The 142,203-nt window shown below is 43.7% G+C and overlaps 8 protein-coding genes across 14 annotated transcripts in view; 2 read left to right on the top strand and 6 right to left on the bottom strand.

Annotated features, from left to right (window-relative positions):
* Window positions 1–353: 353 nt before the first annotated feature.
* Window positions 354–3,618, bottom strand: LOC115046477 (uncharacterized). Its single transcript, XM_029506877.1, has 2 exons — window positions 3,535–3,618; window positions 354–2,697 (listed from the first exon to the last, which is right to left on the bottom strand). Exon 2 carries the CDS (start codon window positions 2,688–2,690, stop codon window positions 651–653), a length of 2,040 nt encoding a protein of 679 aa, XP_029362737.1. The 5' UTR covers window positions 2,691–2,697; window positions 3,535–3,618; the 3' UTR covers window positions 354–650.
* A 1,505-nt stretch (window positions 3,619–5,123) lies between these two features.
* LOC115046638 (uncharacterized) lies at window positions 5,124–8,316 on the bottom strand. Of its 3 annotated transcripts, none has more exons than XM_029507143.1 (6): window positions 8,220–8,316; window positions 7,140–7,484; window positions 6,480–6,551; window positions 6,276–6,368; window positions 6,152–6,192; window positions 5,124–6,039 (listed from the first exon to the last, which is right to left on the bottom strand). In XM_029507143.1, the coding sequence occupies exons 1-6, from the start codon at window positions 8,257–8,259 to the stop codon at window positions 6,034–6,036; spliced, it is 597 nt and encodes a 198-aa protein (XP_029363003.1). In that variant the 5' UTR covers window positions 8,260–8,316; the 3' UTR covers window positions 5,124–6,033. The 3 variants fall into 3 exon arrangements, with proteins under 3 accessions (XP_029363003.1, XP_029363001.1, XP_029363002.1); XM_029507141.1 differs by having other exon boundaries at window positions 5,124–6,071; XM_029507142.1 differs by having other exon boundaries at window positions 5,124–6,192.
* A 2,417-nt stretch (window positions 8,317–10,733) lies between these two features.
* On the top strand, window positions 10,734–13,088 carry LOC115046131 (uncharacterized). 2 transcript variants are annotated; one of them, XM_029506283.1, is made up of 7 exons: window positions 10,734–10,777; window positions 11,225–11,575; window positions 11,832–11,885; window positions 12,016–12,117; window positions 12,198–12,235; window positions 12,513–12,676; window positions 12,823–13,088. In XM_029506283.1, exons 1-6 carry the CDS (start codon window positions 10,741–10,743, stop codon window positions 12,633–12,635), a joined length of 705 nt encoding a protein of 234 aa, XP_029362143.1. In that variant the 5' UTR covers window positions 10,734–10,740; the 3' UTR covers window positions 12,636–12,676; window positions 12,823–13,088. The 2 variants fall into 2 exon arrangements, with proteins under 2 accessions (XP_029362143.1, XP_029362142.1); XM_029506282.1 differs by having other exon boundaries at window positions 12,513–13,088.
* Window positions 13,089–14,177: 1,089 nt separating this feature from the next.
* LOC115046130 (uncharacterized) lies at window positions 14,178–17,376 on the top strand. Its single transcript, XM_029506281.1, has 7 exons — window positions 14,178–14,225; window positions 14,878–15,228; window positions 15,473–15,634; window positions 15,818–15,925; window positions 16,135–16,172; window positions 16,257–16,370; window positions 17,052–17,376. The coding sequence occupies exons 1-7, from the start codon at window positions 14,189–14,191 to the stop codon at window positions 17,217–17,219; spliced, it is 978 nt and encodes a 325-aa protein (XP_029362141.1). The 5' UTR covers window positions 14,178–14,188; the 3' UTR covers window positions 17,220–17,376.
* A 921-nt stretch (window positions 17,377–18,297) lies between these two features.
* cables2b (Cdk5 and Abl enzyme substrate 2b) lies at window positions 18,298–40,158 on the bottom strand. 3 transcript variants are annotated; one of them, XR_003840915.1, is made up of 11 exons: window positions 39,579–40,158; window positions 25,963–26,058; window positions 23,508–23,585; window positions 23,139–23,247; window positions 22,868–23,036; window positions 21,985–22,082; window positions 21,399–21,505; window positions 21,203–21,322; window positions 20,961–21,045; window positions 19,464–20,573; window positions 18,298–19,385 (listed from the first exon to the last, which is right to left on the bottom strand). XR_003840915.1 is itself a non-coding variant. In XM_029506280.1 (10 exons), exons 1-10 carry the CDS (start codon window positions 40,154–40,156, stop codon window positions 20,427–20,429), a joined length of 1,587 nt encoding a protein of 528 aa, XP_029362140.1. In that variant the 5' UTR covers window positions 40,157–40,158; the 3' UTR covers window positions 18,298–20,426. The 3 variants fall into 3 exon arrangements, 1 of the variants encoding a protein (XP_029362140.1); XR_003840916.1 differs by having other exon boundaries at window positions 18,298–19,005; window positions 19,324–20,573; XM_029506280.1 differs by having other exon boundaries at window positions 18,298–20,573.
* Window positions 40,159–41,768: 1,610 nt separating this feature from the next.
* On the bottom strand, window positions 41,769–51,560 carry ccm2l (CCM2 like scaffold protein). The gene is made up of 11 exons (XM_029507352.1): window positions 51,326–51,560; window positions 49,872–50,039; window positions 49,604–49,687; window positions 49,093–49,276; window positions 48,322–49,028; window positions 47,463–47,592; window positions 46,938–47,001; window positions 46,429–46,585; window positions 46,044–46,182; window positions 44,482–44,629; window positions 41,769–43,569 (listed from the first exon to the last, which is right to left on the bottom strand). Exons 1-11 carry the CDS (start codon window positions 51,353–51,355, stop codon window positions 43,437–43,439), a joined length of 1,944 nt encoding a protein of 647 aa, XP_029363212.1. The 5' UTR covers window positions 51,356–51,560; the 3' UTR covers window positions 41,769–43,436.
* An 8,345-nt stretch (window positions 51,561–59,905) lies between these two features.
* On the bottom strand, window positions 59,906–103,205 carry xkr7b (XK, Kell blood group complex subunit-related family, member 7b). The gene is made up of 4 exons (XM_029506987.1): window positions 102,619–103,205; window positions 64,955–65,154; window positions 60,938–61,157; window positions 59,906–60,769 (listed from the first exon to the last, which is right to left on the bottom strand). Exons 1-4 carry the CDS (start codon window positions 103,203–103,205, stop codon window positions 59,956–59,958), a joined length of 1,821 nt encoding a protein of 606 aa, XP_029362847.1. The 3' UTR covers window positions 59,906–59,955.
* Window positions 103,206–141,517: 38,312 nt separating this feature from the next.
* Window positions 141,518–142,203, bottom strand: part of LOC115046125 (transcription factor Sox-18B-like) — a 6,230-nt gene continuing 5,544 nt past the window's right edge. For both annotated transcript variants that reach the window (XM_029506275.1, XM_029506274.1), the window contains one exon: window positions 141,518–142,203. This exon is cut by the window's right edge. The gene's annotated coding sequence lies outside the window, so the exon portion shown is untranslated.

Here is a 142,203-nt window from a genome sequence, read left to right on the forward strand (position 1 = left end):
AGTACTTTGCTAAGGACTGTGGAGTTAACTTCAGAATTTACATTATTTAGATCTGTTCAGACTGTTATTTTGAGAATAGTATTCTCCAAATTCTGCTAATTTAGTTTGAAATGAAAATTTAAAGTTTATTTGATAAATGTAACATTTTAACATATTTAAACATTATTTAATGGGTTTACTACAGAACTGGCAGGTACAGCCAAACCTTCATCCTGTCCGTCTGTTTATCAATTTAACTGTGATCTGCAACATGTTTTGAAATAACAGAACCAATAAGGAAAACAATGATGAAGTGAAGGGTGGTAATTGGCGGGGGAAATGGAAGAAGCGGATGCTGGCCAGTGATTTGTAATCTTATTTGTGCACTTTATTTTCAGCATGACAAAATGTAATCAAGCTATATTTCTGCAGTCTAAAAGCATAAGACAGACAATACAAAACATTTTTTGTATTCATAAATCACAAACTGGACAAACTAAATGTTTCTACCCTGTATTGGGTTTGTTCATACAAAATCTCAGTGACCACTGACTTTACATGGTTACATGAGAAAGAAGGTAACGTGAAGATTAACAGTACTTGTTAATGACTATATACATTTAGATCATTAGTATCTACACTGCCACATACTGTCATACACCGAACTTGAATCAGACATAATCTTCTTCATCCTCAAACCCTGATTTAACAAGCTCTTTGATTTTCATTGTTTCCTGGGGTGAAGTAGCTGGCAGAAGGGCTTTCAGCTGGTTGTCGATTTTCAGCATCCTGGCATTGGTGTTGTCCTCAAATTGTTTCTTGTTTGCATAGGCCAGGGCCAGAATCCCCTTCTGAGCTGCCTCACAGGACCTCTGCAGCTTTTTACGCTCTTCCTCGAACTCCGGTTCATCTTTATCCATGGCCATGAGCCTGCCCAGGCTGCTCACTCTGTCCATCAGGAAGTTGTTCGACACTTGAGTGTATGTCCCTGCGATCATGTGGACCAGATTGGCAATGTTGGAGGCTTGGAAGGCCTGCTTGTACAGAATATCTTTTGTGAAGAGCCTTTTATCGTAAGGAAGTGTCTGCACACTTTTAGATTGGTCAGCAAATTCAAGCATTGGCCCGGAGAGGCTGGTTCTGACGATGCCGGAGACCATCTGGAAGAAGTGCACCATGTTCTCCCACTGCTCCTTGACTCTGCCCATGGCACTGAGACCCTTTTTCAACATTTCAATGGTGGTTTTAAAGTCGACCTCTTCAAGTTTGCATCTTTGCATTTCAATCAGAATCTCAGTCAGCTCTTCCTGGTTCTTTTCCATGCTCTCCATACTCTTTTCATGTGCCTTCCTTGCTCTTTCAAGTTGTTCTCTGTTTTGCTCAATGCGGAACCGGGCATTGTCTGATGCTCTCTGACTGGCGGACATGTTTCCTGAGTTGGTCTCCATTTTGTATGCCATTGGTGGTTTGGGGGTGAGAGCAGGAGTGCCTGAAAGGCTTTTGCACATTGAATCAAAAACAAGGGCTTCATCATTCAACTGTACAATACCTGCTATCAGTTCTTGAGTCCTCTTCATATCAAGCTTCGTACCTGGGGTGTACTTGTTCAGTTTTACACAGATGTTGATGCCCTCCTTGCAGAGTGACAGAGCTTTCTCACATAGTTCGTCGTGTGGCATCTGCTCCAATTCCCCAGAGACCCTCTTGAACTGAGACAAAGCCATCGCTGTCTTCACACATTCATTTTCCTGATCATACAATGTGTCCCAGTTGATTTTGTTTTGATCGACGTACGCTTTGAGAGACATTGCCATTCCCAGAATCACATCTGACTTGCTGCAGACTTTTATTTGTGAGATCCAGTCAGTAGTTTGACCAGAATAATTTTGTCCTGCAGCTGATTGAGGTGTTTTTTTGAACATAGAGAATAGGGAAGTGAATCCAGAAATAACTGTTGTTAGACTCGATGTAAGTCCTTCAACAAAATCCATGGCAATCATCTCCCAGCCAGAGGGAAGGGATTCCATGGCTTCCTTGTATGCCTTTTGTGCTTCATCCATCTGCTCTGAAAGGGCTTCCATTGCTTTTTTGGACTCTTCTTTCATCCTTAGGGCTTCCTGCTCCCTCAGTTTGGTTTGCTCCAGTTTGAACTGAACTTCTTTCAAATCTTCTCCATATAGGCGTCGAGCTTTCACACTGGCCTCCAGGAGCTCATGGATTAAGTTGATGACATCAGAAAACTTATTTTCAGTGTTTACTGCAAGGTCCAAGCAGGTTTTTGCAATGGTACGAATGTTTTGCAGTTGGACTGGAAAAAGACTTTGAACAACTTCGTCAGAACCATTGAAGAGAACATGGACTGCTGACTTGATGTAGTCTGGAATTGTGCCCGTGTGAATGCGGATCTCATTCATGTTCTTGTCAGCCTCGTTGAAAGCATGCCAGCTTTTGTTACAGATTTGCATAAGACACGCCCTGAAGGATTCTGGGTGCTTGATGAACTTGAATCCACCAACTGGGGGGTTCTTGTTGATGGAGAAGTCACCACATGAGGAGATGAAGACAAGCTCCCCCATGATGGCAATTGAGAGGGGAGCTGGGGCAAGAAATTTCTCCCAGTTCGTGTAGGGCTGCATCAACATCCTGGTGTTTTCCCGGACTTCATCTGCAGTGGTGAGTTTTTGAGTGACCTTTGCAATTTGTGCGTCCATGTTTAAACTATTGGGGGAAAAAAGGAGAAACATAATGCAAATGTTGTGCATTTTTCTGCTCAGTCAAACTGCTTTAACTGTGGTTAACTCTCTAAAGCTAAGGAGATCTCAAGTACATTTTAGAAAATTAAGCTGCAAACAGCAACGTGGGTTTAATGTTCAACATTTGAGCTCTATTGGGGCCGAAGTCCTCATTCTGCTCACAGACTGTCTTTGTTCTCAGACCTCTCAGGCACAATATCTGACGTATCTTTACAGTTGCTTTGAGTATTGCTACATACTCATACATACTTTAACGGATTTATTTGGAATTGTGCACAACTTCATGTTATTGCATTATTTCTGGGTGCCTCTGAGAACAAACTCGAGCTCTGCTCAAAATCTTTATATACTCTGAGCTTGAAAGTCCTAACAGTGCCTAAATATATTTTCAAATAAAAACAGAAAAATACATTACCCACAGCCCCAAGCAACCTGCAGATCACTAAAATGCAAAGCCAGTGCACTGACAACAGACCTCTGCTCAAGTCTGGAATTTGTTCCCCTCCCACATGAAGTCACAAGAGTTAATTTATTTCCTCCAAGCACTTAAAGGAAACGAGCAGAAACGTGCATGACTGTCAGGTTTTCCCTTTTCTCCAAAGTCTTACAACCCAGACTGAGTGAAAGCTAAAATCACGTCCATTAATGCCCTTCACCTTTCACTGTGTGCACCATCTCGGCTCAAACACAACGCCTTCCTCCACAATCTGCCATAGATTAAAAAAAAATCAATGCAGCCCAGATAAAGAAATATTTCTTTTAACTCTGTTTAGACCTCAACAAAAGTAGTCACATTCCTTACCACAGTCAGGTTGTGTCGTTGTGTAAAAGATGTGATGTCTCTGCTTGGGGTGGCTGCTGCTTCAACTGACTGCTTCTATTTATGGCAAATACTGAACTGCACAAGTACCCGCCCATCCGGTGTGTGTGTGTGTGTGTGTGGGTGTGTGTGTGTGGGTGTGTGGGTGGGCCTTCTGTATATTACTGATGTTGCAGGGATGAAACAGATTTCCCTTGATAGTTGGTAACAAATAAATCATAGAATAAATCAAAAAAATGTAAACTGAACTGCACAGCACACCTCATCACGCCCAAGCTTTGATGAAATAATATTTCACCAAACAGAAGGGGCACCAGCTGTGATACGAAACAGACCCAATGCGTTTATAATGCGCCGTAAGAGGCACAGAGGGAGGAGTACAAAGTCCTTTCACTGTCTGAACTCTCTGACCTTTTTATTCTGTAACTGTTTCCATGTGAATTACATCTTTTACATAACTATTCAAATTATGACAATATGTCATGATGAAGGCAGCACGCTGGCGTAGTGCTTAGCGCTGTCGCCCCACAATAAGAAGGTCGCAGGTTCGGTTCAGCTCCCGGCCTGGGTCCTTTTTGTGTGGTGTTCACTGCATGTCTGCGTGTGTTTCCTCCCACCCTCTTAGTTAACTGGACACTCTAAATAAGTGGCTGGCTATTTCTGTTTGTCCTTGTGTGTTGGCCCAGCTCCTCGCCCAATGTGAGCTGGGATTGGCTCCAGCACCTCCACAAGCCGGAAACAGATAAGGCGGTTGAAGATGAATGAATGAATGAATGAATGTCATAATAAAGATATCTATGTGGAACCCATTTTCCAAACAGATAAGACATTTATCTGGACATTATATATTTATTTACAATTATATGCATACATTTTTATTTTATTACTTTTTATATACCTTTTTCATTTGGCTCTGAACTGTATACGAAAAGGTTTTTTATTATTAAGTTATTATTCTTATTGTTCTTACGGTCACCTATGGTTCACAGAGAGTTAGAGTAATCCCACTCTGTTACAGGAAATGGAAAGTGAAAGTAAAAACTCTCAGTGAAATTCCAGGCTCCAAATAACGCCCTCAACAGCCTGGCTGTGTGTTGAAGGCTGTTTTTCTTCTCACAGTTGTCCTTCCTTCTCAAAATCTGCTGCACTGTTCGAGTAAGACCACTGAGTTACAGTAAATGGAAAATGAAAATAAAACCATTTACAGGCTTCATGTAACGCTTGTTTTCTTTACACAGGCGTCTCATGTCTAAAATATTTTTCTCAGTATACCTGACTACAAGAAAGTGAACCAGACTAAGTATTTGAATTTTGCTGACCAAGACATTCAGCCAGGAATATTTTATTTCATGAAGGATCCAGAGTACCCAAAACTGATTACAGACAAGATTTAAAATGTCAGAATGTCAGTCCAGCCGTGGCAGAAAGTTTTCAGCCTGACACAATACCTGTGTCAGGCTGAAAGGCTGATTTTCACAAAGTTTGTCGCTTCAGTGATTTTAGATCTTTTCATCAGATGATGATATACTGAAGTATAATTACAAGCATTTCAAAAGTGTAAAAGGCTTTTATTGACAATTACAGTAAGTTTATGCAAATAATTAATATTTGCAGGGTCGACCCTTCTTGTTCAAGACTTCTGCAATTCCCCCTGGCATGAAGTCAATTAACTTTTGGGCCATTTCCTGACTGATGGCAGCTCATTCTTTTATAATCAATGCTTGGAGTTTGTCAGAGTTCTTAGGTTTTTGTTTGTCCACCTGCCTCTTAAGGATTCATTACATTCTGGAGTATATGCTAATTGTAATCATAAGAACTGAGGCAGCAGACTTTGTGAAAATTAACATTTGTTTCATTCTCAAAAAACTTTTAGCCATGGCTGTATACTTAAATGCCACAAAGTGATTTAGGCTTTTGTTTGTGAGTTTTACAGACTGAAACTCTCAGCCGGGAATCTTGTTCTGCAAACTGGAATTTTTCTTTGAATTGGATCGATGCAAAATTAGCCAACGTATTACTTAGTCAGTCACATCAGCAAAGAAACCCAAGGGGCCTCATGACTGAGCAGCTGCATGAAGCTGTAAATCACCAGGCAAAAGGACAAGTGTCAGATGGAGCCATACAGATCAGCTGCCACTGGACTAATGGATCACATTTCTCTGTCTGTGCCAATCTGGGTTTATTTAGAAGTCAAAGATGGAGATCTGCTTATTGAAAATCAATATGACTAAATGTATAATTTATGTTACATCAACTCAGATAAATTGTTTCATCAAGATGAAGTCAGTTTATTTGAACTAAGAAATTATATAGCACAAGTTTAAAAAAAATTAAAAAGTAATACGAATCACACAAATGTCATCAGTTCCATTCAAGCTTGCTTTTAACATCTGTTGTTATTGTTGCAAATTAAAAAGTGAAAGGTTAGATGTTGCAGTAGACTCGATTCCAGCTGGCTTCACTCACAGATGTGGAGGCTGCTCACTTCTGACAGCCGGACAAGTGCAGCAAGATAATACCTGAAAGTTAAACTCCACTGTGATCTCGATTAATAGGAATTTAAGGAATCTGAACTCAACTAGATGTAAAGAAGGTCCACCTCCATGTTCCAGTTGTCAGACATGCCTCTAGTGGTCAGACCTGCAGAGTACAAAGTACAAAAATCAGGTTTCTTCTGCAGTTCGATTGATTTTTAACTTAAATGGGGTCAGACGGTAACTCACCATCAGACTCCCTTGTTGTCTTCCATGTGTACAGGAGCAACACAACAGCAGCAAACAGCACAATGACACACAAAACCAGAGGCAGGATCTTACCTGGAAGAGAGGCTTAGGATGAATCCTACAGTTTTCACCAAGTGTCACCATGAGGTCCACATTTCTGGTTTTAACAGAATAGTTACTGATTTCTATCTTGTGAAAAATAACCTTTCACTGTTGATTCCTCCACCTGCTGCTGCTGTTCAGGCTGTTTCACTGCTTCAGGGAGAATCTTTGGAGCTGCAAACAACAAAACCACAATGAGGAAATTGATCACATTCTAGTTTAAATAATGATTATTCATAAATTTGACCATGTAAACAAGTGTTTGGCTCTACGTGTTCTGATGTCAGGATATTTTAACATCAGTAGCTGTCAGTGGACGATGAAAACAAAAAAGAGGGAAATGAAACAAAACATGATTTGTCAATTTGCAAGTCGCACACAGACTTGAACTGCCCATATGTAGAAGGTGAAATGTCATTGTTTTTTTTAATTAATATTCATACAAAATAAGTCCAGGTTGTGTATCAACCTTGGTAACATGCTAATACAAAGTGGTTTAGCACTGCTATGCTAAATATACACTGACTTGCAGGAATCAACATCACCCAGAAATTAGTTGTGTATATGTGTTGAGGTGAACTTGGTGTGACTTTGGTGGTTGAAGCAACAGAAAAGAGCCAGGGTTCACCTTCTGGGGATCCTAATTGTTTATGAGGTTTCAGTGTGGGTCAAAGTGATGGGCTACGTGTTTCAAAGACACATGCGCCTGGACATTTTGCTTATTTGGGGATAAGATGTGATCACACTTGGAAAGAAACTCACCATCTGTGACTCTGAGCTCAAACTCCCAGTACGAGTCGAGCAGGAAACGTCTTTCCAGGCCGCACCTGTACCGTCCGGAGTCAGACTTGGTCAGGTGTGTGACACGTACATGCATGTACGTGGAAGACATGGGGAAACTTCCTTCCTTGTATTTGATGCTGTATCTGCCTCTCTGAGCTGCGCTGCCTCTTGTCTCAATCAGAATGTCTTCGGCTTTACATTCGTTCTTACAGAGGAACTTCTTCCTTCCAGAGAAGGAAAAGGGACACTGGACCACGACGCTTCCTCCTTCAGCACGGACAAATGTGTTCGTACTGATCAGGCCGCTGTCTCCGTCACAGAGAGCTGTAGATAAGACAGGGTTCATCCTTATCGCTGCATTTGTCTCTTTACTTTTTGGTGAATTAGCTAAAACCAAAGTCAGTCATTATTGTTGCAGCAGCACAAAAGCTACCGAACTACAAGTTGTTTGTATTACAACTGTGGTCAGAGGCGACATGCATTTCTGGACTACCTCTAACACTAAGTTTTCTTTTTCACTTATTTGGTTCAAAGCAAAACATTTATTATGTGTCTCAACAGGCTCGGTTGTCAGATTGTGACAAACTGTTGTTGTGCGTTGTTCTTTAGATTCTTATAAAGATAAAACTGCAGTTGATTTTTCCAGCTTTATTAGATAGCACAGCCTACCGAGTGTCACTGACAGAGACCTTGTGGGCTCGTGTTTATGGTGTGCATGCTCTACCCACTCTTCCACCGCGCCGCTCCTTTTTACATTTTAATCTTAGTACTAATCACCCCAGCACTTTTCTCTATAGCTGCCAGTGCAATAATATATAGGTACCAAATTTGAAAATTGTTGGATGTAATGTATCACATATTACACATTAATCCTTCAAAACAGCCATCAATTAAAGACAATGAAGAAAAAAGTGTTTAACACCAAAATGTAGTGAACTATTTGTTTAAAGTGCAATTTTACACCTGAATATAAATTTACAGGCTCCTCAGGTTTTACAAAACCTGAGGTGAATGATCAGATATTGACATGATGAGCATCAACAGGTGATCAGTTCCTACCTGATAAACAGCAGAACAGAAGGACGTGTTGGATTTTCATTCTGAAACTGATCCTGATGTATCCTGATGCAGTAATTGACAATAGATCCACCTCTGGTCTGATCTCCGTCGGTCTGATCTACCAGAAGGCTAAAGCTGCTCAGCTTAGTGTTTCCCTTCCCGTCTGCGGTTTATGTTGCAGTGCTGAGATTAAAATGAGTCATCTGAAATTAATTTTTATTCATTTCAAAAAATGTAATAATAATGTTTTATTTATCATGTTTTCCAGGATACTTAAAGAAGCATAAATGAGTTTAAACAGTTAACGTCAACAGTCTGTCAGTGTGGATTTAACACTGAACATTATCAAAGTAGCATTTACCACAGCCAGGGAATCTCCAAAGTTATTTTAAATCCATCTCTAAAGGAAACGAGATCTATAAGCAGACGGGCAGGTGCCTCGTTCTCACTCATTTTCTTCCTTTTTGTGACTCAACAGCAGAAAGAGGTGAACATGGAGATGAAGTCCAATGTTTGTCAAACATTTTATTTTTGATTTTAATCTCTAACTAAGTTAGTTCGCCCCCTGTGGATGATAAACAGGAATAAAACTGACTGTAAAGGTGCATAATTTAGAAATGGCCTTTTAGGATGAAATATTGACAGGGAGTATTTTTTTTAGGAACACCTGTGCTTTTGCTTATTTGTGCAGTTATCCAATCATATTGCAGCCGGGCAGGATTATAGTATCACTGTACTGAACCATTAGTGTATTGACCAGACTGTGTTATGTTAACGTCCCAGTTAACATGAACACATCATAAATATGACACTTCAAAAATATCGAGAAAAGCTGCATCAGTAAAAGTTAGCAGAATCAGGAAAATGTGTGACAGGGAGTGAAAGAAAGCGCTGCAGTGGGAATCATTGAGATGAAAACATAACGACAATGACATTTCACTTTAGACGCTTATTTCAGAAAGAGGCTGAATACCCTCCTTTTTATTTCTACACCAGTTTCATTCACCCTTTAAAAAGAGTGTATTAAATTCACTCCCATTTATAAAAGACCATCCAAATGAATCAAAAGAGCTCAAAGAACGCTTGTTCATCCAGAACAAATAAAGAAGATTCTCTTAAATTGTTTTTAAACCTTCACAATGTCCAAAATTGAGTATCATTTAAAGATTCTACACTAAGTGGCTTTATAGCTCCAATAAATTATATTTAACGATTTTTATATGAAGCAGTTTCATATGAGCTGCTGACCCCACAAACTACGCAGCACAGCTGAATGATTCAAATTAAAAATGATTCAGAGGAAGTGGTCAACCTTTTCTGAGTGCAACATAAATGGATGTCTTCAGTTCCCTTTTTTTTTTTTTTTTTTTTTTTTTTTTTTTTTTTTTGAGCCAAACGTCACAATCAGCAATTAGCAATGGAATTTTTAAAGCAATAATAACGTTATTATTCATTTAGTAAAGTAAAACCTGACTGGGAAAATTCAAGGAGCATATATCAACAATCAGCTTCAGAAAGAGACAAATCAGTAAGTTGTAGCTTTAAAGAGACAAAGAAATAATTAGTTCCCACCTGATGAGCAACAGAAAGAACATTTTGGATTTTCATTCTGAATCAAATCCAGTGGAAGGGAAGTCAGATGGAGGACTGTTAACTGTTGGCTTTGCACTCTGACCTATAAATACCAACATCAATTTCCAGCAATGGTTGGGGATGCATTTCTCTCAAATGACCAGTAGAAGTCGCCGTGGTAACAGAGAGGCGTGTGGAGATGTGATTGAGTCAGATGATGTTTGGGGATGAGCTGCTGTACATACAATGTTAAAATGTTTTACAGCTCATCCATGTGACTCAAATACATTTTTGTTATGATACAATCATAATAAGGAGCTTAATTCAAAACTAGATACGCACTGCGTGTGCTGAGCGAACAGCAGCTTATCAAAGTGTGATGGACTTTCATGTGTGAGTCTCAGACAACTTCCTGTTTAGACTCTGAAGGCTACAGGAAATTTACCTGCAGCTTGTTGTCCCACCTGGTTTCTTGAACTCAGTTGTTTTGTTTAATTTATTGAATTGTTGACATCGAGTTGAATTCTGTTTGATTGTTGGCACTAACTGATAGTGTTTATCTCTCATCAGCTCTACAGGACATTATGACTGGACAGATTCATTTACCACTTCCTGTCCAGACAGGAAGTGAAGGAGGACATATCGCAGTTCAATACAATTTAAACTTACATGGAAATCCAAAGTTCTTCTCCAAGAATTTATGTGGAGGAAAAAGTCCAACAACAGAACAGGAGATACAACGTTGAAATTTGCATTCATTCATTCATTAAAATTTTGAGGTGACTTTCTTTAAGTAATCTTTATTTTAATCTTAATTTACACAAACCACAAACGTTTGATGGGATGGTGTGTGGTTACTTGTGTGTTCGAAGGAGGGACTCTGAATTTGAAGTAATTTAGAGAAGTGAGAAGTTCCTGGTTCAGCAGTGAAGAAAGAAGAGAGGCAGACATGAAGGGCCATCACACTCTGATCTTCCTCTTTCTGGGTGAGTTCACCAACTCTCATTTTTCTTTATTTACACTTTATCAGCTCACCTTTAAAAAGATAAATCAGGAAGTTGTTTGTTTTCAAAGGAAAAGTTAAGTGGAGCAGCAGGAAGAAGGATGTTGTTTTGATCATTACTTCATGAAAAATGCTAAAAATGGAAATTAAGTTTAGATCAGAGATTTCCGACCTCTAAAGCTGCAGCTGGACAGCTTTTCAGTCCACTTTGCAGAAAAAACAAGTTTCACATGTTTATTCTTTTCCTTGAATTTTGTTTCTGCTGAGAAGCAGACTGAAGACCTGCAGGACCGACGATCCTGATTGGTTCAGATGAAACCGATGAGTTGATGACTGTGAGGCCTCAGAATAAATGTTTGCTGCTGACTGACTGAGTTGAATTGTGGTTGATTGTGGGCAGATACTAACTGATTGTTCATCTTTCCAACAGCTCTGCAGGACAGAATGAGCGGAGTCTTTAATGAAGAACTTCCTGTCCATACAGGAAGTGAAGGAGGAAACGTCACAGTTCTGTGCAACTTTCAACTCAATGGACATACAATGTTTTTCTGTAGGAATAGATGTGAAAAAAAGGAGGAGACTCTCATTGAAACAACAAAAGACAGAGAGCAGAAAGGCAGATACAGCATCGAATATTACAGAGGAGGTTTGTTAGAAAAAACTATTCTAAAAGTGACAATCAGACGTCTGAAGAAGTCTGACTCAGGTGTGTACAGCTGTGGTTTGAAAAGATATTTTCTCCTAGAGAGCTCCGATGAGTTTGAACTCAGAGTCATCGATGGTGAGTTTCTGCTGAAATGTTCCTTCATATCACTGAAGGTGAAGATACTTCACTTCACTGAAACTTTACCTCTTAAACTTTCATCTGTTTGTAATAAATTTATAATGAAAACAGAATGCTGCTTATTTTCCTCCCAGGAAATAGTTAAAGTGAACACAACAGTCAGTTTCACCTGAATATGAGCTCCATGTTCTGGTGTGCGACTGTTTGCAGATGATCCAGTCATTTCTGTTTCTGATGATTTCATCGTTCACAGCTTCCACCACCTCAAAACCGTCTGAGACCTCACCTGAGGAATCTGGAGGCTCAGGTAGGACTCAGCATCACAGAGCTTTCTGGTAATCAGTGTGTTCTCCGGCATGAAAACAGGAAGATGTTTAGGGAGATTAAGCATCAAATACTGTGCTGACATATTCAGAGGTCTCTCTGTTTCCGTCCAGGCTTCTTCTTGGTTCTGTCTCGTGTTCTTGTGTTGATGGTGTTCGTCTCAGTGACTGTGATTTTGCTGCTGCGCTACAAAAACACACTGATGGACTTTTGTGGTTAGTTTCCTTCCGAGAGCATCTGCACTTTTTAATGATGATGAAGTTTAACACTGAAAACTCTTGTATCTGTTCTTCAGGTTTAAACAGCAGAAGAAACTCAGACCTCAACATGGAGGTGACTTTCTATAACTAATCTTTACTTTATTCTGTTTCTGGTCTTCTTTAAAAACTTTGTTGACCATGAAATCTGAGATTATTGACTAAAGACCTGCAGTTCCTGCCAGTTCATAGAATTAGTAACAACTTTTACAAAAAACAGAAGTTTCAAAATATATATATATATATATATATATAAAAACCCACAAGCTTATTTTTGCTTCTGTATTCACGATGACTTGGTTGAACACAACACAACTTTATTTTCCCGCTCAGTGTTTTCTTTTTTATTTCAGCGTGTTGCCCCTGAGACCTGTTCTCCAGCCTCTACCTGTGAAGACCCCGTCGACCAGAACATCCATCCAGCCATCAGAGACCAGGACCAAAGCTCTGAAAACATTTATGTATCAGTAATATGAATGACGGTCTGGATCTAGACCTGGACTCTGTTCCTGAGGAGGTTTGTTTAGATGTTAACGGTCAGTTAATTTTTAAAATAGTTGATGTAATCTCAGTAGATTAGTCGACTAATTCACATGAATATTCTTAAAGAGTGAGGGAATGTTGATTATAAATGATGTTATAATTGGTTTCCTCCTTTCTTAGCGTCCAACCATCATGACGTCACCCATCAGTTTGTGAGTTGCTGGTTTGAAGCCTCCAGTTTCTCCAGTTTCTGTCGGCCATCTTGTTTTTTTGTTTTTGTTTTTTGTAACCCCTGGAAACCATATTTGAAGGAGAATGTAGGTAGGAGGAGTGAGGGGTTGATGTGACCTGCTCTGTACTCTATCCTGATTGGGCAGTACAGCCTGTCAATCAAACAGTAGCCACGCCCCCCTTAACCCCTCCCCTCCTTCCTGCTCTGTTTCCCTCTAGAGCAGGGGTGTCAAACTCATTTAAATAAACATCATGTTGTATTTCAGACTGAGACCATAAACTCATCAGGGAGGAGGAGGGACTTCACTTTTAGGAGCCATGTGAAGAGTTTTTATGAGATATATAAAACGGTGAAATTTGTGTATCAGTTGTCTGCACATTTTTTTATTTGTTTATAAAACTTAATAGAGCCGACACATTAAAAATAAAGTGTGATTCATGTATATTTACATATATTCTTAAAACACGCAGCTCAAGTGGAGCGACCTGATTGCTTCATAGCTGTTGTGTAATGAGCGTACACAACAGCTGTGATGATGAATCACTCTGCCAATGAGAAGGGAAAGAACTCCAGTTCATTTAACAACACCGGAGGTCCGTTTCACAAAGGGAGGTAACTCAAACCTCAAACCGAAAGAAAGAGGGCTAACTGAAGCCTGTTTCCCAAAGAGAGATCAGTTACCATAGTAACAGACTCTGGTAAACTAACCTGCAACCATCAGATTATGCCGAGGTGTTACCTGTTTACACCTCTCTTAGCGGGACTCCACCTAAATGAAATAAATGAACAGGCTGCCATTCAGGCAGTTTCCCTGTAATATTACTGTGATTGAAGGACTACATTTAAACTTCCACATTGTCCCGAGCAGAAATGTTCTCCCTCCGTCTCTCTTTGGCACTTCTTTCTAAAAACGTGTTCAAAGATGAAAATGGCGGCCCTCCTCTTCCCCGTTGCTCAGGAAAAAAAGAGGAAAAATCAGGTTGACCGATGGAAAAGAAACTGAGGTGATAAAAGGAAAGTGTTTGGAAGCTGACCGGTCTGTTGTGTAGCAGCTGGGACGTCCTACTTTTTCACATTTGGTGAAAAATCATTTTTAAAAATCAGTGGTTTGTCTGTTTCTTTCACTTTTTGGCCATTTTTTGGCACCAGTTTCTAAAAACAACAGCTCATTTTACACTTTAAATGTGGAATTGAAGTTGAAGAAACGAGCTGAGGGTGTTGTGTTGTGTGTTTGGAGGAGGGACTCTGAATTTGAAGTCATTTAGAGAAGTGAGAAGTTCCTGGTTCAGCAGTGAAGAAAGAAGAGAGGCAGACATGAAGGGCCATCACACTCTGATCTTCCTCTTTCTGGGTGAGTTCACCAACTCTCATTTTTCTTTATTTACACTTTATCAGCTCACCTTTCATCAGTTTTAACTCCGATTGGTGTTTTTTAATTGTCTCTTCAGTCTCCATTTTTCTGTTTGTTAAAATAATAAAAGTTAAATTAAGAGGGAACTATTGGAGTCTGAGAGGTGTGAATGTGAAGCAGCAAACAAAAAACTCACTGGACATAAAGAGACGATGAGCTGATGCTGACGTCCGCTGGGTTTGGGTTAGATGGTAGATTGTGAAAAAAGATAAATCAGGAAGCGGTTTTCAAAGGAAAAGTTAAGTGGAGCAGCAGGAAGAAGGATGTGGTTTTGATCATTACTTCATGAAAAATGCTAAAAATGGAAATTAAGTTTAGATCAGAGATTTCCGACCTCTAAAGCTGCAGCTGGTGAGCTTTTCAGTCCACTTTGCAGAAAAAACAAGTTTCACATGTTTATTCTTTTCCTTGAATTTTGTTTCTGCTGAGAAGCAGACTGAAGACCTGCAGGACCGACGATCCTGATTGGTTCAGATGAAACCGATGAGTTGATGACTGTGAGGCCTCAGAATAAATGTTTGCTGCTGACTGACTGAGTTGAATTGTGGTTGATTGTGGGCAGATACTAACTGATTGTTCATCTTTCCAACAGCTCTGCAGGACAGAATGAGCGGAGTCTTTAATGAAGAACTTCCTGTCCATACAGGAAGTGAAGGAGGAAAAGTCACAGTTCTGTGTGACTTTCAACTCAATGGACATACAATGTTTTTCTGTAGGAATAGATGTGAAAAAAAGGAGGAGACTCTCATTGAAACAAAAAAAGACAGAGAGCAGAAAGGCAGATACAGCATCGAATATTACAGAGGAGGTGTTATAGAAAAAGATATTCTAAAAGTGACAATCAGACATCTGAAGAAGTCTGACTCAGGACGGTACAGCTGTGGTTTGAAAAGATATATTTTACCTGATGGTTCCGATGAGTTTGAACTCAGAGTCATCGATGGTGAGTTTCTGCTGAAATGTTCCTTCATATCACTGAAGGTGAAGATACTTCACTTCACTGAAACTTTACCTCTTAAACTTTCATCTGTTTGTAATAAATTTATAATGAAAACATTTTCCTCCCAGGAAATAGTTAAAGTGAACACAACAGTCAGTTTCAACTGAATATGAGCTCCATGTTCTGGTGTGCGACTGTTTGCAGATGATCCAGTCATTTCTGTTTCTGATGATTTCATCGTTCACAGCTTCCACCACCTCAAAACCAAACGTGACTCCACTTCAGTTAACTTCACTCCCATCAGCCACCACACCGACAACGACAGAACACAGTTTAGGCTCCACGTCTTCACCCCCCTCTGAGACCACCGGCCTGTCTGAGACCTCACCTGAGGAATCTGGAGGCTCAGGTACTAACGGCCCCTGAAGTCAGCAGGACAACAGCAGCAGTAGTTTTGTACTGTACTGTAGTTTTGTGTGTTTGTGTTACACCTGATCAGAAAATATGTAGAAGTCTGTATTAAAACATCGACTTTGGGTTTGTGAGCTGCTGTTATGAAACCTCAAACCTGATGTTGTCGTTATTGTGACAGAGTCCTCCAAAGTTTGGCTGATTTTGATCCTGATTCTGGTCTTCACGAGCATCTCATTATCTGCAGCTGTGCTGCTATTCTGCTGGACCAGGAAGAGTAAACCGAGCGGTGAGGAAACACTCAAAATAAAACCCACTTCTCCTTCTCTTGTTGGTTTCCTCACACAAAAAACTGTTCTTTCAATGTGAAACCTGTTATTTTAGTCCAGCTGTTCCACTTTACAGGTTTAATGTTCTTGAGTTTTGGGAATCAAACTGTTCTCCGGCCTTTTTTTATGTCCTCGTCTGAATCTAATCTCTGAACTGGATGTTTTTCAGAACTTGCTGAGGAAAGTTTTTACGCCAATGTCACCAAGGTGAGCGTGAGTACACTTTGGATGTTTCAGTGTTGTTATGTTTGTGAAAGTAGCCCAAACCGAAGCCCCTCTCTGCTGCTGCAGGACCAGCGAGTGTACGAGAAGGTGGAGGAGGGGGGCGGCGCAGACGGCGTGTCCACGATTTACCTCCAATCCTACAGCTTGGTTGGCGCCTCTTCAGCCATGAATCAGGACAAAGTAAGAAAAGTCTGCAGCAGCACTGTTTGTTTACTGAACATTTACAGTTTATGTGTCGAGTCTCAGGTTTTCTGTGATCGCTCTCCGTGTTCAGGTTGACTTCAGCTCGTCCAGATTGTCGGGTTGAATGTTCACACATTCACACCCAAACTGACAAACACCATCTGTTTGCTCCGTCCTGTCCAGAAAACAGGAAGTACATGTTGTGGTTTCCTGTTTTAACTAAACCAGCACACTGTTCACATTCAAATGCTTCATATTTCACTTTGCAAAGTCATTAGATTTCAAAAACGAATTTCAATCACAGAAGTTTGTGAAATTATTCATCAGTTTGTTTTTTTTCTTTCACTAATGTTTGTAAATAGTTTTTGACATAATTCCTTCCTCTTCAACTCCTTCAGGAGAGTTTACAGTAAATTTACATTTTAATCACTGAGCTTCTAAAAACACACACAACATGAGGAAAAAGGAAAAGTTTCTGCCACTTCATTTCTTCGACTAGCCAGCCCCGGTCTGCTCAGCCTGATACCGAGTCGGTGCTGCGTTCAGTCCTCCCTGAAGCTGCTGCTCAGATACCGTTCATAACCAAGCTGTTCGTGCTAACGTTAGCGATGTACCATAGCTGCACTTCCAAACCGCTCCCTGAGGTCATGAGGTCAGTGATCACCTGTTGTCTTTCAGGCCGCAGACACGGATGGTTTTGTCTACTCTATGGTGAATTTCCCCAAAAACGCAGCGGCGTCGCACCACGGCGCCCCCCCTGCTAAAGAAGATGCTGTCATCTACTCTGTTCCTCGAGGGGCCGCCGACGCTTCAACTTCTCTGTACTCGACTGTCAACAAACATTAACATCAGCTTAACAATGCTCTGCTGCCCCACTATAAGAAGGTTGCAGGTTCGATTCCCGGCCTGAGGCCTCCAAAAACGTCCTGTTTGGGTTCATTGGTGACACTAAATTGTGGTTGTTAGTCTCTGTGATGGACAGCAGACCGGTCCAGGCTGACCCCGCCCCTCGCCCAGAGTGAGCTGGGATTGGTTCCAGAACCGCCGTGACCCAGAAACAGATCAGAGGTAGGAGATGGATGGATGAATGAACGAGTATAGAAAGGTACATGTGTGTTGGTGTCAGTGAAAAGTTTAAACAGTGTCATGTGGACGGTTAGCTTCAGGCTACAGCTTTCGTTAAAAGTGTAAATATTTAGTCTGAGTCCAGTTATTTGGTGTCATAGTTTTTTATTTTGATTCAGTAAATGAACAAAATCTAATTATTTAGAAGAGGACAGAAAAATGTTGTATCATGAAGGAAACAACCACAACAGGAAGTCTTTGTTCATACCTCTGAATTTCAGCTCTCTTTGTGGTTGATGAGTGAATATGAACACATTAGTTATAAAGTGTGCTGTTAATTTTTAAGTAACTTTATTGTGTGTGTGGCTGTGACAGATTTGAGCTCACTCTGTTGTGTGACGGCAGCAGCTGATGCTGGTGTTCTTTGGAGTGGTTTGCCCTGTTCCCCCCCCGGCCGGGGCAAAACATTGTAAACTGTCGTGACTAATGAGGAACAGGAAACACAGCAAACGCTGATGTGTTGTGGTGACCAAATGTCACCCAGCCAAAGATCCCGTCTGCTGGTAGAGTAAGAAACTCCGGTTCGCTTTCTTTCTTTGGTTTAGTGTTGAAGTGTGAAAAGTGTTATTGCAAAGAAGTAAAATAAAAAAAAATAACGATCAAATCCTCGTCGTCGTCCAAAGAAAAAGAAATGTTGAAATGAGGACTCACAGAAAAATATGAAATATTGAAACCTAATTTAAATGTATTTACTGTATTTTATTTTATTCTATCAGCTGTTACAGCCCAAACTAAACTGCCATTTGGTTCACACGCTAAATTCTTCGGTCTGAAGGTTTTAAATGAATAAACAAACAACTCGAAGCAATAAATGAGATATTTTAATGAAAATAAAATTAGTGAACATTGTCAGTTTAAACAGTATACGGTCTTATCTTTTACAAAATATTTCTATAAATACTTCTTCTCCTCCACTTTTCTGGTGACAGAATATATTAACAAGTTAACGTTTTGTTTCCCTTCGAGCTCAAAACAAATATGGCCACAACAACATAAATAACATTAACGTGGATCATCACTGCTCATCCGTGCTGTAGAAAACAAACAAAAATGAACTGTAGAATGTATAAAGTTAGAAATGGAAGACCTTTAGAACATTTAAAGAGGTCAGCTGACAGAATGGGAGCTCTCGGAGGTTGTGCTGCGTTCAGGGACCTTCAGAGGTTTTCTAAATGAAAGTGATCTGAAACGTTTTAGTGCAAATTGTAGATTTTTCCTCAGTGTCTTTGTCGGAGCAGGAGAGAAAAACAGATAGACAACGTCAACGGACTGAACATGAAAGGCCTTTAAAGTTTTATTTCACTAAAATAAGTTTGACTTTAAGGTTTTCCTTTTAAACCTTATTTGGGGAGCTGTTTGTTTGTTCAGTGTTTGTTGTGGAATCACAAACTGTCGACCGGATTGAAATCATTTTGACTCCACTCAAACTTTGATTCTCAGTTTGGTTTCAAACTATTGAGGACAGAAAAACGTCTGATTGTTATCATCAGCTCTACAGGCCACACACCTGGACCTGGACCCTCAGACCTGGACCCTCAGACCCGGACCCTCAGACCTGGACCCTCAGACCTGGACCCTCAGACCTGGACCCTCAGACCCGGACCCTCAGACCTGGACCCGGACCCTCAGACCTGGACCCTCAGACCCGGACCCTCAGACCCGGACCCTCAGACCTGGACCCGGACCCTCAGACCTGGACCCTCAGACCCGGACTCTCAGACCCGGACTCTCAGACCCGGATTCTCAGACCCGGACCCTCAGATCTGGACACTGAGTCTCAGACCCGGACTCTCAGACCCGGACTCTCAGACCCGGACTCTCAGACCCGGACCCTCAGACCTGGACCCGGACCCTCAGACCCAGATTCTCAGACCCGGACCCTCAGACCTGGACACTGAGTCTCAGATTCAGACTCTCAGACCTGGACCTGGATCTGGACCTGGACACTGAGTCTCAGACTCAGACCTGGACCTGTAGCAGAACTCTCATTCAGACAGCATCTGCTCTCCTGCTCCGACACACAACAGAGTCCCCTCAACACACGAGAGAAAATCTGATTAATGCGAAACCTCCAAACGAAGAATCAGGTTTTAAATCTGATTTAAAAACGTGATCCGTCGTCTGAATATTAAAAAAAATAAACTTCAGTGACTCCACGAAAGAACATGAAGATACTTTGAATGTAGAAAAATATCATTTCCCTTTTTAACTCTGTGATCAAGATTGTGAAGCAAAAAAGGCAAAGTGCAAAAACACCAACGTTTGTGGCGGCTGAAGGAAACTTCCTGTTCGGAGGCCTCTGTTGGTTCAGTGTTCACTGTCCACCTTAACGCTGATGATTGTGTTTTAGAACACACGTTTATTCCGCAGAGATCCGACGGAGGTGAAGATGGAGGCTGGGCAGCCCTGCTCATGTCTAAGGTGGCCTCAGAAAAGGCACTTCAACATCTCCGCCATCTTTCTTCGGTTTATTGCTGACAAACACGGAGCTGTGCAGATTCTCTCAAACGCAGAAACAAGACGACATCAATTCAGCCTCAATGTGGAAAACGTGGAGACGGGAGATGAGTGAAACGTTTAGAATCGGTGAGGCAGAGGCGTGATGAAGTTTTGGACCTGAAGCCGGTCCTGCTGGTTTCTCCTCCGTCCGGCCTGAACAGTTCCAGATTTTGTCGTTCTGTCCGTAAAAGGCCAGAAGGCCTCAAATCAAACGGACCACTGCAGTCTTTTGGGAATAACTCAAATAAAAAACTGCTGAAAAGATCAAATCCAAGCAGAACGTCACTGAAATCTGCTGAGAGCCGGCAGCGTCTCTTTCTCTATAGAACAGTTGAACCGATGATGACGACTAAAGAAAATGCAGGTTGAAGTGTTGTGAGGTGTTCGATTCCCGACGGTCACAGTGCTTCATCACTTTGGTGTTCGCCGCTACAGCTGCTGCTGCTGCACCAGCCGCCTGTAATGTGGCATGACTTTACTCTCAGGGAGGTACAGCGCCATCTCCAAGGCGACCAGGATGGTGAACTCGAAGGAGATCAGCTCTCGCCGACCGATCCGGAAACGTTCCTCCAGCTTCTGCAGAGAGCGGAGAGAGAAAACTCTGAAGGCTCTGCAGCCGTTTTCTAAATCATTCAGTGAAAACTTCAGATTGTTAAAAACTTAAACTCAGATCATTTCAGCTTTAAGTGAGTGAGGAAGTCACACTGAAGGGCCTCCGGGCCACCGTACTTTCACTTTTTACATCAGCAGCATTTGATATTCAGTGTTCTGGGAAGAAGAGTGATAAGAAAGAAAGCAGCTCCCTCTGCTGGACAGATGACCAGATTGATTTTTTTATTTTTTAATTCTGACGTCTAATGACAGTAAATCTGACCTCATTGGCCGAAATCGGCCAATGAGGTCGGGCACCTGAGCAGAGGCAACACGATCCAGCCTGTGTGTGTGTGTGTGTGTCAGACTCACATCGATCAGGTGTTTCACCTCCTGTTTCTTCAGGTCACTGCTGATCTTAGCAGCCAATAGGATGCAGGCAGCTGACACCAGCTTCCTGTAAAACAGAAACTACCAGGTCACCAAATCAAATCCGCCCTAAACAGAGTAAATCCATTAATGTGTGTATTTCACTAACACGGGACCTTTAATGTGTGTGTGTGTGTGTGTGTGTGGTGCGTTCAGAACAGACTGCAGACCGAGGCGTTCGGTACCTGTTCTGTTTGTTGAGTCGACCCTGCAGCACCAGCTTCTCAAAGTAGACGAAGGACATGGCGATGGTGACGGGCTGCAGACCGCAGTCCTCCCCGACGACTCGCATCTCCCTCTTCAGACTAAAACGGACACACAAAGTTTGTCGTGAGACACAACAACGGAGGACCGAAGTCCCTGAAGGCATCACGTCTTCACCTGCGTATTTTACTCAGAGTGAGCTTGATGTGAGGAAACTTCTCCTTAAACGTCTCGTTCATGTCTTTCTTCAGATCAGACGGCTTGACGTACTCGATGACCGTCGTCTGGAGGGAAAAGATGGAAAAATGAGAGGAGGAGCAGAAACAACGTTCAGATATTCTGGACTTCAGACAAATCTGATCTAATCCAGCTGCTTCAGTGAAATTCAGTGAAATGCTCCGTAAAATAAACAACACGCAGCAGTAAAATATCTCATTAAATAATGACGTCATTATCTCACAAAATAGTTTTTATTCATTTACACAGGAAGTCTTCTCACCAACAGGTGCTTCGGCTTTCTGACTGAAATCCCATGTGAAGTGAGATAATTGTGTTTTGATAATTGAGTTTAAAGCAGATTTGTGACTTTCACAGTAAGATGTGATAACATCAGTGAAGTTCAGCCTGTTCAAGTCACAGCTGCTGCTGCTGCTGTTTGTTGTGCAGCTGAGAGGAGACGACCTGCTTCCTGCTTACAAACTAAAACTTTGTAGTTTTCTTTTGTGTTTTGAGATTCTAACATACTTCTTCAGCGTCTTCTTACCATATAAGATGCAAAAATGAGCACCCGCTTGTGTTTCCCACAAGGCCACTGGTGGTCACTGAGCAGGTTCGGGTCGTAGTCGGTCACATCCTCCACACCTGGAAAACAAACAGAAACGTCTCTGACTTCCTGTCCGACCTGAATCTTTCAGTCGGTTTAAAGAAGTTAAAGTTGGGCTGAACTGCTAATTTTCTGAGGAAGATCATGTTTGCATTTCACTTTCACAGAAAAAATAATTCATGAAAAAGGGTCTATTTTTATGTTCCTTGAAAAATAAATTGACGCTAATCTGATTTGCACAATTTTAGAATTTAATTGATACTTTTGGACTGTTGTTCTCCCCTCATTACATTTCAGTTATCTTTATTTAACATTAATTGCTGCAGTCTACTGACACACTTCAGTTTGTAAAGAAATTAAACTGATGATTTTCCTGCTTTAAAACAACTGTGAGGGCGGTCTGTGAGTTTTGAGTGACAGAAGTGTGAAAGAAAAAACGAGAGGGGGACGCAACAAGAGGAAGGAGAAACAAACACCGGATGGAGGGGGGACGTTGCAGCTGCACTACAGCGTCGTCCTCTTTGTCTTTGAAACTGTGTGTACAGACGACCCCCCACGTGTCACATCCTTCATCTATAAACAGAATCCTGTCCCGTCCCCCTCTAATCCAGAACCTTTCATTAACACAACACAGCTGTGCCACCACGTGTATTTTTATACAGTTACAAAGCGTGTGCGCTGACAGCAGGTTTATATTTTTGTTTGTGTGACGTCTCTCAGGCTTCAGACCACAAAGTCAGTATGTCACAGAAGCTGCTGGTCAGTAAACAGCACGCTCCCCTCAACATCCTCAGAAACGTGTGTGTGTGTGTGTGGGCGTTACCGAGGTCCAGGCCCACAGTGCTGTTCAGCCTGCTGGGGGGGTAACTCCTGCCCGGCATGCTGTGCGTGCTCCTGGACGTGGGGATCTGCAGGTTCAGGTCGCTGGCTGATGACGGCTTCTGCCTCACCAGAGCGTTGGTGGGGTAGAGGAACTGGGCGTACGACACCGACTGACACAGAGACAGAGGAGAGGGAGACGAATATGGGATCACACCAACGCTCTCTGAGATGATCACACCTGAACGAGAGCGAGCGGCGGTCTGTGTGTCTACCCGGCCGTAGGTGTCCAGGTGGAAGCCCTCCAGCCCCGGCAGCATCTCCAGGGTGGTGGAGATGTTTCCAGACGAGTGTCTCCTCCTCGGGTGGTTTAACGTGGGATCACTGGACAGAGAGGGAGAGCCGGACGGGCCGCAGTTACACTTCTGATGGATTCATCAGTGATCAACAACTGATAATAAGAATAATGTGATTTTTACAGCTTTACTTTGACAAACAAATCAGGACGGAGACCAACTGTGAACTTCAGCATAGCAGCACAGAGATGATGAAGCTAATTCATGATCATGACCGAAGACTCATTCAGAAAGTAAAAGCTGTCCTCCCTTTTTCAGCACATCTTCCTCCTCCTGTGTGTTGCTTACCTGAGGTAGAAGCTCTCTCCGTAGGGAAGAACCGAGAAGGCGGCACACAGAGACCTCTTAGCACAGATCAACACAATCCTGAAACACAAACAAACACACACATTAGCGTTACATCATCCGTCCAGCAGGTGGACAGAAAAACTATTCAGCCCCAAAAAAACAAACAAATGAAGCCCCAAACTGTCTGAAGCCTGTCGGAGTAGTATGTTCCATAAATGACCACAGATAATGGACAGTTTCCCGCCTCCAGCTGGAAGTGATGTGATTAAACCTTCGTGTGGCGCCGCGTTCAGACATCCCATAATCATAAAATTAGTCTGTTTGTGGAACAGCTGATCAATTTTAAAAATAAATATTTATGTAAATAATTACAGCCCTTTAGGGACGTCAGTGTTTTAGCAACACACTTCTGCAACTATCCAGAGAGTCTGCTTAGTCATGATGTGATGTAACGAGTCTGTGTGTGTTGTTGTTGTGTTAAATCCCTGCAGGACGGGGTTGCTCGCCTGGTTTGTGTCTTAGAGGAAAATATTCCCAGACGTTATCTTTGGAGGAAGCAGAGAGGCTAAAAGATGACTGAAAGTGTGTGAAAACACACACACACACGTCCATCTCAGAGTTAATGATGTCTGACGTCCTCGCTGGGAGCCTTCAGGTCAGCGACCTTTTGTTTCTGACAGCAGAGAAATATTAAAAACACGGCTGCTCAAAATAACATCCATCCAACAGCAACAGTAGATAAAGAACGAGACGTCGCTGCAGTTTCTGTCACTCTAGGTACTTCCTGTCAGTTTCAGAGAGAAGGTCCTTTAAAGGACGCTGTAACATCACGATGGACCGTTCTGATTGGCTCGTGGCGGCGTCGAAGACATTTCACCCGTCTTTGTACAGAGTTACTGGCTGGACGGAATAATGTGCTCTTTTAGACACTTGGTGGAGTCTGACCTTAGAGTCGTTCTCATGAAGAAGAAACGGTTCTTTTTATAGACGAGACCTAATCTGGTACATTTAGCATGAAGATTTGAAGTGTTTTCTTTAGCTAAAGCTATTTTTTTTACCTTCCTTTGACTGGACATGAAGATTTACACTGCAAATAAATCAGTACAAAAAGGACTGACCCCTTCTGTCCCGTCGCAGTCCGTCCCATGAGACAGATTATGAATCTGGGTTTAATGTGAAGTGCTGACATGCACGCGCGCGCACACACACACACACACACACGCACACACACGGGGATGCATGGGAAAGTCAAGAGCAGGAAGTCAGCAGGGAGTTCAGTGGAAACAGACTCACAGGTTGAACTCCTTCAGGACGAGACATTAACTCGAGGGGGTCTGTGCTTCCTTTCACAGGTTCACAGCAGAGACCACATGTCACACTCAGGATGTTGTTCTGATACCACCATCACATCGCTCATTGAGTTTAACTGCTAACTTTTAAGGACAAAGTTGTTTCAGCTTAGTTATTGAGTTGTTTCTGCACAGTGTGCCACCTGTCACAGTAAGAAGGTTCTGGGGTCAAACTTCAGGTGCTTCTGGGTGAAGTTTACACGTCCTGCCTCCCTCCAGCTTTTCCAGCTCCGTAGGATTCAGCATGAATTTCTTTGACATTTCATTTAACCGTGCAGCACTGATTTGAACTTTTACTGTGAAAAGCTGCAGCGGAGGTTCGATGGGAGCTCTGTGACCGGTTCATAACCTGAGCTACCATCCATGAGCTCAGCAGCAGATCTGAGGCCGCACAGCTCGGACATTGACCCACACTGACTTTCTGTGTCAGTGTGGGTCAATGATGTCAACGATGACAACAACAGCAACAATGACGACGACTCTGCTGCTCTTCGCTGGATCTCTTTTAAAACAATCAGCTCTCCGAGTATTATTATCTGCCGTGCAGGCTCTGTGTGTCTTTGACCCAGGGGTCTGATTTATAAACCAAGCAAGGAAGCACCAGAATAGAAAACAATAGAAGAAGAATTGGAGCGAACAGAATGACACTGAAGAGAAGGAGATGGAAAAATCTGAGTGATGACATCTTTGTCACCAAGAAGAAGTACTGGAAGTGCTGTTGGACACAGACTCATTTGGATGAATGAATATATATAATATATATTACGGTGCGCTCGTAGCGTTTTGGGGTCATGGCTGTGGGCTGCCAACAATTTTTCAGGGTCATGAGATAGAAAAGTTTGGTTACCATTATCAGAGAGTATGACCAGAGCCTGAACACAGCGTCCTGACCTTGTGTTGTTCTGTAACTCTACACACCACAAACAGCACGCGGCTAAACACCGTCTACACCTGGACAAAGATTTGGCTGGAGCCATATTTTCCATTTACAACTTCCACCTTAATCTTTAGTGTCCTTCAGGGGAACGTGGACAAGAGAGGGAACACACTAAAACACACATTTAGTTTTAGTGTTGAATGAAACTAAAGCTGAGCGAGTGTCTCACCTGCTGCCTCTGGTGTCGTACTGTTTCATGTTTTTGATGAAGTGGATCTTCTTGGTGTGACGAGTTCTGGGAGAACCACCAGAGAGGTTCCGAGTCCTGAGAGACAGACAAAGACGGGACAGGGATTAATGATGGGTGTCGCTCTGCAGTGGTACAAAATGTAGCCTGAGATTGTCATCACACACACACACACACACAAAATGATGTTACAAAATAATTACAGATCAAAATCTTGAGCCAATTTTCAACATTTAATCCTTTTCAATGTTTCCAAGAAAATCTTTGTGTCTTTGTGTGTGTGTGTCTGCTGAAGGTCAGGCTATGGCCAGTTTGTGTTGCTGTGCTGACCTTGTGGATTAAAACAACAGACATTGACACAAAAGCAGGTCAAACATCTCCGCTCAGTGACATCACAGCGGTTGTGTAACATTATTAACATCATCAGGGCCGTTAGCGTCCGTGCTGCTGCAGCGTCTAAAGTTTTTCTCTGGAAGTAGCGCAGAAAGACGTTGGCCTGATTAGTTTGAGGCAACACGACTCCACGTGGTGAAGAACTGAAGAACTCCATGATGAAGCACGATAATCAGCAGGCTGGTGACTGTTAGCCAAAGCTGCAGCTGGTCAGGAGATCCACAAAGAATCGTACTGCCAATCCAACAAGGAGTTGATAACGGTGGAATATTGGTGGAGGACGACGTGGCTGCGGCAGATAACACCAGACTGTGTTGTTTTCTGTCGGGAGTTTAAATTATTTTTCTTCATTTGAAATGAATTTCTGATTCGCCTTTGATAAAATGTCACCATCTCTACGTGCGGCTGGTGAAACGATTAGAACATATTTCTATCTCATTACAGTGTGTAATACGATGGAGTCCAGCATGTTTGGTCAGGACTGCCAGGGCACAGCAGATATTTAACACACACGCTCGGAGCAGAACACTAAGATAAACAAAGCTGTTACACAACATGAAGACCCTCTCACACACACGTATAGAGCATCTGGACCGGATGAGTCGTGCTGCTCTGCGACCTTCCTGCTGTCAGCTCAGGCTGTGCGTTACGCTGCAGTAACATCTGGCTGAGTTAGAGTCTCCTCGTCGGGCCTCTGACGTTCAGACCAAACCCACAGATCATCGCATCACTTTCCTGGGTTCTAACGTAAATAACCATCTAGGTGCTGTCGTCGTTAGCTGGTCTGACTGATGAGTTTAGCAAATCATTGAGCCCTCATCAACGATGGATTTGATTTCCTGCCGTGAATGAATCAGATCTCAAACATTTGGTCTCGGGTGCATTCACAGCTGTACTTGGAGCTGCTTCCATGAGGTGGATGACAAACCACAACTACGTCGCCTCGTCACGAGACCTGGTTCTCTGAGTGACCCTCCTTCCTTCCTACATCTTTCCACAGCGTGCCAAGCTTTTGCTTCATCTGAACAACTTGCTAAGCCACCCCTTCCATCATTCCTCTTATCTGTCCACTCAAACTAAAGAAGTCTGATTCTTCTTGACCTGTCATCATTGGGAAATATGTGGAGACAGAATTAGATTATATGTGTCCTGAAGGAATCCAAATCTATAAATACACCGAACATTAATACAGAACCTATAAATACACTGAAGACCATAAACGCCACACGGACGAGGACTCAGCAGTCCTGATGCTGTCAGCTGTCCCGTCAGTGTCGTCTGCTGCTGAATTAAGATCCATTGTTATCAAACTAAACAGTCTATTTCTAATGACTCCATTTTGGTATCTACGGTAACATCACGGTCACGTGATGGAAATATTCTCAGCGTTCCATTTCCATGGGAACCGGCACTCCACAGCATTCCCCAACTTTGTGGAATTTTTCCATTGTGTGGGAATGGAGCTGATGATGAAGATGAAGAAAAACAAATATGGCCACAACGTTTGACAAAGTCACGCATTGAACCACACCTTTGATTTGTGCTCTTCTCTATGTAACATCTTCAGGCCAATAAAAACTGGGCAGCTTACAGTTCATCTATCGAAGGCACTTTAATTCCCATTCAGACTAAACAACAGCCAAAAAATTCATATTGGGATACGACTCAACTTTATTTGGAGCAGTCATTGGTCGATTTTTCGAGTCTTCACCACCACTACTCTCTATTTATGGTGTGCTGTTCGACATTTTATACATCTCTTGAGATTTGGACATTTCCACAGATGTTAATTGTTCCGTTGTGATTGCCAACATATGAAGAATCATTACTCATCCAACGTCTTTAGGTGACATTGTTGAATTTATTTTCAGTTCTAGCAATGAGCTTTGAGCTCCATTTTTAAGCTCATGTTTGCTTACATTTGGAAAAAGAAGTGTACTGAATAAACCATTAGGAGTTGCTGGTTATTTATGGATGTGGACTGTTACCAGGAAAATAAAACAGTAAAAGGGCCCTTTTTACTTTGTCAAAGCAGAATTGAGGCCGCTGATTTACACTAACAAACAGTTGTCACAGTGACTAAAGGTGTTTCACAGGCAGCTTCACTTGATGCACGATGACACAGCAGGTAGAGGTTTGATTCCCATGAGGTCACCTGTCTGATGAACAGTGTTCAGAATAATACCAGGTGAAAATAATAATCAGGCCATGACAACACGTTCGGATGGAGCTTAAACAAACCCCAACACACAATTATGATGGTAAATGAGGGGGCTGTTATGGTAAATGGCAGTTTGTCAGTTCAGCTATGAGCCGTCAGCTGTAAACATAAACAACATCTGGATCAGGGTGCGATGGCCGACTCCAGCACTCTCCCAGTCTGTCTAAATCCGTCCCAGTATCTGAGCTGGGGATCTGCAGACTCATTATCTCGTTGGTCTGACCAGCGACCTATTTCCATGAGAACCGGTCAGCTCCATCTCTCCAGGATGTTGTGGAAAGTTTCCGATCTGTGGGAATGGAAAAAATCCAGCATGCCATTTCCCCTGGCCGCAGAGGACGAGGACGATGAGCTGTCTTTTGACAGTGATAGGTACTGACTGCATGTCCACTGATAAACTGGGGTTACTGCAAATGCTGTCCATGAGCAAAAATCTAAATTATTTTGATCGCTTAAGATCATGGTTATTTAACACAATCAATTTTTTTAATGAACTGTAAAAATTTGACTTTCTTGACTTTACATTGAGATAAAAAAGATTTTAAAAAAAGTATTAAACTAATAGATACATTTTTTATTAGGTAATAGATAATATCTTAATGTCAACGGTTAAATGTGAAAATAAGGAAAGCTCGTTTAAACTCACGCAGGAAACAGTGACTGTGCAGGTCAGGGCCCAGAACCTGCTGCGTGCCGGGAGTCATTTTATTTGTTCTGAGTCATGAACAACACGAGAGAAGGAGCAATAATAGCTGGCGTCATTGAATCTTAAAATAATCCAGAGCAAACACGCTGTCAAAAACACTGACGGCTAAATGCAGTGTGAAAGAACCTGGTTTTTCTGCATCGCTTTGATATTCTCTGTCACGTTCTCTCTGTTGTTCCTCTGACTGCCAACGCTGAGTCCACATCAGGGGCAGTTTGGATCGTCCGATGTTGAGGAAGGACTTACTTATCTTATCTACTATATCTTTTCCTGAACCTGACTGAACCACGATCTGAGGTCGGACACGCCTGCCGCTGTGAGGGCGCCATCGCAGGAAAACCCTCCTGTGTGTGTTATCAACAGACTTATTGATTGGACTCTGCAGCAGAAAACACAGAGCTGGACAAAATAAAGAGGGCCGACACCACACTGAGGCGGATATAATTCAATCTTCACTGAGATTATGATGAGACAACGAATCCTCAAAGAGGAGAAGACGGCCCCCTTTTGTCCCGGTTTTATTTTATGAATCTCCTCGAACCCTGAACGATTAGTTATAATTAAATATGATGGAGATTGATAAATGACGCATTGTGGAGCTGTAGAGCTGTGCCTGGTCTGCAGATGAAAAAGGACAGGCTTGTTTGGTAGAAAGAAAAAAGACTGATCTGAAATCATACTTTGTTCCAGCTCAGTTTCATTTTTTGTATAACAAAGATCTTCTTTGTGTCTCTCTTCTCCCTCTTCGCTGCACATCTGTTTTCAAACCTGCAGCGCTGATTCAAATCCCATCAGTGAGACAGGTGAGACAACTCATACCTGTCATTTCTCATCAGCAGCACCATCCAACTATCCATCATCTACCGCTGCTGGAGCCAATCCCAGCAGAGCGCACGCTGCACAGGTCGCCAGTCCGTCACAGGACTGACACACTGTGGGAGACAGAACCGGAGTTTGAACCTTGGACCTTCTCACTGACAGTGCAAAAACACCAAAAAACAAAGCAGGACCTCCACACTGCCATACACACAGACTATCAGAGCTAACTCATATACACCACGACAGCTGGTTACGTCAGTCCAAGTGTTTGTGGTCAGACAGCTGATAGCAGTAAAATCTCCATTTGTCACTTCTTCTGCTGTTAACTCAGAGACGGACCCCGCACAAGTCAAACTTTGGAGGAATAACACTAAATGAATTTTCTTCCCACGTCCACACAATGTCTTAGTCATCTGGCTTTCTGAACATTATGTTGGTTCTTATTTGGTGGCCTTTAAGTTTAAATGACATCTCATTACCTCGACATTCAAACGAAACAGGACATTACTTCATGTGTCCGCCCACACTCATCCTTTCGTCTTCATCTGCGTCTCTCTGTGCTATGACTGTACACCGGTACAAAAGTCTTCTCATGTTTCATTCTCCGCTTGTTCACCGTTTACTTTCATTCCAAATTTAACAGCTGCTTTTTAGTTTTGTCCTCACAAACAGACAACATGAAACTGAAAAGCTGGGTCTATTTTTATCTGAGCTGCACCAGAACCACCACATTGTGCTGAAACCAGCAGCACCGGCTTGTTTGACTGGCAGCGTCCGGATTGGCCCTTGAGGATCAATGATATCTGGTATTTGTTCCGTCTTGATGCCGACAGCAGCTTCTTCCTCAGAGTTCTCAGTTACATGTATTAAAAATGCTGAACATGTCTGCCGTGTTTAAATCCTCCTTCATGTGTTTGTAGTCAGTCCAACCGAACGTTTGGTTGTTTCAAGCTGTGTAGTATTGTGAGGCATCTCTACTCATTAAAGCTGAACACACTAGGTTACTCCACACCTTTGACTTTTTAGTATGTGAGGCTTGATGATGATGAAAGTAACTTTAATCCAAATCATTAGCTCTGATTTAACTGGTTTGAATTCTGAAATGTTAATATAACAGACACAGTTTAGACTCTCAGTTTGTTTGTTAATGAAGCGTTTCAGGAGGTGACGCTGGAGTGGACAGGTTCTTTTTTACTCTCTTTATGATGAAAGAGAAAACGCAGATGGGATCAGTTTGTTTCTGAAATGATTTTACATTTCGGCTCTCAGATGCACTTTGACAGGAATCGTGAGTGAACATGAGATTCAGGGCGTAAAAGTGAAGTGACTTTACACATTTTAATTGCAGCTCGCTCTCTCTCTCTCTCTCCTCTCACTGGCTCAGTGTCTCTCTTCCTCTCTGTCCATCTGATTGAGATCACAGGGGCTTTAAAAGCCCTCTGTCACACACACACACACACACACACAGCTTTACTTAAATACCCTCCATACTAAATCCTTACCACACACACACACACACTTTCTCACTGACGAACTGCTGACCATAGATTAAATGTCCTGTTGTTTAAATCCTCTTCGTCTGCACACAGAAGGCAGCAGTGTGTCCACACCTCGGACTGATGGACACTGGACAGTCCACAGATTACACTACACCACAACACAAACCATGCACACACTGGTCTACCCAGCATGCCTGCTGTGCGTCTTACATCACCAGATTAAGAGACTGCTCCTGCTTCTCCTTCTCCTTCTGCCTGATTTACCAAAATATTCATCCCTTACTTCTTATCCTCCTCCTCCTCCGTTCTTTCTGTTCCTTATCTGCTGAAAAAAATAACAGCAGCATCAGAAAGATAAAAAAATACAAAAGAAAACATTTTAAGAACCATTGTCTGCTCGACACCAGCGGTGTGAAAAATTCATGACGTGCAACCAAAGACTGTTTCCTGTGAAAATGTTTTCATGTAAATCTTGATCTTCGTGCAGCTGCAGTCATTTATGTGGTGTCAGATCATTAAATAAATAGATAATCGTTGTGGTGACGAGCAGCAACTCAAACTCGTCACCTGCTATTTTGGGGTTGGCTTGTTATTTTAAAGACGGTCACCTCTTCCAGATACAGGCACAACCTGAGGCCTGGATCTGGACTAGGTTTATATATATATATATATATATATATATATATATATATATATATATATATATATATATATATACAGATAAACTTTAAATATCCACACCCTAAAAAAATACAACTGTTTTCTTTCATTAATTAATCTACTTCCAACGATGAATGCTGATTGTAGCCCACATGTCTGCCACATCAGGATGTGAGCTGCCATTTTGAAGCCTCCAATTTGCATTTAGGCTTCTTTTTTTTTTTTTTTTTAACCATTAACACAGCGGATGCGCTCAGCCTTGTTTTTAGTGGTTTCATTACTCTGGGTTGTGTTATTCAACTACTTCACAAGCTGCTTAATCTTCATTTTTAAACCTGTCAAACTGTGTCAACTGTAAAACTGTGTCCCCTCTAACATGGATCTGTAATCCAGCTCTGTCCAAGGGGTTGTCCTTAATCTGATAATAATGTTAATACGATATAACCTGGTTAAAGTGTTATGGGACAGATTATTAATCTATTGAAAAAGTGGCCTGGTCTTTGGTGTCCAGGCCCCTCAGCCATGAATTCTTCTATATAATTTTTTCTCGACAAAGCTAACGGACCAGCCTGACTATAAATAACCCAAAGGTTTTAATAAAATAATGGCACGTCATCAGCCTGAACTCTCTGAACTGGATGTGACTGATAAATCCAAGTGAGTGTGTGTGTCTGTCTTTGTTTACATTATAGGAACCAGTATGGCTCCTCAGGTCTTTGGGTGCAAGTCTGTTAATTGCTCTAAAGTGCAGGACTAAAACTTTTAGCGAGGCAGCTCTGAGCTCGAAAGCCCCCCGAGGACCTGAGAGCAGCAGGAGGTGTCGACATTTTTAAAGTGTAGTCAAAACACACCCCTTCAGTCTGGCTTTTAGCCACTTGTTTTAATCTAATTATCTTTAATATTCTGTTGTTCATTTTTATTCAGTGTTGTTTGCTAAAGTTATGACAGTGTTTTAAGTCTTTCCTCACTTGGTTTGTCCTTTTTTCTTTTTAGCTTATCGGCCACATGTGAAGTGCATTAAATAACGCTGATGCACGCTTGTCTATTAATAATTTCCCTTTATTACACTGCCCTGGTGCATTTATGGCATCCATCATAAACTGCTTCAGTCAATGTTTTGGTTCAAATAAAGATTTCACGGAGGCAGCAGCCATGAATCTACAGTGAGCAGGAAGCTTCTGTAACCCTCATTCATTTCACTGATTTAGACACGTACAGACCAACAACACAAACACAAACACCTGGATCGTATGGCCAGCTATAATTTGACAAAACCCAGAGCTTGTCCTCGAGCTGAGACAAAGGAGAGGAGACAGCTGCATTTGTGGGGACGACCCACAGGTCCACGTCCACACATACTGTGTTTTTAAATGAAAATGTGTCAGTGTGGACGCAGCTTGTTCTCATTGGTGAAGAGAAGGCCTGAAGAAAATAGAAATTATGGGTGTGCTTTGTGTTTGTTCAGGGTGTGGAGGAGAGTGAGGTTCAGAGCTGTTTTCACCAGAGAGGCATGCAGGTTTAAGCACACACACAGTACATACACATACGCATGATGTGAGTCTGAGAGTCTGCGTGTGTGTGTGTGTGTGTGTGTGTGTGTGTGTGTGTGTGTGTGTGTGGGTGTGTCTAACTCCGATAAGTTTTCTGCTTCGGGCAACAAATTCAGCAACAAAGAAAATCACTATGCCAACTTAGATTGATTAAATTTGGCTGTTTGTCTGTGTGTGTGTTTAACAGAGAGACAGGATGAAAAGGGCAACGATTCCAGGACAAAATCAAGGCCCGTGTCTCTGTTTGTCCTCAAATGTCAAACACACTCATGTTGATATTTTATTGGATCGAAATCTCTCTTCGCCTGCTCAGATAGTTTGGTGAGCACGAGGAGCCGTCATCAGTATTCAAAGTGAATATTAGGCAGCAGGTACATATGCAAAATACCAGCAGTAGGATTAACATCAACGAGTTCTGTCCACGAGAGATGGAGAGAGAAAACCAATAAACATCCAAAAGATACAAAGAAGAGCAGGAGTGGGACCGAAGCTTAAGTTCAGAAAATGCTGAAGAACAGCAGGTCAAGTCTGAAGACCAAACTGTAAAAGTGTGTGTATTTAACAGGCAGAAAACAGCAGAGGGACAGACTCGTGTCCACCGCCTGAACTCTGCAGCTGATAGGATGCTGAAAGGGGGTTAAACTCTCAGCTCCTGGTGTCTCAAGCAGAAAATGGCTTATCTGATGATTCAAGCGCCACTTTAGGAGCCAAGGACGAGTCTGTGAAAAGCAACGAAGTAACAACCAACCGTGCATCCCGTAGTTTGTGCCAACTCACAAGGATCTATTGAGATAGTTCGATCTGACGGTAAATATTAAGTCTCCTTTGGTTAAATACGTCCTTCATATCAATATTTTGACAACAGAAACTAAATTCAAAATAAAGATCCTGCACCTTGACCTGCTTCAATGAAGCTTGTCATTATTCTTTCACCTCGTACTGAGCTAACTGTGCATTTGAATAATAAAAAAATGCAGCTTAATAAACATGGGTCAGTTATATAAAGCTACACTTTCTAATGGCTGAGGTGAGGAGTATGATTTGAGTCAATGTGGGCTCAGTAACAATAGAAGCATTGTTTTCACTGCAGTGTCAGTAAGAATGAATGATGTAATTTAATAAGGGCAATATTAAAACCACTGGGATGTTTTGCTAATTACAAAGAGATCACAGCTTCCCCTTGTCAGACTCACATGTTTGAACAATTTCTCAAGAGGGTCGGTCACGCTGAGCCATGCTGATTCTGCGTCTGCCTTGTGTTTGTTTCGAGTTTATCTGCCATTAATTGCTCTTATGTTTCATTTCCTCCTGGCATTAGAGAAAAAACAACAACTTTGAGAGTCTAAAAGCCTGACGCAGAGAGTCTGAAACTGGGCCTGAAAAACGTTACAGCAAATTATCTCACGGAGTCTTCTGGCCCTGATGTCATCAGGGGAAGAGCCAGATCTTAATTTAAACCAGGGCTGATGGGGCGTCTTCAACAGGCTACGTCACTGTCCGACACGTGACACGGCTGAGTGTCACCTGGTTTACAGGTAGGTCAGTTAAATCGCTTCTTCCTGCCACAGCAGCTGACCTGCTGCATTAACTTTAAAACAGGAGCCGTCTGGAAGCTAAGAGGTTGCTAATGTTTAGGCCCGGGTTGGAGTTAAGATCCAGATTAGGCAAGCTGGAGGTTTGGAGAATGCATTATGTCATTATGTCCTCACAGTGCACGCACTGCAAACGTGTGTGCGAGTGTGTCTGCTGATGTAGATTTTAGCCAAAGCTCATAAATGTTTAATGTTCCGTTTAGTAAAAACATCTCCTCGTTCTGAAAACAAAGACACAGCATAAAAAAACATCCTGTACGTCTCAGAAACTGTGAATTTACACACAGAGAAATTACATAACACCATGTGAGCTCAGCAGCCTTGAATCTGGGGCTGATTTAGCTTTTATCTTCACTTTAAACTCCAGTTGTTTGGCTAAAATGTGATCTGTACAACTGCGTTTCCATCCAAGCTCTGTACAGCAGTAAAGCCTCATTTCTAAGCACATATAGATCGATTCATTTGTGAACCTCAGTCTTTCCCAAACCTACACAGATGTATGAACTTATATAAATATTAAGCGTCAGTGCCAAAAGTTTGTGAACCTTCAGCATTAGCAGTGAATTTGAAGTTGAAAATGCAGTCGGGTGTTTTCTGCCAATATTTTCAGAACTGATTATGTTTTATTTATATGCCATATTTATGGAGAGATATAGAGAATACTAAAGCTTTCAAGCACAAGTCTTGCCCCAGCATGTCAGGAAGCATTTTCATCTCTGTACATGTTGGAGCTTTCCACATCAGTCTGTAACAGGTTCAAACTGTTTAGTATCAACTTTACTGTCACCCCGGGGCAACGTCCTGCACATCACAGCCGGCTAATGAAGCGGATGTCTGCTATGACTTCACAGCTGTTCACAGCCAACACACCACACATCACAGCAGTGCTAATAATCATGGACTTTTGGTCACGCAGGAGACAAACAAATCCAGGGTTGGTCCACTTTCCCGTGTTTTAAAGTCGGCTAATGTGAATTTAGTAATTCACTTATAATTCACTTATATTCCTTTACATTAGATAAAACCAAATATATTGGTTTTATCTCTTGTAAAGGAAACATGTTTATAGTTATAATCTGTAATTTACCCACATTACAATTATTACATTTACATAATGTGAATAAATAAATCGATACATTTAAAAAATTAAAGCAAACTCTAGCCTGAAATAACCAACCACATTTTTCATATAAATGTCAGTTAAACACAACAAAAGTGGAACAAACATGGTGCAGGCTGTCCAGGAGTCAGACCAGTCTTTGGACACAGTCAGGAATCAAAACTGGAACCAACTGCAGCCTAAGTGTGTATGTTAGCAGCCAAGTGTCCTCTCTCACTACCCATAACAGCATCAGTTACACAGTTGAGCTGTTGATGTGTCACTGTGAGTGTGCGTTCACTCAGTAGGCTAATGAAGTGGTTGGCTGGCTGTTGAGCAGGCTGCCAGGACTTCACACACCGAGCCGTGTTCACAGACTAAACAGAGCATGACTTATGATCTCATCTGACAATAGCCAACTTCATCATGCCAGGAAGTGCAGAGGTGAGGTGAAGGCTGCTTTTAAAGTCAACCAGTCAAGTCGCAGATAGCCGTCAGCACAGCAGTCTGTATATGTTTCACCAGCTAGACTGGCTCCTTCAGCACCTCCAAGATCGGATCTCCAGCAGGTTTGTGATGAAGAAGCTTTAAAGACTTCCACGGGGATACAGATTTTTGCAAATGATGCGACCATGCAAGCGTAAAAGAACAGCGTTTCTTCATCAATTAATTATCACTGACATCACTGGGAGACGTGATTAACATCAGCAGCTGAGTGCTTTGTGGTACAGTTATGGAACATGGCTCATCCAAAACAAACAGAACAAGATTCTTCTCAAAGTAGTTAAAAAAATGGAAAACCATCTGGGACAAACAAAAGAACATGAAAGTTAATATATTACAAGTTTACATCCACATCCAACACAAACGGAGCAGGAGCTGCTGGTGGAGCAGTCTGACTGATGAGCTCTTATCTGCTGCTAATTTCCCTGCTGTTGTTAGGTGTAAATAGGTTAAGCAGTGTTTATCGCTGCGGAACTGACATTCTCTGGGTTTGATACGCTGCCAACACAGTGACGAATCTGATCCATCCATCAGCGCTCACACAAGCACAGCAGGTCTGAACCACTGCCAGATGAGCAAACTTTGTGAAGACATGCACGCACACACTCTTACATTTAAAAAGATCCCATTCACTCAGTGCACATTGCAGAATTCATCTCTTGTTCTTCTGCTGCTGCATGTTTCTCATCTCACAACAGCCACACAGCGTATCCAACGCTCAGCAGACTTACAGGAGGGAGTTAAACAGCTCAGGGTTAACTGTGACACAAAAAACAGCCCGACTTCATGCCGTCTGTTGGTGGCTTTCAACTGTCTCTTGGTTCACTTCCCCTCTTCAAAAAACCAAAGCCTCACATTTAAAGTGAATGTTTTATACACACAGCCACACTCCAACTTAACAACGCACCTCAGAATAAAACTATGACCTATGAAAGGCTTGCATTATATGTCGTTTCATTTTAGAAGAGAAATATGAAATCTACAACTTCGACAAAGACAAGTTTCAGTCTGTGTTGAGGAGGAAGAGGGGTATGCAGTTTCCATCTTCAAAAACAAACCGGAGAGGAGCACAAATGGAGACAGTCTGAGCAAAATACACAATAAAGCAAAGTAAGAATGATGCAATCATTATGAAAAGGAGACATGAATAACTAAAGGAGAATAGAATCAGCAGGTTTTTGTACAAAAGACTGTGACGATAATCTAGCCTGGTGGCTGAACAGATATTCTCTCATTTGCATCAAGCAAATGAGCAGAAATGAGCCCAATGATCTTTTACAAAAGGCTGATGTGAAGACCGTTTACCAGCAGACAGGTGAGGACTCACCTGCAGGATGTGACTCAGTTCATCATCATACAGCAAATATCAGGGTGGAATCAGGGAGGAAAGAGGGTGGAAACACGGTGGAAACAGGGTGGAAAGAGGGAGGAAAGAGGGAGGAAAGAGGGTGGAAAGAGGGAGGAAAGAGGGTGGAAAGAGGGTGGAAAAAGGGTGGAAACAGGGAGGAAAGAGGGTGGAAAGAGGGTGGAAACACGGAGGAAACACGGAGGAAACACGGAGGAAACACGGAGGAAAGAGGGTGGAAACACGGTGGAATCAGGGAGGAAACAGGGAGGAAACACAGTGGAAACAGGGAGGAAACAGGGTGGAAACAGGGAGGAAACAGGGTGGAAACAGGGAGGAATCAGGGAGGAATCAGGGAGGAAACAGGGTGGAAACAGGGTGGAAACAGGGTGGAAACACGGTGGAAACAGGGAGGAAACAGGGAGGAAACAGGGAGGAAACAGGGAGGAAACAGGGAGGAAACAGGGAGGAAACAGGGAGGAAACAGGGTGGAAACACGGTGGAAACAGGGAGGAAACAGGGAGGAAACAGGGAGGAAACAGGGAGGAAACAGGGAGGAAACAGGGAGGAAACAGGGAGGAAACAGGGTGGAAACACGGTGGAAACAGGGTGGAAACAGGGAGGAAACAGGGAGGAAACAGGGAGGAAACAGGGAGGAAACAGGGAGGAAACAGGGAGGAAACAGGGTGGAAACACGGTGGAAACAGGGTGGAAACAGGGTGGAAACAGGGAGGAAACAGGGAGGAAACAGGGAGGAAACAGGGAGGAAACAGGGAGGAAACAGGGAGGAAACAGGGTGGAAACAGGGTGGAAACAGGGTGGAAACAGGGTGGAATCAGGGAGGAAACAGGGTGGAAACAGGGTGGAAACAGGGAGGAATCAGGGAGGAAACAGGGTGGAAACAGGGAGGAAACAGGGAGGAAACAGGGAGGAAACAGGGAGGAAACAGGGAGGAAACAGGGAGGAAACAGGGTGGAAACACGGTGGAAACAGGGTGGAAACAGGGTGGAAACAGGGTGGAAACAGGGTGGAATCAGGGAGGAAACAGGGAGGAAACAGGAGCAGGTAATACCGACCAGCTCTGAAGCTTCCTTGGAGTCTAAGGAGGGAGCTGACGGAATCAAATAAAATGACAGGAAAGGTCCGGGCAGCGTCCTCAGCTCAACAAGCTAACCGACCCCAGTATGTGTGTGTGTCCGCCTGTCCTCACCTCTGTCTGGGCTCCGAGGACACCGAGTTACAGCTGTGGACCGACAGCAGGGTGGGGGACTTCCTCGGTCCGAGCGGCGACGGCAGCAGGCTGGCGTTGGACGGGGACGGGGACAGCAGGTGGCTGCTCCCCGGAGAAGGGACGGAGCCTCTGCGGCAGCCCAGCAGCACCTCCGCGCTGCCGGCGTCCGACGGCAGGACGACTATGGGCGGCACGGTGAGGAGCCCGGTCCTCGGTGCCGGGGAGGGGTGGACGTTCCCGCAGCTAACGGAGGCGGACAGACCGGGGAACGTCCCGTAGCCGCCGCCGGTGTCCCCCAGATCCGGATACAGACCGGCCGCTGCCGCTGCCGCAGCGCCGGGCTCGGCTCCCTCAGAGTCCGTCTCTTTCACGGAGGAGTCGCTCTGGACCGGACGTCCGTCCAGGGAGATGTTGTTGAGGAACAGAAGGGCCGCCTGTCTCCGGCGGGAGTTGTCCCGGTTCCTCCGGCTGTGCTCCCGGTTGGCGTGCGGTTTCTTGCCGCAAACGGCGGCCGGTAGCGCGGCGCTGTGGCCGCATGCGGCTGCCGCCGCCGCCATGGTGTCTGTCAACTGAAGGAGCGCGAGACCCGCAACTGTCAAATCCCTTTTACCCGGCGCGAGCCCGGGGGACAGCCCCCTGCGCTCTCATTGGTCCAAACGGGGCTGCGTGATGGCGTCACCAGCCTGCGCCTCGGTGGGGGGCGGGGGGAGCTCGGCCACGCTGTGAAGATGTAAACATGCTGAGCGAAGAAAACGATTATTACAATGAGATGTTTGTCTTTTTGGGTCTCAATCATTTTAGGAAATGTAAAAATCATAAATTTATATTCTAGAATATTCTTCATATTCCTGAATAATATAAAGACGTTGGCCCTGATAGAAATCAAAGCACCAGTAAATAAGCAAAGACAATCACATAACAATCACATTCATTAATTTGACAACAGCTGTGGTGTAAATATTCACAACACAGCCAAATCAGCCAGCACAAATGAACAGATCTCAAAGTGTGATAAGTTTTTTTCTTTACTTCTAAATTTGATTTTTTTTTTTTTTACAATTATTATTTACTGTAGAATAATATATGATGCAGCTAGATTTATCTTCTACCACATTATAAATAATTTAAGTATGATTTTTTTATGACTTTCAGTCATTTAGCTGGTTCAGTTGTTGAAATAAAGTGTCTAATTTGTTTTGTGTAAGGATTCAGGGGCACTTTGTCTCGTGATGCACAGCCAGGACTGAAGCGGAGCTGTAACGTATTTCCACCCACAAAAGCAGGAATCAGCTGGATCAGGATTGACGGTGTGAAATCAAGGAAGCAAAATACAACAAAAAGAGCTAAAAGTGGCCAGCGAATAGCTTAAATAGCCATTTTTTTGGTACCACATGAGAGCAATACAAATCCAAATTTGACTAAGAGGTGAAGAAATGTTTTGTATGGATTTACACACATCCATCCTTCACTCTGTGCCCCCCTCCACTCACCTCTCCGAGGGTTTAACTGAGCAGTCGCTGCAGCTCTGCCTGACAGCAGCTTTGATTGGCTGTTGGCACTTTGGTCAGAGACCTCAGTGGATTTTCTCTGCACTGATCCCTGCAGTGACACCAGCGCTGAGCTCACTGAACCTGGCCGGCTCAGCAGGACGGATCACAATGCGTAGTATGACTGGTGGCCTGCTAAATAAAACCCGCAGGATACACCGCACCGTAATCCCTGCAGCCTGGAAGTCTGTTATTGCACACTCACCCCCCTGCTGATCCCTTACATCTGCACAGCAACCAATGAACTACAAATGACCTTCCTGCTCTGCTGGAACAACCAGGACAAAAAAAGCATCATGCTAATTCAGCCTGATCCCAGTGGATTTGAATTTTTATTTGGTTGAAGTTTCTTGGTCCATGTGAAGGAACAGGCCGGGTGTCTGATGTCATGTGTGATCAGTTGTATTTGTGGCCATGCCTGGCTATGATGTAGCATTTCATTAAAGTGCTGCACTGCTCAAAAAGCACCAAGATTCCACCAAGCTGATTATTTCCCCTAAATGTAGTTGCGCCGTCAAATTACAATTTCATTTGTCACAAATCGGCGCGTGAAAATTCTAAGAATTACAGTTCATTGCATTTTTTCATGAGACATTGGATTTTTGAAGAACATGTGGTTGTGTCTGGTTCATCTGTCAATAAAACTTTATTTATATATCACTTTTTATACATTGGTGCATAATACTACTACTAATAATAACACAATAGTGAAACATGCTGAACTAAAATAGTGTTTGACCTTGAACTGATGAGATATACTGATGAGTATAAACATGATGCTGCAAAGCTGCGGGGAGGGGATTGTGTGTGTGTGTGTGTGTGTGTGGAGGATGATGTTGATATGAAGGTAAATGCCACCACATGGGTGACTGCAGGGATTACAATATTGTAATCTTATGATGAGTTTATACCATGTGTCTGCTGCCCCAACACTCAGGAAGACACACACTGTGGTGGAACACACAAGCATAACTTCAGAGTTTATATCCTGCTGTCGGATCCGAATTCTCATGAACTTTGGCCTTCAGAAGCAGCAGCAGCAGCAGATGGAGCCTGTGGTGATCTCCATCTCTCTGCCTCCCTCATTCTCTTTTAGAACACAAATCCTATTCTGATAAATACATTCTTATCTTCTAGTTTTAACTTTATGACAGTTTTCATGTTCCCCCCGATGGGCATCCAATCTGCTCTGTTCTCCACTGCCTTCATTTATTCGGTTCATGTTGCACTTTAATTAGATAGTACCTATTTCGTCATCTTTGTTTTTAGCCTCTTTTCTTTTGCCATCAATTTTTGATTTCCTGCCAGACGCCCCGAATGACCTCTGACTACGATGATGTGCTGCACAAATAAAACGTAATCTACATTACGTAATTAGTCTTCAGTTCCCGTGTGCTGGGAGGAAACCAACATTAACAACGATGTGTACTGCATCACTGCTGGTGACGGCAAAGTTAATCTGCTGATGACGAACAAACTGATCAAATACGTGAACACGTGCTGGGCTTGAGGAGGACGCCGTGGCTCGGGTGAAGCCCAGGGGCGCACTGACTCTCGCTCTCTGATGTTCACTGAGGCTGGCAGATGAGCTGGCCCAGGGGGGCAGCAGAAGCAGTGCATCATGGGAATGTCATGATGGTGCCGCCGGGACAACGGGTCAATGCAATATCGGGAGAGCGACACACACTCACAGAGACATCTATCTTTGATGATGTTCCTCATACGGGGACTGAAAGCAGTTATATTTTACTGTAATGCAGATTCTCCAGCTCAGCAGAGCAGGACACTCAGCTCTTCAATCCTCAGTTGCCTCCATGTGGTCATTGATAGGTATCGCAACTGCTCAGAACATGAACAGCATGAAATGCTCTTCATAGTTATCGAAATATCTTCATTTTATGCAAATTGAGAGACTTTTCTCTTTAAAATAGTACCTGCACTGCTGGGACACACTACAGGTTAGGTCAAGGGTCAAAAAGGTTACCTGAAGGGAGTGTGACGAATGAGGAGGGGATTTGTTGTGTTGTGGACAGACTAATCTGGAAAATGTAGCAGAAATTATGCATTTTAAAACTAAAATTGATGTGTGGGAGTCTTTCTCACTTCAGACTATAGCGATCGATGCTTTCTTTCAAGGATTGACCTCAAGTTTTCAGTAATTAATGACTTTTGGTGGGTTCTGGTTTTCTGAAACTGGTAGAAACTGCCACAGTTAATTTTGCTGCTCATACAGAGCACACAGTCTGTGGATGCTGCTCTTGCTCAGAGGCACTCAGGCAGCGTTCAGAGTTCAGAGGTAGTAGTCTTCCTCTTCGATGTCTCCATGCATGTCCTGGAAGCCGAGCGTCTGGATGTCGTGGGTGATGTCGGTGATGCGTTGGTTGAATTCCTGAGACCCGGAGCCCAGAGAGCAGCCATCGTACCTGCTGAGCCCAAACAGGAAGTCTGTCTAAATATTCACTCATCTCTCTGACTTCCTGCTCATTCAGACGTCAAACGTGAGAAAGAGTGCGACTTATCTTGAGCTTCATTTGAAAAAGAACAGATATAATTCATATGTTTAATATCACGGTCCAAACGCTCCCACTGATCTGCTGTATTTCAGGTTTAGATCTGCAGACAACTGCATTTCTGAAAACAAATTCTGATGTACTTCATGTGATGTTCTTACTTCTTACTTTTGACTATGTTTAAATGTGGAGAATCTGCTGCCTGTTATTTCTTGTGAAGTATTTTTTACGTACTCTGATTCAGATTTCAGATTTCCTTCATGTGAAATAACACTTCACACCTCGGGGAGAGAGTAAAAACCTTAAAAACAATTAACACTCAGTGCCATAATTAATATTGATAAATAAATAAAATAATTGAAGCTAAAGGACCTGCTACATATCTTCTCTTGCACACAATCAATACAGAGAAAAGCTTATAATGAAGGCACAAACTTAAATATCAGTGTTTCACTTTGGTTAGCTAAAGCCCAAAAGTGCAGCATGACTTTGACCTCTGACCTCATTTTGCTTTTGAAAAGCAGCTCAGAGCTGTATTATTATTTATATTTAGAATTTACAGCTGATTATGTTTCTTGTGCATTAAGTTTGTGTTTAGACTGATGGGACTGATGATTTGGGGCATTAAGTTCCAAACTTTTAAAGCCTGTTGAGGCGTTGCATTGCTGTGATCATGTTTTTAACTGTTATCTGTACATTATTTTGAATGAACGCTACATAAATAAAATTGACTGTTTTTTTTCACCTCTACTCATCAAAAAAGTTTTAGCATTTGACAAACTAAGTGACATTTAAAAATAATAATAATCTGTGTGACCTACATACCCTCTCATGGCCGAGGCCGACGCGCTGCTCATGCTCTGTTTGATCCGTCCGAAGCTGTCGGTTAAAATCCCTCCCTCTCGGATCCCGATATTCTCCAGGAAAATCTTGAACACATCAACATCCGGATCCGGGATGAACGGACGCATTCCTAGAAAACAAAACGAGGATTAAATATCTGTACTTTGTGTTGTGATGTATTAATACAAACACACACAGGACAGACAGGCTATCAATGCTGCTCAACAACTTTTTGGACTTCATCTATAGTTTAGGAAAGGGAGCAACATTTGTGTACATGCAGATGAATTCAACTCGACTTTATGGAGTGCAATCAATGAACGTTTAGTGTATTATCAATTTTAAATAGTAGCCCTGACAAAAAGTAATCTCCTTTGCTATAACAGGTGGAAATTTACATTTCACATTCCAACAGTAAACGTTTTTGTTCTTCAGGATATTAGTGACTGAAAATGAATGTGCAACCAACAGCCGCAGCATCAGTGAAGTAACCGTGAAGAAAATAAATCACTGGAACGGCTTTCTGTTTGTCAAAGGATGAATTTTAAGCTCTTGGGCCTGGACACATCACGACTCCTCAGGCCAGCTGGGGCAGGTTTTAATCAGCTCACTCTGAACATCTTTTTAATCATGTGCATTTTTATCACAGCAGCACTTCAAAAAATAAAAGCTGTCTCCTTTTCTGTGTGCAACACGGATCCAAGATGCTGTTATTGTTAAATTTAACGTTCTATTTTAAATGTCTCTGTAAAGCTCTTTTAATTCCCTGAATGGCACTCAATAAATAAATTTGGCTCGCCTCAACAGTGCCTTTGTGGGACCGTGTGGCCTCGGGGCGTCCATCCTTATGAAACACACTTTCACGTGAGGGCCACTTCATGCAGCTTTTGATAACACTTGACCTTGGTGAATTTAACGAATAAATCTCTGAGAGCATCACGTGCTGCTCAACTCCTGGAGTTGTGTTGAACCGACAGCATCTCACACAAATGTTTTATATATTCATTTATTTTACTTTATTATCGCCTCTTTAAAGGAAGAGCCCCCCCCCGAATGCCAAAAACAAAAAGCTGTTTCCACGACGTTAAACAGTGAGTGAAAGGTCAGCTGTGTTTAACTAGTGAAGGTTAAACCTAAATAAGGATTATTTTTAATTATTTTTAACAAACCATGATGCTATTTGAAGGAAAATCATCTCAAATATAAGAGAAGACTGATGTTTATCTGCTCTCAGACTCCTCATCAGCTGAAAACTTTCCATAATGATGATTATACGCCAGCAATAACAGGCAGCAGCTCGCTCACTAACAGGAAGTTGTGGTTTCCTCAGTGGAAGTGGGTCAGAGCAGAATACGGTGTGGTAAACACACACACAGGAACATCATGAACACACAAACATATACAACACGCATATTCTCTTTCCACTGCATCACCACACCAACAGAAAAAATAGGAGGTTGTGGTTTACCACAAAGTTTCAGTCAGTTACTGAAAGGCTTCCCTCTCTCTCTCTCTCTCTCTCTGTTCATCTCTATGTCTCTCACCCAAAAGCAGGAACTTGCGGTTGTCTCCGTACAGTCGCAGGAGCTCAGAGCAGAAGTGGTGGATGTTTGATCCCAGTCTGTACTCCCTCAGCAGCACAGCAACCTGCTGCAACTCCACCGAGCTCAGCTTGTTATGCAGCTACACACGGACACACACGCACACACACATTATTTCAGTCATACTGTAGCGGGCTGGGTTTGTGTCATCTCCTCCCTCTCCCCCTTACTTCCCACTGTCTTTAATAAATGAGAAAAAGGACGCCTTAAATAACTAAAATAATCCAAATTCCTCTCATGACAAAAATCTTTTTGCTGAATTTAAATCTGAAAAATGTTGAAGTGTTGAACATGAGAGCGCACACCGCACACACAGACACACACTCACTGTGATCATGTACTCCTGCATCAGCAGCAGACGGGGGTTTCCGTCTCCGGCGTCGCTGGCTGAAGCCAGACTGCGGTGGGAGTCCTGCAGCGACAGAGACGAGCCCTCGCTGTACGTCTCGCTGTAGTAGAGGTCAAATGCATCCTGGGAGCCATCACTGAGAGACGGAGAGCGTTAGTGACATCAGACAGGAAGTCAGCTGAAACACTTGGTCCTGAATCTGAAACCCTCGAAAAATGTGACTTTAAACTGGAAAAACTGCAGCTTTTGTAACATTGGATCATAACAATGAGCCAAGAATCTAAACTGATCTGAATATTTACATGTTACATTGATGTTTTAGAGCATTTACTGTGACGTTTGTGTTGGTTTGTAAATTGTGTGTTTGTAATTAAAGTTTGTAAATAAACAGGAAAGGGCACCGGTGGCTTTTAGCTACACGAGCAGCTAATGAGAACGCACAGTCCGATCAAAGATGTCTGACGGAAAACGCTTCTAACGTGACTCACTATGAGCTGCAGCAGCTGAACTCCGGGTCATAACTGTAGGACATGTCAGTCAGACAGCTGTCACCTACAGAGAGAAAAAAGCATCAAAGATCAAAACAACTCAAAATGACAGAAAGCCAAAGTCGAAAATTCATTCTGTCATTTCTCATTAGGCAGGAGGTTGGTGTACAGACAGGAAAAGGAAATGAAACACAAAAAATTCTAAATAAGAGGCGGATAGATCGAGAGGTTATGACAACAATCCTGTGTTTTAAATGATTTCTGCTTCACTTCCTTTTCCTGTCTCTTCATGGATCTGCTGTCTAATCTTCTCCCACTTATCCTTTCTGGAGCCAATCCCAGCTCACTCTGGGAGAAGGCGGGAATGTCTAAATGTGATTAAAAGAAAAGAGCAGCCGCTCTTTTTTGTTTCTGTGACGCCGATTTGGATTTTGAAACAAACAAACAAACAAACAAAAAAAATCCAGAGCTAAATGTCACGTCAAAATCATTTTGGCCTTCTCTGTGTGACTGCGTGTCACTCACTCCTCTGCAGCCAATAGCGGTCCGGCATGGTGTGGTGGAAGCCCGCCCGGTCGACACACTCGATGGTCTGATGGCCGTAAATGACCTGGAACATCTGACAGATCAGAGAGCAGTACTCCTCTGCAGCGTCCTGCACACACATCAGGCTGAATTAGCATCGATAACAGCGGTGACCTTCTCCTCTCTGACATCACCGTTATTATCACTCTCAGTTCTGAGCGCTGACCTTTCACTCCATTTCACTTCATCTTCGTTCTACTGAGCGAGCAGCTTCACGGTGAGAAATGGAAGGATTCACACCGGCAACCAAGCCAAACTCGGCCGACCCCCCCCCCCCCCCCGTCCAAACGTATGAGGTTAATGATGGAGGAACCCGATCTCCAATGACAAGGCTACAGATCCAGAGGTTCAGGTTATGTACGGCCTCTGTCTCAGTGTGTGTGTGTGCAGCTGAATGAGCATCGTCAGTATTGGCCCATGTTCATTTACAGGGAGAGGGGAGGGGTTAGGGGGCGGGGCTTCTGTCCTATTCAATCAGGACAAACTTTCGAGGCGATGAAACAGGAAGTTCCTGAGGGACTCACTTCTTTTTGGCCGTGTGGTTGTTTATCAAAGTGTGTAATAAAGTTTTTGAAATGGTTTCAGAGCACAGTGCTGATGGTGTTGAATTTAGGACACAATGTTGTTAGCTTAGCTTAGCATCAAGACTAGAGGCAAAGGGAAACAAAGGTTGTGTCCAAAGCACCTCTGAAGTATGTTGGTTGTTTGGTAGAGCCATGCTAGCTGTTTCCCTTTGCTTCCAGTCTTTATGCTAAGCTAAGCTAAAACTCGGACTACAGGTTGTCCCGTCGTCACCCACCCTGTTCTCCACAGCCAGGATGACCAGGTTGCAGTAGGCGTCGGGGCACGGCGTGGGCTCCAGCGGGTTGTGGTTCCTCCTCTCCCAGCTGCCGTAGCTCTTACCCCGTTCCCAGCTCCCCGTGCAGGCCTGTCGTCGCTCCCAGCTGCCCCCGCTGCTGCCACCAACTCCCCCTCCGCCGCCTCCTCCTCTCCTCTCCCAGCTCCCGCCTCCCCCGCCACCTCCTCCGCCATGCCTCCTCTCCCAGCTCCCGCCTCCGCCTCCTCCGACTCCCACCCCCCAGTTCCCACTCATGGGCCTCGCCCTTCGATTCTCCCAGCTCCCTCCTGTTTTACGAGTTTGCTGCCGCCTCTCCCAACTCCCTCCACCGCCGCCTCCTCCAACTCCCACCCCCCAGCTCCCGCTTGTTGGCCTTGCCCTTCGATTCTCCCAGCTCCCGCCAACTTTCCTGCTCTCTAAACTCCCCTCGCCACCCCTCTCTCCTCCTGCACCGCCTCCCCTCTCCACATTTTGGTTTTTGTCGTGGTTGCTCCTTGACAGCGACGGCCTCCAGTCGACACCACAGATGGTGTGTCGCCGCTCCATCGTGCCTCCGGCGGGTCGCGGGTCGGCATTGCAGCTCATGGTTTGTCTTCGCCCGTCGATGCCCGGTGGCTTTTTCCGGTCCATGCTGTCGTCACTGGCAGCCACGGTGTCAACGTTCAGACCTGAGGACGGAAAAAGTACGTTTAGGGCAAAGCTGGAGGACGCGGCCTACGAAGGCGTCCTCACCCGTCTTCAGGACCAGCAGGTGCAGCGCGTCGTCTCTCAGGTAGGAGGCGGCAGCGATCTCGTGCGTCGGGATCCTCATCAGCAGCTTCTCGTTGTCTCGCCACGTCAGCAGCAAACAGCGAGCCGACAGACTCAGGATACAGTCCTGGTCCACGCTGGTCTTCAGCGGCAGGACCTTCAGCTGCTACTGACCAACACAGGAGGACTGATTATAGCTTATTGATCAGTCAGTCAAAAGATCGTTGGGTTTACTGATTACTTTTATTTATCATTTAGTTAGTAAGAATTAAGTTTAATGATTCTACACTTTAGCTCTGATCAGATTATCAAAGAGAATACAGATGGTAGAAGTTATGAATTATAAAGAACATCCTCGTATCTTAAGAGTGATTAATAATAAATAATAGATTAATGATTGATCAGCTATAAATATGTTAGTGTAGTACAGAGTAGTATGTTATTTAATATTAGTCAGGAACATTCACAGGTTAATAACTTAGTAAATACTGACCCTGGCCGTGTCCAGAAGTTGTAAAAGCTCGTCTCGGCTGGAGGGATTCAGTGAAACTGACACCCAGGTCAGGTGACCAAGGAACTACAGGCAGAGGTCAAAGGTCACATAACTAGGAAAGAGGTTCATGGTGGCCATAAACTGACCATAAACACAAAAAAGTGAATCTAGTGCTGCATCCTATCTAATGACCATCAGGGGGCGACTCTACTGCTTGGAAACTGTTGATAACGGTATCAGTTTATATCGCTTTATATTTCAGATTCACCTTGACCTCCTTCTCTACGTAGTCGAGGATGAGCCGCTCAGGGTGGATGATGTAGTCGGGGGGATAGAGGGGGACGGTGTGCAGCGAGCGGCGGTAAGTGCTGCCTCGATCAACTGGCCTCCGACCAGATTTGGACCAGACCAGCCGCTTAATGGGGGACACGAAGCTCTGCAGGAGGAGACACAAAGACAGAAGAATGGAAAGGAAATAAAGAGACCAAAGCGATGGCCTGGATATTCAGTCTTCAGGACGCTGTTGTCAGGTTGTCCACCTGCAAAGTTAATGATCTCCTCTCAGCTGCAGCTGCACTTTGATTCGTAAATGGAATTATGTTGATAAGGAGGAGATGGATGCCTGAACACAACTTCCTGACTTTAGCTTTTCAATGGTTCTGTTGTGTGTTTGTGATCTTTTGGCGTTTGTTTTGTGCAGCTCCTGGTGGGGTTGTGTGTTTGAGAATGCTAATTTAGTTTGTCTCGCTGTTTGTGCAAGCTTCGGTGTAATTGTCCACGTGTGTGTTAGCGCAGTCCAACATCCCTTTGGATCGTCCTGCAGTGATTGGCAGGTGAGCGGGGATGTTTGACAGCTTCCTGCTGAGACTCACCAACAACACACAGCACGCTGTGAGACACGCACACAAACACAAACACGTCAGTAGACTTCGGCTGGGAAACAATGGACATTACTCGGATGCACTCTGAATAGAGAGACGGAATCGGACTGCTCAAGCGTCAAGCTCATTCTGTCTTCTGTTCTGACGGGAAACAAGGACGGATCTCCGTGTGTCTGACTTCTGATGAACATTTCTGCAGTCAGCTGAATTTAATCGTCAGGACGAAGATGGAGGACGATGGTGTTTCTTTGAGGAGACAGATGGAGGGAAATAATTGGATTTTATAATGAATGTGCTTCATGTAATAACCTGCCCAGGTCAGATCAAGGCCTGATGGAGCTCGTTATTTCTTTTTGTGTCTTTCCTTTATGTCTTCTTCCTTTAAACCAGCCTGGTTGGTTTTTTAGTGGGAAGGCCTCATCACGCCGCAGTCGGTCCGTGGAGTTCATCCGTGGCTTGGGCACGAGCTGGAAAGCTAACTGCTAACATGCTAATTATCCAGGAATATGCCAGTTTCTTCCTGTTTTCTGTGCGATGAGTCCTCCTGCTGTTTTGTTTGTGAAGGCGTCAGCGGACTGTTGGCTGCTGAGTTCGCGTTAGCTGTCTCTATTCTGTCAGTCTGGATTATGAAACACCATTTTGGACTCTCCGGCTCCCCGTACTCTGGAATGCTGGGACAGTTTGAGATCTTTTTTTTTTTTTTTTTTTTTAACCAAACTTCAACTCAATGAAAAAGATTTAAATTGTTTGATTTGTCTTTAAAAGCTCATTCAGGATCGGATTATTCACAGTCACAAAAAGATGAAACCTGGAGATTAAGGGACAGATTAAGATGCCGTACCTTCTTTGATTTCTTCGGCTCATAGTCCATCCTGGCCCGGTCCTCCCCTGGCCCGGCGGCGGGTCAGATAAGTCCTGGTGCTGGTCACACACTTCTTTTCCTGAGTGTGTTTGGTGTGTCAGTGTTGTGTTGTCTTTGCGTCTCTCTCTCAGTTGCTTTTTCCACCATCATGTGCTCGTCTCTCTCTGTCTGGATTTTTCATCTTCTGTCTCGGCTTCTTCGCTCCTTCTCTTTCTGTCTACACCGATTGTTCTTTTTAAACCTCTCCAGGGGCCACACACACAGACACACACACACACACAAAGAGAGAACAGGAAACAGAGGAAGCCCACTTCCTGTCCAAGAGGAAACTCCACCAGAGATTGATAAGGTTCATTCTCTTTGTGCTCGTAACTCACACATATAAAATTAAACCTTACCTCGTTTAAATGTATTTCAGCTGTTTAGGTTTAAACTGCAAACATCCAACAGCTTTTTTAAAAAAAGATGGAACTTCCTTTGTGATAGCTCGACCTTTAAAGAATATCAACATTAGTCAAAATGTCCTGATGTGTTTCAAGGAGCTGAAATTCAACACTTCTTTTAAGGTATATTTCCTCGACTTCCTTCCGATAAACCTAAAAACGATTTTGTAGTTTTTTTGAGCAAACATTTCTCTGAGTTTGGAATTTTCCAATAAAGCAGCACTTTCCTTGGCTTCTTCAAGAAAAACTATTTGTGTCTTGACCATAAATCCATGTTAACCGAAATCAGCAGAATTTATTTAAAATGTTCTTTTATCGACTGAGTCTTGAATCTTCAGCGAGGAAACATCTGAGGCTGAGAAATAACAACGATCGTACTTTGCCTGCAGCCGAACTGTTACACAACATATCAAAGCCGTTTGTTTGCTTTTCTTTTATTTAAATGGGCCGCACACTTCATTCACTGCTTTTTATGTCCCTGTTTCACTTCAAACTTTCACTGTTAATCCGCGATATAAAGGAAGTGTGTTTGTTTTCTTTCTTACAGGTATTTAAAATACGAGTTGCAGTTTGTTACCCCTCTTCTTGAAAAACCATTTGTGTAGTGATTTATTATTACAACTGTTAATTCTATAAAATAAAATTAGAACTTGTAGGAGAATTATAGAGCATCTCCTGTCATCAGATGAATATATTCATACACACCATGTAAGCAGCATTTCACTGAAATGATATCAGACTGTAAGTAATTATTATTTCATGAATCTCATCAGAATCACAAATGAAAAACGTGAAATGGTCACAAATAAACACCTTCGTCTCTGTTGGCCTTCTTTTAAAAGAGGATCTTCTCATCTTTATGATCCTGGAATTTATTATTTTATTGGGTGAACGCTCAAATCAAATTAACTTTACAACACTTTGGTAGATTAAAATAAATTAGGATTATATAAGAATTTATAGCTAACAAATGTTAAAGCTGTCAGATAAATGTAGTAAAGTGGCATCGAAGGAAATATTTAAAATGAGAAAATAATTCTGTTGAAACACAGAAATCTAAATCTTTGTGTTATTTACTGATCTTTTTAAGAATGAAACACTTTATGTCGACGCACACGGACACATTTCTGAGGAGCAGCTGTCGGGACAAATGTGAAAACTGTTTCATTGTTTTGCTGAAATTACGGGGTGTTTTGTACCTGTCTTTGTTTTACTCACAGGTTTAAACGGGGTGAGAGTTTATAGATGATAGGCTCAGCTCAGTAAGAGCAGTAATTATAATTCAGTAATATTCCAGGTTATAAATACACTGTAAAAGTCACAGGGCCTTAAAACAACAACCTGCAGAGCCAGAAATCTGCACATTTCATTTGTTGTTCATGCAACACGGAGTGATATCAAAGCAGGTTGCTTTGCCCTTTTAGTGAAATGTAATAAAGGAAAACTGTGATTCTATAAAAAGGAGTAAATCAAATATTCCTTTCGGTGGGCTGGGAAACTGGGACTTGTTGGGACGTTTTCAGTTGTTGCAGCTGCAGAGATGAGGTTTGGCCACAAGGGGGCAGCGCTGTGATGAAGACTGGAAGAGGCAGGAGGAAGGATGGAAGGAAGGAAGGAAGGAAGGAAGCAAGGACAGCAAACCTGTGACCTTCATGACACACAGCTCACAGCTCGTTTTTTGGGGGCGGTGAACAGATTGACCGTAAACAAGAACACTTTCTGTCCCTGAGTGTCCCGTGATGAACTCGTCTTTAGTCTGAATTCAGCTGTAAATGGTCCTAACGACACACACACACACACACACACACCTATTGTCAGGGTAACCACACTCCATGTTGACCGGCGGGATAACGGCTTAATCATCATCCAGTTACCTTGGCAACGGGACAACAAAGATGGGCCATTTATCGTTTGAGTGCTTCTTTCTTTTTTACCTCTCTCTCTCTGTCTCAGGCCTGAGAAGCTTTTATCTGAAGTTTTCAGATTCTGCCGGATCTCACTAATAAATTTAATTAGTTGAATTTATACACCTCTCTTTTTTTTTTCTTTTTTCTCAAAATGGATCCCCAAAGCAGTGACCAACTCAAACAGCACAAGTCAAACTGAAATGAGAAGGAGAAGAAGAATTGTTCTGTTTGGGCTCTGTAAGAACGACGTGTGTTTACGGCTGTTCTGAGCTGATCCAGACACCGTTACTCACCTAATGCACAAAGAAGACAGCAGCTGGACGTGTCTCCTTCTTCAGTCCAACCGTCTCCGGAGCGAATCGGACAGAAATCTGCTCAGAGCTGACAGTCATTGCTTAGTGTCGGCGGAGAAATGCAGATTTGATTAGCAGAATTGAAAGACCTTAATTGTTCATGTGAATGAATCAGAGGCGAGAAAATTCAAACGGTGTGTAACTGGTTTTAAAGGCAGCTGTGGCTGCATCTTAAAAATATGTAACCCTTTCTATCCATCATTTTAATGGACTATTTGACAAGGTAAAAATAAATGATTCACTTTACCAAACTTTTCTTCTAAAACACGATTTTGCTTCCACATTGTCAGTAAGTCACCAAAGCCAAAGCCAAATTTACCTCAGAGAGACAGAAGAAGTCTGATGGTGATTCAGCTAAACATCAAATATCAAAATCTGATTTATTAATACAGTGCCAAACCATAATAATGTTAAATAGTCTTCTACATGGTCCTTCATCATTTTATAGATATCAGACATGTTCAAGAAAATCAGCTGCTCCTGTTTCTGTAGACACACACACACACACACACACGTTTTAGGGATCCAGAGTTGATGTACCACCAAAACATATCGAGGTACTTTGATGTTCACACCAGTGTGATTGATGTGTGTGTGTGTGTGTGTGTGTGTGTGTGTGTGTGTGAGTGAGTTATATCAAAGAAGCAGCGTCCCTAAAAAAAAAAAAAAAGCCCCATGCTTCAAAAACACATGAAGTCTGATGCAAGAGGAGAGGAACATCGGCATGAAGAACATGGAGGAAGAGGAAGTGGGTTGGGAATAAAAAGGAGTAACGTCAGAGGAGGAAAAACAAGAAAGCTAGAGGAAGAGGAAGGTAAAGGAAATGTGAAGATGGAGGAAACAGGAAGTGAGGAAAGACGGAAGGAAGAATAAGCCGCCAAAGATGAAGGGAACGAGGAAGGAAGGACAAAAAAGACACACGGCAGTTTGGAACCAAAGAGGAGGATGGATGTTCGGTCTCTGCATCCCCGGAGACGCCGACCAAATAAACAACGAACCCTCAGGATGGAGGGATGTTGATGTGCGAGCGATGAGGAGATCAAAGGATGGCGTTTTGAGGAAAGGAGGATTAAGGGGGAGGTCGGTGGGTGGAGATCCAGCTCCGGCTCCTCCTCTTTCAAAAAGTCCAACCACAGCTGGTGGGAAACGACCAATCAGAGGAGGCCAGGAGCCTGTTGCCATGGAGCTAATGGAGGACAGGCTTTTTAGAACTTGCTGGATGATTTGAATAATTTGAAATATTTTAATTTAATTTTTTTTTTTTATAATCAATCCAAACCTCAGCAAATGCCTTACAAAACACAGCTGCTGAGGATTTTGGGTAATTTACAACAACCAAACAAATCCAGAATAAACCGGTGAAGTATATCCAACTTAGAATCAAACTGTGAAAACGTCATGGCCAACCAAAGGTGGTCCAAGGAAGGAAACCCACTGGACCACAGGGTCAGGGGTCAAAGGTCACTGGTGGGCCGTGTGGTCTGGTTGTGATAGAAAGCTGTCAGAACACACAGAGATCAGTTTGTTGTCAGGATGTCCATGCTGATCCCGGCAGACCTGGAAGAACGTGTTCTGATTATGGAAGAGATGGAAAACCTCCAGGACGTTCCAACCTAAACCTGGTTCAGCAGGTTTGACGAACAAAAACCAGTTCAAGGTGTTGACCTGGCTCCAGCCGGTCCAGGACTTTAAGCATCTGCTGCTAACATCCAGTGATCTCCCAGACGAAGCAGACTGGGAGAGAACGACAACAGGAAGTAATCCCAAAATAAACCAGGAAATGAGGAGTTACCTCTAAGATGCACAATCCAAAAACCACACAAACGCACAAGTTTATTCGACGGCTGTTCAACCATGTTTACTACAGTATTGTTCCCATCTACAGTTATCAGCACAGTTTGTTGAGTTCTTTTTTAACATCGTCATAGATATTTTCAACACTGGTTTATTTTTCAGCTCGCTCACTCAGAGGATGTTGAAGCAGCATTATCAAAAGAACTGAGAGCACATCCTGACACACACACTGTACATACGATACATACAAACCAAAGCACACACACTCAGACACACACGTCCTAGTATAGCGCCACTCTGGTATATACAGATATATAGAATGAGTAAAAAAAAATCTGTTTTCAGTTTTTACATCTTAATATAAGAGTCATACCAAAGACATGGCCACCGAGTGAGTAAACAATAAATAGATATAAAACAAATACAAAAATAAATAAACATAAATACTTGCATCAATTAATAAAAGATGATTTGAGTTTTAATTTTAAACTCACCGTTTACTTTTTAACATGTTTTTTTTGTTGTTGTTTTTTTTTTTTGTTCAAGTCAATAAATACCTAGCGCACCACTTTTAACTGTTATTTTTAGCTTAACGACGAACTGACGCGCTCGCCTCGCCCTCGGCCGACGGCTGGGAGGTCAACACACGCACCATCTGAACACCGCAGGCGTCGCGTTGGACACGAGCACGAGTCGTTGTTTTCAGCACCATTAACATCGCAGCGTCTATCGATCACCGTATCAACATCCGCAGGTTTGGGCCGTCCCGATTAAGAAAACCGGATTATTACCAATTTTTCGTGTGTGTGTGTTTTTTTTTTTTTTTTAAATCCCTTTTCCTGACTTTCGCTGGAGAGGAGACACACATTCAATCACCGACCTCGTCGGGATGAGAGAGTCTTAATAATTGCTTTAGCAATGCAGATGAGCACATGATGGTCGCTCCATGTATCCTAAAATAGTTCATGTTCTCACATCTGCATGTGCAAAGTGAGGCCAGTGAGGTGAAGTCAGCAGCAGGTGGAAGCTTTAAGTGACACTTTCTGTGTTTTGGTCTCGATGTTATTGACGTTTAACCCCACCGGTGGACTCCCAGCATGGAATTAGTGCAGGATATTTCTCAGGATCCACTTTTATTTTCATTTCCAGTCGACATTAAATTGAGAGAGAGAGACACGGTGGGAAACACGATAAAGGTCCTCCAGCTGGCAATCCAACCGTGGATGTTGTAGAAGCATCGGGCTGCCAACTAAACCCCCGAAGAGTCTGATTCCTAATGATGGCAGGGACTGTTCAGCCCCTTACCAACACGACCAGGCCGAATTTGACATTTCTAATAAAATAAGTTCTCTGAGAAGATGCTGAGGCGTTAGCCTCCTCCTGCTAACATCCAGATAATCAGACAGAATGATGTGAACGCTGCGATTAAAACTCATTGTTGAAAATAAAGTGTATAAACTGCTCATCATGTCTGCTCATGTCTCTTTGACCTTAAGTACAAAAGAGACGTGAAATTTTACCCTCAGGAGTCGGCGCCGCACTGCAAAATAGACACATGCATCGTCAGCGTAAAGGTGATAATTAAAGCCATTCTGGAAAATGCAACCGTGAACACATTCCTGTCGAGCCAAAGAGGGAACGGTCTAAATTTTCTTCTTGTCGTCAATCAGGTTGGAGATGGTGACGGATTTTTCCACGTTCAGCAGCTTTTCTACAATCAAAACATTCAACACAAGTTCGTAGTAGCTTCACACGAGCGCCACTGTGCCATAACCTTTTGGATTTTTTTGTGCTTGTGCCGGTCAGCCATGATCGGGTGAATCCCTGAACTGGCAACTTCTAAATGCTTGTGGGGTTGTAGCATAAAAATCTGCTCTTCCTCTCACAGCGACTGAGTAACAAACAGGATCTCCGATGGGACGTTTTGATGAACATGCTTTTTTTTTTTTAGATGCATCACAAATAGTCACTGAAACATTTTTGTTTTTTCTTTCTTTTTTGTTTTTGTTTTTTTATTTTTATTTATTTTTTTTTTGGAGAAGAGAAATGCTCAAACGTTGGTCTCAGTGTTGCTGGGAAAGATTTAAAGGTCAGCTCAATTTAAACGCACAGACGAAACCTAAAGGCCGTTTAAGAGAAAACGTCTTTGAGGGGAACTTCAAAGAGAATGCCGAAGACAAATGCGTTGTGTTAAACGATAAAGCTTAGCGTTGATGCGAGTCTTTTCTTTCTCGGCATCCAGCTGCTTCTATTTGTTATGGACACTCATTTACAATGAGGAGGTGAAGAAGGTGTTTTTTGCCATCACAAAAACAACCTAAAGGAGCGAAGACGATTTGTTATCCATTCTTTTTGTTTGTTTGTCTCGGTCCAAACCTGAATCTACCAATAACCAGTTTGGTTTCATTTTGTAAACAACAACACTTTTTCTGAAAGGCCGATCTGCGATAGCATTGTTTATGTAACAAAAACATAAGCTAACCAGTTAGCCCGCAAAGATATCATGGTACACAACACCTTTCTGTTTTTGTCATCACTGTTTTTTTCTTTTTTGAGTTCAGTTTTGTTGCATTTTGTCGGATGTGTTCAACAGGTTTCTGCAGTTCAATCCTCCCAGACTGTTAACACTTCCTTCCAGCTAACCAAACACTGGAAAAAGTTTTCAGCTTATTACGAAGGCGCTGACCTCCACGTGTTATGTGTTCAAAAAAACTCTGGACGAAATTTAGACTCTTAAGAGTGAACGAAGCTTCTTCACCCAAATGTCATTCATCACCTAACTACAGCTTATTATAATAGCTTATATCTGACATCTGAATGTATTCAACTGTACATCATGGGCCGGTTTGAGGTGACTTACAGCACGCCATATGGTAGCAGCCACCGCAGAAGTCCTCCACCGGTCCTGACTGAAGTCCTTTCTTGGGTCGGGGATGTAAAATGTGGGACTTTTGCTCTGGCTGCTTTTTTTTTTTTTTTTTATACATATGGATGAGTGAACTGTCACTTGAATCTCAGGCCTACATTTTAGAGACAATCTGGACCTGGACTGAGTTGTGAGTCTACAGAAAATGGATTCTTGTGTTCTCATGAGACAGGAGGCCGACGTAGATAAATATATTTCTCTTTAGACACCACTGATGATGCTTGGGGGGGGGGGGAGGGGGGAGGTGCTTGATTAGGGACATGCAATCTTTTGGGAGAATGATTTGAAAAAAAATCAAAACATCCTTCCTACCTAATGTCTGCATGGACACTTTTCAAAGTGATATTATTTCTCACAATATGAAGATCCAGATTCACCAAAATCAAGGTCAAAGGTTAAAATTGGAATGGCACTTGTTTTATTAGTATTCAGAGTTTTGGATTATTTATTCTATATTATGTGTCTCGTTTCTCACTGCAGTAAACTTGTTTTAGTGTTGTTGAAGGAATATATGGGCTCTTATGGCATTGTACGTAACCCAGAAAAGCAGACTTCCATTTTCAACCAGGTTTAGTCCACTCTCAAGGTGGATCTTTGCAAATCGCCTCAGCGGCCCCTTTTTTCTGCCAGTGTCTAAATTTGCTCGAAACCAAAATGATTGCATGTCCGGGGCAAGCTCTAGCAGCCAGTCTCTAAACGTTCCCTGGTAAGTCCCTGCGGAGTCTCCGGGGTCTGCGGCTCAAGTTCCTGCAGCAGGCGGTTTCACAGTTATCTCAGACTCTGCAACTTCCTTGCTGTCAAATCCTTTTACTTCTTGTAATGACCTTACAGGATGAAACTAAATCTAACACTCCTTGGTCCTCAGATGAGAGATTACATTTCTCACCTCCAAGCTTTTAGAAAAGATGAAGATTATCCCGGTCCAGAGTTACTCCATTAACTTCTCGTGGCTCATTCATGCTACTTACTCCCGGACTGCGTCCTAAGGGGAGAGCCTTGGTCCCAGATTGCGCTTCACATTTTACAATCAAGTTCTGACAACCTCTTTTCTTAAAAGGAGTTGCCTGACACTGTGTCTCCTTCCCATGCTTCTCTTGGCATCGGCAGTCCTAGGATGAGAGCTGATCTCAGGCGGAGCCTTGGTCCCAGACTGCACTTGTTGAAGTTTTTAAGAGCCCCTCTTGGCTTAAACAGTTGTCTCATATTCTAATACCTCTTTGCTGCCCATCATGCTACTCCTGTACTGTATCCGGGGGCTGACGGCCGACGACGTCTCCAGAAGCAGGATGGTCTTGCGGAGACGCCGGTCGATAAAGTGTGCATCCCAGGCCGGGTATCGTTTTCTTGGCAGGTCAATCCGGATCACGGGGCCCTCCTGCGCACGGGAGGAGGAGGAGGTCCTGTGGAGGAGCGCAGGAGAGGAGGAAGGGGAAGGACGTACTTGGAAGACAGGCAGACAACTGTCTCTGTCCCTCTCCTTGTCCCTGTCTCTGTCCCCAGGAACCGGCTCCCCTGCGTCTTTAGTCCTGGGGAGAGTCCTCGGAGGGCTGGTAATGACCATGTCTGTTTGGGACCCTTGCGAAGGGGTGAGGCAGGCGTCAATCACCCCCGCCACCCCTCCCGCTCCCACCACACCCTCGTCCACGCAGCCGCCCCACTGGGAGCCCAGGACAGGCCCGTCAGGATGCAGCCAGCAGTAGTACACCAGCATGAAAAAGGTTCCCAGGGCGAAGCTGCAGGCCACAAGGCAGACCACGACCAGGGCGTAGGAGTCGGAGGTGTGGGGGCCGCGGTAGGTGTACCAGGCGGCGGTCAGCGCCACGTTCTCCGCCAGCGTCACCGAGTAGTAGACAGTCATGCGGAAGCGGCTCGGACCCTCTTTGACGTTGAACCAGCAGAAGATGTAGATGATGCCCACAACCATGTTGTAGATGATCTCCTCCCACTTGGACATGCAAAAGTCCGTCTCACCTTGGATGATCCAGAAGGTCATGACGCACCTGCAAATAAACAATAAACAACACTGAAGGACATCACACGTGGACAATAAGGCAAACAATGTCTTTTAAAACTCTTTGCTGGTTACGATTAAGAATGATTTAAAGAAAAAATATGAGCTTTTTAAAGCCTTCCAAATGTGGAAGTGGACTCTTGTCATCATGGCGCACCAATGGCTGACAATGAAAATGCCAAAGTAGAGCTGGAAAACGGAGGCGAAGAGGGCGAAGGCCACGGTCCTCGCTCCGATGGTGAAGAAGTGCCACAGCATCTGAGCGATCACGGCCTTGTAGGACATCGGCAGCTTGTCGTCACGGGAGTCTCGAAGGACCTTCTGGTATGAGGCGATCATCCAGGCCAGAGAGACCAGCGAGGCTGAGGCTGACAGACCTGGAGAGATATTTTACATTAGAAGTGTGTATTAGTAACCCAAAGAAGTTATCTTGATTCAACAACCATGTGATGAAACTTCTTTGATAAGTTAATTTACTTAATCAAACCTTTTGGAAAAACACGCTGCGATACAGACGGTGGTCCGTCAAAACATAAAAATAGAATCGCATACTCTAATTATTGAAATAACATTGATGAATCCTCTGGAGAGGATGTGATCTGATCATTCCCTGAAATTTATTATTATTATTATGACAAAGGAAAAGTTGAGTAGATCAACAAATATAATTGTGTCATCAACTTCTCATCGCATTTAATGGCCCGCAACAAATTTGATGGCCATCATCAGATGGGGCAATATCTCAGAATTAATGAAGAAATGATTAGTTGATGACAAATGATTATGAAGAACTACGGATGGCGGCGCAGAGAATGACAACTCGTTGTGATATTATCATTCAACCAAACCGGCCTCTGAACCGGTTTTTACTCTGAAGTCAGACGGTCATCACTGAGCGCAGTTTAACACATCAAACATTCATGGCTGATCATCAGGCCGTCTGGCCTCAAATTAGTGAGACAGCATTAAAGTTTGAGCAGAGAGCAGAGAGCTCCACCAACTTTGAAGGGATCAGGGAGGACCGCAGTTTTGCTGCTGCTGGATTCAAGTTGTTTTCAGGTTCTGAAGAGCTGAATCAACGTCACATCGTGTGATTTGCAACGCTCAACAGTCGCTTATATTCTGTGGAAATGGAAGATGACAATGGACCTGATGACCATCAGGGGGCGTCTCCGCTAGTTGGAAAAGGAGAAAGGTTGAATTGAAGTCTATTGGAAAATGGCAGCTGGTGATGCAGCTGCTTTAAGTCTATTTTCATCACATACAAGAACGCCGTACTGTTCTTGAACACAACAAATATAGAGCTCCAGCAGCTCTGCTCTCTGAAAATGTCAACAATGTTGGCGGCTCATGTCTAAAACAACACGGAGTCCAAATGAGCCTCAGAGCGGTTAATATTTGTTTTATTCATCCTGATCAAACATTCAGGACTCTACTGAAAACTGGATTCACCATCTGTCTCTTTCCTTCTTCTTCTTCCTGTTTCTGACCAGTTTAATCTTTTCAAAGATTATGTGCTCTTAAAACTTTCTGAAACATTTAAGTTTGCTGTTTTGACAGCGATTCGACGACCCACTTCTGCCTCCCCAGTGTGTCAGAACACACAGGTCGGGAACGCAGACTAAAAAAAGTGGACACTGATTAATGAATCCAATGACGGTCCTACTTCTTACCTGATTTAGTAGCTCAGTAAAGGTTTCCCTAACGAGTTTATGCTCTAAACACAACATGATGTATTTTTTAAATGATGGTCCCATTCCTGATTTTACAGATCAGGTCCGATCTGGTTCTGGACGTTCGGCAGCCTCAAAACGAGAAATGACACGAGCTGTCTGATCTGCTCTCTGACGGTAAAGGTAAATAATTCCCTGTTGTGTGTGGGACTGCCAGGACTGGAAATAAAAGGCAGATCAGATCAAATGAGTCAGATGAATCACATCACCAACGACCCCCCCCCCCCCCCAAAAAAAAAAAAAAAAAACTGAAGACGAAGACGAAGCTAACACTAATGGGAATGAAAAAAATGTGTCGCTCAAACAAACAGCAGCTGGGAACTTCTCCAACATCCACAGACTAATTCTCTAATTCCACCATCTGATTCTGACACGTGAACAAATCCGCCGAGCCCCGACGCTCCCCCGAGAGCCCATTCTGCTCGGCTCGTACAGGAAGTGAGGATGGCGGCGAGGCTGGTGTCAGCAGCAGTCGAGTCGGTTCTATGAGTTTGGACATCGGGCCCTGAGGTCATGGTCGTCAGGCTTTGGTTTCTGTGGCTGACAGCTGACCCGAGAGCCGGCCAAGGCTTCGGTCAGCGTTGGACCGAAAACAGACTGTTCACTCCGATTTTGGTTAATGAAGCTTCTTCTTTTCTGCTTTCATCCAGCTGTGTTTAAAACGGTCTGCCGCTTTGTAGCTTTGGTTTAAAAGAGAATTTCCAAAACATGAAAAATACGAAATGCATGAAGCTCAGTAACTGCCAATACAAATACGTGATGAAATATTTAATAAAGCCTGTCAGTGGACGTATTTATATACAATAGTGCCAAAAGTGAATAACTCTAAATAAATAGCAAATTCAGAGGAAGAAAAAAACTAAAAAAAAGATGCTCTCTTCATCCTCATAAAGGAAAGTTAAGTTGATACACCAGCACAAGAGCTGCAGCATAAAGAGAAGGAGTCTAAATCAAAAATATAGATGAAATAGAACCACGAACAGAGTAAGTCTACAACGTAAATGCAGTTTGTTATGTGCATGTTGAGCACACAGTGTCTGCTGCTCGGCCACGTTCTGCCAAAATATTGATATTTTAATCTACTTCTATAATCTCCTGGAAGATCATGCCGCCAAAGAGATTTAATACTTTTGTCAATATCATCCTGCCCCCCCGCCCCGCGAACAAAAACCCCCACCTGAGTCTACAAATCAAACTGTCTCAGCTTGAAAAAAGAAAGCAGAGCTGTTACATAAGAAATCAGCCAGAAACACCAAAACAAAGGGGATTATGGGCAGAAAGTGACAGATGCAGTTTGTTGTGCTTGGAAAGCCAAGCAAATCCCAACATTGGGAGAAAGTGAAGCCAGAAAACGCTCCGGATTTGTTCTCAACAGATGACTTGAATGATTAATTGGCAGCGCCGATCAGCGGAGTTATGAAATAATCAATGAGTCTGATCAGCACGGAGGCAACACGGGCCGCAGGGGAGAGGACACAAACAAAGTCATCTACAGCCTGCCGGGCCCCAAAACGGCCACAAGTGTGTGTGTGTAACAGAGATAACCACAGATTTATGATGACCATAAAGATTTTTATACTTTAACAGTCCACACTTCTTCAAAACTGCCTGAGAATTAAAACTTCAAATGTTGTCTTCAAAATATGGTAATAAAGCCTGAGTGTGTGTGTGTGTGTGTGTGTGTGGAGGGCAGATATCAGTACGAGAGTCCATGCTTTATTCATGCACCTCTTACAAAAAGCAGATGGGCTTTTGATTAATAAAACAAAGCATCCACCCAGTGCGGCACGGTGGAACAGTGGTTAGCGCTGTTGCCCCACAACAAGAAGGTCACCAGTTCGGTTTCCGGTTTCCTCCCACTGTCCAAAGACATCCTGTTTGGGTTCAGTGGTGACTCTAAACTGGTTGTTGGTCTCTGTCCTCACCCAGAAATGGGAGAACATCCTCCCTCTCCATTAACTTCTGAAACAATCAGAAATGACGGCCGGTAAAACCAAATAAAACAAACTCCAGTTTGATCACCCAGCCGCTCATTTCCCGCAGATTGCATCTTGCTTTCATCACTAAAACTGTCCTCACTAACGATGCCTCTGTTTTACTCTCAGACTTTCATTTCTCTGAACTAAACCTCTCTATAATAAAACATAATGTGCAATATGCTACATAACATTTACTAAAATATCCAGTAAAACATAAGCTGCAAAATAAAAGAGCTACGGAGATGAAACGCAGCGATGATGCTCCAGCATTATGAATGGAATAATTTCATATCATCAGTCACAAACCGGGACTTTTTTTATTATTATTTTAAGTACATTTTACTGCAGAATTTTATTTTCACATTGAAATGTAAAGAAGAGCTGACTGGTTTAGTTTTTATTACTGATGGTGAGAATCAGACTGTAAACCTGTTTCCTCGGAGGCGTCGCAGCTTCTCTCACCTTGCAGCGGCAGGACGGCGTTCCCGTGGATCATGATGCTCAGCTGGAGGACGAGCTGTGGCGCCGACTTGAGGAAGGCCTCCAAGAGGCGGAGCATGGTGATGTCCGCACTCTCGAACATCAGGCGCCAGTGGTAGTGGCGGCGGGGCCCGCTGCTGTGCCATCGGCTCTGGGCGCCCAGGTAGAGGGCGTGGATATACCTGAGGGGGCAGAGACGGAGCGACGGTTTGGGATTAGACTCTTTATGATCTTTCCTCCTGTAATATTTCCGTCATCAATCAGAAACCCTGAAACACTGTCCAGCTACAGCTCGCCACAGATTTGGTGATTCAGTTTGACATCAGAAGAGACCACGGCCTTCTTGTCGTAACCAGTTTCAGGTCCAACACCAAATTTCCATCTGATTTAAACCCTCAGAGAAGTAATGCTGTCAAACTTTCCTCTCAGCTCATGCATCATCAAAATGCGTAAAACCTTTAAAAACATGAAAGCGTGCTGTAGTCATGATGACCAATAAGTCCTAAAATCAGACGTAACCTGTCCGTCAGTGTTTTTACTTCTTATTCGTTCTGTTTTTCTTTGTCACATTTGGGGAAAGATGCATTGTTGGTGTGAACGGAGGATTTAAAGCAAAGGAGAGAAAACAGAGAAGCAGTTTTTGAAACAGTTTGATTCCATCAGTTTGTCTGTTCAGAAACAGGAAGTGATCATTTATTTGGAAATGGAACGGTGAATCGCTCAGCGAGGAGTGTTTGGGTTTAATTAAATCCACGCTGCTAAAGGATGCTCAGCTTCTTCCTTCGTAATTTAGAGCATCAAACTTCTCCACTTGACGGCTGTAAACACAAACAAATACAACGGCGTCTTTCCGAAGGGAGCGCAAAGCGCCGCCATGACGCTCTTTAGCCTCGCCTGTCACCGTGCAGCTCGGAGACTCTTCTGTTTTGTTGTTGTGCTGCTGTCGGTGACAGTTTGCAGCGGGTCATCTGGCCCGGGTTGGAGAGTTGTTTTTTAACACTGAAGACAGATTTTGATGTTGAGGAGAGGAGGAACAGGGTTGTTCGAAGATCCGTCACACGTTTTATTTTCACCTGCCGGTGAAGCGTGAGGGCTGATGGCCCAGTTTGATCAAAAAACAAGGAACCTGCATGTGAGCCTGGTTTATATTATGACAAAAACCAAAAATCTGCTACAAATTCTGTGATGAACGTGATAAAAGATTTTTAGGGTTTGATTCTTGTCAGAAACGACCTGATTAAAAGTTGATCGGGGACTGGGAGACGAAGCGGTTGGGAAGTGTGGGTTTATGGAGGGAAGGGCTGATGCATCATGGGTAAAGAGGACGGCAGGACAGACGGGCTGTGGAGTAGAAACGAAGCTCGCTGGCGGAAAAGTGAGACGACACTTCCTGTGCTTCTGCATCCCCAAGCAGATTTTAAATGGAGGGGTAAAAATAACCCAGCAGTGTATGCACATGCACACACACACACACACACACACACACACACACACACACACACACACACGCGCACACACACACACACACACACGTCAGCATATATGAAGATTTTCAATTCTGCAAGATACAGACAAGTCTGGATGTGAACATACAAATGCAACAAACAACAACAGTTCCACACACCTTAAACACACAGACACACATTAGATTTGTTGCACACACACACACACAAAGTGACAGACAGGCAGCAAGGCCAACAAGGCAGCCTGGAAATCTGTAGCTGTGCAAATAATCTGCTGGCCAAGCACTGCCTGCAGTCGTCCATTCAGTCTCTATGTCTCTCCGTCTCTCTCTCTCTCTTTTATCTCCTTTGTATTTGTCAATCTCTGTTCCGTTTGTCTTCTCCTCTTCTGCTGGTTTTTCTTCCTCCGTATACGGTCCAGACTGAGGAGTCAGAAAACTAACAGATGGATTGTGTTGACATTTGGTAGACACACACACACACACACACACACAAAGGTTGAACTGTAATCACCTGTGTTAGCTCTGTAGCAGTTAGCAGTTAGCTCCTGAAAGGCTAACTGCTGTCTGAATCTTCCCTTTTTGTGATTGTCATCATTTTTTTTAAAGGCGGTGTGCGTCCACTCCTTCGGTTCACATCTCTTCTCTCCATCTCACTTTTCATCGTCCTTCCTTCTGTCTTTCTCTCTCCATCTATCTTCATCTCCTTCTTCTTCCTCTTTTTCTGCCTCCTTTCAGTCTTATCTTTCATTTTGTTTCTAACTCAATCCAATTTCATGCAGCCATTGTCTCTCTCTCTCTCTCCAGCCAATTTATTTCATTCTTCCCTCCGGCATTTTCTCCGCCTCGAGCTTCCAATCTATCAAATCTATACGATTCCTCTCTCCTTCCCCTCCTTCTATTTCTTGCCTCTCTGTTCTCCATCTCTCCCTCTTCCTCTCCTCTGAGCCTTCTATCTACAATGCCACAGTTTGACCACAGAGACTCCGATCATCCGATCAAGAGCTCTGAGTGTGTATGTGTCATTTAAATCTCCTTTAAATGAGTTTAACAGGTCGACGGATGAAACACGGCGATCAGCATCACAGACCAGATTTGTAATTCAACCCAAATCAGCAGAGCTACAGCAGCAGCTCTTCTACCATCCATTCAGTCCCGTCAAAGCTGCTACGGTTTATCCACAACATGAGACAATTTTCTGTTGTCAGCGCTGTTTGTGTTACTTAATCACACACTAATAAATGAAGTAAAAATGTTTGAGGGCCACAGTTTCCTTCCTGAGTTTTGCCCAGCTGCACTTCAGATTTGACTATGAAGAGGACGGTCAGCGTTCGACTCCCGGACCTGATGGAGCTTCACTGAACTCTGCAGAAGGTTAAAGGTCGGCCGAGAAGCGCTGCTTCAAAGTGATACAAAGCTGAAGTTTCACTGAGACGGCGAAGACGCAGGGGACCGAAGAAGAAGAAGAAAACTGGCCTGTTGAGGAGGTTTGAGGACTTGGCTCGTAAAGACTTTGGTCAAATTTGTGTTGAGCTCACAGCTTTGAGGTGTTAAGGAGAGGAAATCCCTCATCGCAACATTACTTATAACATTGTGCATCACACAACAACACATAACACACATCACAACATATAGTAATAATAATAACGTAACTGTTGTTTGTCCGCTCTCTCTGTCTTTCCTTTGGCCTTCATGATATTTAAATGGAAGTTTATTACAAAATAATACGGATAAATATTTAAAAGTTATCCAGCGATGAAATTCCAACCAGATAATTATTGTATAATAGTCAGATGAGCCCATTTTCCAGCTCTGAGTCGTTCATTTTCTATTTTTTTGATGATTGTTATGTATTTGTGTCTTAGGGATGAATACGCTGTCAGAGCTGAGGTAAACATCTGAATGTGCATCTGCGCTTTCAATGGGCTAAGCTTTAATAAGCTTTGGGTTAAAATGACAACGTTGTTAACGTCATTAATGTTCGTGAAAAGCTCTTATTATTACTATTCCAGGTCTTTGTGTCACCTGAATGCAAACAGATGTCCTGATAGCAGATGCTGCTGCTCTCCTGCAGTTCTTGGGATTGTGAACGCCTCATTGGCTTAATTTTGGGGGTTTGGCGGTGAGCTTGCAAGAAAACGAGACAGAAGAACCAAACGCTGAGTCTCAGCTTGGCTTTTTTTGTACGACTGATCCATCAGCCGGCCCAGGACCTTTGGATTAAAGTGGAACAGAGACGGAGTCCGACCTTAACGGCCGACATCAGCGGTGGACTGACGTGGCTGAATGAGAGCAAATCTCTGCAACCAGCTTCGAAAATCTGATGAAAGCGTGGCAACTGCAGAAGTTCTGTATCCAACAACTAGAATTTTATTGATACGTCCTTTTTATTGACAAAGCAGCAAAGAAAAAAATAAAACTACATAATTAATACGTTTCCTCACATGGCCAACTCATAATGAGTCAAGCTTCATTTTTGGGATGTTTCAGCGTCACATGCTCGAGAAGTTCAAGCTCGCTCACTCTGGCATTTAGAGGCTTTGACTTGAACGACGTCTTGAGAGCATTTCCGTTTTTTCTAATTACGATCATCACGGCCACTATTGTTGCAGCTGAGACAACAATTCACAGGCCACAAATTTCTCATCATTACGGACCATTGACTCGAACTCGATCAGCGGACGCACACCCAGATCACAGCAAGAGGTGATAAACAGAGGCCAGGAAACAGATATTAGAATCCGCTGTAATTAATGATTTGTTTACCTAATGGAACAAATGTGAGCGTGGCGATAATAGAAGTGGACATTTGGCACCAGCAGGTTGTTGAATCACTTCATCGTTTCAAATGATTAACTTTATACCTGAAGCTTAAGAGGCTAACGACACGTCTGAGCTGTTTCTGATGTCATGACTCTGCTGTGGTGACATCAGCGTAAATCCTCCGCCAATGAGAGAGCGGGCACGAAGGAGGGGAAGGAAGGAAAAAAGAGGCAGAAAAGACGAGAAGCAAGTTTTTATTAATAACTCGTCCCCGCAGTTGATCAAAGGCTCCTCTGGAGCTCTGACCCGCCCCCTCGTCAGTCTCCACGGCGATAAATTGGCAGTGCCAGGCTTTTAATGAGCCGCTTATCTGCTATCTTGACACACACACACTAAACTAATTTCTATATGTGCTGCCGAGAGAGACAGAGAGAGAAAGGGGGGGAGGGGAGAGAGAGAGAGAGAGAGAGGGAGAGAGAGAGGGGGGAGAGAGAGAGAGAGAGAGGGAGAGAGAGAGAGGAGGGAGGGAGAGAGAGAGAGGGAGAGAGAGAGAGAGAGGAGAGAGAGAGGGGAGAGAGAGAGAGAGAGAAGAGAGGGAGAGAGAGAGAGAGAGAGAGAGAGAGAGAGAGAGAGAGAGAGAGAGAGCTCTTTAACCTTCATCACTTGTCTGAAGAGACTATCAACCTGCCCATTACCAAGCCAGCAATCAGTGGCATTTATTGCCTCTTTGCGTGTGTGTGTGTGTGTGTGTGTGCACTCGATAATAAAATGTCTCCTATGAAACACACGGTGCTGGTTCTCTGCTCTGATTGGCTGTCTCTCTGTCCCAGTGGTCAGAAGCTGCTGTGTACGAGCTAAGATGGATATGAGCTAACGGCGGCGTGCTGCAGGACTTCCTTCCTCAAAGCGCGGCCTCCGTCTGTCTCGTCACCTGGTCTCGACTCTGATCTACCTCGCAGACAGCAACCGGCCACCGTCTGCAAACGTCCTTTTAGAAGCCGGCGTGTCACGACTCATCAAGGCCAGAGCCAGTCACCGACACAATCCGGGACAAACTGCCACTGATTGGGATTAAAGGGTCCAAGGTGTGGCGGGAAAACATCCCCACGCCATCACGCCATGCCACCGTCACTGCTGCCTCGGGTTTCCGTTCTTGGCTGACAGGAAGTGGACTCTGCGGTGGTCTTCCGGTCTTGGACTGCTGTCATGTGATTGGCTAATCGGACAATTGCGTGTTGGTTGGCGTGTTGCGTCATGATGTCATTTTAGGAAACAAACGGATGTTTTACTTCGTCTCTCTTGTCCATAAAAGACAGCAACAACAGCAGCGACCTGCGAAACAACTGACATAAATCTACATATTTATCTCTCTTATATTTATCTTTAACGCTCCTGCAGCTGAAAACGTTGCGATCTTTTTTTTTTTTTTTGGGGTTGTTTTTGTTGCTAACCTACAAACATTTGCACGGCTACTGAATAATAAAAAAATGCAGCGGTGGTATGGAGCCACCCAGGCATCATATGTTACTGTGGCAGCGTGGTGTCAGAGCACCAGCAGCCGCCCCCCCCCCTCCTCCCGGCAGAGATGAAAAGCCCCCCGTTGTGGGCGGATGGAGGTTAGAATAGTCAGCCTCCTGCTAGTCTGTGAATAATGCAGCTGTCAAAAAGCTCAAAATTAAACACACTGAATACACACAGGACGGCCGAGGGCTCCGCTCCTCCCCACAACACACACACATCACCGAGAGTGGCACTGTAATACAACATATTGAGCTCTTTCCCATGAATTATGTTTGGTTGGTGAAGGTCATTTTCATATTCAGCGTTCCCAACGTTCCACCAAGGACAAACAAAAAAAGACTATTATCGAAGCAGCTGCTGCAAAATGTGAAAAGTAGCTTTTTTGTCTTGACGTCTAATCAGAGAAAATATGCACGTGTAAGAAAAACAGAGCAGCTAACCTGATGAGGGAGACGCAGACGCATTTCCCCATAGATTTCAATGAAATACTCTATGAAACAGTTGACAATGTGGACATCCACAAAAGAAATTTGAGGTTGTTTCGTATTCGAGTACACAAATAAATTTTCCTCCTCATGACAGGCCGGTCTCTGGGATGAGTTCTTCTGGTTTCAAGTGGGGGGGTCAGGGCGGAGGAGGGTGGGCCATACATCTGGATACCGATCTCTGCAAAGTGCTGCGAGTCTGTATGGAAGCAGGAATAACGTGGAGCTCAGCTGTCAACGCCGACCTACTTAGACCGCCACACAGAGAAACCGGCGCAGAGAGAGGACGGCGTGGTGACATCACGGGAGAGAGTGCGAACACAGGAAGGAAGGACGCAGGAAGACAAGATGAAGAGAGGAGGAGGAAGAAGAAGAAGAAGGAGAACCGAACTGCAATGAAAAGAAGGAAGTAAAATGACTAATGAAAGGAGGGATGTGTAACTGTGTGTCAGAGTGAAGGTGTGTGTGTGTGTGTGTGTGTGTGTGTTAGTGTGTGTGTTAGTGTGTGTGTGCGTGACAGAAAGAAGGAAAACCAAAAATAAGACAAAGTCTGAAGACGGAAAACGCAAAAGGAGAGGAAGAGAGAAAAGAGAGGACACGATGTTGGTGTGGATTTGAATGCATGTTCAAGTGTGTGTGTGTGTGTGTGTGTGTGTGTGTGTGTGTGTGTGTGTAACAGAAGTGAACAAACATTGATCGCTGCTGTCGAAAAAGCCGAGTCCTGATGAGATAAGATCACTTTGAGCACTGAGGTGTTTAATTGGGAATTGTATGTGTGTGTGTGTGTGTGTGTTTGTGTGTGTGTGTGTGTGTGTGTGTGTGTGTGTGTGTGTGTGTGTGTGTTTGTGTGTTTGTGCGTGTGAAGAGGGAGATGTTATCACTTGACTGAAGGGCTCAAGTTTGATCTTTTGTCCGTCTGCTCTCTCTCTTTCTCTCACCGTCATTCAGGAGTTGCAAAATTCAGAGTTGCCAACTTCAAGGGGAAAATGAGGAAGGCGAGGAGGAAGAGGAGGAAGAGGAGGAAGAGGAGGAAGAGGAGCAGAGCGAGACATACAGGATGTCCTGTCAGGAAAAGTAATTGAAAGTGGTTAATGAGGAGGAAAGAAACAATAGGGAGGAACGGAAAACAGAAACAATACGAAGGAAGACGAAGTAAAACTGAGCAAAAGAATAAAAAGGAAAGAGGAAATTCTGGAGAGGACAAGGAGACGAGGACGGAGGAAGGAGGAGTAATGAAGGAAAGAGAGCAGGAAGAGGAAATGGAGGGGGTGAGGACAGGAAGGAAGGAAGGAAAGGAAGTAAGAAAAGGAGGGGGGGGACAGGAAAATAAAGAAAAGGGAAGTAAGGCCTGGAAATCAAATAAAAAGGAAGGGAATGATGGAGGAGAGGAAAAGGAAAAACACGAGGAGAAGTGAGGAGGCGATAAAAGGTGAGGAGATTCATGGCAGGAAGGAAAGGAGGGGTAATGGAGGGAGAGAGAGAGAAAGGAGGAGATGATCGTGAGCCAACGCTTCGGCTGATCAATCAACATTTATGGAGCGATCAACGAGCGAGGAAGAGGACGGATGGAGGGAAATGCATTACACCGACAGAAATACACGACAATGAAGGTCAAGAGTCTGAGTTTATTTCCCTCCGTTTCTTCTTGTTTCTTCGATTTCTTTCGCCTCTTTCCATTTTTGCTTTCAGGTCAATCGGACCAGCAGGAAAACAAACGAGCCAATCAGAGCTTTGTGGGCGGAGACGCTACCGGTTGTTTTTAAATCACGTGTTAAGAAGAGGATCCCAGTTCCCATGATGCATTTCTTTCAACTTCTTTGGATTATTTTCTCCAGCGAAAGGTATTTATGTGTAAAATTGATTGATGACCTTTTAAACTGCTGATTTCGGTCTTTTAACTTGTGTGTCGACTGAAGTTAAGGAAAAACAACGGACACAACATGAAGCTGAAATGAAATGAAAAGTCTATTTCGTCTTCGCCTCTCCGGTTAATCCGGCCTTGGTGGAGCATTTCCCTCCTCCTCCTCCTCCTCCTCCTCGCTGCGTCTCCACAGATTTTGAAGGTCATTACTTTCAGGACATTTAATCACAGTGGGAAACTGAGTTTCTGCTCGGCCTCCTGCAGTTAAGGGTCACTCCCCCCTCTAAAAAAAAAAAGCCATTCCCAGTTTTCACCGGATTTGGCTCGTCCGGGCTGAACTCTGCAGAGCGGGACGTTACGCTCAGAGAGTTTTATTTAAAACACTCGTCTTCTTCTCCCCGTTAATCGCAGTTATCGAAACGCTGATCGTACAAACTGCCACACATGAAAAGAAAAGCGCCGGATTGGAAGGCAAAAAAAAAAAAAATCTAATTAATCTCACAAAGGTCCAAGAGAATTAAAAAGACAAAACATTAAATTAGAAGTCGGGGAATGACACATGAAAGACAAATGACTTTCCAAAGAAAAGGCAGAATTTTGGAAGCAGGTCTCCAGAAAAAGATTCGAACTTCACGACAAAGCGGCCGCGTGTCGTTACGTCACCTAAACCACCTGAACTCTGCGGCAGCATCGGTTTGAGATGTGAAACTGGTTTTTTAATGACAGACTGTAGTCTATGGGAAAATGACCACACGTCCCACTTCATATTATTATCTCAGTGAATGTTTTCCAGATGAGTTTATGGTCTCGGTTTCACAACTTCAACACTATTTTTTAAAAGAGGAAAATAGACCATAAAGGAAAATAAAACAAAACAAATCCAGATTTCTAAAACCATTTGTGAACATCATAATTATGTTCTCGATTTCATTGTTTCATGGCTGCTTTTTTCTAGGAGGAGAAAATAAAAGCAACAATCTATTTTAATTAGTTTATTTTATTTGTTATGCCTCAGTTTGGACCCTGAGAAGGCTAGCCACAACCACGTGAAAGCTAACGAGAAGCCAAATGACTGAATAAACAAAAATAAATAAGCAGCAAAAGTAATTTTTTTCTTTTGAAATCACTGGAGTATTTTAGGAATTGTTTTATTTGCTGTTTTCCAGCGTGGACCTGCTGTGTGGAGGTTGTGATGTGAATCCAAATAAATTAAATACATCATTAAAAGTTTCGTAAAATGATTTTTAGTGAACGCCGCTGTATTTAAGGGGGGACTTTGCACAAAATGGCATTGGGCTTGTCTTCTTTGCTGAAACACACGGCGCTCAGTAAATGTGAGTTTGGACCACAATGCAACAGGCGCAGCAGCACTTAAGAGTCAAAATAGGAGAATTCATTCATTCATTCATTTCTGCTTAGTGGAGTCATTAAAATATAATGAAACTGAAAAATTGTTTTCGGTGAATAATGAACTCCTGATTATTCAGGAAAAAAAAACCCTCGGGGAAATCAGCGACATCAGTCACATTAGTGTTCTGTCTGGATGCGGCTCGTAATCATAATCACACTTTCCACTTTTCCATTTCGCTTCACTCATTTAGTCTGATGTTCGCCGCTTTTCTGTTCAGGGGGTTGAGTTTTATTTTTGATTGATGCTTCCGTTTCCAGGAACAACAACGAAGCGGCTTTGGTGCTGCTAGCCGTCAAAGAAACAACCTCTTCTTCTGTACTCGCCATCAACTTATATTTTGTTTGACAGGACTTAATTCCTGAAACCTGATCCGCTCCGGTTTGTCTGATCCTTTGTTCAGTTGGCTTGTAAACGTGGAAACTTTTACTTTGGCAGGATTCGGAGCAGAAGCCTGGCAGGCAGCTGAGACGGAGGAACTCGTCCAACACTGCTGATTGATTTGTACCAATTCACAGAAATGTATGCATTCGTACGTATGTATTTGTTATGTGACCATCGAGCATCCCGACAACTAAAAAAACAACAATACACAGACAGGAAGTGTGTGTTTGTGGGGAGAAATCCGGATGTGACAGCCAATGAGAGATTCCTGGCTGGAAACGGATCTGTGGGCGTCGCGGTTCTACGTTTCCTGCCAGAACAATTAGGCTACAAAGATGAGCCATTTTTCATGGCTGCAGTTCTCCAACTCTGCAGAAAGACGACATTCCCGTCTCTGATGCTGCCTGCGGAGCTCTGAGCGCTCTCCGTTTGGATGGATGATGAACCAGGCTGGGAATCTGAACGGCTCATCCAGGTGATGCTCTGCAGGCCTGGAGTCCAGCGGTGAGTCCCGCCATTTCTTATTAAAGCTGGAAGTTCAACGTGACTGAGGGCCGATCGGACGGACTCAGTGAGGCGGCCCTGCCAACGTCTATTTTTATCTGCAGGCTAGTTTTTTTTAAGAGTCTCCAGCTTTTGTGCTTAAATGACCGGAAAAAGCAGCGTCTCACTGTGATTCTGGATTTTACAGTCACCAGACTTTTTTTACCATTTACCATCTTTTGATCTTTGGAGGAAACATGATTTCTAATTATCTGGTGATAAAACCTTCACAGGTCTGTTGAAGATGATGCGACTCTTCATCTGTTCAGGTTGGCGCACAAAAATAATAAAAATGGAAAAGAGCTCGGGAATCGAAAGCCGTCAGCTGTATACGTCTGTGTGTGTGTGTGTGTGTGTGTGTGTGTGTGTGTGTGTGTGTGGTGTCTGGGTCTCGCTGTCCAATATAGCTTTTCCCAACACGCCGCTGCCATGGTTACGCAGGGATATGGAGCGCCACGGAAACAAACACAGAGATGTTTGAGCACGCTCAGTGCTTATCACCTGGCTGTCGCTCCCTTGTTACATCAACACACACACCGTTGTTTTAGCGGTACACCTGCAAAAATGTAACAGCAGACAGACACACAGATATCGCATTCACAAATTGTGCCGCTACTATTAAGTCAATACCATCACCTGCTGTCACACACACACAGCGTCTATAAATATCCACGTGCCACTCAAAGTGAATCAGTTGTCTATCCCTAAGCTGCTGCCCCACATACCCACTCAACTGAGCTCTGTGTGTGTGTGTCTGTGTGTGTTTGTGAGTAAGTTTGGTGTTATTTTGAGCCGAGTGTTTGAACACCAGAGCGGGGCATGGAAATCCGGGGAGAAGAAGACCGAAAGAAAGAAAGCTAAGTGTGTATGTTCTCTGGTTGCGTTGTGTGTTTGTGTGTAAAGTAAACACGCCACCCCCCCCCCACCCCCTCCACACAAGTGATGCGGGCACCCCTTGGGCCAATCGGTAAACAGTAAACAAATGCAGCGCCCGCCCTCGGGCCAATCACTGCAGCTTTAGGAGAGCCAGAGGGAAGTTGGAATGAGACCCAAGATCCTCTGAAGTTTCAGATAAACTGCTCGACTTAACGGCAATTAAAGCTGCGATTGTGGCGCCCCCTCAGGCCAAACAGGGCCAAGTTTGAAAAAGGTGGGGGAAAAAAGAAAAATCTCATCCTTCTCTGAAGAGCTTGAGTCCAAAAACGTCCTACGACTGCAGAGGAATGTTGAAAAGAAAAACGCATTCGTCCGTCTCTGAGCGCCGAGACGTAAATCTTCCAAAAACAAGTCACACACATTCACTTTCATCTCTTAAAAGGCTCCAGTCATTTCCAGAGAGCACATTTGTTGGGAGGAACTCGCCATGTGAGATCTTTTTCACCGGGTCTCCAAGAAACCTACATTTCTAAAGCCACCGAACACACCGCGGCTCCAATCACACAACCAGCCCAAAGCCGACAATCCCAATGCTACGTCGCACAAACAGCAGCACGACTTCAGAATGAGGTTACAAAAGGAACACAAAGCGAGGTGAGTTTGTCAGAAAGAGGGAAAAGTAGAACTACACAATCTGTGTACACAATCTAAGCGACTAAAACGCTCTGCACAACATAGTGTACACACACACACACACACACACAGACACACACAGTCTCATCACGTCTTTAGAAAAAGGCAGAGATGCTCAAACAAACAGAGAGTTCGGCTGATGACGCTTCCACCATCACAAAAGATGGCTGAAGAAGAACCCCCACCCCTTCACACGGTCGCCATGGAGACCCACAAAGATCTGCCTCTCATTTCCATCACCCTGAAATAAAAACGCCTGGCCTGAACCCGCAGTGTCCGGAGAAAAAAGGCAAATTCATTCTTTAACGCAATCGATCGGGACACAAATGTTTGTTTTTGTTTATTATTTTTCTCAATTTCACCCCCCCCCCCCTTTGTGCAATGGGACAAACTGGCAATAACTTTTTTTTTCTTTTGTTTGTGAGGATTTGTGTGTGTTAGCATTTTTCAGCACGGAGTTGGTTGTCTTCGTTATGTTTCACACTGAATGGAAACTCACTTTGGCGTCTTCACAGGAACCGGGAATCGAACCTTGAAAAAGTGGGGTATCGATGCTCACAACAACAAGCCGAGCGTTCTCCCTTCAACGTGTTCCTCTAAAAAGCGGAAAGGAGAAGATGAAGGCCATTCGATTTTGCACCTGACGCTCCAACGAGCTTCTTGGGGAAATTTTTGTTTTTCAGCAGGTGTTGCTGCTTTCAAACAGTCGCTGCCTCATTTTGGAAAGAAACTCGTAAAATGTTCAGCCAGGATTAGTGGAGGCGTTGTGGCGGCTTCACACAGTGATTTGGTTGTTACAAAAAAAAAAAAAAAAAAAAAAAAAACAGTGGAAGAAGGAGAAGAAGAAGAAGAAGAAACAACATCAGTAGCAAATTGGAGACAAACTGAGAATTGATGATAAACTGTGTTTATGAAACATCTTTGGATCCAACACAGTTTTATATCTTTACGACACCCACCTCTTTGCAAACACATTTCTCACACACACACAAACAGACACACACTCAGTAATCAGCTCTCACAGCTCCGGTGATATAAGATGTCATTAAACCATTAACAGCCTGCTGATTATCTCTGCTCATCTCGTCTTTGTGTTTCTGCCTTCACTCTCGATATTTCTCCACGTTTGAGTGTTTCTGTTTGTTTTCCTGTCCAATCAGTCCTCGGCTTCCTGAAAAAAAAAAAAACCTCTGGGCAAATTCAACCAGTCACATCAAGCTGGCACTTTCCAGCCATCGTTGTTCTGATCTGAGATCTGCAGGAAATGTGCACCTCAGATCCGTTTGGCTTCCTGAAGCTGAGAATGAACTCTTTTAGATCAGCTTCAAACCATCTTTGTTGTTTTATGCCTTTCTTCAGCTGTTTTTTTTTTTTTATGTCACTGAATCTCCACATATTCAAAATCAGCTAATTATGCAGGTGACTCGTTGAAGACTGTTCACTGTAATCTGGAACAGAAAGTCAGAAAACCCAAAAATTTACTCTGAATGTTTCCTTCTTTTCCAGATAAAAACTGTGTGAAGCAGAACGACCAAAGAAAAGTTCCTCTCATGTGTTTGGGTCGTTTCTGTCTTTATCTGATCAGCAGTTCTGCTTATTAATGATGAAAAATCAGCTCCAGATATCTGATTGTCTTTATTCTGTCAACACAATAAACTCAGAAACATACAGGACAGATCCAGAGACTCTCTGATTGGCTGTGACATCACCCAGCAGAGCCAATAGGAGCGTCTGATGTAGAGACGTGACTCTGGACGTCAGTATCAAAGATGGAGGATGAGAACGGACGGATAAACACACAGAAGGAGTCAGAGAGTCGGACTGATCCAACTATTGTAAGAGAAAGCTGTTTTAATAGTTAAAGCAGAAAAATAAAAACTGCAACTCAAATCATCACAATCATGTTTTAAAGCCTTAAGAGCGTTATTATTTCACATATAAACGACAGGTTAGTTAGTTTTTTTTCCAATAATCATTTTGAATCGCTGGACAAGAACAAGAAAAAATTCCGAAAATTTGCATAAAACGAGGTCGACGCCGTGGAGGGAGGCATTCAGAAGTTAGCTGAGCTGCGGCGCTGACTTCAAACCTGATAAAGTGGATTATAACGTAATATTTCAGTTTTCATGCAGCTCCTCGGACAACAACATCTGTCTGCTGGTTCTGTTCACACTCCAACTCCTGAAATCTGATAGACTTCTGGACTTTTCTTCACGTTTGTCTGTTTTAACTCCAGATTAAATGTCGTCAATAATCCGGATAGACTGATGTTTTATTTAAAATTTTTATTTTACGTTTTATTTTCTCGGCCAAGCAGCGTCAGCGTGCTCTCAGATCTTAACTCTCACTTTGACGAGTACAACGTTAACACAACTGAGAGGAATCACTGCTAAAACTTTTAGTCGTCCTTTAACTGGCACAGAGCTGCGAAACCACAGAGGAGAAGAAGAGCGCAGACAGGAGCATCAGCTGGAATAAACCGTGTGCGCAGTTTTTATTCTGCCGTCTTTCATTGAATGAAGTTTCACTGCTGCGACGCCGCAGCTGAAATCTGGCCAGATCACAGCTGGGGGTAAACGCTGTCTCTCCAAAAAAGATAAAAGATGGATGGAGCAGAGGGAGGGAGGATGGGAAATGGGGCCTGTGGATGGAGGATGGAGCTGCGCGTTGGGCGAGGAGGAGGAGGAGGATTTCTAATTCGAGAGGCAAAATGAAGGGGAAAGAATCGTGCGGAGAAACAGGTGAAGAAGACGATGGCACAAAAAAAGACAGAGACGTGGAGAGAGAGAGAGGAGATAACGAGCCGACGCTGCTTTTTCACATATGTACATTTTCTTTTTGTTTTCACCTCCGTCCACCACACACACACACATTCCTTCAAACGCATCAGTGCCAAGAGCTTTCACACACACATGGGCGAGTGAATGAGCTGAAAAGTCTATTGCTGCAGCAGTTGGCAGCCTTTTCATATCGTTATAATAAGACTGAATGACGCTAATGAGGAATACACACCATGAATAGGCCCGAGTGACACTGTGTGTGTGTGTGTGTGTGTGTGCGTGTTCGGGGGGTGGGCTGGGATGGAAATGTGAATGTGTATTTATACGTATTTATGCTTTATGTGTCTTTTTATAAGTAATCAGAGAAAAAGGAGGTAGAAGCTGAAACGAACTTCACAGGAAACAGATTGTAGAATACAAAAATTTTAAATGAAAAAGGCACTAATTTTTCCTCCACCTCAGTCTAATTCACCGGCCTGTTATGTCAGAGACCAATTTAAAGCCGCAAATGCAAAGATGTGAAAACAAGCAGGTCTGATTGCTGTCGTTTTGTCGCCACAGTCGACAGGAAAAAGACTCATTAACCGAGTTCTTGGTGACATAATCAGCTCCGAGGCGACCATGAAACATCACAATCAGCCCGTTTTTGTCAGCCGCCTCTGACATACACGTGGCGAGCAGAGCTCAATTCGCAGCTTTCAGAGCCACACCTGCGTGGAGTCCGTCCTCCCCGTCCAGCACAGGCACGGCGTCCTGATGTCAGCCTCAGACTGCCGATGACTCAGCGCAAAGTCTCGCATCTCTCACTCCGGGGACCGATCCAGACAGGAATACGTACACATACTTTATTTTTAGGTGTCCAGCAGTAAAAAAAAAGCTGCTGTTGTCCAGGATCTCAACATCAGACCTGGGTGAGTTCAGCAGACGCTGCCCATCGCTGACAAAGGTCAAAGGTCAAAGAACCAGACTAACGCCGTCTCATCTCCTGCTAAAGAAACCTTAAGACTGAGGCCATGAACTTATTGAGACGACGTTTACAGAGCTAATAAATCAGGGGAGAAGTAGGGAGTTTCAATCTACGCCCAGACCTAATAGTCTTTGTGCCTAAATCTACTGTTATCGCAGTAACCATGACAACCAAGGGAGGAGCAGACATATTGTTGAGTGTTAATGTGAGGTCGGACTTCCACCTGGGGGCAACAGGAGGATGCTAAAGGACGAGCGGAAAAACGGAAACCTGCCGTCGACATCAACACAACATCAAACATGACGTGCCTCCGACTGCGTGTGCGTGTGTTTGCTTTCTGGCGTTGTTCCCAGGAAACAAGCTGTGGTCAAATGAAGGTAATTAAAAAGAAAAACAGACATGGCCACTGCATTTACACACACACACACACACACACACACACACACACACACACACTCTTAGGCCTCACTTTGCAGTTCTTCTGTCATACACACTGTATGGATGCAACATGTCTCTCTCTCTCTCTCAGCTCATTGATTTTCATTGTTTGATCCATCCATCTTTCTGACAGCACCCCCACCCCCCCGACTCAACTCCCTCGTGTGTGTGTGTGTGTGTGTGTGTGTGTGTGTACATCAGTGTATCTGCTGCGTCCTGTTTGTTCTTCTTCAGTCTTTTGAACACTGAAGTGGGATGATGATTGACAGCTTGATGGGTGGGACGTCTCTGAAGCTTCAAGTAGAATCTGAATAAATGTGTTTCCAACGTGCTGCTAATGTAATGTGTGTGTGTTTTTGTTTTTTTTTTTGCTTTGTTTTTATTGTTGTTGTTGTTTTTTTGCAGCTACAAAGACCAAAATCCTTTTCTCACCGTTGGTGGAATGATAATTAGTTTAACGTGAAAGGATTCTCTCCCACGGAGACTTAGTGTGATTTCTGCAGCTGTTTGCTTCAGAATCTGCTCGCCGCCCAAAAGTAGGTCAAAGTCTCGCCTACTGTGTGTCTGGACCGCCCATGGTCCAATCCTGATTTTAAACCACAGCGCCAACCGCCAAATAGCTTTAAACACTATAAACTAAATAAAGCGTCTGTCTGGGATATACGACAGTTTATTAAATATAACTTTTATTTTAAGCCTCCTTTTTGGTTGCTCTTGTTTGCCGTTGTTGATTAATTCCTGAACTGGACTTTAATTTCCTGTTGCTTCTGATGTTTAGATGCTAATCAGATGGGCTACTTTCTGCAGCAGTTAGCGCCGACTTCTCTCTGCTCGCTCTTCCTGCTTTATTTATTATTATTTTATTAAATTTATTATCAAGCCCGTAATCTTGTGCCTTTGCATTATCTTTTGTGAACTCGAACTTCTGTGAAAGAACAATGTGTTATGTTTCTTTTAACCTGTAAATCACTTAATTATTTTCATGTACAAATTTATAAATAAATGTCTAAAAGACAGAAACGACAATGTACGAAGTCCACCTGCTGTATATTTCCCTCGTGAGTTGGTAAGGACAATGAAAACGGAGCTACAAGGAGAACGAATATTCAGATTCAGGATCAGAAACCGAACTGTGTTAATGACTCTAAACTGTCGAGGCTACGTGTCTGTTCGCTTGTTTGTTGGATTGTCTGCCCTCTAGCAGACAAAAAGCTTTTTTTAAAGTTATTCTGTTGAACAGTTAAATGGAACATTTTAAATAATCACTCTTCTTTTTGCTTTTTTTTCATCGCCACCGACTGCTGAGGAGCCTACAAACCGAAATGTATTCATTTCTGATCTAAAACTGCTAATTTTTTGCTCCCGATCTTCCATCGGCCAATTAATTCCTGCAGAGGTTTGAAGAAGACAAACACAGAGGACGTCCCCCGAAGCTGGGCTTTAGTGAACGTGGAAAAACAGTCTGGAGAAATGAAGGGGATCTCAAAGATAACACAGCCAGAAGATGAAATATATCCTCATATCTCAGTCCAGGATCAAAAAAAAAAAAAAACACAGATTAGATCGACCCAAAGTGAAAGAGTGAGAAGACGAATGGCAGGAAGGTGATAAGTCGGCACAGATTATTAAATTGTGAAAACAAATTAGTGTCTTTTTTTTTTCATGAAACTTGCAGGTCTCCACAGAAACTCCTGTTCCTCAGCAGCTACTTTCTCCCTCGTCTGGTTTTTAATAACTGCTGCCGGAAACGCCGACCTCGCCCGCTAAAAGTCGCCACAAAGTAATTTAATGCTCTGTTAATGTGAAAACAGCGTTCGGTGCAGCTTTAGGTACAAATCACCTTCGCCGGCACTGCTAGCCATTTTCTAAATCATGCCATCAGTTTGTTGAATAGATTTTTTTCTCTCCGGCAGATTTTTGTCTCAGCTCATTTCTGTGAAAATCAGTTTGCGAAGCTGAAACCTGCTGCAGAGAGATAACACATCATCAGCGTTCATTCATATTCAACTTTCTCGTTTTAGGAGAAAAATTTGCCTCAAAAATGGATTTTAATGGGATTGTATTATCTTTACACAATTATGTGTTGTAACAAAAAAAATATATATTAATAATAATATTACAGACTGAAAAGAAAAGCACCACAAAGGACAGGGGCAGTTGTGTGTCTGTCTGTGTGTGATGATGCTGACAGCACAGTATCTGTAGCCAGGAGTCACAGTTTGACCCTGAAACACACACACACACACACACACACACACACACACACACACACACTTCATCTGTCACTCTGCTGTCGACCATTTATTTTATTTACCTTTTCTATCTCTCCTTTTTCTCTCTCCACTCCGTCACACACATTATATTCACATGAACAACTGCTGATCTCCAGTACGCGCACACACACACACACACGCACACGCACACGCACGCACACACACACACACACACACACACGCTCCGTCTATCACTCTATCGATCATGTATTTAATATAGCTTTCTGTCTCTTTTATATTCTATATTTTTCTCCTCTCTCCCTCACTCATCTTTACGGTTCGTCTTCCAGCTATATTTTTCTGCGGCTCTCTTTTCCATCTCTTTCTCTTTTTATGTCCTCCTGCGAATCACACACTCATTTTTCTTCTCGCCCCTCTCCATCTTTTTATTCCCTCCTCTGACTTGATGTCCTGTTTTATATTTTGGACGTTCTCTCTCTTTCTGGATATTCTTCTCCATTTGCTCCCCTTTTCTCTGTCTATTATTTTAGCTGCTTCGTCAGCGAGCAGGCGGCGGGATGTAAATGTCAGCTGGCATTTCAGCAGGAAGGGGGAGCGGGGCCTTGGCACGAACAAGACAATACCAGCGTTAATAAAGCTTCAGGTCAGAATCAGAGGGGCTTCCCCCGCCTCAACCCAAGCAGGAAGGTTTCTCTGGCCTGAAAAAGTTAAGGATCATGAAATGCGAGCAAATGTAAGAAGAAAAAGTCAAATTAAGGGAAAACCTGTTTGAAATTAGAGATGAGTGAACTTTTATTGAAAACGATAATTTTGACTCTGAGGCTTTCGTGTCGATCTTCATTCGAAGAGTCTGATATCCACGAGAAACGAATCTTTTGATGGTTTGCTTCTGTGAACAAAGAGAACCATGACGACGCGCCGCCATTTTTTATTCAAAGGATCTAGTAAAATAGCACCAGTTTGTATGATCCAGTTTAAATTTAACTTAAGTCTAAAACGTGCGTCACGAAGAGCTCATAAAAATAAATATTGTGGTCAAAGTTGTTATTTAAGGTTCATTTCCTGATCTTAAATAAAAGTTAGTGGAATCTTGAATAAAGACAGAAAGGTCCAATCCAACACAAATTGCTTGTGTTCATTCGACGTTTGTTGCTGTTTCTTACTGTTGATTGTGTCAAATATAAAAAAGACAATAGAGGGACATTTTGAATCTCGGTTTGTATTTTAAGTAATAAATATCTGTAACTGAACGGATGTCAGATGGAATCAGATTCAGATCTTTGCCGAGTTCTGGATTGTGCTGTGTATTTGGACCAGACTTTGCTGAGGACAGACGGTGAACTCAGCCGGAGACTCAGCGTGCCGGAGCAGGAACTAAACGTGGACCAAACAGCTGATGATTGTTAGTTCATCTTTCACCTCGCGTCTCGGAGGATTTTCTGTCGGTTTGAAAATGTTTTCATTCTGCTTGTCTCTCAGATTTCTTCACGTGGGGGGTCATTTGTTTTAACGCGGACTGAATGTCTCAGTGTCTCAGAGACACGTCGTCTCAGCGTTGATCTGGGATTTAATATAACAAGTTTCACTGGAGCTTCATAAATCTGAACCAAAGAAGAATTTCTCTAAAAGCCAACTTACAGACGTGATTGAATCCACGTCCTGACGTCGCTCTGGCTGGGATTAACTCTGGTCTTGTTTTATGACTGTAATGCTCCGTGCCTTTAAACCTGTTTGGCACAAAATGATTTACACCAAAGTCGCTCTTTAAATCTGAAGCTGGTCTGTTATAATGAAGACAAATACCACACAGACACACACAGACACACACAGACACACTCCATTTAAATTATACAAAAAAAAAAAAAAGACAAATGAAAGAAAACCCAGAGGCCAAAAAAACAGCAACAACAAAACTCAAAGAATTGTGTTACAATTTCAAATTTCTTTAATGTTTCTCTATTCAAACACGGCATCAAACTACTGACACACAATAGTGCGAGTTTGTTTATCTGCTAGTTAGTTAGTGAGTGTGTCTGTTTGTGTGTGAGCTCCAGAGGGAGAGAGAGGGCTGTTGGTGCTGACAGTCAATAAACTCAGAGGAAGAACGATGATGGTAAAACGTGCGAAGGTCATCTTAAAGCTCAGTGACATCGATGCTACCTGTGCGTGTGCGCGTGTGTGTGCGCGCCAGAGATGCAAAAACGCTTAAACAGCAAACAGCTGAGCTCCACTGGGGATACTCAACCATCCCTTTGTGTGTTTGTTTGGATAAAGACTCTGATCCTGAATCCATCAGCGACCCGATGAAGCTTTAAAGCGCATTAAAAACTAAACTGACAACTTCTCTGAACGTCGGACGTTTGACTTCAGCGCGCTTTGTGCTACTGACCAACAACACTTGTTGTCTTTTCAAAGCCAAAAAAACAAAACAAAAAACAACAACTTTCTCTTCCTCTGACTTCCTCACAACAGGATTCGAGTTCTCTCTGACACTGGCAAGATGGCGACGTGGGAGTGGCTCAATCTGAGCCTCAGGCCGTCTCTGTCTACGACTGAGAACGACACGACAGAAAAACCGAGTCATGACTCGTCACACAACTGACGGACGCTGTACAAGATGGCCGCCACAGAGGCGCCCACCTCTCAGCTTCGGCTCCAAAACTAAAGGTGACATCAGCAGAAGTTTCTCTACAAAGACCTTTTGCGTCGAAACAACAACAGTCCTTCTTCTAAACCAAGAAATTAGATTTCCCTTCAAAACTGGCAAAAATTAAAGTTTTCTAAAAAAGATCAAAATAAATCATGAATGCAAATCAGACACTTTAAATCTCAACACGGTTTTATTAATGCCTTATCTGTATTTTTGTTTAATTCACTTTTTACACTTTTCTCTTCATGGTCGTGTTACATTTTCATTTCCGTGATTTGGCTTCGGGTTGTGTTTTCATAAAATGTTGCTTCTCACTTAGTCGACGCTTTAAGAAAAAAAAAAAAAAAGGTTTTAAAGCTCCCACAATTCACACATTTGAGCTTTCAGTGAGAAGAAGGACGCTGGCTGCAGGCTGGTCGTTATCTCTGAGTAATTCCTGTCTGACGGATCCTAAAATCTTATTTAAACTTTATATATATGTGATATTTAAGACTAAACGCTTTTTTTTTCTGTTAATCTCATTCCGCATCTGTTGGGAGTCGTTTCCGTCTGATTTGTGTGACTTCATTTTGGCAAAACGACCTGCAGGACTAATTTTTTAGAGGTTGTCGTCTTTCATTCGTTTCCCACTAATGCGGCTCGGCGGAGGCTGATGGAGTTCACCGTGGCTTTAACCACTTCTCTCTGGCCGTTACTCACGTTTCCTCCCGACGAACCTGCGAACCTGACCTTTGGGCTTCTGTTTGCCCTCCGCTCAGGCTGCAGGCGGCTCCGCTCTGAGCGAACAGGAAGCCTTCGTGGTTCGTGTCACTCGCTGGGCATTGTGGGAACGCCCCAGTCAGCTCTTTCTCTCTCCTCGGTTTGCTCTTAATCTTTCGTCATCTATCTTCTCCCCCCTCGTTCTGTTGTCCTCGCTGTCTCTCTCTCCCTCTCCTGATTATTTCTCCATCTTCCCGTCTTCCCTTCCCTCCTCATCCTCACCTTCCTGTCCTAATTGCTTTCCCCACACGAGGACACGGTCGGGTTGGACGTGTGTCGTCAGCACTGACGTGTATGCGAAATAAGATCGCAGCGGCAGCGGGGGGAGAAAAAAAAGGGAAGAAATTACAGAGACCTTTGTCTCCCTCCCGGTGGGAGCGAGGAAATAAGAGACTTTTTTCAGACGCTCTCATTTATGGGACACAACACATCCGCCTTGCGACGGCAGCAGGCGTTGCTGGGTCGGGGATTTTTATGGGAACGTTACACAAAACAGACGAGGGATTCGTCCTTCGTGCAGCTCCAGTGCCGTTCTTCGAGACGCCCGCCATGATTGCGCCAAGATGGATGCCGCCACGGACCGACACGTCAGCCGGGTCAACAGACAACAAACAGACGGGCTGAAATCAGCTGTGAAGTGGTTTATCATTTCCAACGCTGAGATCTAGATTTGTTTTGTTGTGTTCATCATGTGTTATTAGAAATTGAAGTATTTCTGTGGTTCCTTTTTAGGAAAAGTGTAATTCACTCCCCACTTGGCTCCGTCTTTAAAGACACACAACAGACTGTCACCCAGGTGTTGTGTTTACTTTGACAACACAAAAGCCAGTTGTTTTTTGGAGGGCGGGGGGGGTTACTTGTGTGTTTGCGTCTGGACCTTTTAGTTCAGCTCCACTCCTGTTTGTGAGTTTGTGGCTTTGAGGCTTTTTGTTAATTTTCAGTTATTAGTTGCCGTTTGTGCGATTTGATCCGAAGCTGGTAAAGCCTGCCAAGAAGCTGCGTACAGGAGAGCTGCCGCTTAGTTTAATCTGTTCTTTCCTTTTCATTTTTGAAACAGACATCTAAAAGGCACCATGCAGTTCTGGTCTTTTTGTAACTGTGTGTTCTTTGTGTCTGTACGTTGTTCTCGTGGGTGTTAACGGCTGGTAAACGTTTGTGTCTTTGTCTCCTGTTCCTTTGCCCCGTAAAAGCCATCAGCCTCAGTCTGTATTGACGGGAGCGGGGGAATGATTAAAGTCTGAGAGATCAATAATAATCTTTTTTTATTATTATCATTGTTATTAATCTTCAGGTCGAACGGCGTCTTTATTTCTGTCTGCGACGGAGGAACCACATGGTTGCGTCGCTTCAGTTCAGTGTTCTGTAATTGCTGTTGAAAAAAAGAAGTATTAAAAATGTATGGAATGAATAATTCTGTTAATCTAAACACCAAACACACACTGGGTGGGAATTTACAGAGTTATTTGTCTTATTTGATGCCACCTTTAACTCTGACGAGCAGCCAATACGAACCTTCACCTAAATATAAATTATGAATCACATCAACTTTATTTCTATCACAATACATTTGGACACTTTACACATCGACCAAACTCTCTATGGATTTTTTAAAGAGACAACGAATCTGTAAATATAATCTGTCCGCAGAACACACGGGGTCAAAGAGGAGCCCACTGTGCTGTACAACTTTTTGTGTACACATCAAAACACATTGTGGGTGAGTCTGACTGTGCTTGTGTTGTTGTGACTCTGCTGACTTTGTTACTCAACTCGTCGCAACACAGTTTATTACTAATTATTCTCTGTTTGTTTTCAGATGGAACTTTTTCTTTCTCATTTTTATTCTGAAAGCGTTTTAGATAAAATATTCTCATTTGTTTCATCATCTGATTCCTCTTTGTTTTCTATTATTTTTTGAACAAAGGAGTGTGGACAGCCTGCCATGGTTGTTTGTTAGAAGTGGTGAGCCTTTAATTCATTAAGTGTGTGTGAGACAGATATAATTGGGTTTGTGGGATTACAGGATTGTGCGTTTGGTGGTCTGTATTTATGAGACTTGTTCCAGGTCAGTAGCTTTACATTAACTTATTGTCGCACGGATCAGTGAGCATATACACACACTCAGGTGTATTTTTGTGTAATTGGCTTTTTTTTTTGTGTGTGCGTGTGAATGTTTAAATTACCGACTGACCAATATGTGTAGCTCACACACACACACACACACACACACACACACACACACACACACAACAAATGTCCTACTGAACAAGTTTTACAGAAAACAACAAACAAACAAAAAACCCAAAACAGCAGATATGAAATATTGATGTAACAGGAGGGAGGAGAGAAGGTGAGAAGAGCGAGGAAACACTTCTATTGTGAAGAAGACAGGAGACGACAGAAAGGGAACAAAGAGGGAGAGGAGACAAGGAGAGAGGGGAAGGGAGGAAGGAAATAAAGCAAACAGAAGGAAGGAGATAAGAGGAGAGGAAAGGAGGGTCAGTTAGTGTGACAGCCCCGTGAACGAGCTAACTAGTTAACAAGCTAACATTCCTCCTTCAAATCCCCAAAGAGACGGAGACGTTTGCCTCTTTCTGCTCGTTACTCTTCCTCTACACTTCCTCCTTTTTGCTCCGTCATCGTGGGATTTTTCCCCAACAACAACAACAAAAAAAAAAAAAGAAACACACAAACACACACAACAAACGTCCAGGTCTTTGCTCTCTTCAGTCGTTTCCACCGATGATGATTAGGAGCACTTTCTCTTTTCGTTCGCCATCTTTCTCCAAAGCGCGAACACACGGCTTCGTTAGCGACACGGTCGCACACGTATTGTTTTAAATGAGGCGACACACACACACACACACACACAGGCATACTTTCTCTGGAGAGGATGTCAGAAGTATTTTGTCTGTCACTTGCAGACGTCCCCCCTCTCTCTTTCTGCCAGCGAACAACAAAAAACGAGCGCACAAAGAGAAAAGTGGAGTGGGAGGACGAGGTGAAAGAGAGAGAGGCAGAATGAAAATGTCAGACTTGATTTTATTGTCTGCGTGTCATGATTTCCAATCGACGGCTGGTTTGATTGGCAGAAGGGGCGGGGCTGAACGTTTTTTTTTTTTTGTTGTTGTTGTTGTTGTTGCAGAGAGCTTGACCTCAACCTTGTAACGATGGGAATGTTGTAGAATCCTGACGGGGAATTCTTAAAGGTGGAGCATAAAACTTTAATCCGCTTTTAAAAAAGAAAAAGCCAGTTGTCCCTCCAAGTTTCTGACGGATGGCGCTGACTGACGGCTCTGATCTCGGCAGCAGACTTTTCACAAAGACGAACCCAACCAGGAGGAAGAGCATAATAAATGAGTCCAGTCCGGAGAGGAAGGGAGCCAGGAGCGGCGCTGCTGATTGATTCATCGGGCCCTCCGAGCTTCATTTCTCACCACAAACAGAGGAGGGCTAATCATACGCCGGCACACATCAACACAACATGACCGCCACGCACAGTTCACATGACTGCAGGCAGCGTTTGCAGCGTTCAGCACCTCGTACACTTAATTACACAACGTGTTTTATCTGTTTTATGCCACGGAGGCGCTGCGAGCGTTTGGATTTGTTCACCCATTCAAATGGGCCTGAAGTCATTCATGTTATACACCAACAATATTTAATTCTAGAAAAATATGAGCCGGCCTTGGGCACAGAGATCAGAGTGTGCAGAGATCCCGAGACTGGCCAGCATTTAACAGAAACATCTGAGGCCGATGTGAGCTAGAAGTCCCAGAGGTGCCGAGAAGACGATCAAACTTGGCTCTCAAAGTGAAAGTCGTAACGAGGGTCACTTCTGTTCATTCACCTCCAAAGGGGGCTGAGGATGACCGAGCAGAGACCTCGTGGGACCTTCAGGTGACGGCTGACCAACCAGAGCTCGACAAAGAGAAGAGAATAAAGCTGGAGGCGACATAACAGATCTCAGTCCAAATTAATGAGGCCTGCTGATGAGTTTTTTACCTTCAGTCGTCAATCTGTGCACATCATGATGGAAACACATTATTATGATGATCTTGTCACATTTTGGTTCATTCTAATTAAGAGCTTTCATTTTGCCCTAACTGACTCAAACTGAACATAGAGTATGATGTGAAAGCTGGAGGCTATTTCATAATGTTGTAACTGAAATTACAGTATTAAAGTTTCCAGATTTATCAATGAGAGACACAAACGCAAAGAAAATAAATAAATCTGGAAATCTCCACACTGAGTCGGCTTCATCCTCTGGGGATCATGAAGGCGTGCACCAAGTTTTATCTCAGATATCTCCAACAGCTGCTCAGATATTTCCTCCAAGTGCCAGGTTGGCTATAAAATCAGTTAATAAGTGAAACACTCTGATGAATGTGCAGAAAGTAAAACGAACAAAGATTCAGATCAAACCTCTGACATGTTCTCCTTCCTCTTCCACTTGACTGCCATTCAGTCAAGTGTAGAATTATATCATCATTTCATACAACTTTAAAAAAAAAACAAGGTTGTGTGAGCTGTTGAGAGTCTGCTGAAAGACTCAGAGCCAAAACAGTCGGAGTGCATGTTTAAAAAGACTCCGGAGCGTTCCTGATTGGGTTACATCAGAGAGCTCATGTTTTATTTCAAGGACATGAGCTTATGTGCTCTAATAGACACAGTTCTACAGGTTAGGAGCTCCTATTATTCCTCAGTCTACAATACCACTCGACAAAAAAACACGCAGCAGGCCGGGAGCAATGTGCAATTAGCCAGAAAATGAAGCTGAATGGTTGAAACTATGATTCAGAGCTGCTGCTGCGAGGCTCATTGTGATGCTGAAATGGCACCTGCTGATGTCGGGCCGGTGAATTAACAGCGCTGAGGCCGAACAATAACGTCTGCTGGCGCGGCGGACGATTTTCAGCAAGCTCTGCAGCCTCTTAAGTTTTTCAGCTTTAATCCAAAGGGCACATAAACACTTCTGATGAGCTGATAAAGAAAATTAAATATTAAGTCGCTATAAAGTTGGTGGAGAACAAACCAGAGCTAACGTTGCTGTGTTTCCAGGGCTATTCGTTAGCTCATCATCCATCAACTGACTCAGGAAATGAGCATTTTATTGCTACACAAACTGACACCGATGAGCAGGAGTACGTCCAAAGAGCTAAGCTGAGAGTTGTGCGCCGACTGTGTCGTGCACTGACCTTCCCGCCCCGCCTCACGGTTTAAATCCCAGACTTTCTGTATGTTCTTCCTGTTGGCTCTGCAGCGTCTTTAAATTTGTTAATTGTTTCTACAAGCCGGCTCTGTGATATCTGATAATTTACTCCCAAATGTGCCAAATAAATAAAGACGATCCGAACAAAGTGAAAGCATAAACTGCCTCCCTTCCTGGAAAGCAATTGTGACGGTGAGAGTAAAAGCACAAAATGGAAAAGCTCTCAGGAGCTGAATACAGAATGAACAACTGTTGTGATTACAGCAGACGGCAAAACGAGCAAAACAGTAATAAAGTGATAAAAGTGACGGAGCGTCAAATCGTTGCTGAAATTTTGAGCTTTGAAACTAGAATTTAAAACCATCCTTCTGTCTCAGCTCAGAGACAAAAAAAATTCCTCGCACTGGGAGGATTTTCCTCTCAGAGACACAAAAACGTGCAAACACACACACATGCACACGAGTTGTGCAGAGGAAAATCCAGAGAGACAGATCAGAGAGTGTGTGAGTTCAGAGAGCTCAGAGAGACAAAAGTAGAATCCACAGCGATACAACCGTTCCTCTGGGCTTTGAACATAAAGTTCACACACTCGTGTCTGAATGTGTTTGTATGAACAAAAAGAAGAGAGCGGCCAGAAGAGAAAAGAAAATGTGTGTTTGTGTGTGTGTGTAGACCTGCAGGGTACATGCTAATAACATGCATCACTGAAGCGCACACAGATAAACTAACACACCCTGTGCAGGCCCGAGTCCATGTCCTGTCCCAGATAACGTTATCTAATCCATCCATCCCTCCGTCTGTCAGCAGGTTCTGGTCTTCAGTCCAGACCGAGACCACGAGGAGAACGCAGATGAAACCGAGAGAGGAAGGAAAACACAAACATTTGATCCTGCTGTTGGGCTGAACCTGAAACTCGATTTGTGTATTCGATGGCTGAGCAGTGGCCTTCGGCGGTTTTAATGGAGCTCGGTTTTGACAGCTGTCATTCCAGGAGCAAACATCAGGATCTACAGCTGCCTGCATCACCAAACAGCATGAAGCTGAATTCAGACCAATCTTAAAACACCGACAGCTCTTAATCGTGCCGTTGCGTCTTAACACACTCAAAGCGGATAAAGCCAAAACGTTTGCTCCTCCACCGTTCGTTGCCACCAGCATCACGATCTCTTCATGAAGGACCAAAGAGCACAAAGATCTACTGCAGACTGTCAATCAGCCGCGCTCTGATGGGCTTCTGTCAGTCACTCTCTCTGTCCAATGAGAACAGGCGAGTTTGTTGGGCACATCTGAACGACAGCTGCCACAAAAAAACAAAAACACAAACATTGAACAAAATATTCAAAGATCGTTGAAAACACACAGAAAAGTTTAATGAGCTAATAAATCAACTGACAAGTAAAGCCATTTTCACATTGACTTCAATGAAATGTGATTTATTCCTTTTCAGCAAGGAGTCAACTTTCATTTTGGTTCATTCTGTCTGCGGGTCAAATCTTTTAAAATCCATCCAAACAAAACAACAACTGGCGGCCGTTGCAACAGCATTGGTTGATTACTTTCATCCGAAGCTCAATTATTTCTTCATTTTGAGTCCAAAAATCCAACAAAGCAATAATGTAGAATGATTAGTTGTCTTGATTTTAAAAACTATTCGTCTTTAAAAACAAACGAACCCACAAGATCTTGGTGCTGATTGCGATCCGGATCGATTCAGGCTGGTGAGGTGAACAAAAGTGAGTGTTTTAAACTGAAAGTTTGACAGCGTGGGAACGACCAGACAATAATATCAACTCTGCATTATGTTCAAATTCATCTCAAATGTCAAAACATTTAAATGTCACGTCTTTAAAATGCCTTACTTATCCACAACATCCATAAAAATACAATATGATTTGAAAAACATTCATCTTCAAAACACACACACACAAACAGACAAACAAAACAAAACGCTTGCTTCATGAAGAGACTGTTAACATGAATCAGGAGAAATGAAGCTGATTTCATCGGATGATCAGATCTCACGTGATAAAACACACTCTTTTGGCTGGTAAAGATCTAATTTGAATTGTTGGGACCGAGCAGGACTTCCCTGATCCTGATCCTGATCCTGATCCTGAGGAGGATCTGGGCCATCACTGCAGCTCTCAGGCTCAGATGGCAAATCTGCTGAGGACGTCGATAAGACGATCAGCGCTGTCACCTGCATCGGTCTCCGAGGTTTGTGACAGACTCCAGTTCAGAGCCAGATCAGACCTCAGAGGAAATCCTTTTTGTTAAAGGGGGTTTTAAAAAAAACATTCCTCAGTCCTTTTGTTATTCTGCTCTTTGTCTGGCTGTTGTTCATTTTTCTGTTTCTCCACCAGAAGCTACACAAAAAAGCTCAGTCTGGCTTCTCACACAATTCTGGCTCAGATTGGTTTAACAGTCCCATCTTTGACACTTTGCCGGCGTTTTATCCAGAAGAACATATAATTGTGGTTTTTAAGAAGCAAAAACAAACACCTCAGGAGTCTGCCAACGACAGGCTGGTGAGTGTTGTTGAAAAGTTAGTTTAATCAACATATACTGCAGTAAAAACTCAGGATGTTCCAGCTGTCTCCTCAGAATATCAAATATTCAGAGATGAGAGGTGAGAGAATCTCTCTTCACCGGCATTGTCAGAAAAAAAGTTTGTAATAACATCTAACCTGGAAGGTATAAAGATTTAAAATGGGAGGAAGACCTCAGATAAATACGGAAAATTATGAAAAAAACAAAACAAAACAAACAAACAAACAAAAAAAGGAAGGAGACACCTGGATCTGAGCCAGGCGTCTGATTGGCTGAGGGCTTTCTGAGAGATCTGACAAACCTGGTCCAGGTGGGCGGGGCTTGGAGGCATAGCTGACAGCTTAGTTGCGACATCGCAAGACGGCTGGTTTTAAGGCTCAGTTTCTGAATCCAGACCGTGAACCAAGACCACATGGAGGTCTAACGTTGGACCATGTGGGACCTTTAACTGCACGGAACGGATGACACAATAAACCAGAGCGGTTAATTAAAGGCAACCACGTGTGTCACGCTAACACACACACAGTGTCTGTAGATACACTGTGTGTGTGTTCACCTGCAAGGCACATGCTCATAACACTAAAATGTTGCACAAAAAAATCAGCAGTCTGCCAAACTTTTCAAACTTTTAATTGCCCCCCCATTTATACACCCCCTCACCTAAACATGTCTCGTCTCCATGTTGATTTCAGGTTAACAGGGAAAAGCAAACGAAGAGTGACATTGAGCGTAAATGGAGAAAGAGAAAGAGTGACGGACAGATTGGACAGCAGGGACAGGTAGCAGCAAATGCTAGAACCCCCCCCCACCGCACACACACACATACATATATACACACTCCAAATGTGATTGACACCTCCCTGAAGGGCCGTAGTGAATTATTCAGTACAGTCTGATGGACCGACAGACAGGAGAGCACACGGAGAGACAGAACATCAGTCAAGACACGCAGACGGGGAGGAAGACGGACGGTGAGACGGGAAGACAGACGGGCAGAAGGCTGCGCATCATCAAAAACTTCCCTCCGGTCAGATTTTTATTCATAATCAATAACGCTATTGAATTTTGCATAAGCCTACATACATTCACAGTCCACGGATTTCAGATTTCTGTTCGGAAATTCAGGTTGTTCCTTCAGCTGCTTCCGGACAAAACAAGAGAGAGAAGTTACAACTATGACACACAACTATGAACAAAAACAAACAGCCAAACAAACCGTCCATTACTCTCCGTCTGTCCCACTTCCATGCTCTTACACACCATTTACTCCATACCGATACTTTAAGTCCTTTTTTTTCTGCAGTTTGGAATCAATAATGATGCTTCGCCATTTCGTGTTTCTTAACAGGAAGTGCTGTGTGCTGCAAAGAAACTGAGAAATCAGTTGTAAATAAGTCTGAATCCAAACAGTGAGAGGAAGCTGATTTTGTCCAAATCCCAGGGAGGTTTGTCTGTTTCCTGAAAGTGGGCCTTCGGTTCATCACGCCTGTCTGCCTTTGAACGAGTCTATTACGCAGCCTGTGTTTCTGTTTGACTTTCATGAATTGCTCTCTTGTCCCTGCAGGCCGTCGGACGCTGCAGGATAAAACGTTAAGGGCAAAAAGAAAAAACAAAAAGCAAAACAAAACAACATGCAGAGAAACGTCAGAGGAACCTCTCCGGTCCTGAGCACCGCAGAGGACCCAGAGCGATATATTCTGTGACCCCAGCGTGCCGGTTTATGGCGTCGACATTAAATTTACTGCCTGCTTCAGACGATAAAGCAGCTCATCAGTTCCTCCTGCTGCTTTCTTTCAGGTGAAAGGTATCTGCAGCTTCATCAACACGAGTTTGGAAATATCATTCTGTGCAGAGAACGGTGGATTGAAACGAAAAAAGTCCGAAACAAACTCGAACTTTGACTAATATTCTGCACAAGTACCAGATTGCTGAGATTCCCTTCGACCCAGACCCGGTTCCTGCTCCGTCTGCAGAGTCTGGAATGTCTCCCGACTTCGGACCGACACTCTCTTCTTCCTTATTGTAGCCAGTTCATGTTTTATTTAGCAATGCAGCGTGAAAAACTAAACACAGAACACATCAAAACACACGACACACTCATTCAAGTCGGAATGAACATTGTGGTCTGTGAACTTTTGTGCAGTTGTGTAAGACAAATATTTTTTTAATTGCATTTAACCTGTTCAATAATTTTTTAACTTTTATGTTTTTTTTATGTGTTTACATTTTCTATATAACAGCCGATACAACTTAATCTGCAGCGCCTTCTAATTTATTGGATTTTCGGAACTACTTCTTCTTTATTTACTTTATTTATTTCTTTATTTACTTCTTAATTTTGTTGCTGCCTCACCACCTGCAGGAAATAATGTTATTTTTGTTTTTTCTGTTAAATGCTGTAAATGTGATTTGCAAATCAAATTTTTTTATATAAAAAACAGCAGTTTCTGGGATTACCATATAGAAATTTAGATTATATTTGAATTACTTACGCAGAATTATTATGATCAGTGTCTGTTAAAGGTCAATCAAAACCAATAAGAAAGATGAGAATCTACAAAAACTGGAGCATGAGAGACGATTCTTCAGTTTGTTGTGGAACAGATAAAAAAAAGGAGCAGTCAGCGTCGTCTTTATGTGACGGAAAGGACAGAGATGAAGTTCCACGTCTTGAAAACGTGTTTTAGAGGTCTACAGGCTATAAGAGGAGCAGGATGACCTGCTTATTGATACTCCTCCAATCGTTCCCCACCGTTTAAAGAGTCTCTGAGTGACGGGCCCTGTAATTAAAATGAAAAGCAAGAGCAATATTCACAGAGTCACTTCATTTGTGAATGAACAGTGAGGTGACCCCTCCTAACAGTCAAACACAGATTTGAATGATTCAGCGTATTGAGCCACATCGAAGCTGCCAGTTAGCCACTCGGGCTGATTATTAGCTCGGCCGCGGCGAACATTCAGACCACCTGAGCTGAGTGACCATTTGGAACCAATTCAATTACTTCTCTCTGGGACTGATTGATCTGGTCTGGCACAGACAGGAACCGAATGGATTGTTCCTGAAACTGCGATGCTGGCTGACCATCGACGCTCTGCTGGGTTCGAACTCAGTCGATAGAAGGCGAAGACTGAGAAATAAATGAGATAAAAGGGGAAGGTTCGGGAACTCTCACTAACGTCAAAATTAATCTGTATTCTGCAGATTTTGTTGCATCAAAGATGACCGGGCTCCGGGAGTTTACTGGACACACTCCAGTGCCCCATAATGCATCGCATGTCTTCAGACTGCAGCTTTTTCAGCTCTGACTTAAGCCAGTCTCTTTCATACCGGACCGTATTCTTCAGTGTGTAGTCAGCAAAATTACCATCATTTAGGAGGAAGTATGCGATACATATTCATTTAGCAAACAATAGGCAGCAGCTTAGTTGGCAAACAGAGCCAGGAGATACATCTCAATTGAGGAGCTGCAGGATGCAGCTTTTTTCCTTTTTCTACTTTGGCTTTCACTGTATCTGTCGAGATGAAACCTAAAACTGAAGTGTGATCCTCCTCGGCCGTGTTTGAAACGGGGCAGCTAGTCGCTCCCCCTGAATTTCAGTGTGTCTGCATCCACAGCTGAGGCTAATGGACTGTGATCAGAAAAATCTTTGATCCAGTTTAGAGCTGAAACGATGAACTCAGAGTATTACGAGTAATTCGATTTCAACCCGACATGCTCTACGCCGGTCAGTACTGACGCACAACGCTTCTGAAATCAGCGGTGCGTCGACACAAATGACAACAGAAAACGCCAAAGGTGTGAGACCGTTTCAAGTTGCCAAAAAAACAGGAACACATCTGCTATGATGCTGCACTTAAAACAAAATCAGTCACGTCAACAGAGCGGAGCAACGTAATCATGTTAAATCAGTCATTTGTCCTTTTCTTCTTCTTTTCCTATTTAATGAGGCGAAAGAATTTATTCTATTACTCGATTCATCGATAGCTGCAGTCCTTATTCAGCCATAACTGGAGCTGGAAACTGGATTAATTCATCCTGATGGGGGCGACAAAATGAGTTAACTGTGCTTCAAGTTGTGGAGGAATTGTTAAGACTTCGACACTTTGCTGCTGATTCTGAAAGTACAGGAGGGGTTAAAAACAGCTATCACTATTTATAGTCTGTTTGTTGCTTTAGAATAAAGCTTCACTCTTTCACACGTATCTAATGAGTTAGCCCAACTCAGCTTCAGCTTGAGTTGGAGATTCCCTACAATCCCCAGAATGCCTTTCAGCGACCCCCACGATAAAGACATGTGACCTTGCTGCTTTCACGGCTGTGGATTTTTTAAATGTAGATGTAGAAACAGATACAAGAGCAGCGTGAGAGTCTCCCGTCGAAAAAAAGGTGAGGTGACCTTGATTTGAATCTTAACCTGTCTTCACGCTGCAATGCATTCTGGGAGTCGTCCTGCTGCTCACAGCTCTACAGTACAGCTTCAGATGGATTTCTGGTTGTTGAGCATCTCGGGAAAATGAGGGATTGAACTAAACCTGATGTTTTAGGTCAAACCCTTTGGTTCTCGCTCCTTTGCTGAAAAACAGACTGTAAGCGCCACGATGGTCTTGCTTCTCGATCAGAATTTACACTGATTCATGAGGATTTACCCCTTAATGACAGACTGAAATGGAATATCAAGACAAGGGGAGATAAAAGTCAGCAAAAAGTCGGATTAGGGAATTTTTCCTTAATCCGGTGATTTGAATACAAAAGAAAACAAAATCTGTCTCCGGTGTTCGGAGTCATCCTGTGGTAAATTCAATTGAATGGACATTATTCAGAAAGGCGCACGGCCGAGTCAAACGATGACCAGAGATGATGATGACAAATAAACCAACCGAGTTCAGCAGTCTGGGCTTCAGGGACAGGGAGACCCCCCCAGCCCGAACCAACCACATGCAGACCACATTTTTATATCCAGCTGTGGAGGATTTCTGGGACCACTGTCATGTTTTTATTGGCGGTTTAAGGATGTGTCGATACCGAACGTTTGCCCCGTTTGCGTCTCCTAATGATGCACCTCTGAATTCTTTGGGATGCGGGAACTCTCAGCTTGTTAGAAACGAGACCTGGACTCAACTGATTCTGAGCTTCACGTCAGGAGGAAACCAGACACTGTTCATCATCATCTGCCCTACAGTGAAGCCCGGTGGGGGGCAACAGGGAGACCAGACGGAGATATTGATGAACACCTGACCCGGAGCTCTCAGGAGGCTCTCACCTTCTATCAGGACAAAAGCAACCACGACAACACTTCAGACACCAGGAGTGTTCAGGCCTCTCCAGACCTGATCAGGGTCCAACCTGACAGACCTGGACGGGCTCTGCAGATAAAGGTGAAAAACCTGCTTCTGTAAATCTGATATTTCAGTGTTTACTTTTTAATAAATGATTCTGTTTCACTTCTTTCCATTGAAAATTCAAAAATGAATCGAGGGTATCCAAAACACCTCAGATGTCTTTTGTGAGAAAAAATGAAAGCTAAGTAAGGATTTAAAAAGCTCCCAGTTCAGTACAGTGCAGCCATTTGCTGCTTTATTCCACTCATGCCAGCGTGTGCGTCTTTTTCTTTCACATCCTCTCCTTCACACTGCTCGCTCTGCCGAGCCGCTTCGATAACAGATTTCGTCAGCTTCCCAACACCAGCTGAACATTTTCCCAGCTTTGAGATTTCCCGAACGTATCCCACGTGTATGTTTCTCCCCTCCGGGTCGGATTTTTTTGCAGAACAAATCGTACGATTCTGATGTGAATTAAAAAAACATCGCCGTCCACAATTGTGAGAGGATGAGACCTGAATCAAACTGGGAGGCGGACAAAAAAAAAACAAAAAAACAAAAAACAAAACCCTGAGCTCCGTCCAAATCTCCAGGCAGCAACTATCGCATTAAAACCCAACTCATTGTCATTCTCCAGCTCTCAGCGTCTTATTGTTGTTCATTAATGCAGGTCATTACCAAGTCTGCATGTAATTATACTCGTGTGCGAATCCCCACATGTTCCGTTTCAGAATTACTTGATGTGATGAGAATCTTTCCGGGGCTGCCTTGCTCAAGGACTCTTCAGCGCCTTACCTTTGACCTTGGACCTAAACCGAACCGGAACGGCAAACAGAGGAGTTCTAAAGAACAGGCAGCTCGTAACAACTTGCTCCATTTGCTCCGTTTCTATTTCTCAAAGTTAAAATAACTCTGTGCGCATACATACACGACTTTCCACTTTAACACAACAAGAACGAGCTTCCGACTGAACCGGCAGCTTCTCTGGTGCTGGGAAACAGCAGATTTGATGGAAAGGTTTTTTTTTGTCTTTACAACGTCACATCAGAGATTTTTCTGTCAGACACTGCAGGGCAGAAGATGAATGTAAAAATGCCTCTATATTAGTGCTGCTCAAGTCTCCGTCTCAAGCTTGAGTCAGACTTCGCTGCTCTACTCTCTCTGTAATCTCAGACTTTGTCTGGATCTCCTGGGGGTTTTGACTCAGAACTGGTCCAGCCTCCACTCTGCCTCGGTATCAGTCTTGAACAAATCCATTCCACTTTCTTTTTTGTTTTTTCTCCGACTGGGCAAGCCGGTCTGTCGTCACTCAGGTGTCAGTTTCCCAGAATGCACTTCATGACTATTGTAAACCTCCTTTTTTTGTGTTGTGATGTTCAGGGTTTGATGGAAAAGTTGGTCGCGACACGAAGAGGTCCTGCATTTAAAACACGATTAAACTGAAGGCACAGACGTACTTTCTGCTTTATTAGACCATTTCTGCATCTATGTGTGGTCTCACTGGAGCAGCTTTTAGCTGAAGGATCAGCTACCCCCCCCCCGCGAAGGGGTCACAAGATTAATCCGGACAGTTGTAGGATTATAAATGGGGTTGAAATTGAGAAAAATTTGGAGCCATTTTTCAGAGGCCTCTCAAATCTTTGCTGTTTTTTGGAATAACATGAGAATTTTTTCCTCAAAGAGAAGAAGCTGCTCTTCAGTCTGAGACCAACAGTGATATATTTACCTGCTGTGGTTTAGTTTATTATGTAGATTAACTGTAATGTGAAGGAACTGAGAAAGTTGGACAAACTTGTGATTGGGCAAGTCTGAATTTATACTTCCTACATCTGTCCCTCTCTTTAAACGCTTCCTCTCCAACGTTTTTTCCCGTGGTTTGGATTGAGATGTGGACCCTCGTGGAGACTGGAAAAGCCGCTGCCACTGCGAAAACTTTCACATTCAAGTCGACGCGTCATCTCACATGCAGTGAGTGCGGTTCTGGAGGAATTTTAATCAAAGCCAGCCTCGCATCCACACACAGTTCAAAGCGCGGGGTAGGACATTAGCTCAGATGAGTTATGGGTGGAAGATTTTGCCCGTGCATCCTCTTCGTTTTACATTTTATCCGTCTCGCTGAGCTCATCCAAAACTAGACCAAGTGTGGAGGGAAAGGAAAGGGAAGGGAAGGTGGGGGCGGTGATTCAGTTTCAAGATCACTGACATGACAAGCAGTGAAGAAGAGGCGAGCAGCGAGGTCTGACCCGCACAGCTTTGATAATATTCCTGTCAACACATCAGCACGGTGACAGAGATATCAGGGAGCGACGCCGGAGCTCGTGGCTGTACGAAGCAGTCCACATCCTGTCACAGCTGGGACTGGGGGGGGGGCAGATGGGTAAAAAAAAAAAAAAAAAGGCTCCTGGGGGTAATTCATACCTCATCCCTCTCCTCATCACCGTTACAATCACAGGAGAGAATGAGCTCTACAAATTCAGCTTCTTTCTTCTGTCACCACTCAATGTGGAGGACAAGCACACACACACACACACACACACACACACACACACATTTGCACGCACGCGCACAAACACACGTGCACTCACATGCACGTGAGCGGACACGCGCTTGGGGAATGCAACGCTCCCATGTGCACACAGGCTGTTAAACACTCACATATACGCGCGGCCGTGCACGCCAAACAAAACCCCCCCACCCCCCCCTTTTCCACCCTCCACCCCACCTCCAGCGGTCTTACCTCCACACTTGCCCCAGCTGCAGGACGTGGAGCACGGTTTGAAAGACCCACATGCAGACGGTGCAGCACCTCCGGGGGGAGCCGGCTCTGGCTGCGGTCGCAGGCGGAGCAGGAGTCGCGTAAACCGGGGTGACATTCGCGACGTTCCCCGCCGCCGCCGCTGCCGCTGCCGCGCCGCTCCCGCCGCGCTGGGAGTCGCAGTCTTTGGCGTTTAACGCGTTGTCGCTCGCCGCCGCGCCGCCGCCGCCGCCGCCGCCGCTCAGATCCGAGTAGTCGTAGACGAACCACCTGAAACTCAGAACCTGGACCACGGCGGACGGGACCACCACGAACACCAGCGTCAAGCCGAACCACCAGTAGTCGCCCCTCAGGTAGTAGTCGGCGGCCAGCCACAGGTCGGTGGCGCCGTCGGAGAAGAAGACCAGCAGGGCGCAGAGCACCCAGCAGCAGTCCAGCAGGCTGTACGGCTTCCCCCCCCCGGCGGCGGAGCAGCGGGGCCGGCCGGCGGGGTTCCCCGGCTCCGAGAGGCTCCGGGGCGTGTTGTCATCTTCCACAGACACCGCTGCTCCATCCGACTTAGCGGCCATGTTGGTTAGGATAGCAGAGAAAGACAGAGAAAGAGGTGGGGAGACAGGAGGAGGGGGGGGGGGGGGGCGGGGGAGAGAGGGAGGGGGGGAGAGAGAGGGGGGGAGAGAGAGAGAGAGAGAGAGAGTGAGGGAGGGAGGGAGAGAGAGAGAGGGTGGGGGGGGAGCAGGAGGGAGGAGAGAGAGAGAGAGAGGAGGGAGGGAGGGAGAGAGAGAGAGAGAGAGAGGAAGGAGGGAGCGAGAGAGAGAGAGGGTGGGGGGAGACAGGAGGGGGGGAGGAGAGAGAGAGAGAGAGGAGAGAGGAGGGAGGGAGGAGAGAGAGAGAGGAGGGGAGGGGCGGGGGAGAGAGGGAGGTTGGGAGAGAGAGGGGGGGGAGAGAGAGAGAGAGAGAGAGTGAGGGAGGGAGGGAGGGAGAGAGAGGGGGGGGGGCAGGGAGGAGAGAGAGAGAGAGGGTGGGGGGAGGAGGAGGGAGGAGAGAGAGAGAGAGAGGAGGGAGGGAGAGAGAGAGAGAGAGAGAGGGTGGGGGGAGGAGGAGGGAGGAGAGAGAGAGAGAGAGGAGGGAGGGAGGGAGAGGGTGGGGGGAGACAGGAGGGGGGGAGGAGGGAGGGAGGGAGAGAGAGAGAGAGAGGAAGGAGGGAGAGAGAGAGGGTGGGGGGAGACAGGAGGGGGGGAGGAGGGAGGAGAGAGAGAGAGTGAGAGAGGAAGGAGGGAGAGAGAGAGGGTGGGGGGAGACAGGAGGGGGGGGGGGGAGGGAGGAGAGAGAGAGGGAGGGAGAGAGAGATTACATCATAACCAGCCTCATCATCAGCCAATTAATTGGGAGCTTCATTCCTGACTGAGCCTGTAACACCGAGACGTCCCGGTGGAGACAGAGCCGCTGTCCTTATGTCCTGTTCCAGGTCTTTGATTGATTCTTTGATTCATTGATTCCACTTCCGCTCTCTCTCTCTCTCTCTTTCCGCACATAACAACAGCTAGGTTTCTGACCTGTCACCCTCACTGTTGCCCCCCCACTGATCCACAGGAGCCGGACTCATCCGGAGAAAAACGCTTTCAGCAGCCCCCCCCATAAGATCAGCACAGCTATAGATATGAAGGGCTCATCTTCCTTCATCAGAGGCAGACGCTGTGACGGACACATGAAGCAGAGGATTTATTGCTCTTGTCTGATATGAAATTCCACCAGTGGCCTTCAGTTTGAGGATTAATTCATGGAGCTATAAAAACCAAGAAACCAGAATTATTATTTTTTTTTAGTCATGAAAGAAACACGGCGTAAACACATCCTGGAGATACGGGCCGTACAAAGTGCAGCTCTGTTTCAATGTAGCTTTCTGAAAGCACATTTTTTTATGGTTATCAAAATTAAAAACACATCTGCAGTTCGGGCAAATACACAAAAGCAAGATTTCTGTTAGTAAACGGAGATATGAGCCAGTCACACAAAATAAACAGAAAAACGGTTTCTGGTGTATCCCAGAACATTTGTCGTGTCTGTCTGAAGTGAGTCAGCTTCGTGCTGCAACAGGTGACGGATATTTTAGGGGGGGGGGGGGGGGTCACTGCTAACGTAGCCAAGATGGCATCGTGTGCTGAATGTTATTGTACACGTGAACAGTGAGTGCGCAAAGCTTTTGTGTTATCGTGCCTGTTTTTCTGCCTCTGAAACATCAAATATGGAAATCCTGCAGCTACAGACTCAATCAGTCTGAACGGAAGCATAAAATTCATGATGGATTACACTCACTCACATCCAAACCCTAACCCTGATCCATCACAACACAGAAGATTTCTTTGGTCTGTATTTTAGTTATTGTTTCAAAAAATTATCTAATGCTGCAATTGATTTCTTACTCCAGCTGCACGACAGCCGAGCTCCGAGCTCCCTGCGATCTGAGTCGAGTTGTGGACTCTTTCATCAGCAGTTGTGCGATGTCTCTTTTGTGAACCTGAAGAATCATTAACACGGTTGGAAACGTGATTTAATTCCAGCCAAAAACCAAAACAACAATGGATCATAATTTCACCGCAGAACTTCAACTCCTCCCTTCGAGAATCAGCCCATCTATTAACTGATCCCGGGACAGTTGTACTGTTGATCGTTTGGGAGAAGTGATTTGTTTACGTGAAATGCAGCGGCGGTCAACAGAAATGATTTCTAATTGGTGCCGTCTTTTCAGACCTGCGGCCTGAGACATCAAACCAACTGATTCCTGATGGCCCAGCTCAGTTTTAGCAAACTTCACAGGAGGAAACGGAGCGATGTCTGGCTGGTGGATTACTACACATTTGGTGCATTAATGAGTATTTTTGGCAGCCAGGAGTGCGCGTGTGGGTGGAACATATGATTAAATGTGTGTTTTTATAGCGATGGAAGAAGCCGAGGGATCGTTGGGGTTCGTGTGTTGGACGAAGATGTGTCAGGCTTTAAAAACACAGATAATACTCGTTAGCAGGATAACGTCATTCTTTGTTTTTATGGAACTTGCAGACAATAAGAAAGGAATAGATTATCTCCAGATGTCTTGTCATGTTTTAAGAGTTCCTCAGCATCATTTGTTAACGAGGTGGATTTATTAGTCCGTATTTTCTCCGTCTCCTCGGACCAGCACCTCTCTAACCTCGCAGGCTGTCTGTGATGTAGCGGGGACCTTTAAAGTGCGTTTGTCTGATTGTAACGAGGCAGTGATGCATAAAGCTGACAAAACTCACAGCAACTGGTCTGTTTGCAGCATTGACCGTACTAATTGAAAAGATCCCATAAACTGTGAGCAGAATAAGCAATAAAACTCTTTGGTGAATTACGGCTCCGCGCTTCGCTGCCCTCAATAAACTAATCAGCTACCGTGTTTCCACATGGGGGGGCGCTGAGCGGGGCTTATCCGAGCTGGGGGTCAATCCAAAATGTCTGTGGAACAAGATATCAACCGCAGTTTGTTAATCTGAAGCTATCGCTGCACAAACCACCTCAGCAGCAAGCACATCGGCAGGTTTTTTATTTTTTTGTTTTGTTTTTTGAAGGGGGGGTTCTGGCTCTGTCTGGCGCTGATGTGGAGGCCAACATGATTTGGCTGATGGGTGAAGGCCTTGAAAGGGAGACAAGAAGTCTCTGTTGCAGAAACTTTCCGTCTCTGATAAGCATCCAATCCTAAAACAAAAACTTTATTCAAGGACTGACTTTGTAAGCAGAACAAAAAAAATCTGGATGGTCGTGAATTTATTACATAACTTATTCAAGACTTAAGTACCGTATGTGATGCTTCAGTCTGACTGAGTTCAGACTGAAAGAAGTGAAAAAATGCACTCAGGCTGCTGCTTCAAGGACGTTGTTGTACGTTTGTTTAGTATGCCCGGTCATGCAAACTGAGACTTTTGTCCAAAGTGACTTACAGGTGGCCTTGTTGCGAATATCCACTCCTACATCTGTTAAATCTGTTTTCACCACCGAGGAGAACCGTCTGGACTGCCCTCGGCCGGCTTGCAGGGATGGTGAAGCTGAAGGACATTGTTTGGAAGAATGAGTGGCCGAGAAGGAGGGCTGAATGATGGAGTCCAAGTCGGGGAGTCGACTGATATCTTTGTGCTAACTGAGTGTAGTTTAACTGCTGATTGTAAAGCAGACGGTGCCAGTTCTACCTTTGAGTCCTGTGTGGTCCAGTCCTGGTGGACCAGCCTGGAAAAGAAGCTCTGTGAATTCGATTGCCTCCCAGTTTTATCACCAGGAAACTCTTCTCTCTGGACAAATTCTGCACACCCACATTTAAATGATCTGATTGAGAGAGGCTGAAACATATTTCCTAAATAAGGAATCTCTCTCCCAGATGGTTTCAACAGCTCTTTGCTATTCGAGCTAAAGCTGGAAGCGTTGTGGTTTTTGTTTCACAGCAGATACTGGAGATACGCAGATTTGTCTGGATATATGTTTTTGATAAATGATGCCCATTACGAGTTTGAGACTAAAGGGGGCTAATTAGAGATCCCAGATCATCACGTCTCCGACGCTGGCACCTTTTAGAAAAACACAGCCGAGGTTCTATAGTGAAGAGAAAACCGGTGATGTTATTACCATGCAAAGTTTGTCTACAGCGTCTCATTAAGCTCTTAAACATTCCTCATCACTCACAGACGGAGCCTGAAATCATCAACCGCAGAAGGTCAGGAGGTCAAATCCCAGATGAGCCGCTGAAGGTGCAGCCGTTTCTCTGGATCCAGACTTTTTTTTAACACAAATGTCAGAAAGCGAACTGTTTCAAAACAAAGAAAAAATAAAGATATACGTACGGATGCTGTTGTTACCATGGCAACAGCTTTAACAGTTCCTGCACAGCGAAACCTGAACTGCACGGACCAACACATGGCTGCATTAATCCGTTTAATTAACGTAAGATAAGAGCACTCCAAAAATGAAACAAAAATGTGTCTCACGTTATAAAATGAATTCTTCTCCGAGCGGGAGCCAATCCCGGCTCACTCTGGGCGAGGGGCGGAGTCACACGCATGTTGTCACAGGTTCGATTCTGCAACGGGACTGACGCACAAAGAAATTCTAATAAAGAAAAGCATGAGGCGTGTGAGCGCAGCGCCCCAGTGGATAATACTGGACTTCAGTATCAATGCTGCGCAACAACAGGAACGTTCTAGTCTTGATGACAAACTCCAGCACTGCTGCAAGATCCAGCACAAATTGTGTGTCTCAAAATTACACATTTTAGGAGTTTGTTGTAACGTCCAAAGAACAAAGTTCTCCTGACAAAACACAGAATACAACCAGACCGATAAAAACCTTAATTTTTTATTTTATCCCAATGCGCCCCACCCCCAGGGAGTCTCAGCTGTTTCTGCTTCACCTGAACTCAGATTCTGTGCACAGGACGGTGTGTATCGCTGTATCACTCACAAGCTGCACATTTCCTGACAAATGAGGGTCATTATGAGTTTGAGAGCGCAGGGAGCTAATTAGAGGTCTCAGATCAGTGCTGCCGCTGCTGCGATTCACTCTGTGAATTCACACAGACTCCCGGCTTCACGGGGACTTTTAAAACATCTGCAGTCGTCCGCTGACTTTTCAACAATCATCCCAATACCTCAAAATACTTTTTCATTTTCGGCGGAGAGTGACAGAAGACAAAAAAGCTGGAGCTTAATGTGTTGGGCAAAAAAATATTTTGTTCTTTTCACTTTCAAATCAACGCGTTGCCTTGGAGTGTTTCGTCCTTAATTACACTTAAAATACTCAAAAACTGAAGACAGTTTTAGTCCACTGTGAGGGTTAGGGCTGCTCGCATTATTTCATTATGTCTTATCAATGCTGCTGTTTTTACGGCCTTCTGTGTAATTTTTTCATTTGCCTTCTTTCCTTCTTTAAAAGTTCCTTATTCTGACATTTTTAAAAGGTTTTGGGTCTTAAAAAAGAAAAAACCAGCTCAGTTTAGATTTACATCTCCTCTCTTAAGAGCTTGGGGAAAACCAGGTCAGACCTGTGGACCTCCAAGATCCACCTTTAGACCGTCTGGGCCTCCAAGATCCACCTTTAGACCGTCTGGACCTTTGACGTCCACCTTTAGACCGTCTGGACCTTTGACGTCCACCTTTGGACCGTCTGGACCTTTGACGTCCACCTTTGGACCGTCTGGACCTTTGACGTCCACCTTTGGACCGTCTGGACCTTTGACGTCCACCTTTGGACCGTCTGGACCTTTGACGTCCACCTTTGGACCGTCTGGATCACTACTGTAGTACTTTCTACTACAGTAGAAATAATTTTTACATTTCAGCTCACGACAAACACCGTAAAGCAGAATGTAAGATCAGAAGACGGATGGAAGAGAAAACGGAGAGCGTGGGAGAAAATGATGTCAGAAAGACTGAAAAAAGAAGAAAAAACAACAAAGAAATCGGACAGAAAGAAGACAAAGAGACTAAAGACGGAAGAAAACTTGACTATGCACATATTAATTGAACTCACATGCTGATTCGACAACAGCTGTGGTCCGATAAGCAGACCGAAGAGCCCCGAGCTTTCACTTTCAACATCAGTCGGAGGATTAAGAGGAAAGAGAAACTCCCTCAGAGTCATTAAAGGAAAGCATGTCCATAAAACTCATTTCTTTAAAGTGATTTATTACATCAAGAATTACATGAAGCCTGCCGAGTAGCCACTGATCTGAGAATCTCCCAAAATGTCAGCTCTCTCACCGGATCGCCCCATTAGCATTTGTCTTAAATCCCATCATCAGTCTGGTGTGTTCAAACGCCTGTGGGGTCTGTAGGAAATACTCCAAACTCATCAAAGACGTTGAAATTGTTGCTGAGAGCCTGTCGGGACGCTGCAGTTCTTCGTGTGTTCCCGAGCTGTAGCTGCATAGCTAATATTAGCTTCAATAGCTGTTTACCTTTTTGGTAAAGAGACATAAAATTCACCATCTGGATTTATCTGGTTCCTCTCAACGGAGGACGACCTTCCTGCTTTTCTTCTCTGTCTCTGTGAAATCAGCATGCTAACCAGCTAGCCCTAGACGGCGCCGATGGAGAAAAAGGACGGTCAATGCTGCCGCCATCTTGTTTTATCATTTTAATTAGGATGAGGTTTAGATAATGGAATGATTGAGTTGCTTATTTATGATCCATCAGCTCAGAAAGACTACGATTTGGTGCTTTGGTGAGAAAGCTGTCTTTCATTTTCAGGTTTGGAGCTCCGTGGTCTTCAGCTGACGGCGGCTGTGTGAGTACAGCTCAGTCCATTAGCCGAGTCCCATCGGCTAGCTAAGCTCGCTGCTGCCTCCTCATCAGGGACCATCCGTGCTGGAAGCTTTGCCACGGAGAAATTTACCCCCAAAGCACTGAGCATCCATCCTCACTGTGTTCCCAGTAAAATGCTAAACATTTATTTTGTGCCAAATTTGTGGGACTTCAAGTAGATGATGTTTTTTGCAGCCCGCTGGGTTTTTAAAGAAAATATATAATATTAAAAAACCTCAATGGGCTGCACAAAGAAATAAATAATGGATAAGTAAAGAAACCAGTAAATAAAATCCATCCCTCGGCCTTTTCCCACTTGTCAAGTCCTTCTTATAGTTTGTCTGAAGAGTGTTCAAACAATGCAAAGAAGCGCTGGGGAGGAAAATGTTCAGCATAAATCGAAATGTGTTTGCACACCAAAATAAAACCTTTATATTTGCATCTTGTGCCTCTGGCATTTTCCACCTCTGTGGTCTAAATTCCCAGAGTGTCGACTGGAAGGCCGTTCCTGCTCAGCGTTGCAGCTGCATAATCTCCTCTGCTGTTGTTCGACACCGTATCTTGACCAGTCGAGGTACGGTGGCTGCGATGTGACAATCCAGCTGAGCGGTGGGATGAAAACAAAATGAGGTGGTGTGGTTTTATTTTGTACTGACTGAAGGAGTACCACAGATGGATACCGTCATTTATATTAGAAAAGGATTTTGTGGACACTTTTGATGAGACTGTAGAAAAAGTCAAGAACATGACACGAGAGCCGTGTTCGATTCCCACGGTGTTATTATTGTAATCCTGACAACAAAGATCCAAGAAATTACGGAGTTCAACACAAACTGCCGTCTCCTCCTGAACGGGAGAGGAGAGACTGAAGTCGTGGAGACAGAGCTCAGCCTCCAACCTGAGATGTTGTTAAATTTACGCCTTAATGGTTCCCATTACTGTGTATTTCCTGTTTGTGGGAATATGTTCACTATTCCGGAACATTTCTCTGCTTCTTCCTGCGCCTTCTTTTAATGCTTGCAGACCAATTACATTTGAAGAGGGGCAGTTCATTTACCCCCCCTCTGCAAATATAGACTTCTTCTGGAATGCATGAGGTAATTATCATGATCACACAGAATAATCAGTGTGATCCGAAGAGACACAAACAACCTGGGATGAGTGTATTCTCTCGATACACAAGCTTGTCAGCTATCCAGTATGTCGGGAAATATCACTGAGCATGAAGGCAGGACTGCAGACACACACACACACAGACACGCAACAAATCATTATGAGTGGCTTAAAAACAACAACAGAAAACAGCACTGTAGTACTTGACTCCACTGTCCTGGAGGCAGTGAGGTTTAATTTTTAACACAGTTATAAATATGATTTCTCACAGCAGAGGCCGTAGGTGGACGAAACGCAGGAAACAGTGTGAAGACTGTCAGTGAAGCCACGAAGATGGATAGATAGAAGTGTGCGTGTTGTGATGTGTGAGTCCAGGAAAGTCAACTCAAGTCCAACATGTTCAGTCCTCACAAGAAAATAGTGACGTTTATGATGTAAAAAGGGTCAAACCTCTGTGGAGCACGAAAAGCCAGACGACCTCCAGGGCCGTGCACGGACATTTCTGGGGTGCACGTGTTCAAACAGACTGAACAGGCTTGTTGATCATCATCTGACACGCTGCTCAGGTTGGTGTTCAGGGCGGCAGACGGCTGTTTAAAGTCAAAGTGGGTCCTCACGAATACGCAGTGTGTGTGTGTGTGTGTTTGTGTTAGTATATGTCTGTGTTTAAGGTTCGTCGAAGGAGTGGGAGTTAGTGCAGCGTGGCAGCTGCCGTGTTTACTGTTGTTGACTCACATGTTGTCCTGACTGCGAGCGCGCACACACACATGCACACGCACGCATGCACGCACACACACACACACGCAATCACACAGTCTGAGCAATGCAGAGAGAAAAATTTGAGAGAAACTTTCAAATTCAATCAATGACTGCACAACTATATCTCACACTCACACACACACACACACACACACACACACACACACACACACACACACACTACGTCTCATCCAGCTGACCGGTCCTCGAGAGCTCGACGTCTCAACAACTGATTCACAAAGACAGCCTGAAATAAACAACGCACACAGAACAATAGAGCGAGGTAGAGACACATGCAAGGGCAAGGGAGAGAGAGAGAGACTTCCAGAGAAGAGCATGACTGGGAGTCCGGGGGGGCGGGGGGCAGGAGGGGGGATCATTTTAATCCCATTATAGCGTTTATATTAAGAGGAGTAATTGCTCAACCCCTCGTTAGGATTTTGTTCTTCCTGAGACTCGCTGGAGGGCTGAGAGGACTAAAGACTCCGTTCACATACAGAATTATGGAATTCTGTTCACGGGTGTTTGTTTGTTATTAATACAAATAATGTGAGTTAAAACAGCAGCAGAGAAAGGACAGGAGAGGGGGAGGAGAGGGATGAAGAGGCAGCGAGCTCAGGGAGGGCCCCCTTAAATCCAGCCTATCGTGGCTCACCGTCGAACTGGCCGTGTTTCAACGCTCCTGGATGGAAAAGTAAGTCAGATGTGGCCTATTTTTGACTTTCATACCAACAGGAGACGAGTGAAAAACACACAGACGGGGGCTGTGTTGTGAGTAAGAGGCCTATGAATGTTTATCAGACAGCACAAACATGTACAGATACAGATATATATATGTTAAAAAAACACACACTTTGATTACCAAATCAGAGGCGTCATGCCTGACAACTGGACTCTCGACTCTCTCGCTCTGTGTTTCAAAGTAAATCTTCACCCACTTGCAGCAGATCAGTTTGGGGCTTTTGTTTCAGTCGGTGATGATTCGGGGTCGTGACCAGGAGACGCTCTTTGCTTTATTGGTTTGTCATTGGCCAGGCTGATCTCCTGTCACGCTAAAACAGCCCATCTGATTTGTTTACCAACAAATTCACAGACTTTCCAGAATATTTTTGATTTATAAATCCTTTTCTGATTAATGAAAAATATTTGGATGATTGGAGATACTGGATTTTTCATTTTCATGAGCTGTAAACTCTCCTCATCCTAATTAACACAAAAGAAAGGCTTGAAATATTCACTACGTGTGATGAATCTGAATGAAAGTATCACTTTTTAAGCTTTTTTTGAGACATCTGTAAATACAAAATAAAAATTCAGCAGTAAATGATTTCAGTGTCGAAGATATTCCATGAATAATGAGGGGATTTGTGGTGTTGCCTGGCTCTGTTGTACAAAGTGCTTTTTAAATAAAAGATCTTCAAATTCATTATAAAACTGCTGCTTTCACTTAAAAGCAGAGCTGTAGTTGTTCTGGATGAGCTGAAGTCTCTCAGACTCTGATCAGTCAAGAGCCATTTACTCATTTATTCTGGCCAACATAAAAAATAATCAGAACATATTACAGATCTCTGACCTCCTGAAAGTAAGAAATAAAATAATAATAATAATCAGGTGCCTTGACGTTTTTGTCACCTGGTGATTATGGGATTGGAGGTAACATCGAGATGTGAGGCCTCAGATTTAGATTTGTCCTCATTTAGATTTAAAAAGCTAAATGAAGTTGGGTGTCACCCGCATGTGGGGGGAAACAGTGCGTTCGCTAAAAGTGTCACCAAGATGGCAGCAGAATCTGCCAACCTTTTCTTTCACACCAGTTTAATACAAACGGAAAAACAGAAGTTCTTTTCAAAGGGATTGATAAGAACATCTCAAACATATTAACGTGTTTCGTTCCAAAGCGTGGAGGACTTTCCCTCTTTGCAGGTTGGAGGTTTGGATGCCGGCCTGGAGCCAGTCGGGCCTTTTCAACGGAGCTTTAACAACATCTGGAAAATCTTCCCCGTGTAAATAACAAGAAAGACCATCCAAGACAATATATTTCATATATTACCAATACGTAGAGTGATATAGACAGCGTTTCGGGCAGATTGCCTGCCCTTGTCCCATGTCAGCTGGGATGATTGTTTAACACATTCAAATGACGCGAATTTGTCAGCGTTGGAGAAAATGGCTTCAGTCCCCTCCAGCCCTCCTCTTCGTGTCTGACTGACAGACCTGATGCGTCGGGCAATGAGCCTCTGTCAGTGTTGCGACAGCACCAGCGCTATAAAAACATAAAAACATGTTGACAGAAGGCGGATCAAATCCTCCACCATCCCGTGTTCGTTTATTGACCGTTTGCCTTCTGATCAAGATGTGAACGAGGTCAAAAGAATAGAGTGAAAACAAGAAATAATGTCTTTCATATTGACTGGAAGAAATAAAATGGTGTGTGGGGAGGTTGGAGCATTAGCAGATTCCAGATATGTGTGTGCTATGAATTCTGGGCCGGGAAACGGCTATCAGTTCATACTGTGACCATCTGGAACACATCATTTGGAAATCTGTTGAGTGTGAAAGCCTCAGGAACTCAGTTTACCCAAACCCGTGTTCATAAACACTATCTGTTAGTCTTATTATTGCTACGTAGCTAACATTAGCATTGACATCTGTTCCTTTGCCGGTCTACGAGCAGTGTTCCTCCTGCTGACGTTCCTTTCCATCGTTTCCACAGCTCGCCCCGCTGTCACCCCCTGAAGACGACGCATGATGACCTTCTGCGTTGGAGAGACAGACCAGACCAGAATTTTTGTGATTGTTGGGATTCAAAGTGCTTGATTTGTAGTTTAGTTTTATGTGATTTTTTTTTTTTTTTTTTTTTGCAGTGGAAAGTCGAAACTTGCAAAAATTGTGATTTGAAAAAAATGTGGCTCCTCTTTCTTTTGATACGATCCGTAAAGGTACGAGTTGACTATCAGATATTTCCTGCCCATAAATGCACCAACTCGCTGCCAATAAGGCAAAAGAAGAAGCTGCACCTTAATGCACGCCTCCCTTGCTGACATCTCACACCTGAATTCCCGTCACTTTCGGTTTTTGTGGAATTGTTTTTATGGGAATTTTGAAAAATTTGTTTGCTTGAACTTGTGTTAATTATTGCGATTCGTGGAGAAACTGTAAAGGGAACGATGGCCGACGCAAATCGCTTAAATTTCTCCTGAAACCTGCTTTTGTTGCTGATTAGCTCCAACGAGCCCAGCCTTGCTTGTCTAGTGAGGAAATTGGCTCCATATCAACACCATCTGTATTTGTCCTTTCAAGTCTAGCTGAAGGACACAAATGTTTGATCTGTTGGTGACTTTCGAAAAATACTGTCTGATCCGACGCCTGCTGATTCTTACCACCCAAAACTTTGGGCTGTAATTGCTTTGTTAGGCTCACACAACTTTAGTCAGACTTACTTGAAACATTTCATAACATTTCCCGAGTTTCTCTATAAGAGCTTTCTTTCTTTCCACCATTTGTGCAAAGTCACACAGCAGTTTGGGTCTATCTCTATATCAGAATACGGAGGTAAGAAGATTAGGAATGTTGGAATGAGACAAAAATAGAGTTGATAGAAGCAGGTGTGATTTAGAGATGTGACGGAGAAGGAAGTAATTCAGCAGGGAGAAGGTAGCACAAGCTGCTTCATAAAGACACAAGTGGCTTACTTTGCTTTATAGTATTTTAATCTCAAAGAAAAGCTGATAGAGCAGAGAGACTTTACATTCCTGCACACGTTCGTACCTGGAAGCCTTCCAGAACACGGCTGTTTGATATTGCGCCCGTCTCGCCGACATACCTTTGGGCACCTTCATGCGCCGATATCCAGCAATATTAGACAAAGTGAAAGGAAGGCATTGATTTTTATGAGTTCATAATAGCTTTGAAGCAGGTTATTTGTGTCGACAACGACCAGAACCTCTCAGTATTTAATACAAAAGCCACATTTCCAGCTTTTTTTGTTCCGACTTTAATAGACTTGATAGAGTTTGTAATTCTTTGCCAAATCACCAAATTGGCTCAGTGGATTTAATGACTGCGAGTGAAGCTGGAGCTGAGGGGTTGCCCCCACTCCTCTGTTTCAGGAGCTTTTTGAGCTCTTCGTTTGGTTTTACCGTTCGATCAGCCGCAGCAGGCGGCCAACAGGATCTGTACACCAGAGTCTTCCTCAATAAACAGCCTAAATTACCTGCTGCGGTTGTTGTATAATATATTTGCTATGCAGTGAAACCAGACACCTGCAAAGAGTGTGCAGCCTGAAATTAACCAAATCAAATATCAGTTGATCAGCCATGTTGATACAGATCTACTTTACGTGCCATTAAATGTAAGAACCATTTGGTCACTGCCCCCTTTTTACCTCGCTGACCTGCGTGGGTACCAAATAAAACTATAAAATATCACAAATTACTTCCATTTGGATATTTGTATTATTTTTTTGAGAGATGGAAATGGAGACAAATGATCACCAGCAGCAGCTTCAGGCTGTTGATGCCTAAAAAATTCAACTGAAGTTTAATTATAGAAGATTTGAGTGTGTACATCTCTCAGACTTTAGTCATTGTGCTCGATAAATCCAGCGCTGGCTTGTCTGCTTAAAAACAGCGTAAACTGGAGTAAATCCATCACTCATTGTCTGAGGCCTGATTGATGTTTCCATCAGGGGATGTTGTTATTGAGAGCCGCTGCTGGCTCGCAGCACTGATCCCATATTTAACTCCGTGGACTTCTCGTACTGCCCCATAAATAATGCAAGTCGTGCTCTTTTATCACAAGCACTTCCTGTACTCCTAAAAATGAAATGAGATGCAAGAAAAGCTGGGAAATGATAATGAGATGGACCAAAACTCAACATTGTCGGATGCAAACAAAAGAGAGAGGCCGCCGTGAATGTCCTTCCATCCAAGCTGGTTTTATGTCCACATACCAAAAGGCTCCTGCCAGAATCATTCAGCCAGACTGAAGATTGTGTTAAACTCACAGTACTTTTAGTGTGAAGTAAAAACACCATTTTAACATGCTGCTCAAGGTTCAGTACGATAAAGCTCAATCAACACCTGCAAAAAGTAGACGTTGAAAAAGTAGCCCTGAAGCATGAAAAGCTTTTTTTTAGAACGTCTCATACAGAAGGAGAAATTAGCCACAGAGCTCATTTCTCCTCCTCCTGCTGTCAACATGAATATTGGTGTCTCTAATTTGGGCTTTTTCATGTGGGAGTCTAAGGGGGTGGGGGTGGGTAGCCCCCTCTTTTTAGTCCCAATCAAACACACACTACTTTGAGGCAACAGGATTTTTTGTTTGTGTTTTTTCCTCTTTGCTGTCTTATTTTAACACAACGGGGGGTCAAGTGAACTTCTAGTCCCGCAGTTGAAGATTTTAGTATTTCAGTGTGTGTCTGTGACCATCAGCCTTTATCTGTCTTTTGTGAGGCAGAGGGGGCAGCACTACACCAATGTGACTCGAGACAGGCAGGATGGACAAATGAAGAAGACGGAGGGGGTGAAGGTTGCTGGGCTGTTCCCAACATCCCCCCTCAACATAACAAGAACCTGAGAAATACTGTGTCGATTGGCAGAAAAAAGAGACCAGAGAGGCTTCAGTTCTAGTGAGTAAAGGTGTCCAGTTTTCTCTGGCTTTGTGTGAATGGCGTGCAGAGAGCGCTGACCTCAGCCACGACCAGGCCCGTCAGGACCAACCAGAGCGCTGACTGTGAGCAAAGCCTTATCGCCCCCATCAGTGCCGGACCTCATTAACGACATGAATTGGAGGAAATCTCTGCGGCCAGGTCCCAAATATCTTTCAGAGAACCCCCTCCCCTCCCCTCCGCTCCGCAGGTTGAAGCTCCCTGTCAGAGAACATGGAGCTGAGTGGAGCAGGTGGTGTAGGCGTTCAGGTCTCGGCGCCTATAGGTGTCACCATCCAAGTGTGACAGTCTAATGAAAGAGAATCGAATGTGACAGACAAGGTAATGACACTTTTATATATTGGTTTCCAGCCATGACGTTAAGGTTGGAAGTGCAGCACATTACAGAACCGCTGAAGTGGAAGAGACAATTCCCTTTGTCCGAGGAAAAGCCTGGTCCTGGTGTAAACCGCTGGAGTCGAAGTAAGCAACACCTATCCAGATGATTGACTTCACGCCTTATCTGTCTGAAAAACAGCAGTTCAAACCAAAAAGGTTCAGTCCACTCTCTCGCTGACGTCTCTGTCTCACTGAAATGAGTGGAAAAGATGAAAAATGCCCCAAATTAGCATTAAAGCCCCCCAAAAAGTATATAAGACTGCTATGATCGCTCCGCCTCTGCTCAGCCATCAGCTACAGCTTACTTCAACGGATTTTTCAGAGAGGCGTTCGTTCTTCAGCTTTTCAGGCGGACTGAAAACTGAAGAAGGTCCATTCTTTAAGCCTAATTGGTGTCTGCCGCTCAACTGGATTGTAAAATGTGACTAATTCTTAACTGCACGTAGGATCGGAGGCCTGTACATCAACCATGGCTTCCTTCCCCAAACGCCATCCCTTCAATTATTTAGCTTGAGCAATGAGGATGAATTACTCTTCCGATCTCAGTCTCCAAAAACGGCAACAGTCTCATTATGATTTTAATGGGCTCACTATGAGAGGAGGAACATGATGGAGGAGGAGATGGGTGCAAACTATTTTTACTGTCACGTTCACTTTGTTATTTTGCTATTTTTGGCAATAGACACTTTTTCTTTCTCATCTTTTCTGTTTTACTGTTTAAGAGCACATAATCTCCAGTTTGTGTGGCCCCCGAGTTCACTATTTTAATTATGTGACTACGAGATGATCCCGGGGTCGAATGTGACGACAGTCTTCAGTTCAGAAAACACATTCAGAACCTTTTCCATCTCTCTGCGCCTGAATCCTCCTGCCCTCGTGCTTGAACACCATAAACAGTGTTATATCTGGCAATGTGAGATATTCAGTATGTGACCTGACCTTTCGTGGAAAAGTACGACTACGCTTGTCGGTAATTGACAATTGCTCCTATTTCTGGTGCTGCTTGATATGTGAGAATAAATAGGAAAGCTTGGTGCTAATGCAGTATATCCACTTCTGCAGCTCCTGAATCGTGCTCTTTGCCCAAATCCATTAATCTGCAGCTACTGCTAGAAAGAAGTCAGATTGCATTGAAGTCTATAGGAAAATGTCCTTCCCTCTCCCTGATTTATTAGCTCAGTAAACGTTTTCCTGATGACTTCATGGTCTCTTGATGGTCCATTTTGGAGGAAAATGGACCATCATGCTGGTCAGATCGACCCCTCAGTCCTCCTCCAAATCCAACTCTGTCTGGTTTAACAAACCAAGAACAGATTTCGACCTGGACGTCCCGGCGGGTTGATTTACTTTCTGCAGAGGCAGGTGAGGAGCTTCAGTTAGTGTCCCGCTCAGATTTTACTGGATGAAGACGCTTTCAAACTGTGGGGAGCAGCTCATCATGTGGCCGGTCTACAACAGCAACATAAGGCCACATAAGGTTCCCCTTCCTGTCAGCCAAGAACAGGAACCTGGGGATTAACAGCTTTTTCAATTTGGACCTTTTAATGAATGTTTTCTTTGTTGATTATTATTGTATATTGCATATTGTGTTTATAGCCACAGTTTGCATGCTAAATTTAACGTTAGGACACAAATTAGGACAGTGAGGTTTGTGGTCATGGATGTGATTCAGTCATTGACATTGGAACGTTAGTAGGGTATTCCTAATAAAGTGCTAACAGTCTTTAAGTGACAGTTTTAAGCATTAAATCAATAAAAAATATAACCATGAGAAATCTTTAGAAAGCTTTCTGTGATTTACGAGCGTCGATGATTCTGCGCCAAATAAAAGGCTTTCTAACTCGGTCACGTGCCGCAGAGACAAACTGCAGGAAGTCAGAAGTGCTGCTCAGCTGATGTGTTCGTTTAAAATGTCCTGACGATGAGTTTCCCTCTGTTAATGCTCCACCCAGTCGTTTAATATCACTTACAGCTGTTTATTTATGACCTGCATCCCCGTCTGTGTTCTTAGCTTAATTACTTCGGGGTTATGTGTGATCACTGATGGAACGGCTGGAGACGGGTGGAGACGAAGGGAGAGAAAATGGAGGGAATAAAAGTGAGATGAAATCTGGACGAGTGAGGAGGAAACGGGAAAGTGACACATTGAGGATGGGGTTTGAAAATTAGAACAATTCGATTTTCACTAAAAGAAAAACAAGAAGGAGAAGATATTGAAGATGTGTTATGATGCTCTTTAAGTGTAGCGTAGTGATGATTATTACAACAAAAAAAATCATCAACAACTTTGTGGGTGTGAGACGTGACAGCTGATGGAGCATCGTGATGCCATGCTTGTATTTTCGTAGTGATTACGCCTCGCCAAATGTTTACTGCAAAACATTTCAAGTAGAATTTTAAGAACTTTAATCTTCTGTTTGACGTGAAGGGGAATCTGCTCTCTGACTTTTATGCCAGTCACAAATCAGCGAAAAAGAAAGAAATGTGGACAACTTCACGTGTTTGCATCCTTCTGGATCTCAGTTGCTATGGTTACAAAAATAAACATATCAGTAAACCTGGACAGGGATGAGAGCAGCGTACTTACCTCTGTCTCCGTGGTTACTATGAAAATGCTAATGGCTTGGTTAGGTTTGGAAAAAGATGGCGAGTTCGTCAATGGTCACGTGACGCCTATTTGTCCGCGACTCATTGTTGTCACGGTGAATAAAACAATGAACAAAAAGCAGTGATGTTGCAACAAATATTTCCTCATCATGAGGCGGATTTCGTCAGTTGGTCGTGGAGAAAAGGAAAAACATGGACTGCTCCTCTCACATGGGAATCGAACACGGGTCCATCCATCTGTGGCTCTATAAACTTTGTCGCTTCACTCTCCATCATTGCACCAACAACTAGATGTCGTCTAGCAACAACATCTAACTACGACGTCATGACGACCGACAGGTTCACTTTTCACACTAACCGAAACCAAATCGTTTCAAATCACGCCATCAAAAAACAAAAACAAAAACTGATCTGAATAAGCTGCGAGGAGATGAGAAATGTAACTGGAGGTGAAACCATGAATCATTTTACAGGAAGGGTTAGGGTGTAGGGAGAACTACAAAAACTGGGCCAACGTTCTAGCTGTTTGCCAGACAGATGCATTTTAATTCAGACTGGATTAAAAAAAATTACTGAAAGAATCAGTGAAACGTTCAGTTCGGATCTGGCTTGATTAACTTTTTGTTAGTTCACCATGTGTTTATTTACATTTAACATAACAGCAGAAGGGAGTCTGGATGTGATACGGATGAACCATACGGTTCTTTCAGCTCCTGGCTACTCCGCTGCTGCCAATGCGGAGCTCCATTCATTCATAAAAACAAAAACAAAAAACAAAACCAAAATCTTTGCCCTTAGCATGAAATTTAAGAGACAGGAGTAGTTTCCTGTTCAGCCATACTGGGGTCAACGGTGTCCACAGCAATACAGATGGCTTTGTACCTCTGCTGCTGAAGCAGCTTGGAGAACCAGACTCAAGCAATAAGCCAGCGCCGCTTCATTCCGCCAAAGCAATAAGCTAAACACATCTCCCCTCGGAGCCTCGTGCCTTAAAACCAATAAACCGAGAGCAAAGCATAATGAAATGGGCGATTCAGGGAGAGCATGAGCCAGAGTCCACAATCAATAAAGAGGAGAGCAGCTTTTCCTCCTGACTAAAGTATTTGCAGTCAGGGACTCTAAAGGAGCCAGCTCAGGGAGACACAATTGGCAAGACATGCACCTCTTTTATGATGCCGCTCCTTGTTTTATTTGCATTCGAAGCAGTAATGTCAGTCCCATGTGTTATTTTTATTTTATCTCCATCTTCGCTCCAATTGGGGGTTACTAATGCTCCTACTGGGGACGATACGTCAGTTAAAACCCTGTGGTTACTTTTTCTGAGTCATTTCAAGTTTATTTTTAGAGCACTTAACTTCAAGGTCTCCAAAGGATTTAGACTTATATACCTTAAAATCCAGAAAAAGAACAACAACAAAAAAAAAGTCTTACAAAAAGTTTGTTTCATGGTCAGGAAGCTGTTATTTCCCAGAATACATGGGCATCGGCGATTATGTTGAAATAGAAGGACGAATATGTATAACTGTGCGTTAAAACTTCAAGTCCAACAACCAAATTCAAAATATCACACCAAGTTAATGTTGTAAATTAATTTGAATGAGCTTGCAAAAAAACTATAGAGTTAGATTTTGGTTTCAAATCCATCACGATGCTTTCCTTGGTTGACATCAAACAAACAAACAAACAAACAACAGGATACAAATTGAGTTTTTAAAGGAATTCAAAAGAAAAAAAAAAAACACTACTAGGAATTTGAATGCTGTCATTCAGTTTCAATTAACTTCAATTTCTTTACACTTGTTTTTAAAGCTCAAATTACGCATCAGTCGATGTGATTTTAAAATTGGTAAATAGTTTTCAATTATAACAGCAGCCAGACACAGACATTAGGCACATACAATATAAAAGTAATTATAATAAAAACACCTTGGGATATAGCATTCTCACATTGATTGTATTCATGGTTGCACCTACTATAATTTCACTAATTAATTAAATAGATGGCAAAACTGAGTATTAAGCTAAAGAGCTCTGAAGACACTTAATTTTCACATTCCCATTGGTTGTCAGATGACTTCCCAGATTCAAATTAGATTTATGAAGAGGTTAATGGAAAAAAAAAAAATAAATCACCCGCAAGAAAAGAAAGAATATTGAGTTCAGTTCGGCTGTGGTGACAAAATCTGTCCATAGAGACATCTGACAGATGACTCAGCCCTTTTCTGTGATAGTTAGCTAGTTAGTCTCAGTTAACCTGACTGGCAACTGGTTAGCTGCTCTAGTTAGCCTGTGCTCCTCGGTTAGCTGCTGTAGTTAGCCAGTTCACCTCAGTTAGCGTCTGCTTACTCTGGTTAGAGTCACAAAAACATGGTGGGCCCACTTGACCAAGAACACAAACAAAACAGCTTGAGTTGTAAAAGTGCTTTGAGGTTCTCTTATTTACAAAGTACCAATGGCAGCGGTCCACCAAAGCGAGCAAACAAACATATTCCCTTGTCTTCCTCACAGTCACTCTCAGACCAGCCAACCCGCCCTGCTGGGGGGCCAGAGGCTTATAAGAACTAAGCCCCGCCCCCAGACCAACCAACCAACCACTAATTCTTTTAATTAATCAGCTCTTTTTTAAACATTGAAACTGCTGCAGAGAACATGAAGATTTTTTAAGACGCTCTGACAAAAGATCTTTGAGCCGAGTATGAATAAATCAATCCAGGGTTAACTAAACAGTGAGTTCTGTAGTTAGCCTGCTCACCTCGGTTAGCTGCTGTAGTTAGCCTGCTCACCTCGGGTAGCTGCTGTAGTTAGCCTGTTCACCTCGGGTAGCTGCTGTAGTTAGCCTGTTCACCTCGGGTAGCTGCTGTAGTTAGCCTGCTCACCTCAGGTAGCTGCTGTAGTTAGCCTGCTCACCTCGGTTAGCTGCTGTAGTTAGCCTGCTCACCTCGGGTAGCTGCTGTAGTTAGCCTGTTCACCTCGGGTAGCTGCTGTAGTTAGCCTGTTCACCTCGGGTAGCTGCTGTAGTTAGCCTCTGTGCTCCTTAGGTTGCTACTATAATTAACCTCTGTGCTCCTCGGTTAGCTGCTGTAGTTAACCTCTGTGCTCCTCGGTTAGCTGCTGTAGTTAGCCTCCATTTACTCTGGTTAGAGTCACAAAAACATGGTGGGCCCACTTGACCAAGAACACAAACAAAACAGCTTGAGTTGTAAAAGTGCTTTGAGATTCTCCTATTTACAAAGTACCAATGGCAGTGGTCCACCAAAGTGAGCAAACAAACATATTCCCTTGTCTTCCTCACAGTCACTCTCAGACCAGCCAACCTGTCCTGCTGGGGTCAGAGGCTTATAAGAACTAAGCCCCGCCCCCAGACCAACCAACCAACCCCTGATCACATTAATTCTTTTAATTAATCAGCTCTTTTTTTCTGTGGTTAGCCTGTTCTCTTCAGTTAGCTGCTGTGGTTAGCCTGTTCTCTTCAGTTAGCTGCTGTGGTTAGCCTGTTCTCCCCAGTTAGCTGCTGTGGTTAGCCTGTTCTCCTCTGTTGGCTGCTGTGGTTAGCCTGTTCTCTTCAGTTAGCTGCTGTGGTTAGCCTGTTCTCCTCAGTTAGCTGCTGTGGTTAGCCTGTTCTCCCCAGTTAGCTGCTGTGGTTAGCCTGTTCTCCTCTGTTGGCTGCTGTGGTTAGCCTGTTCTCTTCAGTTAGCTGCTGTGGTTAGCCTGTTCTCTTCAGTTAGCTGCTGTGGTTAGCCTGTTCTCTTCAGTTAGCTGCTGTGGTTAGCCTGTTCTCCTCAGTTAGCTGCTGTGGTTAGCCTGTTCTCCCCAGTTAGCTGCTGTGGTTAGCCTGTTCTCTTCAGTTAGCTGCTGTGGTTAGCCTGTTCTCTTCAGTTAGCTGCTGTGGTTAGCCTGTTCTCCTCAGTTAGCTGCTGTGGTTAGCCTGTTCTCCCCAGTTAGCTGCTGTGGTTAGCCTGTTCTCCCCAGTTAGCTGCTGTGGTTAGCCTGTTCTCTTCAGTTAGCTGCTGTGGTTAGCCTGTTCTCTTCAGTTAGCTGCTGTGGTTAGCCTGTTCTCTTCAGTTAGCTACAGTAATTGCAGCAGCCAGCCTTGTAGTTGGTTCCATACAGCAGCAGGATCCACCGTCTGCCGATACAACCCTCGTTATTGTTGTGTTCTATATTTGGTGCTTTAAGAATAAAATGAAATTCATATGAATGAAATAGAATATTTTAGGATGAAGGGGAAAAAATGAAGTTAAAAAAAGACTGAAGGTGGATACTTTAGCCGACGTGTCAATCAGAATCATGAGAGGAAACGTTGTCAGTGGTCATCTTAAAAATGCCCCCCCTCGTTGGTTGATGCTGGTAAAAGGGTTCATTCTGTTGGGGGGTTGTGGTTAAAACACACCCCAGATCCTGAAATGAGACAGTCGATGTTATTCTCTTCGTCTGCAGGAAGCCTGTGAGTGTCCCGCCACACTAAAGTTCTGCTCTTCATGCTGCCTCACACTTAAATACGGTATTTATAATCTGAAGGCACGCTCAAAGACGACACGTGGCTGCGTGTGCTTGTTTTCCATCCTCGCTTCCTCGTTGGTGTGTATACATACATGTATTAATGAATGAGTGAATGTTCAGATTCTGCTGTTGCAGCGTCAGACGGACAGGAGGGGGGAAAACAGCGAGCGAGGCGGAGGAGAGGCGTCATGGAGGGAGAGACTGGGGATGACATCACAGCAGAGTGGTGAGGTAATGTCTGTGCCACAGAACCTGAGCACATAGAGCGGCTCCGTCACTAATCACATCATAACTGCAGCAACACAACACTTCTGCAGTTTGACAAAAGGACGGCAGCGTTTGATTCAGCCTTCAGGGCATCACATCCATCCTCCCTCCCTTCTGCTTTCATGGGAGATACAGAAAATCAATTCAGCAATACTCTTGACTAAGAAACCCCCCAAAACACTGTCCTGAAAAATCCAACCTGAACAATGAGCTTCTGTTTTAAAGCCTCCAGTTTGTTGTTTGCCTGTCGGCCATTGATGGAGGAGGGACATTTTCCCATAGACTTCAATACAACTGAACTTTTTGCAACCGGTTTATTGACTCTTCAACATCGACTTCCCTCTTTAGGCCAGGTGTCCGCTTTTGTGTCCAATGAATGGATCTGGCCCGACCTCAGTTGTCATGGTAACAATAATCTTCACACAGACAATACAGAAGGCGGCGTATTTATTTTCATCACCATGGTTACCATCATATGCGTATAAACCTTCTTGTTCAGTGTTAGGTCAGATAATACGAACACAATACACAGCCTTTGTTGTCATGGTTACAATTACATCCATACTACCTTTAGCTTAGCGTCGCTTAGCAACAAAACCAAGCTTGGATCATAACATATTTATTTTAGGTTTTTTTTTTTTTGGTTTGCTTTTGGTTACAAACATCAAAATCACAACAACAAAAGTGAAACATTATTGTGTTTTTAAAATGCAAATGAAATAGTTAAATCAATTTGGATGCTTCGCTCATGTGCTTCCTGAGGAGAATGAATACGCCTTGCCAGCTGTTAAGGTTGCATCGCTTATAGAAAAGGCTTCCTTAGATTTATGGAAGGAAAAAAGAAGCGGATCTTTGAAACAAATCCAGTTTCCAGCCTGATCTGCTCTGCTGAAAACGCCCCTTCGCTCTCTCGCACAGTGAAACAATAATAATTCTTCTTCTTCTTCTTCTTCTTCTTCTTCAAAAAAGAAAATCTGAAATGAACTACACTTAAGGTGCGAATCTCCTCGTAAATCCGAGGTCACCTGGTGTGTTGCTGCTGTGTCAGGACAGCCCGGACTGCTGGTGATGCAGAGGCAGCGTTCGCAACGCAGCATTGGCCCTAAAGACAGTGATGTCATCTGAACTCAGGTAACCCCGGCGCAGGACAGGAAGGGACTTAGAGCAGAGGAAGACAGATGTTGACATGTGTACGTTGTTGGCTCTGTCTACTGCCTTTACTTCTGTGTTCAGCCGGAGGAGACAGATGTTGCTCTGCTTCCCCCTGATGGTCACATCAAGGAATTACACAAAAAAAAACAAAAACAAACACCCTCATAAAATCCGGAGCAATCATAAACTAACCTCCATAAATGTGTCAGGGTTTTTGAGAGACGTGAATGCAGATAAAATTGCTCCGACTGTAATCGCTTGCTTCGGTCTACAGCACTGATGTTGAACCACAAAGCAAAACTGTTAAAACGAGTCCAGGTTTGTTGTCACAAGCAGCAGGGTGAATTATTGTGAAAATATCAGGTCCAGTATCCACTGCGGTCGTCTTTGTCTGGGATTGATCCAGAAACTGGTGTTTTAGTTTGTTCTGTTTGTTTAGCGTCTCCAGCTGCGTCTGATTCATCGCTCATAAACAGCCGGAGTCTTGTGACATGTGCTGCTATGAAATATGTAACGTACAGTGTTGTGATTAATAAAAAGAAGAAAGGTTGCGTCTGTGTATCTTACGCTGATTAATGTAAATAAAGGGCGTTTTTCGTTACGTTCGGTTTCCCGCTGTGTTTATTGTGTCCTTTGAACGCCGTCAAAAAAAACCCAACAGAACAAAACAAGATGGCGACAGCCAGCCGGTGTCTCCATGCTGAAAGGCCCGGGGAGTCTGGCGGCGCTGTGAAGAACGGGGGCAGTTTGTCTTTGACAGCTGAAAACGTCAGTTTTACAGTTAGACTCGTCATCTTTTTTTTATCAATCACAACGCTGCAACATATTTCATCGCAGCAAACTGTGCGTTTGTGCGCGGAAGAGCAGGCTCATGGGTGTTTGTGTTTGATGCATTCGCAGCTTCACACCTCTGCAGGTTTGGAGTGACCCTGCAGAAAAGGGGGAAGCGGCGGTGGAAACAAACAGATGCGAAAGAGGAAAAGATGTCAGACCTCAACATGTGCCGGCGTAATCATTGTTGTTCTGTACGTGTGAAGCACCTGTTACGCTGCGCTCGGGGTTTTCCCTCCTTACAGGATGTTTGGAGCTGAGAACAGGAGGTTCACACTCCCTCTTTGCCTCTTTATCGCCGCCTCCCTCAGCCATGTTCTCCGTTTCCTTTCTCTTCTCCCTCCTTATTGTGCTCCCCCTTTCACATCCCATCTTCCTCTCTCAACAATATCTGACCTCTGACTCTTTGACACAACAATCCCAACATTGTTTTTCCTCACTTCAGCTCGCCGCCGTCGCTGCAGGTTTGACATGTGAACGGCCTTCGGCCTCGGCGTGGTCAGGGGTTCATTCTGCAGCTGCAAACTGTCGTCACTTTGTCGTGTGCGTTTGGTTTGGATTGTAAACCAAAGAGCTGCCCGATGTCGTAATGAAGGAGAGAGTTTACAAGAAGTTTCCCAAGAAAAGAAGAGAATTTGGTTAATTTGCAGTCAAAGCTCCTGATTCATCTGCAGGTTCCCCAAAACTGCAGAGCAGCAGGATTGAGTCCAGTTCAGTTAATCTAAATCGGTCCTGCATCTGTTTGTCTGTGACGTAAGTTTAATACCACAGTTGTGATTTCTAGTGATGAGCTTTGTGTTTATACCAGCGAGGTGCATTGCATCCTACCCATTGACTGTGAGGGTCAGGCCATGCTGACGTCTATGGGAAAATGACTTGACCTACACATGTTAACTCAGCTGGAGCTGAATTTGTGTGTGAAGGAAAAAGAAATCATGACAAATGATCAGTTATAGATCACTTCCTGTGTCCATTAAATACAACAGAAACTTCCTGCAGGGGCGACTGTGGCTCAGGAGGAAGAGCGGGTCGTCCCCTGCTGCGAGGTTCGATCCCCAGCTTCCTCAGTCCACATGCCAATCACTCCATCATTACATAGGTGTGTGTTTTTGATGTCAGATTGTTGGTGAACGTGGCAAAGTACCGCAAAGTATTCCGATAGTTCGATAAGACCAACCAGGCCACAGAAAGCCAACTGTCCTATTACAGTCACCACAGACCTGAATGAGTCCATCGAGACTGTCAAACACGTAAAGCTTCAAAATAAACTGCTGCCAAGTCTCCAGGTCACACTCTGCGGTCTGGCGGCTCTTTTGGCGTCAGTAAAGTAGCAATAAAAACCTGGATCTTTCTCAAAGTGCTTATGGCTTTTAACCCAAACCTGAGAAAAATAGCAGTTGATTTAACCTTTAGTACTTGGACTTCACTTTTTACTGTCAGTAAACAAACAGTGTTTAAGTCTGAAGGAATGAAATGTGCTGAAGTTCAGCTTACGAGCTTCAGACACACACTGTGCTTTTGTGTTGACCTTGAAAAAAAAAAAAAAAACACGATGAATTCGACTGGTGACTTCAGTCTCACGAATTGAGACTTCCTGTGCAAAACAATGACTTTCCGTCATAACTGTGACTGTCGGAGTCGTGCAGATCTACAACAGGACTCTGAAAACAGTTTGACTTCAACTGTAAAAGCAAATTACTTCTGACTTCTTTTTACCACCAAAACATTTAGCCTCGAATGACTCTGAACACATCGCAGGAGCAGAGGCTTTCCAAAGTGTGACACAAAGCAGGTACACAACAGACAATTGGATCAGCACATTCACAAATAAAGAGCCTGCTTTGGTTGGCAGTGTGAAGCCGTTACACAACTGGAATAACGTGAAGGGAAGAGACGGGCTGATTTTATCCTGAACCCATGTTAGTGGACAATTTGTACTTTAAGCTTAATAATATATAATAATATATTTTTCTTATTTTGCTGCACAGTCAAGTGGCTTTTTTCTTCACTGCACATGAAAATAGCTACCTTTGGGCTGTCTCAGTGTTTTTAGCAATAACACATTATTTTGCTAAAAGTTGGGTGCTGTCGGTCGCAGCTCGACGCTCCCTGTTCAGGTTTTAAGTCCCAACAGAACAGAATGAATGAGTCGATTTGTTCCGGGCTCGGTGGAGATTCTTCTAACTCTCCTTGTGGAACATGACAGAACTTTAAAGTTTCTAGATAAACAAAGCTCTGCGAGGAAAGGCAGCGAGCCAGTGAGTCATACATGAGGCTGCGAATCAACGGCGTCCTGGACTCACGTCTGGCGTTTGCGTTACCATTTTTGACTCTCGACAACTTTAACAAGATAAAGAGAAATAATTTGGCCAAGAGTTTATTTATCTTCTCATGATTTGTCTCATTACGACCAGAAGTCGAGACATTTAGAGCCAAGCTTTGTTTTCTCTTTTGGACCTGAAGGTTGGTTTAACACAGTTCAGCCTCAGGTCACACAAATACCATCCAGTAATGCTGATTAATTTCTTTTAATTAGAAGGACACAAACACAGCCTCCCCAAACTAAAAGCTTGTTCACGAACGTCAGGCTGCTGGATTTCACCTGGCTCATGACATCAGGGGTGATTTAGTCCTTCAGGTGTTAACAGGCTTCTCCTGACCTGACCACACCGTCAGAACCACAGCTCGACACAGGAGACACGACAACACGACAGATCCAAGAAGCTCCCTCAGGCATCCAGGTTTCACCAGCCCGATGATCCACACACATAAATCCCCCCAAATCCGAGCAGCATTTTACTGTCCTCTGGAATTTCCTTCGGCTGAAGTAAAACAGATAACTGCTCGTTATCGACAGCACTGGATGTTCAAAAGTTTTTAAGGGTTGAAATCTGTCACTTATTTCACAAGCGTTGATTTTACTGGATGTTGGATGTACATATCTCAATAAATCCATTAAATCGGGCCTTTAAATCACAACTATTGCAAACAGGAGGAACATAAATGTTCTGAATTAGCCTCACGTCGAGATGAAAGAACAAATAAGACAAACTAATTAAATTAATTTGAATAATAACCGCTGAAAGATATTCAGGATTTAATATCATAACTTAGAACTTTTAAAATCAAGTTTTAATTGCTGTATATATATCGACCAATTATTGGTGCATATATTTTGATATTTTGCTGAAATCACTCAGGTTTTATTGATATTTGCAGTCAGCTGGACTGCAGCTTCAGTTTTTACATTTGGTTTGTTCATTTGAGCTTAAACTTGGACCACAAAAAAACTAGATTAAATTATTGAGTTCTTCTTTTCCCCCAGATAAACAAATGGAGGGGAGGACTAATAAGATGTAAAATAATTATCACAGAAATGAAGGAAAATATAAATGAGTTCTTTAGAGTTCTTTCCTCCCTCTTCCTTCCTCTCCAGAGATGCAGCGAGGATAAATTTGTGCGAAGCTAATACATCGCTGGTGTGTGTGTCTGTGTGTGTTGTGTGTGAAGGATACCTTGACCTTAACTGTGCTGCTGTTGATCACACACTAACCTGACGTCACTGCTGTTTACTACCGCTTCCTTCTGCTGTATGTGTGTGTCTGTGTGTGTGTAGTGAAACATACGAGGACATCACATCTCTGAGAAAAACAGGACGTAACGCTGAGGACATCATCAGTGCTGCTGCAAGTCTGAAGAAAATCTGTTTATTTTTAAATGAAACCTGACTTGTCTTTTCTATGACTAATGAATTACACTGTAGTTTTTATTGGGTATTGTTAAGTTTTATGAAACATGAATTTAAAGAACTGGAATCATTAAATGCAGATAATCTGTTCCAGGTAATTAAGTTCTTTATTTTTTTAATGAAGGATTTAAAAAAATCTAAAGCAGAGCAGAGCAGATAAAATAACAATCCCGGATGTTTCTGCCATGATTCAGAATCACACAGTGTGATAAAATGGTCACTGTCCAGAAACCTGGAAGCTCCTCACAGCAGCTGAGAGCTCGAGGTCTCCCTGGACCGGGTTCAGGTCCAGCAGGTCGGGCTGGTGGTTCTCCTGGTCTCAGCCCCGCTCATTAAGAGGCCCAGTCGAGGTTTGAGGGTTGGACGGCTCGTGCTTGAAGAGTCGCTGGTTTGAATTCTCGTGCAACATCTGGGAAAAGGATGACTCAGCAGAATCAAAACCTTGATTGTTGTGTGGAAGTGGAACTTGTTAATGTTTTATTAGAAGAACGCTCTTCTAATTTCCTTTTTAAGTGCTCTTCTGGTCCTCAGGAGTCTGGACTTTTGAGCTTTTTACTCAGTGCACCATGATCAAATCCGAATGGCTGCATCTTCTGCATCAGATTCCTGTTTTTGTTGACTCGTCCATTCACGGAACCCACAACTGAAAAGAATATTCAGTAAGAGCAGGAAGAGCGAAAATCCTTCGCCGGACGTCCGTCCCCAAAATGGGACCTGCAGGCTCACGGTGGATAAACCTTCAAACATCCAGATGAGAGCTGGCCGTGGACGGAGGCGGACAGGAAGCAGAGTTCGTGGGCACGTTAACATGTTTCCACCCATCAGATAGGCCGACGATATTTTGTCTTCATCGGCGTTAATGATCCAATTAAAAAAGCTGACTGTGTTTACTAATCCAATCATTTTTAGATGACTTTATTTCACAGACAGAGAGATACACAGTGGACGCTGTTTAAATAGTTATGAGATAACAGATACATTTGATGCACTTCAGGAAAAAGGAAGATTGAACCCAGAACTTCAGGAATGTGACCGCAGTCATCGTGTTTCAAAGTGTCTCCTTTAAATCAATGTTCATTCTGTCAATTCCAAAGCAGCTCGGTATTAATTCAGCGGGGAGATAATTGGTTGAAAATGGAAGTTCATAACCTTTTCAGTCTTCCATCCCCGCTTGGACCGAACATCTTCGCCGACGGGCAAAGACAATGATGATAGCCTTCGGCTCTCTGTTGGCGTGGCGGCTGCATTTTTTGGATAAATGGAAGGAGAAACTTCCTCCAACCTTTAAACTGCGGCTCCAAGGTATTATTCACCATCTGACACGAGAGCATACGATACTCAACAAAAGGCTGCGGCCAGAAATTCTGTTCCATCTGGCAGCTTTTCTCAACATATATATTTATAAAATTGGACGTGAAGGATACTCTGGATTTGCATATTATGGTTTTCTGACCCAAATAAGATCTTTTGTCTTCACTTCTATATTTGTAAATGTGTGTTTTAAACAAAACTGCTGTTTTATTTATTTTCTCATTTAAAGTTTGATGTTTTGGTGCACACATAATCACCTTTTTTTTGTTTGTTTCCTAAATGATTACCTTTTCTATTATGTACCTCACTTAGAGACTTTGCTGTGATGCCTAAACTTTTTTAAACTGTAATGTTGCTCAAAAATACCATTAAAGGTCGTTTGTGGTGAAATTTCTCCCTCGTGGCCATTTTCAGACAACCTTTGACAGAAAAGGACGAAGACAGAGGCGGCTGAAAATGACAGAGTCATAGCCAGAGAGAGAGAGAGAGAGAGACATAGACAGACAGAGGGAGAGAGAGCGAGGTGCCCCTGTGTCCCTGGTCACACCAGTGGGTAACCACACACTTCATCCCATGGCTCCAGACACACACTGAGGCCAATGATATGTTGGGAAACGTAGTGAGGGGGAAACCTGAGAAGGGGAAAACTGAACGACGGCGAAAAACAATAACAAGAACGACCAAAAATGATGGTTTCTGTTTTTTCTCTCTCTCTCTTCATCTCCATCGTGGTGTTTCTTTCTGAGTCACTTTGTCTGTCTGTCTCTTTCACACATCTGGAAGTGACAGCCATCAGTATGAGATCAGGTCTCTTTTGTCATTTTGCATTCTGATGGGGGATTATTTATTATTTATTATTCTTCAAATCCACGGCATTAGTGCTCTTTTTATTTTCTATTTTTCCCCCTGATGTGAACGTTTTTAATTTCCATACATTTTAGCTCAAAACCTCCCGATGATGTCATTCAGCGATCAGACTGGTTTTCCTTGTCGGGGCCAACTATGAAGGATTAGTCCAAAAAGCAGCAGCCCAGATTAGAATCATTGTGATGATCACCATAAAGGACTTTATATAATTCAGTCATACATTAGACTGTGTTTCAGTGAGCGGGATCAAAAACAAACCTTCTAGCTGGACTAAAGGGAAATGTTCTTATTTTATTACCAAACTGAGCCTTAAAACGAGCCAGTCAGGACTTCTGGTACTTTCTGATGTCACAACAAAGCAGCCACACCCCCTCGCAAGCATCATCTGGAGGTGATCAACGCTTAAAATGAATATAAAGGTGTGAAGCCTTTAAAACGCAGCTTCTCTTCTTTCTTTTTCTTTCTCGTTGTCTCTCTCCCTCCGTTTTTTCCTTTTCTCCATCACCTTCCCTCCCTCCCTCCCCGTCTTTGTCTTTTTCTTTCAGTTTCCCACACTCCTTTTCTCCCCGTCTGCTGGCAGCCATGTGCGATGCTTACTACAGCGTCATGCTGGGTCACCACACACACACACACCCACGCGGCGTCAGTGCCTGTTATAGTGACAACGCCGCGGACAAAACCAACAAGAGACAAATATATAAAAATGGGCTGAAATTCTGTTTAATTTTAGGAGATTTCCACATCAGCGCTGCTCTCATAAACCCGGTGTTTAGACATGCATGTAGGTTTTAGGAAAACCAGGGGAGCCAGAAAGATAAATGGGCTGAATTCTAACAGAAACTTTTGGAGCCGTTCAGCTCCAAATAGCACGGGTACTTTTGTCACCGGTTTAAAAATAGACGTGGGAGACCACGGGGAGCCTGCAGTCCCTGAAAACCTCCTGATGCCTTCTCACTCTCTCTCATTCGGGGCTCATTTTTCTCGTTTTGTTTTTCTTTTTTTTTTTCTTTAAAGATATTTCACACTATTTGTCATCTGAGGGAAAAAACACAAAAGGATTAAAGCAAGAGAATAAAAGAGTGAATCTGTAACAGGCGAGACTTTTGGGAAAAGTGACAGAAAGAAAGCAACAGAACAAACTTGTGAGGATAATATGAAAGAGAAAATTGTGAGCAGGAGAAATATAAAATCTCTGTGGACCAACTCGGTGCTTTTATTTCTACACCGTGCAAGAAACATTTTGGACCATGTGAATCAGGGTGTATTTTAGTAGAACAAATTACACGCTGACCAAAACCACAACCCAACCTTAAACAATGTTTAAACTCTGTTGTAAGACGGAGCCAACATCTGAAATATTTTCTTACATGAATTATCTTTAAACTCTTGCTGTTTCACATTTTCTCACATTTTTTTCTCCCCTTCTGCCTTCATCGTCACATTTTCATCTTTTTTTAACTTTCTCATTCCCAATCGACAATTTTTTTTTTTTTACGTCTTCCTGCCGTTTCCACATTGTGTCTTTTTCATCACATTCTGCTCCAGTTTTTAAAGCACGACGCCAAACTTCGACATTCAGACGCTCAAACCGTTTGCAACAACGAGTAACTACAAATAGAACAAAACTACACATTTCTGGATTCCTGCTGATTCAGATTCTGGCTCACTGATTGGCTGCTTTGCCTGTTTCCACGGTGATAGATGGGTTCCACCAGTCAAGGATGGCGGTTAGGTCTGCCCGGGATCTGAACCCACAACCCACAAACCCTTCAAAGCCAAGGCCACCAAACCAGCAGACCGCAGAGGTTTGACACCCACACCTTGGCTCCTGGCAAAGGGGGGAGGAGAGGGAGGACAAATAAAAGGAAAGGAAGCAGAGGAGAGAGGGATGTCGGCGTTTAGATGGAGGATATTGGAAGAAGAAGAAGAAGAAGAAGAAAGCAAGGGAGAATAAAAGTTTCATGTTTGAACTGATCTGGAAGGATGAGACCTGAAGTCCTCAGAACGGGGGGGGGGGCAGCCACGGTACAATTCACCTCATGAATTTAAAATATTTCTACCACTTTACGACTCCCATGATGATGATGATGTTTGAACATCACGTTGGTTTGAAGAAGACTGAGATTGTCTGGCCTTTTTCCCATTCACTTCAATGGGAATATATACTGTCCTCCATAGTGGTACAGTAAAAGTTCTTATCTAATGGTAGTGTTTGATTCCTTGTGAACATTTATGTCGCCAAAACCTTTGACCTTTGACCTTCGGCCACTAACACTTGATCAGTCCGGATGAATGTTTGTCTGAAGTAGTTCCTCCACGAGGCCACATCGTTGTCACCTTAACCTTTGACCCCCAAAACTGTTCCACCATGTTTGTGTGTTTGTGCCAAATTTAGAGAAGTTCCTCCAAAATAAGAGTCTGACCAACGTGGACCGGTCTCCGGTTCTTTCTCGATGAATCCTCATTAATTTTTTTTAGGCCCGATCCAGGTCTGGATTCTTTCTGTCTTTGTTTGTGCTCAGTGGAACCATCAGAGATCTGGTCTTCAGTCAGCCCAAATCCTTTCTGATCCACTTCCACCGAGGAGCCTCGTCGGGCATTTCCATTCCTGCAAACGAGCCAAAAGCAGTCCAGACCGTTGACCCCCCCCCCACCTCTTTAATCTGAGAAGCTAACTTAGCTTAGCTTCGTTGTGGCTGAATGAATTCTCCTGTAAATAAGAGACTTCGGCTTTTGGCATTTAATAAATGAATATATTTCATCTTTCTGGGTGATTCAGGGAAGATTTATGAGATAAAAATGGGAATTTTGTCTGATTTAAATTAACTCGTTTGAGATGACTCACTTATTCTGCAGTCAGCGGCTCCAGGAAAAGATGGCGGCTGTGGCCTCGAGACGTAATGAGACAACAGAGGAGAGGAAGAGATGAGGGATGACAGAAAGGGTGGAGAAAGGATTAGATGGATGGAAAGAAAGAAGGAAGAGGGACAAGCAGGGAGGAGAACAGAAAATAGAAGGGACGTGGAGAGCGGGAAGTCCGGAACGATCAGAAAGTCAAAATGACAGGAGAGGCAGAAAAAACGAAAGAAAACAGGAAATGAGCTGGAAGTGGAGAGAGGAAAAATTGGTGATGTGGCCAGATATGCGTCTATTAAAAGTAAAGACAGCTTGACTTGGGGTCAGAGGTCGCGCTGTGCTTCCTGTGCACTGTTGTGTTACACTCGACAAAACGCGAAGCCCAAAACTTCCTTTATGCTCCGCAGTTAACGAGCGGCAGAGTCTGGGTTGATCCGAGTCGTTGTCCTCGACCTCGTGTTTGATGTTTTCCCATCTTTTTCCCGTTTTCAGCTTTTATCTCGTCTGCTGCTCTCCTTCCAAAAAACAGAGGAGGAGCTCTGAGGGTCGAACCTTTGGATCGAGCTTGTTTTGTTTCGGTGACCTCACGCAGTCTTACAAGCTGTGAAACTGTCAGCGGCGCCCCCCCCGACCCCGACAGGAGGTGGACGCAGAGCTACTTCCTGCAGAGACAGGAAACAGGAAGCAGTGGGGGTTTGGTAGAGAGAAAGCCTGACATCCTGCAGCATAGAAGCGAAGGAGAGACCCCCCCCACCATGACATCATTCGTCCATCCAGAGCGCCTGGAGTTCAGACGATGGTCAAGATAAATATAAGAAATAAGAAAAGATTTAACACTTTCGCTTCCTCGCTGGGGGGCCGAGACGGCGAAGTTTTTACTCTGCTGGGTCAGAGGTCACACACAAAGTGTTTTAACACGATGAGACGACTTTTTCACATCAATATCTGAAATGTTTTACAACTTTTAGCTCCTCCTCCTTAAATTACTGTTGTGTCCTCATATGAAGATAATTGTGCAGCTGCAGGAGAGATGAGCAGACCGGAGCAGAGACAGACGGATTTTGTTCCGGTGCTGGGAAACCGGGCCAGGCTTCGGGTGAGCAGAAGGTTTTGGTTGGAGAGCTTTCGGAGTTGGTCCGGGACCAGAGACTGAGAGGAACCGAGAGCAGAACTGGACCGGAGAGAAAGACCGAGCTATTTATACAGCAGGATTCACATCAGGTGAGGAGGTGAGCTGGCAGGAGCGAGGAAGCGACACACAAATAACGCCGGAATGCTCGAAACTACAAACAATCATCTGTGATTAGTGTCAGCTGACGGGCCGACGATGATCTTCACTCAGGAAGAAGAATGTTTCACAGTGAAGTCGTCGTGTTAAAGATGTTTTCATTAAAGCAACAAGTGTGACAGAAAGAAAATCAAACACAAAAAGAGATTCACTGACAAACCGCTGAGGCAGGGCTGTATCTGTCATCAATTCCTGTGACACACACACACACACACTACCACAGAAAAAAGAAAGGTTGGTCACGCACACACACACAACATACACATCACCCTTTATGTGAGACCATGATAGTATACATAACAGTGTACACAAAGAAGTTGAGAAGTTGCACAAACTCAGAAACACATTCACAGTGTAAACCAGCTGTCATCTCAGATCAGAGTCTGTGAAATCACACACACATGGACGACCGCAGCTCACACACACACACACACACACAGACGCACACACAGAGTGAGTGTGTAGTTGCGGTGGCTGATCTGACATCCTAACCACATGTGGCCAATAAAACACCACAGAGACAGAAAGAGACGGGAAAATCCCTCTCTCTCTCTCTCTCTCTCTCTCTCTCTCTCTCTCTCTCTCTCCCTCTCTCTCTTTTGTTCTGTTTCTCTCTCTCTCTCTCTCTCTCTCTCTCTCTCTCTCTCCCTCTCTCTCTCTCTCTCCCTCTCTCTCCCTCAGACACATGGACGTCCAAATTCCACTCTTTCTGCTGCTCCCTCCGTTCCATATTTTCTTCGGCGTCCATCTCGATATGTATCTTCATCGTCTGTTTCTCGCTCTGGTGGATTCACAATCACCAATTCCATGTTTAGGGTTAATCTAATGTCTCCTTCCTGCCCCTCCTGACGGTGACCGGTGGGGGAAACGTCCCCCCACAGAGATGAGAGTGACCACGACACGGTTATACGTCGCCGTAGGTGGATGCGACAGGCGTTCACCACAACAAACTCTCCATGAAGTCTGAAAACAGCAGCGCTCCTGTTGTCGTGCGGTTTGTGTTGTCACGTCCAGCCAAAGTATGTGAAATCAGCAATAAGGATGACACGTTAACGTAGAGTCTGTTTTGGAAACGTTTCTCTGAACAACAGGGACACACCAAACTATGATTACTGTGTACGTAGAAATGTACAAAACACTTTTTCTGCGTTTGTAAGCGCAGCGTTGTTTCCAGGAAATATCCACACCCCTTCTTATCCTCATCCCCTATAAATGGAGTCTGAGTTTACTGTCCTGACAGAATAAAGACATCAGATATTTCATCATTGCTGAGCAGAACTCCTGACCAGATAAAGATAGAAACGACCCAAACACATGAGAGGAACTCTTCTTTGGAGAAGAAGGAAACATTCATGCATTTGTCTTTATTATCTGAGCTGCTTTTCTCAGTTACACTGAGCAGGTTTTATTAGCTGAGGTGAGTCAAAGAGGGTTAGTCTTGTTTCAAAACGTTGCAGTAACTCTTAATTATAAGGAAAGGAAGAAACAAACTCTGCCCTCTTTTATGCGTCTTCGCTCTCCAATTTCTTTTTAATTGTTGATTTTAAAAATGCTCAGTAATCCATGTTCACGTTCACGGAGGTCGGAAAAAAGTGCATTCTGGGAAACTTTTTGAAGTTTTCATAACCAGGCAGGAACTTTGAAAAGACCCAAAGATTTGTTAGGTTGTCATGATAACGACAGAGCGATACCTGACCGATACGAGCAGAAAGTAAAGTCTGTTAGAAGGCCCTGAACACACACACACACACACACACACACACACACACACTGCAGGCTCACGTGTGTTAATTTCCAGCTGAGAAAAGGGGAATCCAGGCTTGTGTTATCTTTTCCAGTCAGGGTAACAAGCAGAGGGTGAGGTGTTCCCACAAAAATATACACCTCTTCCTCTCGCCTCACACACACACACACACGCACACACACACAGAGGCACACACACCCTTTCCGAACATCCCAAACTTCCACAGGAGTTTCCTCCTCGTTGTTCACATTCCAGTTAGTTACCTCAGCAACACACACACACACACACTGTTAAAAACCCTTTTACCAACACACACACACACATTTTGACCCTGTGTAGCAAAACACACACACACACAGACACACACACACAATCACAAGCTTGGTTTTTTACAGCCCAGTTAAGATGTGTAAAACTTTCTGTTCTGCAACCAAAGAGATAATTGAATCTCATGGAAACGTTAATAGTGTCAGACGGGTGGGGGGGTGGGGGGGTAATTGGGGGTAAATGGGGTGAAACGGCAGAAGAGAAGAACGGAGATGAAAGGCCAGATGTGGAACTGGTGGAATGAAGAATGAAGTTTGGAGGCAAGCGACACAAACAGCTGAGACGGGGAGGAAAAAGAAAAGACAATCAGATGAAGGATGACAGAAAACTGCAAACGAGGTGAGCTGATTCAGGATTCAGGAAGAGTAAGAGTGAAAAGAGATGAGTAGGTTGGTGAGAACAGAGAGATGAAACTGTTTTTTAAGTGCTGGTGGAAAAGTGATAAACCATAAAATAAAACTGGTGGGAAAGAAGAAGAAAATTAAAGTGGCTGGGAATAAAACGAGACTGAAAGACTGAAGCGAGAGAACAGTTTTTCCTTGTTTCATATGTTTTCTTTTGAGTCCGACAGCGGTTTGCTCAGAGGTTTGGCGGGCAGGGTGGGGTGGGGGTGGGGGGGGTGGCTGTCCCAGACGAGCCAAACTCGTTTAACATCGGATCTGAACCTGGAGAGGACAGAATCAGAGCAGATCACAGAGGACGGCCACACAAACACTGAGTCGATTGTTTCCCACCCCTCCCTTTTCTTTTCTTTCCTCCTCTTCCTCATTTCCATCCAAACCGGGGAGACACGAGGACGCAGATCCACAGCGGTCATGGTGGACTTTGGAAAATATGCGTGAATACACTGAGAATACTGTGTTTGCACTGGAAGATGCTGCTCTGCTGTATTATCACGGCAGAAAGGATGTGAAGCTAAAAGTAAACGAAAGCAGATCTGAAGTGTTGTTATGTTCCAAAAACCATCTCATTAATCAAACTTGGTGCTAAAATTTGAGACAAAATTAGTCAGAAAAGGTTCCAGCTGGATTCGGTTTTGAGCTGTAGGATCTGGTCCTGGTCCTGGTTCTGTTAATTTACTCAGCTGGGACCAGAGAGGCCGTCGATTAAATCAGGGAGGCGGTTCATCGGCCACCTGGGGGGCTCAAGAGCTGACGGAGCTCAACCTTTCCTCTTTCACTGGACTCCTGTCGGTGATAAATTTGAGTAAGCAAAAGTTGGCAGTCACGATCAGAGCTGGTTGTGTGGGTGTCGATCATAAAACAACACAAACAATAACATGGGAAACCTCAAACGAAGTACAAAGATTACAATGATTTGTTCAGATAACAGCCCGAACTCAAATGTCACCAACTGGCTTGTAAAATCAGCCATCTTGGTTTTTTTTTGTCATATTTGAAGGAAGTGAAATAAATGAAGAGAGAAGTAGGGGCGTTTTCCCATAGACTTCAACACTATCTGACATCTTTTTACGACCAGCGGAGTCCCCCTGTGATGGTCACTAGAGTTCAGACCTTTAAAGCACTCTGTGACCTCCTCATCTGAACATTTAGAGGTCAAATTGTCCAAAACAGAAAATCCTGCACTTCCTGATTATCAGACGCAGAGATCGTTAACGTGTCGATGTGAGGAAGGTGTCTCGCTGCTCCCCCATCCTGAAAACAATACAACCATATAAAAAACAGCAGGATTTCCTCCCCACCTTCGAGCCGGACCATCCAGCCCATCTAGACCTCGAAAAAACGGATCTGCAGACCTGATGAGGCGGCCGGTTCCGGCGCAGCGTGAAAATATTAACACGTTGACGTTAAAGCTCTTACAGCTCTGCTCGATAAGTGCCTGTTTTGTGTGTCCTTAAAGTGAAAATCATTTTTATTTTCATAAAAATAAGGTTCACAGGAAGGAGGAATGATGGAAACAGGAAGTAGCTTGAACCTGAACCGACACTGTTTGACCCTTTAAGTCGTTTAATTTCCTTATCTGTAGAAAAGCTTTCGTTTCCAAACCTTCGACTGAGCTAAAGTGGCTTTAATCGCAGTGAGCAGAACTAAAGAGCCTTCACATATTTGGAGCAGCTCTGACATGTTGTTGAGTGTTTGCAGATGAAGTATCTGGGACATTGTGATGGCTCAACCTGCACCAGAGACTCACACACCAAAAGTGCAACCTCAGAAGTGTTTATTTTGTGAAATTATTTTATAAAACAGAACAGATCCATTTACAGTCATTACACTTTTTTTCTTCCCCAAAAAAATATAAACAAAAACAAAACTCGGGAAATATAAAGATGATCCCTGTCAGACAGATTTAGAAGCATCAGTGACACTTCTGGGAAAGTCCTGGTTTTAATTTGTCGTTAAAAAACCGCTGAGAAAATGCCCCTTTGTTTTAATCCTGAAAAATCTTGGGTGTTTTGTTTTTCTTTCTTTTTTCTTTTTTTAAATCCAGATAATTATTACCAAAAGTCCAGAGTTATTGCACGGCTCCAAAAAATGCCTGTCTCTGATGTTCTTTGTGTGTCACAGTAAATTAAAATAGAAACAAGATTCTGTTTAGTGTCAACAGAGAAGAATGTGAAATGCAGATGTAGGAGTATTTTTTAATACTTAAAGCTTGAACCGCCGCTGCCCTGCGGCTCCAACCTCCAGAGGAAACCTTTGGAAAAATCTACTGTTGCTCTGTTTTCAACCGACGGCAGCCACAAGGAACAGTGTGGTAAATAGAGCTGGTTTCACTGTACAAGATACTCGATTTTCTTCTACTGTTTCATGTACAAAAAAAAAGTATTGTCTGTAGGACTAATGCAGAACAGATGCAGGATAATTCCCGGTAGAAGGACTTCTGCGA

This window comes from Echeneis naucrates, chromosome 7 (assembly GCF_900963305.1).
Source record: "Echeneis naucrates chromosome 7, fEcheNa1.1, whole genome shotgun sequence".
Lineage (NCBI taxonomy): Eukaryota > Metazoa > Chordata > Actinopteri > Carangiformes > Echeneidae > Echeneis > Echeneis naucrates.

What these genes read in the sequence shown, in the direction of transcription:
- LOC115046131 (XM_029506282.1), top strand. Translation starts at nt 10,741, where the DNA reads ATGAAGGGCCATCACACTCTGATCTTCCTCTTTCTGG. An exon ending in TGAACTCAGAGTCATCGATG is followed by an intron (nt 11,576 to 11,831) that starts GTGAGTTTCTGC and finishes CATCGTTCACAG; the next exon opens with CTTCCACCACCTCAAAACCG. An exon ending in TGAGGAATCTGGAGGCTCAG is followed by an intron (nt 11,886 to 12,015) that starts GTAGGACTCAGC and finishes GTTTCCGTCCAG; the next exon opens with GCTTCTTCTTGGTTCTGTCT.
- cables2b (XM_029506280.1), bottom strand. Translation starts at nt 40,156, where the DNA reads ATGGCGGCGGCGGCAGCCGCATGCGGCCACAGCGCCGCGCTACCGGCC. An exon ending in TCCTCGGAGCCCAGACAGAG is followed by an intron (nt 26,059 to 39,578) that starts GTGAGGACAGGC and finishes TCTGTCTCTCAG; the next exon opens with GACTCGGAACCTCTCTGGTG. An exon ending in AGGTGAAACACCTGATCGAT is followed by an intron (nt 20,574 to 20,960) that starts GTGAGTCTGACA and finishes CGCTCTCTGCAG; the next exon opens with AAGCTGGAGGAACGTTTCCG.
- LOC115046638 (XM_029507141.1), bottom strand. Translation starts at nt 8,259, where the DNA reads ATGAAAATCCAACACGTCCTTCTGTTCTGCTGTTTATCAG. An exon ending in TCTGTTCTGCTGTTTATCAG is followed by an intron (nt 7,485 to 8,219) that starts GTAGGAACTGAT and finishes TCTTATCTACAG; the next exon opens with CTCTCTGTGACGGAGACAGC. An exon ending in TGAGCTCAGAGTCACAGATG is followed by an intron (nt 6,552 to 7,139) that starts GTGAGTTTCTTT and finishes TGTTGTTTGCAG; the next exon opens with CTCCAAAGATTCTCCCTGAA.
- LOC115046130 (XM_029506281.1), top strand. Translation starts at nt 14,189, where the DNA reads ATGAAGGGCCATCACACTCTGATCTTCCTCTTTCTGG. An exon ending in TGAGGAATCTGGAGGCTCAG is followed by an intron (nt 15,635 to 15,817) that starts GTACTAACGGCC and finishes TTATTGTGACAG; the next exon opens with AGTCCTCCAAAGTTTGGCTG. An exon ending in CAGGAAGAGTAAACCGAGCG is followed by an intron (nt 15,926 to 16,134) that starts GTGAGGAAACAC and finishes GATGTTTTTCAG; the next exon opens with AACTTGCTGAGGAAAGTTTT.
- ccm2l (XM_029507352.1), bottom strand. Translation starts at nt 51,355, where the DNA reads ATGGACTATGAGCCGAAGAAATCAAAGAAG. An exon ending in AGCCGAAGAAATCAAAGAAG is followed by an intron (nt 50,040 to 51,325) that starts GTACGGCATCTT and finishes CTCCTCCTGCAG; the next exon opens with AGCTTCGTGTCCCCCATTAA. An exon ending in CCTGCTGGTCCTGAAGACGG is followed by an intron (nt 49,029 to 49,092) that starts GTGAGGACGCCT and finishes TTCCGTCCTCAG; the next exon opens with GTCTGAACGTTGACACCGTG.
- LOC115046477 (XM_029506877.1), bottom strand. Translation starts at nt 2,690, where the DNA reads ATGGACGCACAAATTGCAAAGGTCACTCAAAAACTCACCACTGCAGAT.
- xkr7b (XM_029506987.1), bottom strand. Translation starts at nt 103,205, where the DNA reads ATGGCCGCTAAGTCGGATGGAGCAGCGGTGTCTGTGGAAGATGACAAC. An exon ending in CGCCGTCCTGCCGCTGCAAG is followed by an intron (nt 61,158 to 64,954) that starts GTGAGAGAAGCT and finishes ATATCTCTCCAG; the next exon opens with GTCTGTCAGCCTCAGCCTCG. An exon ending in ATTTTCATTGTCAGCCATTG is followed by an intron (nt 60,770 to 60,937) that starts GTGCGCCATGAT and finishes GTTTATTTGCAG; the next exon opens with GTGCGTCATGACCTTCTGGA.